At 39.9% G+C, this 144179-nt stretch overlaps 3 protein-coding genes across 5 annotated transcripts; all 3 read left to right on the top strand.

Annotated features, from left to right (window-relative positions):
- Positions 1-11137: 11137 nt before the first annotated feature.
- Positions 11138-12547, top strand: LOC120304637 (endosome-associated-trafficking regulator 1-like). Its single transcript, XM_039335461.1, has one exon. The coding sequence runs from the start codon at positions 11294-11296 to the stop codon at positions 12434-12436; it is 1143 nt and encodes a 380-aa protein (XP_039191395.1). The 5' UTR covers positions 11138-11293; the 3' UTR covers positions 12437-12547.
- Positions 12548-25682: 13135 nt separating this feature from the next.
- KCNJ4 (potassium inwardly rectifying channel subfamily J member 4) lies at positions 25683-31179 on the top strand. Its single transcript, XM_039335460.1, has 2 exons — positions 25683-25801; positions 29844-31179. Exons 1-2 carry the CDS (start codon positions 25764-25766, stop codon positions 31177-31179), a joined length of 1374 nt encoding a protein of 457 aa, XP_039191394.1. The 5' UTR covers positions 25683-25763.
- A 34486-nt stretch (positions 31180-65665) lies between these two features.
- LOC120304634 (casein kinase I) lies at positions 65666-130490 on the top strand. 3 transcript variants are annotated; one of them, XM_039335458.1, is made up of 13 exons: positions 65666-65839; positions 66178-66232; positions 66782-66848; positions 93071-93158; positions 108275-108385; positions 108533-108681; positions 109206-109434; positions 119802-119972; positions 121547-121695; positions 124220-124412; positions 124922-125061; positions 127580-127645; positions 129002-130490. In XM_039335458.1, exons 4-12 carry the CDS (start codon positions 93083-93085, stop codon positions 127610-127612), a joined length of 1251 nt encoding a protein of 416 aa, XP_039191392.1. In that variant the 5' UTR covers positions 65666-65839; positions 66178-66232; positions 66782-66848; positions 93071-93082; the 3' UTR covers positions 127613-127645; positions 129002-130490. The 3 variants fall into 3 exon arrangements, with proteins under 3 accessions (XP_039191392.1, XP_039191391.1, XP_039191393.1); XM_039335457.1 differs by lacking the exons at positions 65666-65839; positions 66178-66232; positions 66782-66848 and adding an exon at positions 89476-89685; XM_039335459.1 differs by lacking the exons at positions 65666-65839; positions 66178-66232; positions 66782-66848 and adding an exon at positions 89980-90001.
- Positions 130491-144179: the final 13689 nt, after the last annotated feature.

The raw sequence follows: 144179 nt of genomic DNA, 5'->3' as shown, positions 1-144179 counted from the left end.
CAACTGTTCTTTATGTTTTAGTCTCCAGTCCCCTAATCATTTTTGTTGCACATCTCTGCACTCTTTCTAGAGTCTCAACATCTTTTTTACATTGTGGCGACCAAAACTGGATGCAGTGTTCCAAGGGTGGTTTTACCAAGGCATTATAAAGAGGTATCAACACTTCACATGATCTTGATTCTATCCCTCAATGCAGCCTAGAACTGTGTTGGCTTTTTTAGCACCTGTAGTACACTGCTGGTTCATATTTAAGTGATTGTCCACTAGAACTCCAACATCCCTCTCACAGTTATTGAATCAGGTACCACCTATATATACCTGTGCATTTGGTTCTTCTTGCTTAAATGTAATGCCCAAAGTTCAAGTCTGTCAAGATCCTTCTGTATCTTAAACCTATCTTCTGGAGTGTTGACTATTCTTGCCAGCTTGGTGTCATATAAAAATTTGATGAATTACCGATCTATCCCCTCATCCAAATCATTGATGAAGATGTTGAAGAGTACTCTGCCTAAAACAGAGCCTTGGGGTACCCCACTGCATATTTTCTTCTATGTAGATGCAGTTCCATTGAGGACTATACATTGAGTGCAGTTGGTCAGGCAGTTACAAATCCATCTGGTGGTGATGTTGTCTAACCCACATTTTTCTATCTGATCAAGTAGTGAGTTGTGGTCTACTTTATCAAATGCCTTACTAAAATCCAAATAAATTATATCCACAGCATTCCTCTGGTCCACTATTTTTGTCACTTTGTCAAAGAGTGCAATATGATTTGTCTGACATGATCTGTTTTTGACAAACCCATGTTGGCTTTTTGTTATGATTTTGTTTGCCTCAAGGGCTTTGCTGATTTGTTGCTTATTTATCTTTTCCTGAATCTTCCCAGGGTTTGAGGTCAGGCTGATAGGTCTGTAGTTTCTTGGATCTATTTTTTTTCCTTTTTTGAAGATGGGAACTACATCAGCTCTTTTCCAGTCCTCTGGTAGTTCCCTGATGCTCCAGGTATTTGCAGTTCCCTCTCTCTTCATGTGTAGAGGAAAAAATACTCAGATTGGTTGCTATTTTCTTTTAAACACTTCCTTACTTGTTTGATTGCATGACCTTTGACATTCCTAAGTATACTAACATTCTCTCTGAAAATAATAAAAAAAAACTTTTGTGATTGACCTATGAGCCTTGACTTTTGGTATATCACACACACACACAAAGACATGAACAGCTGGAAAAGACAGCATGGGGTGTGATTGTTCAGTTTTATCTGTCTATTGTAGCCATAATCTGCAAAATACTGTTTGTCACAGGTGGTGACACAGTGGCTGGGAACATGTGATAAGCAATGATTCATTTACTCACAATATATTGAATAAAGGCATATCACATTTAGCCATAAATCCTTATTTACAAACCATAATACACAATAGGATGCATGCAGCAAGCTAAAGAAAATCTAGTTTGTAAATTCAGCCAGTGATTTTCCCTTTTCCACCACTTGACATCAAAGACATGATCAACAAATTCTGCCATTTTGTGAATGAGTATGAAATTGTTTGAAGACTGTCCCTGTTTACTGCATTCTTACATGTTGTTCAAAGCTCAGTGTTTATGTTGAGTTGTCCTCCATTTAGATCAGGGCTTTTCAACCTTTTCACCAATTGTACCATTTTTAGGATATGGCAATATTCAAGTACCACCTAGCAAGGTGTCAAAAACTTGATGACCCCCCCAAAAAAAAGGAAAAAAGTGATAAAGTACAGGTAGTCCTTGACTTACAACAATTTGCTTAGTGACTGTTCAAAGTTACAATGGCACTGAAGTGACTTATGACCATTTTTCACACTTATAACCATTGCAGCATTCCCAGGGTCATGTGATTTATATTTGGATGCCTGGCAACTGATTCATATTTATGATGGTCACAGTGTCTCAGGGTCAGGTGATCCCCTTTTGCAACCTTTTGACAAGCAAAGTCAATGGCAGAGCTGCTGGTGGCCAAGTGCTAAGGTGGGACTTCCTTCAGACCCTCCCTCCCTTTCATTCCAATCTCCCTCCCTCCTCTCTTCTTTCTTGTTTCTCTCCCTCCCTCCTTCCCTGCTTCCCTCTTTCTCATTCCCATCTCCTTCCTTCTGAAGGAAGAATTTGAACAACCCCCCCCCCCGTATTTTCCCTCTTCCATATATTTATCAAACAAGGAAAAGCCTCCAGAGACAGAAAAGACAACCACTGACGGAACTAGCTTAAAAAGGCACATTCCCCTTTAAGAATTAGCTACTGGCTAGAAAGGAAAGTTAAAGAGCCAGCAGCTGGCACTTAAGAAAAAAAATGTAGCAAATACTGGCTGCTGGCTAAGGCAGCCTCCCCAGACTGGCCTGTCTGATCTCCTCTCCTCCCCCTGCTCCTCCTTTTCCCTTTGGTGCAGCTCCAGCTGACTCCTCTTCCTAAGGCTGCGTCTTTTTTTTCTTCTCTCCCCCTCTCACCCAAATTATAGCCTCTCCTGTCTCCATCCCCTTCCTCCTTCTTTCTCTTCTAGGTGAGCCGGTAGTGCCGATCCTGGGGCCTTTGTCTTGCCCCAAGCAGCCCTGCAGCTCCGGAGGACTCTTTCTCACAGCAAGTCCTGCATTGTACCGCTTTGGCTCATTTCCTCCCACGCTACACTTGGCTGGGCTGGGCAGGGCTGTGTACCACCTGTCACGTGCCAATGTACCACCAGTTGAAAAGCCCTGATTTAGATGTTGCACTGATGTGTGTTTGTACTTTCACCATTGGTTTGCTTAACTAAAACTACATTCTTTGCATAGTAGATGAGATATATGAGTGTATTGATAAGTATTGAAAAAGGGCTTCTCCAATGGGATTTAGATATGAAATCAAAGTCTGATCAAAAGCATGAAAGCTATTCAAAAGATGGGCCACATACTTACTGATATTACATTATTATGATAATGAAGGTAGCATATTAAATAAGACTAAGATCAAATACCATGGTAAGCCATTGTTAACGTATGGTTTACTGAACAAACCTCAGCTGGACGTGTTCAGATAATATGCTAAGCCATAAAACTTAATTTATCAAATCACGGTATCTGGGGTTCATATAATATGCTGAAGCAAAATGAAATAAACCACTTTGTTGCTTAGCATGAAATGCAATCTCTGTTTGAGAAAGAGAAAAAGAGAGGGAGAGAATGGATAGTGTCACCCATTTTTGGTATGTCACTCATTTTTGTCTCAGTTGTTTACATGCAGCTGATGGGAGTTTGGAAGTAACAGTCTCAATTCTGCTCTGAAGGGTGTCAGGATAGGGAGGACTGTTCCTTTAGTGTTTGCGGTCTGCAAGATGCAAAGCCGTGGAAATGAAAAAGAAAATGGAAAATGGAATTGTGGTGGTGATTGCATGTGTAAGTCTGATGATGAAAAACTACAAGGGAACAATCACTAATTTCAAATTCAGATATCCATTTTTCCATAGAAGGAGTTGTGAATTTTGCAATAATTGATCTGAAAGGTTGATCTATCACAGTAAACGTAAGGAAATACAGCACAAGGTGTTTTCCACACACTATGCCTACACCATATTTAGTATCAACTTTTTTTCCCCTGAGAATCTGATACTAAGTCCATCTCCTCACTACAAACCCTGTGGACTTTTGCTTTATTCAGCCTTTTCTAAACATGTTTTTGGAAGAGCAGCTAAATATTGGCAGGCGATTATTGTGGGAAAAATTAAATGTACTCATTTGTTACAGTTCATCCCATTGTTCAGTTCCTCAAGTAACCTGAATCACTTAATTGGGGACAAAGAATATCTAATGTACCCCAATTCTTACATGCAATTCTTTTACCTCATCTTCTCCCTGTCCGTGAGCCTTTCATCTATGGTCACAAAAGGATTTCTAATCCTTAATTTGACTATAAATACTATTGCATAAAGTGCTTCTACTTAAGGCCCATATATACAATTGCTTTGTCACATTAAAGGAATTTTACAAAAGATCTAGGTAATATTGGCTTTCCTGTTTCTGCCCACATTTTCCATCTTTAAGTTTCGGGGGGGGGGGACCAACTATTTCCATCTTATGATGAAAATATGCAATAGTTATTGAATAGCTTTGGATTGTTACTGTGAAATGTTCTCTTGCTTGAAAGACCCCAAATCGCCATGTACCTTTTATTTTCAAAGCAGCTTGGCAGCACATCAGTTATGGCCAAGCTTTTTGATGTGCTGCATAAACAGGCAGTGCAAACATTTGGAAGACCTGTGCAGTCAAACAACAGTGATTTCACACAAAAAATAGTTTGTGTGTGAAGTGCCTCTTGAGAAGTGGGAGTGTTACGCTGACAGGGAGTCATGTGAGGTGGCAAAATGATTGCTCCCAATTTGCTATCTTACAAAATCAAGTTGTAGCATATTGTTCTCTTTTACTCCTGCATGAATGCTGAAAAAACAAGGATACATTGCAAACATATTGTAATACATGAGTAAAAATGATATGTGAAACAAATGAATTAAATATATGGTCCTTGAGTCTAGTTCTGTCACCCTACAAATGGTACCATAGGGCTGATCCTCACTATCATTTTCAGTACATGAAGATACAACTATGCAGTGATCTGAATTTGAAGGGGAAAATGTGATTTGGAACAACTACTAAAGCACTCATGTAGCATCTATCGGTAACAACCTGAAGAAGTAGTGCCTATGCCTCCGCTCTTACAGCAGTTATTGTGCAATTCCAAGGAAATACGCATTTGCTTTATAGAGGTGTTTTCAAATGCTACACAAGGGCCCACCTGTGTTATTTCTACTTCCAGATCTGGATTTTTGCACATAATAAGTAGAGAGTGACCTGGACTTCACTTCTCACTACAAAATAGTAGGTCTAACTATTGTTTGTTGACACAATATATCAAGCCATAGACCATACAGTGCAATGAGTGAAAAGAAAGAAAATGTGTTTTGAATGAGTGAGATAAGTGTTCAGGGGCTGTGCATTTGACAGTGGTTTTGCATATCATCCTAAGTCACAGTCTGTTTTAACCATGGCTTAACAAGACATAATGGCATGCTTCACATCCAAGGCTGCATCATAAACCACAATGACTGGGTTCTAGCAAATGCTAAGACAAAAGCAAAAGAGCCATATTATAGGGTAGCATAATGCCTCTACACAGTGCTTTTTTTGTATAAAAAAAAAAAGGTGCCGGAACTCACACATGTCATACAACCCGCCTTGCCTACTCTACAAGGTTCCATCCAAAAAAGGTGCCAGAACTCTGTTCTGGGTGTTCTATGACAAAAAAAGCTCTGCCTCTACATCTATAAGTGGGAATACCAGATGAATTTTATCATCAGATCTCAGTAAATGGTTGCATTGCAAATTTCCATAATTAGAACAGTCCAATTAAAAATAATAATCTGGAATTCTAGCTAAAATGAAGAACTGTCTATGCCCTCTCATGTGTTCTATAGTTTGATTGACTCAGGAGGACTGTGGATGATTGTCTGAAGATTCTGGTGGAGATTTCTTTTTTCAAGTTATGCTTTCTGTCCCCGTAGCTGCTTCTCCAGAAACAACAGTTGGTACAGCTTCTGTAGCCACAAAATTTGCAGGCTGTGATGTTCAAGGAAGAGGTTAGGAGCCCCTCTTATTTCCCCAAGCTGCCACCCAGGATACAAGTTGTTGCTTGATTGAAGGACAGATGTAAGTCCATAGCCTGACTTTCCCTGTGTTTTGCTGGGCGTGTGCAACTGGGGAGTCTGTGTCTTTGTGAACTTTACCTTTGCCACATGTCAATTGTGTCATCGAGTAGGCCTTGGTAAGCCTCTTTTGCCTGTCTGCCTTTTCTTCCTCCTTCCCTTTACCATGTGGGCTGATTGAGGCTCAAACTTTTAATTCAGATGGTAATTGAAATAATAATATGGGCAGAACCCTTCTGTCTCTGATACTGCAGCTGGCTTTATGGAGCTATGAATAGCTCTGAGTCACACTCTGAAGATGGTTTTGCTTCCAATCGTTTGTTTTCTTTTGGGGGTGGGCTTTTTTTGGTACTTTTCTAATGACTATTAACAAAAACAGAGGGGAGAAATCACACCTTCTTCTTTCCTCAATGTATCCAATTAGAGATGTGTTTATAAAATTGCTATTTAACCATAATAACATGAGATAACCTAAAGAAATCAGTCTATTGATAATGACTGTCAGGACAGATGGAGACTGTTGGCATAAATTTGGTATATTTATAATTATTTTTTAAAACACACATTTGGTTACATTCCCCTCTATGTACCTTTCATATGCCACTTGGCTGAGCAAACCGAGACCCTGGTTTAATAATGCTTGGCATTTTTCGATTGCTTAATTTATTTGTATCTTGCCATCTCCCCAGCTTGTTGAAACAGCAAAAGCAATAGCAATAATATTTGGAGTTGTATATGGCTTCATAGTGCTTTACAGCTCTCTTCAAGTGGTTTACAGAGCCAGCATATTGTCCTCAACAATCTGGGTTCTCATTTTACTGATCTCAGAAGGATGGAAGGCTGAGTCAACTTTGAGCTGGTGAGAATCGAACTGCCAAACTACTGGCAGTCGGCAGCAGAATTAGCCTGCAGTACTACATTCTAACCACTGCGCCACCATGGCTGATTTTCTCCAGTTTGTCAGGGAAGCTAGAGATGTGACTTCCAAAACTCTTAGCCAGTATAAGAATTCTGGGAGATGTAATCCAAACAACAGCTCAAGAATACAATATTGGACAAGATGGAGATCTCTTCAATGGTATTCTGTTCATAAACTAACAGACTAGGAAACTGTTATTTGTACTATAGTAGGGGTGTCAAACTTGCTGCGTCACATGACAGAGCTGGGGTGGGTATGGCTTCCATGTGACGCATCCAGCCCGCAGGCCGGCAGTTTGACACCCCTGTACTATAGTAATAACATTGGACAAATATTTGGTTTGGAATTTCCGTGAAAACTGCTTAAAAACTACATCCCAACCAAATGTAGAATTCACAGATATGCCTCTTCATTGCTCCCCACTATGTTATTCTTGTACTAATAAAAGTTGATTTAATTACTGCATCTAATTACTTTTCTACAAACCTGCCTCAACCAGTTCTCCTATTATGTAACCTCTAAAGAATTCTTAGAGATTTTTCTACTCTAGGATCTTAATTCTATCCTATTGTTTGAAAGCTAATACCCACTAACATTCAAAAGAGCCATGGTGTAATAGTTAAGGCACTGGACTAGAAATTGGAAGTTTATGAATTTTAATTTTCTTATTGGCATGAAAACCAGTTTTGGGAAAAATGTCTATGGAGATTCTCAATCATTCAGATTATGGGTGTCCCAAAGATGCTTTTCCTTTTCTGTTTTTTTCCAGAAGAAACAGGGGTGACATGATAGCAGTATTCCAGTATTTCAGGGGCTGCCACAAAGAAGAGAGGATCATGTTATTCTCCAAAGCACCAGAGGCCAGGACAAGAAACAATGGTTGGAAACTGATCAAGGAGAGAAGCAATCTGGAATTAAGGAGAAACTTCCTAACAGTGAGGACAATTAACCAGTGGAACAGCTTGCCTTCAGAAATCATGGGCACTCCATCACTGGAGGTTTTCAAGAAGAGACTAGACAGTCACTTGTCTGAAATTGTATAGGTTCTCCTGCTTGAGCAGGGGGCTGGACTAGAAACCTCCAAAGTCCCTTCCAGATTCTATTCTGTTCTGTTCTATTGTTCTTTGATGAGAAGCAAAATGTTTTCAAGGAGAAAACCAAGAAAGTCCAGTTGCCTTTTGGAAAAATATCTTTGGGACAGCTGTGGGATAGTTATCCCCACTCTGGGTCATTATTCTGAGGAAAATAGAAAATGGGAATGTTATGTACACTGCCTTCAATTTTACAAAAATAAAGGTGGGATTAAATCAAATTAATAAAAAAACAGAAGCATCATTTTAATGGCATGTGTTTGATTACTGTATTTTCACTCTAAAAAGAATGAGATTTAGTTATCAGAGTCTGGAGAAGGAATGCAACAGTGTGGAATAACAACATAAGCTTGAAACATAAGTTGAAAACAAAGGTACTATTACAGAAAAGCAAGGGAATAGAGAAGAACACCTTGTAAAAACTGTTTCTAATCAGGCAGATTTAACCTAGGCCACTTCTACCTCAAAAGCAAACTCTTTCAAAGCAGCATCTAAAGTTAACTTCAGCCTCAATTTTACCAGCCAAAATTAATATTTGGATATATATGTGTCACATACTATGTGTTCCGTCTTCCTCTTGACCTACCTCCAGATAAACTTAAAAATGATCAGCTTCCGGTTCCGGATCGCGGTGCTAGCAGACGCGCGGAAAGAGCTCTCCGCCATCCGGTTTTCCTTTTTCGGAAGATCCTGGAAAGGCTCGAACGTCGCCCTGGAGGGGCAACCACTATTGGGAGGATCCTCGCTAGATCGCGGAGGGGCGGAAGCTCCTCCATTTGATCTGAGGCAGCTCTTCAGAACCGAAGAAGAAAAGAGCAGCCATTAACATGGCCGCTCATCAAGTCGCACCAGCCGAAAGCCCAAATTACAACAAAGCACAACGAAGCACCATGGAGGATTTGAGTAAGACCCTTCTTTACCTCTCTTTTACCCTAACTACCTTCCTGTGAAAGCCTTCTGAAACTTTTCCCCTGCTTTTAATACAGCGGAGTTTGCACACCTTGGGAATCTAAGCTTTGAACAACAACAACAAAATATCTAATTTTAATAACAAAATAACTGGATTTTTATTCTTTTCCCTATTTTTTTGAGACTTGGGGGTCCCAAAAAGTTCTTATTATAGAGACTCTGCATCTTATTTAATTATCAAGTCTGAAAAATATCTTTTTTTTGTTTTTTAATTGGTTAAAAGCCTGATGCCTGAAAAAAATATTTCATGGTCTACTGGGGACATCTTGTGACTAAGCCTGGTATAGCAAATGAATTTCTTTAGCTGTGAGGCCTGCTGACTCTCCTGACTTGCCCTTTATATTATCTAAGGAAAAGATAAGAAGTGGAAACAGCTGGCTGGTGAAAATAACTTTTAGAAATTGAGGAGGTAGACATTGGCAGATTTTTACTAAACATAGCCTCCACAAAAGGACTATCTTAATCACTATGGAAATGGAGGAACCTTATCCACAACTTAACTATAAACTTATACTTGAGAAAATTCTTGAAGCCACTGAGTTAATGAATGCCAAAGTGAAAGCCAAAGGTGCTACCCAGAAGCTACAAATTGAATCTAAGACTTTAACTGATCAACTTATAAATCAAAAAACAACAGAAGAGGATCAAGTTAACATCAAAGAGGATGTCGTACAACAATCTCTACAACTTACTGAGAACTTTGTGAACCAACTATTGACTTTAACTAAAATACCTGTAACTCCAACAGTAGCAGGAATGGATCAACAAATACAATATATTGAGAACCTAGACAACTCAGACAAGCAAACAATAATCACAACACCGGACATGGCCCTTTATTCTAGTCAGATGGAACTGGAACAACAAGAAGAAGAACAGACTGAACTGATGATCCCAAACCAAACATGGAGAATTGAACTACCTAATAAATACAAAGAGACTGGATCCTGTGAAAAAATGATAACTGGATGTTCTCCCTTGCTTCAAACAACATCTATAGGAACGAAGAGAGATGCATCTGAGGATTTAAATGTTCTGACATGGAAGCCTGTTTGGCACAAAAAGAAAACCAGAGTCAGATTTAAAAATGGGGTTTAAAACTTTACCCGATAGGTCAAGGAGAGGTTTAGAAATAGTGATTGATGTAATATTTAGGATCTAGATTTATAATGGAATTGAAAATTGTTAGATTATAGTTTGGAATGGTAATATGGAAATGGGTTTTTGACAATGAAAGATATTTTATTAGAAAAAGAGGAACTATCAGGATGAAAAACAGAATATATTTGTGAAATAAAGTACGGCAATTGAAATTAAGTAAAATCTTAAAACAGGATTTGTAATGCCATTAAAATGTATTGATTGATTGAGCTTTATTTAGAAATGTATTAATTGGAATATGATATAACAATTAAGGGAAATAGAGAGGGAATAATGATGGAGAATTTTAGAGATATTGACTGATTTAATATTTAGGATTTAGATTTATAATGGAAATGAAAATTAATTGTTAGATTATACTTTGGAACTGTAATATGGAAATGGATTTGTGACAATGAAAGATATTTTATTAGTAAATGAGGACCTACCAAGATGAGGAATAGAATATATCTGTGAAAGAAAGTAATGTAATTTTTGGAATAATATATATACTTTAGACATGATAATTATTTTGTAATAAAATGAGGGAAATTAGAGTTACTCGAAGTTTAAATATTATGGTTATTAAAGGCTAATCTGAACATGGTAATTGGAATCAACTAAAATTTAAAAACAGGACTGGGATATGTTTAAGTAAAATGTTATTGATAAATGTATTGATTGATTGAGCTTTACCTAGAAATGTATTAATTTGAATATGATATAATAATTAAGGGAAATAGAGACGGAAACTTAATGATGTAACTTGACAGATATATGAAGGATTTTGTTATTGGATTATTGATTACCCTATCACCATGCTGCTTCCTAAGTATTTGGATGTTAAAATTGAAAAAATTCAATAAAACTTGTCTAAAAAAATGATTCTTTCTTGGGAATCCTTGAATATGTGACGTGGTTGGAATCTAGAGATTTCTACTAAATTGTTAAGTCTCAACTGAACATTTCCAAGGATTGGGGTGAAGAGGAAATGATCCACAGCAGTTCAACTCACATGAAAGTGGCATTACAAACAAAAAAAGATGAGCCAGTATTCTAGGTTATTAGTTCTGGCGATAGGGAAGGGATGGTAATTTATTTAAAGTTAAAGGAATTGAGGTTATGATCATTTTACAAGTGATCTCAGTACTCCACTTCAGCATTTCAGCTAGCAGAAAAATATTGTGAGAGCTGTTCTAATTATACATTTCTCTCAAGCCTGTGAAGTCACAAAATGAAGCACTGACAGCTGATGACATCATAGATCATGGTAACTTCTGCTTCCTCCACTGTTAAAGAGACACATACATATAAGGATTAAATTCAGATGCTTCAATAGACCATTAAATAGTGTTGAAGCCAACACCACTGGTTCTGCAGTCGACAGGGCTGGTTTAACCAGTGGAGAAGAACTGGGAGCTAGCCTGGGGCTATCTAGGGAAGAATGCAAATGTTCTAGATGTCAGTTGTCTGTCCAAAATGCCACGGCCACCTCTTGCCAGCTGCTCACATACCAGAGCCCTAAAAGATGATGAAGAAGAACTCCAGCCCTGTTATCACCATCATGTTCCAACTACTCCAGGAGACCATGTCAAGAATCATAGCAGCTCTGGAGACAATCAGATGAAAAATTCAAATGACCCACCTGCATCTTCCTTAAAAGGGCTGGTAAAAAACAAAAATCGTGGTGCATCAAGACAACATGAAGGAAAAAACAGAAATAATAAGAAGAAAGTGGTCAGGCAGAACCTTGTCCTTGAAGAAGTGTCTCTGTCTCCAGAACCATTAGGCTTGAGTTTGGAGTTTCAGGAGCCACTATACAAAGAGACAACAGTTTCTACTCGTTTATCAGATGATGATGATGATGATTGGAGAGAAAAATTCCCACCCTCTCCTTATGATAAAACACATTTATCCAGGATCTCTAATATTACCCAGTGTGATCCTTTTGATTACAACTCAGCAATTCTTTCAGGAATGGAAACTTTCTCTTCATGGCCATTCAATAATAATGACCCATGCATTGGGTGCCCTTCGCATACCAAAGTCACAGAAAGCTATACTTCCCATGAAGAACCTATTGAAGAAGTGGATTTTGTGTCCTCACAGTTGAGTTATCAAGAACTTAAAGAGGAAAACTCCATGCTGAGGAGAAAGATCAAAAGAATACAGAACTTCTCTGAAAGTCAGACCCAGATGGTACGAAACCTTGAGAGGACCTTGCAAGCCACTATGAACAAGGAGGAGAAAGAGGCTCAAGATTTGGAAGCATTGATGCAGCAGGCAGAGCAGAATCTTCAGTGTATGACCCAAAGAGCTCTGAAGGCAGAAAGCAATACTGAGAAGCTGAAACAAGAAATGTCCTTCCTTCAGGCAGAGTTGACCTGCTACAAAGTAGAGAACGATAGCCTGCGGTCAGGCCAATCTACTAATATGGGGGCAGTGAAGCAGCATGTGGACATTGCTTTGCAAAATCTTCTAAGGGTCACCAACCACGCTCATGCTACGATTCACCAGTTGGTCTTCGGTGCAGAAACATTGACACTTGTTGCTGACCTACTTAAATCTGTGGGTAGAATGTCAGAAGTTGAAAAAGAAGAAGAAATAACCAAACAAACTTAGGGGACTCTCTTGCCTATGAGTGTAATGCTCCTGTAGTGCTCTTGGGACTTAAATCATTTGCTCTCGTAATGTATGGCTTCAAATAAGTAACCTTTCTCTTTTCCCCAGAAGTACTTTTATTACATAATGGAATATTAATTTCATACTTTAATGCCTTGGCTGCTCTTTCAAAGCTACACTGTTCAAAATGTATAGATCCCAGGATGTCTTTTGGTTCAAAACTGAGAATTAGCATCAAAGTTAATGTGTTTTGAAAATATGTGTGTGTGTGTGGGGGGGTGTTTCTTAACTGAATAGTTGCTGAAAGAAAAAGGACTGAGACATCCAAATTGGAGTTATGGTACAGGAGGGTGGGCTTTGCAGTCCTAGTCTTCAATCCTATCTTCCACTCCTACCTTTCATAGTTTATGTTTATATAAAGCATAGTAAGAAATGGGAGGAAAGACATTTCTAATGAGAAAGAACATTCTTTTCAAGATATTGCACACATATTAAGAGCCGTGGTGGTGCAGTGGTTAGAATGCAGTACTGCAGGCTAATTCTGCCAACTGTTAGCAATTCAATTCTCACTGGCTCAAGGCTGACTCAGCCTTCCATCCTTCCGAGGTTGGTAAAATGAGGACCCAGATTGTTGGGGGCAATTTGCTGACTCTGTAAACCACTTGCAAAGCACTGTGAAGCAGTATATAAGTCTAAGTGCTAGTGCTACTACAAATGCAGTCCTTTTGTTTCTGGCATGTTATCCTGTCATAATTCAATTTTTTTTCAAGAGCAATTGCTGCTACATGGTCTCATAATAATGAATACAAATAGTCCTTGCTTAACAACCCTCATTGGTCCAAAAATTCCATCACTAGAGGAAATAGTTATTAGGCAAAATATAATGTAACTGCACTACTTAGTGACAGCAGTCCTGGTACTCTCTGGACTAAGCCAGGATCTCATGCTTCTCCTGCCTCACACTTGCCTTCAACTCTCCCCCATCTATTTTCCCACTATCTCTGCCCCTTTGGCTGCCCTGCACTCCACCACCCCTGCTGCCCTGCACTCTGTCACTCCTGATGGCCCCATTACCTTGTACATCCCTGCCTATGCTGCTTCCAGCTGACCTTTGCTGTCTTTTTCCTCCTGCTGCTGTCGATGAGGCGTGCTTGGCTTGGCCCTTTGCAAGGCCTTGGGAAGGTTGTGTGTGGTCAGCAGTTTGTTCACAAAAGGCAAAGCTACATCTGCCTCATCAACAGTAGGAGGATAAAAATGGAAATGGCAACTTGGGGAAGCAGGGGTGGTGGGGCAGTGGACTGTAGGGCAGAGTGGAAGGCAGCCAAAAGGGGAAAGATGGAGGGGAGATAGTGGGAGGTGGGAATTGAAGTGCATGTTGCAGTCAGAAAGATGGGTAGACTGCTAAGTGCCTGTATTTTGATCATGTGACCAAGGGACTGCTGCAATGGCCATAACTTAGAGGGGCAGTCATAAATACCATTTCTGGAGTGCTGTTGTAACTTTGAATGATTGCTGAACAAATGGTCATTAAGCAAGGACTACCTGTACTGTGCAATGTTCGCTGTATTTATGGTATGACATGTCATTTATTATTTCTTTCACAGTTTTTAGTATAGACTGGACAGGGTACAACCAAAAATCTCTAGTAATCCCCCATGTAAAACAAAAACAATAATTGTGTTATTAAGTTATTCAATTCTTTCTAACTCTTTGTAGGAGGAGGACCATGCTGGTCTGTTGGCAAAATTTCAAATTTTTCTGAACTACCAGACTTGTCTTCCCCCCCCTCCCCGCCGCCAATTCTGTGATCTGATCAATATTATTTTACTAGGAATTGTCTGGCAATAATTGCCTCTGTTAGATCTTGTAACAGAGCTAACCAAAGGGAATATGTTTTTGTAACATTGGCTTCTGTTTCTAATGATTGGTTCTTCGCCAGTGATATTAGAACAGTAATATTAGAACAGACCCTACTATTAGACAAAGGACATAATGGCTTTAAGCAACAGATGTGATACAAAGTTGTCCACATGTGACCTGCCCTTGCTCCCTGAAGTGTAACACAGAAAGATCTCATCACTAGTGGTGAAGTTGCATCAGCTGTCAAGGAGCAAAGGTACTATCTTCTTCACCTCAAGCAACAAAACATCTTGAGACAACTTACATTGTATTATAACTGCTAGAGAAGGGAAAGTTCACATGTCTCATTTATGTTCACAAGGGCACCAAATATCACAGCTCATAAGTATTGAGCTGGAAGTGACAGCCACGCAGGTTATTTCTGCCTGCCTTTCCTTCCTTCCCCTCCCCTCCCCTAAGGTGCATATTTGTTTACAACTTCACAGCTGTGTAAATGTGCAAGGCTTTTACAAATTATTGTTTTCCAGTGCCTGGAAAAAAATGTATATTGGGGAATAAACAATGTTGGAGAAATAATTTGGAAAAGTGCTATTGGCTATACATGAAACCAGATGTTCCACCAGAGCATTAAAAAGTCACCTTAGCATAGATTGGCTTGCAATATAAACGTGCTTCATCAAGGTCTTTGTTCAGTTTGTCCCCATATGACATTGTCCTCCTGACTTCAACCATGACTGACTCAAACCTAAGTTGTCCTTAAGCATTCCAGTGTCACTATAGCATTTTTCTGTTCAAGTTGGTGGCAGTTAACAGGGTTTCAGTATAGATAAAATCTGATATACGGTACATCTATAGACTACCTGTGAGGGTCACAGTGGCAGCCCTTGCTTATTGCCCATTTCGGCAGATGCACTTCCTCTACTCAGTCCTACGCACTCTCTCCTCTGCTGCTCTTAACCAATTCCCTGATGAAAAGGCTGGGATATAATTTTGATATTTTACTTTACTGGGAAGCCCCCCAATTTTTGTTTTGAGAATATTAAACCATACTCTAACTAAGCCCACTGGGAGGTCTGGGGTATGGTGGAAGATAGATGCAAACAATAAAAAGATGGATCCAGTTTTGTTCAGAGGAATCTGATTTGAGCCATATGGGAGGTTCTAAAGGTGATTATGAGATGTAAATGATACCTGTGTGTCTCTTCCTAGCCTTTTTATAATGAGTTTTGATTTTAAATGCCTGCATGACAATGGAATAATGACTTTTGTGTAACATTCTTTTCTGTATATCCTACCTTCTTAATTTTTTTAATTCTTTCAGTCTTTTGTCTCACTTTGTAATTATCCATAGAACCCTGTTTCTTGGGTGGATTAAAAAACATAATCGTCTATGAAATGGACCTTTTGAAAACAGACTTTTAAGAAGAACTGAATTTGCATTCAGTCTTTATCCCCAAAAGAATGCATAGGCTCATTGTTTCTAATGACATAATTGATGTTTTTACATCATTTATGTCAATTTGCATCATGATGTAAGAACATCAATTACTTCATTATGCAAATGGTGCAATTATATAAATATGGATTCCGTGGACATTTTGGGTTTAACAGAATTCCTTCCCCAAAAGAAAATGTTTCATTAAATCATACTGTCCTAATCTTTTGTCTTGATGTAACATACAGTCCCACTCATTATCAGTAAAGCATGCAAATTAGGCCATAATGCCCCATTCAGTTAATTGTGGTTATAAAATCTTGGCTTTGTGTTATCTTAGAATGTTGCATTGTTTTTTGTTGTGCCTTCCTTTATCTAGAATGGGATGAAATATGGTTCCAATGGGATGTCAGGTGAGGAAAAGCTAATCAGATCCTAGTTGCCTCTTGTCACTGTTAATGCTTCTATTTCCAGTGCAGAAAACAGTCAAATGAAAATGTTTATGTTACTGAATTGATCTGCTGGATTTGATATTTATAGCCATATTTCTGAAGCTTATTCTCACTTTAAACCTCAGAGACTGATTATTTCCAAGCTTTTGTATATATATATATATATATATATATATATATATATATATATATATATATATATATATATATATATATGAGGATTTGTGGTGCAAAGGACCCATCCATTGCTAGTAGAGCTTCCGATCAGCATGGTGGGCATGATTTTTTTAAACAGGATAACAGAGTTGGAAGGGACCTTGGAGGTCTTCTAGTCCCACCCCCCTTTTCAAGCAGGAAATCCTATACCATTTCAGACAAATGGTTGTCCAATCTCTTAAAAAATATTTTTAACTTGCTTTTAAATAAAAGTAAATAAAGAAAACATAAAGATAATCCAGTTTGTCATACTTCGATAATTTCCAAACTTTTGTATTACACATTCACATTTTAACTCTCGTTTTCCTTGAGTCCATATTAATATTATGAATATTAAATCAAAATGGTAATTATACAACAAGTCCCACATTTATGAGTCATCATTCCCTCCATTCCCAGTTCTAAAACAAAATTTGAAACCCAACTTTTATTACATCTTCTCTATGGTGACCTCTAAACCCACAAAATATTAAGTGATATTAATTAATGTCTAGTTGTATTTTAAATTACAGGATACCTATAAACATACAAAAATGTTTTGTGTTAATTATATCTGAGATCACACAATACCAATTTAATTTTATTTAAAACCTTTGTCTATTAATTTGTTAAAGTTATTTCAATTCATTGTCCCAAATTATCTGCAGGTTTTCCACAGTTATCAGGCATAGCAAATAATTGTAGATAATGGAACCTCCAAATATTTATCTAATAAATATTATAGAATTTGGGACATTTCTAAAGCATGTCTCAAATTTTAAAGCCAAAACATATTTTAACTGAATGCATTGCAATTTACCTCTTTTAAATAACTCAGCTTCTTTTTGCAAAAAGAAAAGTATTTTAAAAGACTGATTAATGTTGAATTGATCCAAACTAATCCTGCCAAATACTCCAAAGGAAAGATTTCTCAGAAATTTTCAGGCTACATTATCCCATAATATCAAATTCTCCTGAGAACAAGTTTGGATTTAAGTCTGCTTCCCATTATCATCCACATATAACTTGTAGCCTTTAGTGCAGTAAACATAACTGACTTATATTTAAATAGGAACCAAATCTGTGCTGAGAAATCAAGAAAATCTATGAGGAAAATCATAGCCTTCTTATAAGAAAAAGACAAGGAAATATAACTAAATCTATCATTATTCTTCTCCATAACTTTCTTTCCTTGCAGACCAAAGCTTTTACCATGTCCATTCACCTCTTTTGTTCTTGAAGCTTCTCACTCTGCCTGAAAATCTCATCAACTCCATTTAATGATGACTTTCTCAGTCTCCCTCTTTCTCTTGACTCCTTCATTCTTTCTACATTTCCTTTTGGTTTCAATTTTCATTCCTTTCAATAAACATTCATTCCTTGCAATAAACTACGTACAACCTATTATTATTTTTCTACCATATGCATGTCTCCATCCATTTTCCCATTAAACATTCCACTAAATACCCAAATTCATCTACTTGCTATGAGATCCCATATATTCCTATACAACTTGAAACAGTTTAATTCACTTCCCAAGACTATTTTGGTTTTTAGTTTTCAAATCTGTAAATCCTTGTTGCATCATACAGTTTCTCTATATTCACTGCAAACCATTCAGGTTCTTTTCACTTTTATTTTTATGTCAGCTTCTGCTTTTTATTTTTTATAAAAAAATCTGGAAGCAGTTTCTTCAAACATCTTCATCCACTTTCAAAACCATTTTTAAACATTTTCATTAAAATCATTCTGCATTTTCTCTGCATTTTTAAATCAAAATTATTCTTTGCTCTTTTTGATTATATTCTTTGCAAATCTTTTTTGCTTTATAATATTATACAGTATTTTCCCTAATCCTCATTTTTGAAAGCAATTATTCTTTTATATAACAATTTCTCAACCATAGGCTCTTTCATTTAATCCTTTCATATCTCATTAATGTGCCAGTCATCTATCTATCTGTCTGTCTGTCTGTCTGTCTGTCTATCTTCTTCTTCTTCTTCTTCTTCTTCTTCTTCTTCTTCTTCTTCTTCTTCTTCTTCTTCTTCTTCTTCTTCTTCTTCTTCTTCTTCTTCTTCTTCTTCTTCTTCCTCTACTTTATTATCATCATCATCTATCTATTCATTTATTCATTCATACAAGTTCCTTACTATTTCTGACTGCAGTTGTCCTACTTTTATTCTCGTTTCTTTCTTTTTTTTCAGAAATCCACTTTGACTCTATCAAAAAATGATCCATCCCACATTCAGAATCTTTTATCACTTTTATATTATTCACTAGTCTCCCACTCTTTCCACATAATCAAATCAATCCTGTTAATTTTTTTCTTTTTCCATGTAGATGACACTATCCGGGATGACAATGAAGATCTTATAGGGAAAAGGTGAAGGGCTCTGGTGGACCGGTGCAATAAAAATAACCTGGTTCTAAATGTTGATAAAACAAAGGAGATCACTGTAGATTTTAGAAACAGCCGGCATAGTCATACTCCACTCAGTATCAAGGATGCAGCTGTAGAGGTGGTCAACATTATTAAGTATCTGGGGGTACAGACAACTAACAATCTGAATTGGTTTCTCCACACATCATCTTTAGTGAAGCCTGCAAGCCAGTGTCTGCATTTCCTGCGTCGGATGAGGAGAGCACATTTTTCCGTCCTGGCCATTTTTTACAGAGGCACAATTGAAAGCATTTTAACAAATTGCATCACTGTCTGCTTTGGTGGCAGCAGTGGCTCAGATAGAAAGTCCATACAGAAAATGGTAAGGACAGTTGAGAAGATCATAGGAAGCTCGCTTCCTGGTATTCAGGATGCTGCTTATAAACACTATGTGCTTAGAGCTCAAAGCATTGTCAGAGACCCCACACATCCACTTTATGGTCTGTTTTTGTTGCTCCCCTCTGGGAGGAGGTTTCAAAGTATTTCTAGGAAGACTACTGATTCTGTAATAGCTTTGTTCCCTATGCCATCCATCTGGTAAACTTGCAAGATTTGTTTTTCTCACCATGCACATGTATACATAACCTGAACTAGACTGTTGTTTCTCTATGTCATATAATATATGTGGGTATATGCATAATTCTGTAGTTATTTATTATTTGTCATATTTATGTAGTGTATAGTGGAGGTGGTGACCCTCTGAGAGCTGTATGCAATGAAATTTCATTTTAATGTATGCTGATTAGTGTACATTCAAAGTGACAATCAAGTTATTATTCTATTATCTATTCTAGACATATGAATGTTTATGTTCATACCAAGTATTGTAAGCAGATGCTCCTGGAATAGTCACTATTCACCAATAGTCGCCAACAATCTCTGAATGGCCAAATCATTTTTTGAACTCATATCTCAATTCCATCTACCCATTCACATCACCTAGAAGAATATATTCCTCCCCTTCCCCCGACTACATTCATTCAAAATATTGCAGAATTTTCCCCTAAAACTCATTATTGGTTTTTCCAGTATCACTCCCACTAGATTATACCATGCAACTATTATCAGTTTTATGTATTCCTACTTTCACATGTACCCTCAACCAAAGTATTCACGAGAACCTAGATCACAGGTCGGCAACCTGCGGCTCCGGAGCTGCATGCGGCTCTTTGAGGCTCCCCCTGCGGCTCCCAGCCTCCTCTGCCTTTGCAGAGAGAGACAGAGACAGAGAGAGGAATTGCGCTTCCCTGCTTCTCTCTCTCTCTCTCTCTCTCTCTCTCTGTGGTTTTTTTTTGTGTGTGTGTGTGTATATATAAAAAAGAGTGCACTCACAGTGTTCTCCGAGGAGCTGAAAAGCTTACTGGGCGGAGCTCTTCCCTTTGCTGCGTCTCTGCAGGAAGCAGGAAGGGCAGGAGAGAGCTAGCTAGCCCAGCTAGGCTGACTCAGGAATTCTGGGAGTTGAAGTCCATGAGTCATAAAAGAGACGAGGTTGACTACCCCTGATCTTGTTGGACAACAGCCTGAAGCTTGTCAGGTGAGCAGCAGATAGGAGAGGGGGGGGAGAGAGAGAGAGAGAGAGAAAGAGAGAGAGGGAGAGAGAGGAAAGAAAGAGAGCGGGGGAAGAGGAGTGGCAGACCAAGGGCAGATAGAGAGGGAGAGAGAGAGAGACCCTTTTGACATCTAAAATGAAGATAACACTGCATATATCCTTTTTTTACCTGTGTGTGTGTGTGTGTGTGTGTGTATGTATACATACATACATATACATATATATATATATATATATATATATATATATATATATATATATATATATATATATGTTTTCTGAGGTTTTCGCGGGTGTTTGTATGTAGGTCTTTGGTTGTTCGGGTTTTCTCCCGCGTAAAATTGGAAGTGTCTTGGCGACGTTTCGACGAAGTCCCATTCGTCATCTTCAGGCTGGTGTTTTCAGCTTCGTGCTTCGAGCAGCAATGTGTGGTCTTAGCTGTTTCTTCCTTTTAACTGCCAGTGGGGGTATGAACTGATTGGGTGGGAGCTTGGCTGTGTTCTGATTGGGTGGAGGTGTGTTCTGATTGGTTAGGGGCGTGGCTGTGCTCTGATTGGCTGGGGGGTTGGCTGTGCTCTGATTGGCTGGGGGGTTGGCTGTGCTCTGATTGGCTGGGGGAGTGTTCTGTTTGGTTGTGCTCAGGTTAGTCTGAGTTGCAGAGGGGTTTAAGATTTTGGGCTGCCTTGCTATTTTTTGGCTTCGCGTTTGTGGTCGTGCCTCATTTTCATGGAGGGTGTCAGTTTGCTTCATGTATGGATTGGAGGGCTTTAAAGTGGCTAATGATGCAGCTGTGGTCTGGCTTCTGGTTTGTGGTCGTGCCTCATCATCGGTGTGGCTTTGGGTTTGCTTTTTGCGTGGATGTGTGGTGGTGACATCCTGTGTGGTTTTTGTGAGTGTGGGTCTGGTATCATTTTTTGTATTAGGGAGTCGTTTGTCAATAAGGGCGGGTTTCCAAATGGCTGGTAGGCGGGAGGTATCATCTCGCTTGTTCATGCTGTGTGGGCGTTTTTCTATCTCGATGGCTTCTCTGATTATTCTGTTATTAAAATGTTCGCTTTTGGCAATGGTTCTGGTATTTTTAAAGTCAATTTCATGTCCTGTGGCTTTAAGGTGTTGGACCAGGGAAGATGTTGGTTCCTCTTTTTTGACTGAGTTCTTATGTTCTTCAATGCGTGCACTTATTCTTCTGTTGGTTTGTCCAATGTATGTGGTGGGACAAGTGGTGCATGGGATTTCGTATACTCCTTGATTTTCTAATTCAATTTTATCTTTGGGGTTTCTAAGGATGGTGGATATTTTTCTGTTTGTGCAGAATGCTGTTTTGATGTTGTGTTTATGGAGGATCTTACTGATTCTGTCTGTGGTGCCTTTTATGTATGGGAGGAGGGCTTTGCCGTTTTCTTGTTCTTTGTCTTGGATTTTAGTGGGGGTTTCTTTTTGGATTAGGTTTGTAATCTTATTTCTATGGAATCCATTGGATGTTAGTACATTGGTGAGAGTGTGTAGTTCGTTTTTTAGGTGTTGTTCGTCAGCTAAGCGTTTTGTTCTGGAGATGAGTGTCTTGGCTACAGAGTTGATCTGTGCTGGGTGGTGGTGTGAGAGAGCGTGCAGATAGCGGTTTGTGTGTGTTTTCTTCTGGTAGATGGTGTGTCCTAGGGAGCCATTGGATTTCTTGTAGACTAAGACATCCAGGAAGGGAAGTTGGTTGTTAGCTTCTGTTTCCATGGTGAACTGTATTTTGGGGTGTAGGCTGTTGAGGTGTGTGAGGAAGTTGTCCAGTTTTTCTTTCCCATGTGGCCAGATTATGAAGGTGTCGTCTACGTATCTGAGCCAGAGTTTGGGTTTGTGATCCGATTTTTCTAGAGCTTGGGTTTCAAAGTGTTCCATGTAGAGGTTGGCAATGACAGGTGAGAGGGGTGATCCCATGGGTGCTCCTTCTGTTTGTTTGTATTTTTGTCCATTATAGATGAAGTATGTGTTGGATAGGCAGTGGTTGGTCAGATCTAAGATGTGTTTGGGGGGGTTATATTTGTTTTGGATAGCTGTCAAGGCTTCTTTGATAGGCACTTGGGTGAAGAGGGATATGACATCAAAGCTCACGAGTAGGTCGCTGGGCTGTAAGTTTTGTTTCTTTATGATCTCTATAAAGTGGAATGAGTTTTTTACGTGTGAGGTGATGGATTCTGCATAGGGCTGTAGTTGTTTGGCGAGAAATTTGGCTAGGTTTTGTAGAGGTGAGCCTATGGAGCTGACTATAGGTCTGAGTGGGGTTCCTTCCTTGTGTATCTTGGGGAGACCATAGAGTTTGGGGCATCTGGATGATTTCTCTCTGGGAATGATTCTTTGCTGGATCTCTTCGCTAATGGGGGAGGCTTTTATTTTATTTATTTATTTTACCAGACCCACACTCACAAAAACCACACAGGATGTCACCACCACACATCCACGCAAAAAGCAAACCCAAAGCCACACCGATGATGAGGCACGACCACAAACCAGAAGCCAGACCAGAGCTGCATCATTAGCCACTTTAAAGCCCTCCAATCCATACATGAAGCAAACTGACACCCTCCATGAAAATGAGGCACGACCACAAACGCGAAGCCAAAAAATAGCAAGGCAGCCCAAAATCTTAAACCCCTCTGCAACTCAGACTAACCTGAGCACAACCAAACAGAACACTCCCCCAGCCAATCAGAGCACAGCCAACCCCCAGCCAATCAGAGCACAGCCAACCCCCCAGCCAATCAGAGCACAGCCAGCCCCTAACCAATCAGAACACACCTCCACCCAATCAGAACACAGCCAAGCTCCCACCCAATCAGTTCATACCCCCACTGGCAGTTAAAAGGAAGAAACAGCTAAGACCACACATTGCTGCTCGAAGCACGAAGCTGAAAACACCAGCCTGAAGATGACGAATGGGACTTCGTCGAAACGTCGCCAAGACACTTCCAATTTTACGCGGGAGAAAACCCGAACAACCAAAGACCTACATATATATATATATATATATATATATATATATATATATATATACACACACATACATACACACACAAACACACACACACCTATAATAAAGGTAAAAAAGGATATATGCAGTGTTATCTTCATTTTAGATATCAAAATGGTTTTGTGGCTCCCAGTGTTTTGTTTTTGGTGGGAAACGGGTCCAAGTGGCTCTTTAAGTGTTTTGGGTTGCCTACCCCTGACCTAGATGACAACAATTCATACTTGCTGATACACATTTGAGCTTTCGTTCATAATTAAACCATCACCTAAACTTCTCTGCATTTATACTGTATTTATACAGTATATTCCATTACATAAAGCCAGATTACCTTCATTCATTTTTTCATTAATTCATGATCTTTACTTCACATACATTCCAAATCAGTCTTTTATGTTCCACAGTCATCACCAGGTAATGCCATAGATACTGATGTCTGTGGTCAACCAACATTTCACATAACTAAAGTAGCCACACAAGATCAGAAAATGTGGAAATATCTGGTCCATAGAATCGCCAAGAACTGGACATGATTGAATGGATAGCATCATTGTCAACTTGCCAGCATATTCATGACACTTTCCCTGGTAATGGAAAGGACTGTATTTTAGGTCATTTTGGCCAGTATGCTTTAAATACAATAAATACCTTGTTTCACCCCATGTTTACACACACTTTATTATGTAAGCTAGAATCTTAATCTAGAACTGCCTTCCAAACTAACCTGCTCTTACCCTCATCCCACTAATTAGGAGGAATTTGCAGCACACATTCAAAACACCATCCCCAATCATTTAAGTAATTTAATTTGCATTGTGAAACAGTTGAAACCAAACAATTTTTAAATCTCAGCAGTCAAAATGCCTAAAAGTTTAGTCATAGACCAAGGAAACACAAGTTATAACAAACTCTGAAGCCAAGAAAGTCTAGATCTGATATGCTTGGATATGAGACTGCTGGGGAAAATGGCTTTCAAAATCTGAAGTGAATCTGTGCTTTCCTGCCCTACTTGTTTCTGCCCATACAATTTATTTTGCCATCACTGTCTTAGTTACTTATCACCCTGGATTATTTGTGTCCCTTTTCTCTCCCCTTCATTCCCACGTGATATCCATTGCATTAAAGAAAAGCCTGCTTCCTAAGCACCTTGATGTAAAAATTGGAAAACTCAATAAAACTTGTATTAAAAAAAAAGAAAAAGAAAAGAAAAGCCTGGAAGCCGGAAGTTTATTATTATAGTTGCTTGCGAGTCAGCCAGATTGGATTTGGTGTTTTGTTTATCTATAGCAGACATGTCAAACTCACGACGTCACGTGACGTCGCACAATGTATCGGGCCGGTTTTGCCATTGACAGCAATGGGGTGGGCGCGGCTTCCGGATGACATGTCTGGCCTGCAGGCTGGCAGTTTGACACCCCTGATCTATAGAGTCTTTTCCAAGAGCCTGGGATAGGCAGAAGTTGTTATTTAATAATATTAAAGGTATCATTGTAGGATGTAAGCTGTTTCAAGTAAAGCTGCCTTTTGTAATTGACTGATGGTGATTTTGTCAATGTCAATGATATTATAATTTTTTGTTAGGAATTTATGTTGTGCAGGTAAGCAGACATGGCAGAAGTTCTCTACCTTCATCTACAGTCTATTCAACATAATTTTAATTGGCAAGGTTCCTACATACCAAAGGATTAAATGTGAAGGGGAGGACACACATACTCACACACATACATAACCCATTGCAGTAGCTATTACACAGTATACAGCTGCTCACTTGCAGTGCTTCCTTTCTCACCTTTTGCTACTTGTTCTTTTCATTAAACGGTTCTGAGTCCATTTCTGACTTTGTGCTTCCAGAATTGGCTCTGAAGTCCAACCCAGGAGAGCCTCTGGCTGATGAACTCAATGGCTGTGTTGTCACTGGTTTTATATGTGGAAATGGGGGCGGTGGCTAGTCTCCACTATCCACTCATTAGCATAACATATTGTGTGAGCTAAGCCATCACATTAAATCCATAACATGGATTATCTGTTTGGGCAATGCATGTTATATAACACTGAAAATGTGTTTTTGTTTATCCAGGTTTGGGGTTTAATAAGTTGTAGGAACATAGCCTATATATTCCTTCCTGAATTCTGTGCTAGAGGAAAGATGAAAAATTAATAAATAGAGACAACAATACAACTGGGATTTTATTGATTAGGGCTTTTTTTTAGTTGCTGTGATTTTTCTTCTGCATTTTTTGCTTCTAATCTAGGTATCTATTCCTTAATGAAAGGAACTGAAGCTTTTACAGCCCCAGGACACCATTTGTGTGTGTTCAGTGTGTGATACTCCCAATCATACACAACATCGGAAGCTGTTCAGCTTTATAGTAAGAAGTACCTCATGATAAAACGAGTCATGGGCAGCATCCGGGTAAACAGGTGAGTAACATCTCCCATCCAATTTTTACTGCTCTGTAGCCACCTTAATTTTCTGTGGGCTATACGGCTCTCCATCCCTATTGTCCAATTAGGTATTTAAAATGTCTACAAATTATATGCTGAGGCACAGTCATGGAACTCACAGCACAGGTTCTAACCGCATGAATTGTATGGCAGGAATTCTTGTATTTAGGACTTAAATCCAAAGTACTTTTTCTCTCTATATCTCTCTCTCTCTCTGCCTCTGTTTCTCTCTCTCTCTCTGGAACACACACACACACACACACACACACACACACACACACATTTTGTTGTTGTTATTATAAATAACCTCCAGGAAGGCTAACAAAAAAAAGTGATCTCCAGACCTTATCCTTGACAACCACATCACCAAAGGCAAAGATTTGTCTGAATAAAAATGCTTTTGCCACTCAATAGAATGGAAACTAAAATGAAGCTGTTCAGGTATGAGAGGTTGTGGGAAGGTGGGAGATGAGGCATTTGTAGGTTCAGGATTGTCAGGTCTAGCTAGTAACACAGATTTCAGGAAAGCATATTAATATCTACCTCTGGGGTATGAACTGAGTTTTAAAAATGTAAGAATAAATCTCCAGTTATAGTCATTTAATGATTCTTTGAAACACTTTTTTTCATATAATCTGACTTGAGTTGATTCTTCTGGAATAAACCCTCAAGTGCCTCCTCTCCTGCTTTCCCACAGCTTCTCATAGTAGGTTGCCTTTAGTAGGGAACTCCAGAACATTTGAATAGCTGTAAGATTTAGCTATGAATTTCTTTTTTACTTAAATTATTTTTAATATTTGACTAATCAAATGGCAATCAAATCAGTTTTAGAAAATGGTTCTAGAAAGTATTTATGGAAGGCTGGATTTATTCAACATGCTTAACTATGTTGGATAACTAACTCATTTTCTTAGTTTGTTTATACCATATAAGCTATAAAAACCTAATGATAATTCATGTTTTGCAAATGCCACTCCTACATCTTCACCTGACCAGGTGATGTGTCTTGTATAACCAAAGCCAGTACATTTGCAGAGCTTTAGGACTAATTGAGCTTGATTTGTATTTTAATAATCCCATTGTTTCATGGGAATTATCTGCAATCAATATAGGGGATATATCTGAATTAGATTTAACTATTAACATTCTAACTATTCTGTGCTGGATTCTCTCTACCTCAGTAGCTGAATTTAAACAATTTCTTTTGCTAGGCGTGTTTTCGTTGGAGTGGTACACATTGTGCATATTATTCTTATTATTTGTTATAGCTGCCCTGCTCAGAGAAAAATTGAGTCCTCAATAGATCTGTCTTCTATGAATTTATCCCATCTCCTTTTTAATTTATCCAAGTTAGTGGTCATTACTATGTCATATGTAATTAATTCTGCATAAGTTTAAGTATAAAGATGCATTTTACTACACACATGCGCAGTGTAAAGATCACTTTCTTTTGTTTACTCTAAATTTCCCTTCAGTTAATTTCATTGGATGACCCTATTCCAAGTGTTTTGAAAGTGAGAGAAAGCCTTTATTCTGTCCACTTTCTCCATGCTTTCCATAATTCTGTACATCTCAATTATTTTCCCATTTTGTTAAACTTATTCTAAGCTCAACAGTCCTAAATTTTAAACTTTTTCTCATAAGGAAGATCTTTGAGTTTTTTAGTTTCAACATTAAAGGCTCATGGTCATGAAAATGCTCAGCAGAAATATTTACAAACCAGATTTCTGTTCCAGATGTGGCTTCCTATAGCTGAATCTAGAAAGAAAGAACCCTAAATAAAAGTACAGGCTAATAGTCAAACAACATGGGATAGCAGGGAAAGCAGGACTGGTGTATATACCCAACCACCCCCTCCACATTTCTGAAAAGCTAGATCTCCCATGGAAGCTTATCCAGATCAAGTTCATCTAGAAATGAGTTTTGTTTCAACCTTGCAGGATTTATGTCTCAGCAAAAATAGTCTGTTACCTGCTATCAAGAGATACAGCATTGAAAAAAGACAGTAAGATCAAGGACTCACATTTCACTAAGTTCTAGTTCATATAAATAGTATAATGAATAAATAGAGGTTGCAATACACAATCAAAATCAAACAGATCACAGAATGAATTACGGTAATGCAATACATGAACTATTAAGATTTGCTGATATATCAGTCTGGCTTTGTCCCTAACTCAAGCCCAAGAAGCACTGTTTTAAATTTATGGCATTATATCTTTGATTTGTAGAAAGAGTAATTCTATAACAACATGATATAAGCACTTCTGCTTGGAAATTCAGTCAAGTTTGTAAAGTGTTCTGCTGAAACAAACAGCAAACAAAACAGATTAGAAATATTTTGATCTTAAGATATTTGGCATTACAAAAAAAAAGTTTTGGCAATTAATCTCTTATACATTGTCTCTGTGTCTCTTCTCTGTCTCTGTCTCTCTGCCAAGGTACTTTTAAGATATCAATGATACACATCTTATGTTCAAATGATGTCAGGCAGAACTTTCTGTGATGAAACCACCCAGCAGCATTTCTCAGCTATGGGAAGAATGAATACAGAAAGAGTGGAAAATTTTGAAGAAGGAGATAAAGGCTAGTCACAGCTCTTGGGGAGAGGGAGTTTCTTTCAGGATATCTGGCAACTCGTTGTCTCTTGATCTCTAATTACACCTTAGGTTTTAGATATGGGATGCTGGGAAACATACTTGTTGCTGTAGCAACAGGATTGTCTAAAACTCTGGAAGTGTATAAACATTGTCACAGATGCACAATTAGATCAACAAATGCAAACCGAATAGAAAATAGAAACTTCCAGCCTTATGCAATTCTGAGCTAAAATGTTACAAAACAGTATTCATATGGCTTCATCTATCCCAACTTTGTGTCCTCAGATGTGTTGGAATATAACTCCCATCAACTATAGCCACTGTGGCAATGGTAATTTTGGTTGGGTACAATGGGAATTATAGTTATATAATTATAGTACACCTGAAGTCTGCTCTAGTGGGTCCTGTTAATTACAGGTCAAATCTTGGAAGCAACCAACTTCAACTTTTTTGTTGGAGAATGGTATATTCATACCAATCCCAGAAATCAAATGTCTTGAACAGCTAAGTGGACATCTTAATAGAGCATTATTCTTCATTGCTTTAAACAAAGACTTTTTATTCAGACAATATGGAGATTATTGTTTTAAACTCTTGTAATCAAACATACTGCAACACTGCAGAGAGAATAACTCATATGTCTTAAAGGCTTAGGGGGGTGAGTCCTAAAACTCCTATTTTTAAGATTATTTTAATGGCTTTTTTCTCTTTCTCATACCAAACATAATATATGCAGTATTTTTTTTAAAGATAATCATCAAAAACTGCAGGAAATAGAACATTATTTAATTGCAAGTATTCTGAACTTGGAGTGATTCACCCTTCTGTATTTTTGCACAGTACACATGAATGTCAGTGCTATATGACTTTATTAGTAATGCTAAATCTACAGTGTGTATGCCACATATGTAAAGGGTCATATACAGAAGCATCAGACATCTGGGATGGTTTAAAAAATGAGATACAGGTTGTCCTCAATTTATGACCACAATTATATCCAAAATTTCTGTTGCTAAGCGTGACATTAGCTAAATGAATTTTGCCTCATTTTACGACCTTTCTTTGTTAAGTTAGTAACATGATTGTTAAGTGGCTTCCCCATTGATTTTGCTTGATAAAAGGTCTCAAAAGGGGATCACATGACTCCAGAATACTGCAATCATCATAAATATGAACCAGTTGTCAAGAATCTGAATTTTGATCACATGAGATGCTGCAATAGTCATAAGTGTGAAAAATGGCCATAAATCATTTTTTTCAGTGCTGTTGTAACTTTGAAACATTACTAAATGAACGGTTGTAAATTGAGGACTACCTGTACTGGGTTTGGGTGTATAAGCACTCACAGTGCTTTTTTGAGAAATCACAACTTGTCTTCCTCCCACTTTTTAATTATCACTTTTTTCCCTGTTCATAAGGTACAGCATTGTTTCCACTGAAGAGGATGGGCACAAAGTCTCTTCTCTTGGCAGCCTTAATGAACACAGTCGTAATGGGAAAGGTCATGCTCCTCGACGGAAACGACGTAACCGTTTTGTCAAAAAGAATGGCCAGTGCAATGTCTACTTTGCTAACCTAAGCAACAAATCTCAACGTTATATGGCTGACATTTTCACTACTTGTGTGGACACTCGTTGGCGCTACATGCTCATGATCTTTTCAGCAGCTTTCTTGGTCTCATGGCTATTCTTTGGTCTGTTGTTTTGGATCATTGCCTTCTTCCATGGTGACTTAGATGTCCCAGGTGCAGGAAGTGGCTCCGTTACTACGAAATTCTGCATCAAACATGTCAATGGGTTCTTGGGAGCTTTCCTCTTCTCAGTGGAGACCCAGACAACCATTGGTTATGGTTTCCGATATGTGACTGAGGAATGCCCACTAGCTATCATGGTGGTTGTGATACAATCCATTGTAGGCTGTGTTATTGATTCTTTCATGATTGGCACCATCATGGCAAAAATGGCACGTCCCAAGAAAAGGGCCCAAACCTTACTCTTCAGCCATCATGCTGTCATCTCTCTACGGGATGGCAAACTCTGCCTCATGTGGCGGGTGGGGAATCTAAGGAGGAGCCATATTGTGGAAGCTCATGTTCGGGCCCAGCTTATAAAACCCTATATAACAGCAGAAGGTGAGTATCTTCCAGTAGACCAGAGAGATCTGAATGTGGGCTATGACATTGGCCTTGACCGTATCTTCTTAGTGTCTCCCATTATTATTGTTCATGAGATCGATGAGGAAAGTCCACTCTATGGGATGGGCAAGGAAGAACTGGAGAGGGAGGACTTTGAGATTGTTGTTATCCTTGAGGGTATGGTGGAAGCAACAGCCATGACCACTCAGGCTCGTAGCTCCTACTTGGCTAGTGAGATCCTTTGGGGCCATCGTTTTGAGCCTGTTGTCTTTGAGGAGAAGAAACATTATAAGGTGGACTATTCACGTTTCCACAAGACTTATGAGGTGGCTGGAACCCCTTGTTGTTCTGCTCGAGAATTACAGGAGAGCAAGATTACCATCCTGCCTTCACCTCCTCCACCTCCTAGTGCCTTCTGTTATGAGAATGAATTGGCTCTTCTCAGCCAGGATGAAGATGAGGAGGATGACTTGGATGTTGGAGTAGATTTGGGAGGAGATCCAAAGGATGATGCAGGAGTCATACCAATGATGGAGTTTGGAAGCCATATGGATCTGGATCGATTGCAAGTCTCCATTCCTCTGGATGCACTCTCATACCGTAGGGAATCAGCCATCTGAACTGCAATCTTGATTTTCATCCCACTTATAATCCCTAAATGATTCCTTACTGCTCTAGCATAAGCTTTTGGTTGGAAAATCCTTATTGTGCTTCTACCAACTATTGAATATATTTAGACATGACACTTGTCTGGTGTTGGACAATACAAGCTTCCTGCCATGCAGTTATCAATTGGTTTTAAATATCCTGAATTTAGAACAGAACCAAGGTCATTTCTCCTCATTTTCACACTTCTCTTTTCTGTGGCTTAAAACTGTGACAAAGCAGCAACAGCTGTGACACACTAAGATAAGATGGGACACTGCCAGCAGTAGCAGAGAGACCAATAATGTTGCTGCAGGACAAGGAAGCTGCAAATATTAGCAGACTAGAATGAAACTGATATTTCTCAATGTCATAGGGAGATTTGGAAGCGGCATATAATTTGCATGTATATTATTTGTTGCATACAAAATCTTCAGGAGAAAATAGCTCTAGCTTTCTCCATCTTCAAACATGTACAGTTAATCTCAGTCTCATCCTGTTTTTTGGTATCCATGATTCCCTAAGAAAGTTAATACCAAGTATTCTGATCCATTTAAAATTTCTGTTCCTTCCCATAGACATGCAAACAGGACAAACCAGAAATATTTGCAAGAGGAGATGTTACAAATTGGGTCAGAATTTAAATGACTTTTAACTGGTCCTTTCTGAGCAATGCAATCTATATGCCCACTTCACCTTCCAATGTTCTCATCTGGAAAATTGATTTGGAATTGTTTATTTTTAAATAAAGTATACAATTTAATAAATATAAAAGTCTGGAAACAAAGTGGGGAGGGGCCTTTACTGCATAATACTTTATTTGCTGTTTGCTTAATGATGGTGAGTTACCTTTCACCTAACTAAGTGCCCTCCAGCTGCATTGAACTGCTAGTCCCAGCATTCTCAGTTAGCATGGCCAGAGAGGGAGGGAAAAGTTCAATACTTTATGTCTGGATTAGCATCTGCTTGATGGTTGCATAATTGAATAATCATGCAAACAGTTGGAGGAAGCATCTGTGGCTTTTCAAGTGTTAATGAAGTACTACTTGCAAAATCTTTTAGCCGGTTGGCTGATAGCAGTTGGCTTCCAACATGATCTGGAAGGCTGTAGGCCTCCTATTTCTATGATAAAGGTTGAAAACATGAAATAGTGTTGACTCTGGCAAACACAAATGTGAAGCACTGCAAAACTCAAACATGAATAACATAATATACATTGAATTGAGGTAAAATGAGGATAGGAACAATTTATTTTACACATACCACACAGAGAAATGAATTTTAAAAAGTTAACAAGAATTAAATTAACCTGGCAAGCTTAAATTAAAAAAATATTATGGATGTGATTTTTTTTATAATTGAATGAACTGAAGGGTTGATGTGAACAAGAATTTAGAGAAAAAGAATTGTAGGAGAAAATTAGTGATGAATAAATAAAAATAGAATGTTATTCTAAAAGGGGTACTTTTGTACATTTTAACCATCTTTTATCTAAGCCACTAATTAGATAACAACAACAAAAAATAAGTCTGTTTGAGCCAAGGTCAACCCTGTGTTTTTCTTGACAACCATACAAAAGTGGTTTGTCTTCTTCCAGAATGTTTTCTTGACATTTCTTGACAGCCTTGGGCCTTCCTAGTGATCTCTCACACAAGTACTAACCAGGTTGAATTCTGCATAACATTTTGAGATAAGATTAGCTAGGTCATCACCCAAAGACAAATTTTTCATTAACTAGGAATTAAAAAATAAACATGTATGGCACTTACATGCACATTTAAAAAAAATTGCTGTGTTTTAAAATGTAAGAGTTTAAAAGAAATGTAATATTTCTGGTCATTGTGGGAAAGAATGAGACCAGTATGGACGGATGGCCTTAAAGCTGTTGATATGTCTCCCAATTGATCTTTGTGCTGAAACGGCCTTGAAATGCTTTCATGCAGAAAATTGTTCTCTGACAGCCTTTTATGGAGAAAACAATAGTATCTACTCACGCTCATCAAAGATCACTTGGCTATACTCTTTTGGTTACATGTTGCTGAAAATCTGCTCTCTTCACTGCCTTAAAATTGCCCATTTTTAAATCAGATTTGGCTCTCTACTTTTAATAACACTAGCTTGAATTAAACTGCCGGCCCACGGACTGGACGCATCAACGGGAAACCACACCTACCCCATTGCCGGCAATGGCAAAAAAGCTCCGATACGTTGCGCGACGTCATGTGACCTTGTGAGTTTGACATGTCTGAATTAAAGTGTTCCTTTAAAAAAATTAAAAATTCCAAAATACCAAATTTCCAAGCATTCAATACAACGTAGTGAGTCCTCTTATCATAATATGCTCCATTTTTGTAATAATGGATGAAGATATTAGTGTCACCACTGAGGTTAGCTAGAAGAGTTTAATATGTGAAAGAACTGTTGCCCACACAAGATTTGGATATTATCTGCCAAAACTTTGATTACTCCTGTTTGTACCTCTTTCCCCTTTTCCAAATCAACACTGTTATATTGGCATACAGGATTTTCTTTTAGAATTCTAATTTGAATTGTACAAATGCTGTTCCCTCTATTCTGAAATAAGAATTGGAAAGAATGTTGTACTGTATGGACTTGCAATAATCTGATTGCTCAGATAAGCATTTTCCATGACATGGACATGATTTTTGAGACAGGAACCTACTTGTAGTTAATATTGGAAACTTTGGCTTCCTTCAAAACACATCTATTCTTAAGGGCATACCATGTGTATTTTGATTCAGGCTTTCAGAGCATTATCCCTGCCTAGATAGACAACTTTCTGTGTTCTTTTCAGCTGCTGCAGAGGTTTTTTTTGCTCATCTTTCTTTCTTTTTATAAGTATTTTATTAATTTTCTAGTTTTACAATCATAAGTACTTAATAAACAATGTGTTGTCTGGGTCCATCAGTAATTCAGTGGTACATATTAACTTCCTCAATCTAGGTACAATACTACACCATCCAGTCTTCCTCTCTTATTCTGGTGTTATACATTTTCCATACTGGAAAAATACAATTCTTATTGCTGTTAATACATATATAATTGAATATCAGCATTTTTGTTACATTTTTCTAATATTATAGATAATATCAGTAGTGTCAATTTAAAATATCTTTTCTAACCAAATCATATCTCAATTGCATTTGCACTTAGTATCGATTTGTTCAATCAATATCCTGTTTTCCCACTTTTTAAACTTTAATTTCCCATCAGTGTTCAAAGCGTCTCTATCACTTATAATTTTCTCATAATAAATTATATTTGGGCAACCAAAGGCTTTTCTTGTTCAAACCCTCTTAGCATGAGTGAGTTTGAGCCTGTGACCCCTGATGAAGTGGACAAGGCCGTGAGGGCAATGAATGCCGCCACCTGTTTATTGGACCCGTGCCCCTCCTGGCTGGTTTCTGCCAGTAGGGAGGTGACCCGAGGCTGGCTCCAGGCGATAATCAATGCCTCCTTGATGGAGGGGTCTTTCCCGCAACCTTTAAAGGAAGCGGTGGTGAGGCCCCTCCTCAAGAAGCCTTCCCTGGACCCAGCTGTTTTGAAGAACTTTCATCCCGTCTCCAACCTCCCCTTTGTGGGGAAGATTGTAGAGAAGGTGGTGGCGTCTCAACTCTTGCGATCCTTGGATGAAACCAATTATCTGGACCCTTTTCAATCTGGTTTCAGGCCCGGCTACAGCACTGAGACTGCTTTGGTCGCACTGAGCGATGACCTCTGGCGAGCCCGGGATAGGGGTTATTCCTCTATCCTGGTGCTTCTTGACCTCTCAGTGGCTTTCGATACCATCGACCATGGTATCCTTCTGCGTTGTCTCGGAGAGGTGGGGGTGGGCGGCACCGTATTGCGGTGGTTCTCCTCCTACCTCTCTGACAGGTCGCAGTCGGTGTTGGCGGGCGGACAGAGATCGACTCCTAGGCGCCTCGATTATGGGGTGCCTCAGGGCTCGGTCCTGTCCCCCCTCCTTTTTAACATCTACATGAAACCGCTGGGTGAGATCATTCGGCGACACGGGGTGAGGTATCATCAGTACGCGGATGATACCCAATTGTATATCTCCACCCCGTGTCCTTTCAGTGAAGCAGTTGACGTGATGTGCCGGTGCCTGGAAGATGTGAGGGTCTGGATGGGGGTGAACAGGCTTAGACTCAACCCTGACAAGACTGAGTGGCTCTGGGTCTTGCCTCCCAAAGGCCAACTGGATGGTCCATCTTTAGTCCTGGGGGGGGCAAATTTACCTCCCTCAGTGGAGGCACGCAACTTGGGTGTCCTCCTAGACTCACAGCTAAATCTGGAACAACATCTATTGGCTGTGGCCAGGGGGACCTTTGCACAGGTTCGCCTAGTGCACCAGTTGCAGCCTTATTTGGACCGGGAGGCTTTACTCACAGTCACTCATGCCCTTGTCACCTCAAGACTGGATTACTGTAATGCGCTCTACATGGGGCTACCCTTGAAGGGCGTTCGGAGGCTGCAGTTGGTTCAGAATGCAGCCGCGAGAGCGATTGTGGGCGCGCCAAGGTATGCCCACGTGTCACCTATCCTCCGCGAGCTGCACCGGCTTCCTGTGGGTCTCCGGACGCAATTCAAGGTGTCGGTTATCACCTTCAAAGCCCTTCATGGCATAGGGCCAGGTTACTTACAGGACCGCATTCTGCCGCACAGCTCCCAGAGACCGGTGAGGTCCCATAGATTGGGCCTCCTTCAGGTCCCGTCGGCCAGACAATGTCGGCTGGTGGGCCCTCGGGGAAGGGCCTTTTCTGTGGTGGCTCTGACCTGGTGGAATCAACTTCCCCCCGAGGTGCGAACTGCTCCCACCCTGCCGGCCTTTAAGAAAACCGTTAAAACTCTCCTGTTCCGGCAGGCCTGGGGCTGATGTCCCCGGGGGGCCGGGATATGATCAGACTCGCGGTATGATTGGATTATTTTATTGTTTTACAACTGTTTTTAATTTTGTACGCCGCCCTGAGTCCTTTGAGATTGGGCGGCATATAAATATTTGTAAATAAATAAATAAATAAATTTTCTTATTTCCCTTCTCATATCAAAATGTAAAATTCTAGTTATAAATCCTATCTTTCTAGTTCTAATAATACTATTTCTAACAATTATCTATTCTCTTAGCCATATTCAAACATCTCTTTAATAGTATAATATCCCATCTAATGGGTCAGGACTTCTATTTTCTTCAATCTTACTCTAGCTTTCTTCCTTTGTCAACTAACTTTCCAAGTCAATGCCTTTAAATCATCAAGTAGTTCTTCCTCTTTTTTTATGTATATTGTTTGGAATAAGTAAGACAATTTGATTAAGGTATTTTTGGAAGAATGCTCAGCCCATTGATATTTATTAAACAGCCTCCCTCCTTCTCCAATTTCCTCCAATTCTCCTAACAGCTTTATCTTCCATTCAATCAGCTCATCTTCCTTATCCTCAAGAGCAGCGGTTCTCAACCTGTGGGTGGGGACCCCATTTGGTATCGAACGACCATTTCATGGGGGTCACCAAACAATGCAGTCCGCCATTTTTTCCCACTTTTCCTTAGCTGTGCTTCTCCCTTTTATTCTATTGGCTTTTGAAAGCCAATAGAATTAGACTCTCTTGAATAGAGTCTAATTCTATTGGCTTTCAAAAGCCAATAGGAATTGTCCAGGCTGTCTCTGCCCTGCTGAGCCCGCCAAAAGTCCCATTCTGCAAACGGTGCTGCAAGTTGTTTGCAGCGAAGGCAAGCTGTCTGGAAGTTTCCACCCCTCCCTGCTGAGCAACTACTAAAAATGTAAGTAAAAGAGGGCCAGGGGTGGGAGGTGGGAGGCTGGCGGGCGCAGGGAGGGTTGCTGGTGCACATGGGGCCTGGCGGGTGCCTTACCTCCCTTGGGCTGGGCCAGCTGGTGGCCCAGCCGGTGGTCGGCCTGCGTCGTCTCTGCCACTTGCCAGCTATGCCTCGGCCAGCACAGGGGGCGGCACCACGCATGCGCGGCACTCCCGGGCAGGGAAAGTCCTCGACTTACAACCGTCTGTGTACTCCTCGACTTACGACCGGTTTGGTAGTCCTCGATTTACGACCAGTTGGGGGTCGCGGTATTAAAAAGGTTGAGAACCACGGCTCAAGAGTGTTCTGAGATCTTGACAGGTAAGATGTCTTTTTGGTTTCCGGTATTGTTGCTACGTCTTCTAATTCTTCGTTTGTCTGAGTCTGTTTGTTAATTCCTTCCTTTAGGTCCTGCATCTTTGGATCCACTTTCTCCAATTTTCCTTCTATTTTCTAGGTTACTAGTTCCTTCTTTATAGTCATTTTCTGAATTTGTGGATTTAGATTAGAAAATTGTTCTTTTATCTCCTTTGTGTTATTTTTAGTCTCATCATGAGCTAAGGCAATTGTCTCTTGTATTAATTTTAACATAGAAAGAGCTTTGTCAACCTTTTCTTGTTGATATATCAAGCTGGGGACTTTGGAGATAAGTGTTAGAGATGGTTTTTTACCATTTAAAGCTGAGTATGGAAGATCCATTTTGTTTTTATATCTGGTCTCTATAGTCCAAACTATTTAGGAATTTAAAGAGTTCCAGTCAATTGTCATTTGAGCTCCAAGTTATCCAGCCAGCCTACCAGTCCATCCTTAAGCTTCCCTAAGCAAATATAAGCAAAATTCAAGTTTTTCTGCCAATGAGAAACATATCCTTTCTGTCCAGAGAGAAAAAAGCAATTAAAAGTTGTTCATCAGTCAAAGGTTTATAATCCAAAGTATTCAATCATCTCAATCCATATTGCATGTTTCTTCTACAGGTGAATAGCTCCACGAAACAGGCAGGCCAGTTTCAAACCGGAAGCCCTCATCTTTCTGAATATGCAACAACAATTTAGCCATTTTATCCAGAAAGACTGCATTCCACTTACGATTTTTACTCTCAATTGTCATTTCAAGAACTGAGTTACAGTCTATCATTGTTTAATTCAACTATTAAAAAAATCTCACTTTGAACAAAAAACAGCCAGTCTTCTTCATACTTTATACTCTATTCTTTATTCTCCTCATCAAATGTTTGCGTAGTTGGTAGTATATATTAGGAGGATGACACAAAGGCTCTCTCTCACACACACACAAACACAAACATGCACAAGCAAACAAACACATATATAAATGGAGGTATAGTTCTTTCAATGAAAGTTTAAAATTATTTAAACTTTAAAAAACTTTAACTTTAACTTAAAAAGTTTTGTTTTCTTTTTTCCTCAGGAAGGATTGCTCAAAGAGATATGAATCAATAAATATAGCTCAAATTTCTAGCCTTTTAGAAATGCATAAATTCCTTACTATTGCAAACAAAAAAAGCATACACTTTCCTACAGAAGTAGGGAATTTCTGTAAAATATCATTATCAATTACATATCCAGTATTAAAATTCCAAGAATCAATCTAAAAACTAGGTATAGTAATCATCTGTTACTGCTTCTGGAGCTGCACCGAACAAAAATGTGATAAAATTCATGAGCTTAATATGGGATGAATTGGGATGAAACCACTATGAATACAAAGATTTAAATAACAAAGAAATAACAAAGTTCACATCTTGAAAATTCTAATATTTTCAAATCTAAGTATTCTACATTTATAAAATCCAAAATTATTATTTCATAACAAGTTTGCTGGGGCAAGAATGAGGGGTGAGGAGTCCAACTGCTGACATTGAAGCCAGGCCAAGCATTTCCTGGAGCAAATTTCCCTCACAAACTTCTGCTTTTACTTTTTCTCCTTAACAGGTTTGAAAAATGTATGAAAAGGAAATAAAACACAGATTGATGAGTAAAGGTTGATCACTTCATCTGGATATCATGAAATTATTGCAGTGAGATTGGAACTTGCATTAAGAATCCATTTGGACAAAACCAGAGCAAATTAACAATAACTATTCTGTCTTTAGAGGTTAGTTTGCCAACACAGACTGGAAAAGATGATGCTGCATCTTGAAAGCAATTTAAAGGTGTTTACAAAGACTAAATGGGGATTGTGAAGAGGTAATAGAAAACAGATCCTGTTTCTGATAAATTATGACACTTAGAGAATACGGTCCACAATAAAAATGATAATCCTGCAATCATCCAGTTATTGTGAGACTACAACTTCCATCAACTTAAACTTGACTAATAGTCAAAGACGATGGGAATTTTACTATAAAAGCAATTGGAGGGTCAAAGGATTGGAGAATATAAATGTTATCAACTTATGATTCATCCATAACTGACTCAGATGGTAAGTAAATCTCAATGGCCATAGAACAAAGCCTCCCTTGTTGACAGTTGATTTAACTCTGTGCCACCAGGTCCCCTGAACTGAGCCTCAGCCCTTCTTTTTTGATAGTAATTTTGTTGTCTACTCGAGGCCATAAACCACCTTTTCAAAGACTGGCAGTTGCACTGTTTCTAGGCATTGTACTCTAAAGTAGAATAATGGATTGAGAAGCAAAGGATCTATAAGTGAATCAGAAGTTCAGGGCCCATCTGAGAAAGGGAAGAAGGAAGAAAGATGGGTCTAAGAAGAGAGAAAGAGATGGGTCTCAGAAGAAGCACTAGATGGATTTGCCCTTGAATAACATGCAACATTCCTATCGACTGCAAAGATTCTGGACAGAGATTGAAATCAGCTTTCCATATTTGGTCTCCTCTAGCTACTACTACGATTTCATAATTCCTTCCTAATGGAAATTATTTTTCAGATATCTAAAGGATTCTTGGGTAGGAGAAGCCTTGCTGATCTACAGGAATAATATTCACAGATCAAAATGTCCAGCTTCCAGAACTTTGTCATCAAAGCTGTATTATTTTAATATGACAAATGAGGAAAATATAAAATAAACAGAAAGACAAAAGACTTCCTACGCACTGCCCAAATATTGGCCCTTCCATTCCCTTTTTAGTAGCATATTGCATCACTATCATATTCTCTAAAGCAGGGCTTTTCAACCAGTGGTACAGGTACCACTGGTGGTACATTGGCACCTGGCAGGTGGTATGCGACCATCCTAGAAAAGTGGTAGTGGGGGAGGGGAATGAGCTGAACCAGTGGCAGCACCACACAAGCCTGAGCGAGAGATGGCTGGAGCTGCAGGGGTGTCAAGGCTCAGCGGAAGCACCAGGATCAGCGCCAGGCTCCAGCTGGAGCTCGGCGCTGATCCTAGCGCTTCTGCTGAGCCCAGGAGAAGCACCCATCAGCTGGAATGTTGCAGCATCTCCAGGGTCTTGTGATTTACATTCAGATGCTTGGCAACTGATTCATATTTATGATGGTCACAGTGTCCCAGGGTCATGTGAAGTGACCAAAACCTGCTGCAACCACTCAGCAGACAGGGGGAATAAAAACCAAACACCCCCCACCCCTGCCGCCAATCCTCAACAGAAATGCTCACAACAGTGAAAACCTCGGACAGGAGGAAGAGCGCTGCCGGGTGTGGAGGCAGGCGTCTTGCTTGGCTGTGCCTTGGGGGGCACTTTTTTCAGTGTCATTGTAACTTTGAACAGTCACTAAGCGAACTGTTGTAAGTGGAGGACTACCTGTACTTTATCACTTTTTTCTTTCTTTCTTTCTTTCTTTTTTTTTTGGTCATCAGGTTTTTGACACCTTGCTAGGCAACTGGTGGTACTTGGATATTGCCGTATCCTAAAAATGGTACAATGGGTGAAAAGGCTGAAAAGCCCTGCTCTAAAGCTCTTGTAAGTCAGAACAAATACCTTTTCCCCAATATGTAGCAATTAAATTAGCCCAGCCCTGATCTAGGGGGAGTGATGAAATTCATTTTGTTTCCTTGTTTCAAAATTCAGCTCATGCAAACAAAAATAACATGGTACAAATGAACCATTGAATGAGGAAGGAATGAACAAGGTACAAGAGGTTGGTATTTATGTTTAGTTAATTAAGAGCTTGAGCTTGTAAATGCTTTCCTGCCCGGAAGCTTGTTACTTCCGGAAGCTTGTTACTCCAACACTGGAAGTTTTTAAGAAGAGACTGGACAGCCATTTGTCCGAAATGGTGTAGGGTTTCCTGCCCGAGCAGGGAGTTGGACTAGATGACCTCCAAGGTCCCTTCCAACTTTACTACTATTACTATTACTATTACTATTACTGTACATGGAGGTCTGCACTTCCTTCCTCCAGGCTGCTCGTACAAACAGAGGTTGGTGGGAGCATCATGTAAGCCAAGGTTTAATTATGTTTATTCAATAAGCCACAATTGCCTGGATTTGCATAACATGATGAGCATGGTATTCTAATCTCAGTGAATAGATTTGGCCCAAATGCTAAAGCAAAACCAAACAAATCACATGATGACTTAGCATTATGTAAAACAGGCTAACTCACTGCTCACTGCCAGAGGCCGATCCCCACTGGCTCAAGGTTGACTCAGCCTTCCATCCTTCTGAGGCCAATAAAATGACCCAGATTGTTGGGGGCAATATGCTGATGCTTAGAGAGAGCTGTAAAGCACTATGAAGTGGTATATAAATCCAAGTGTTGTTACTATTGCTGTAGCTTAAAAATGTAGGAAAGGGCCAATCTGAGCAAGAAATACTTTACCCCCAAACTGTACTCAATTAACCATTCCATGACTCAAAAATGAAGAGAGATTATTGCCAATTGCTAGCACTCTTTGATCCCTCCTTAGCTTTGTCCCTCTATCAGTATAATAAAATTCCCTGACCTGAATACGTGACAGTAATAGATACTAGAAGAATGACCTAATTTAATTATGTTGCTCTCTTACTCTGGTTGATTGTGTAGAAGAAGCTATGTAAGTAGGCAGCAGTCACAGAACTAATGAGAAAATAGTTCATTTAGGGAGATGAAGCAGCTGATGGCATCTTAGCCAATATTTCCAGATCTTGGAACAGAGTCTATAAAGAAGTGTATGCTAAAATGTATGAAATTGATTGCTGAAACTTCAGTGTTGTTATGCACTGCCAAGTTGGAAGAACTAAAATATATTCTGTAAATGAAATTCTAGGTTTGGTTTTATCAAAATTTTGAATAGAAGAATTTATAGGTTCCCACATTGCATTGCCATAGCATGATTTGTTTGGTTCTGGCTTAGTTTGATGTGTGATTTTAGCCATACAATGTATTGCTTTAACTTACTGGTTGTGGTTTATTAAAAAACATAGTTACGGATAAGGTTGGTATGGTATGTGCACCTCACTAATGCCTTCATATGCAATAAGAGGGATTATGTTTTTTCTGATAAATGAGGTATTTCCTCATATCCCTGGATTAGAATTGAAATGATCTCTTGCCATAAGAAAAAAATCAATCTGCAAAGTCTCCAAAATCTGGATTTTCATTTCTTCAGTAATTCTCACAGTTTCTGGCATCCGCCTAAACTGTTGCTCTAGAGTAGTGGTTCTCAACCTGTGGGTCGGGACCCCATTTGGAGTGGAATGACCATTTCATGGGGGTCGCCAAACAATGCAGTCCGCCATTTTTTCCCCCTTTTCCTTAGTTGTGCTACTCCCTTTTATTCTATTGGCTTTTGAAAGCCAATAGGAATTGTCCAGGCTGTGTCTGCCCTGCTGAGCCCGCCAAAAGTCTCATTCTGCAAACGGTGCTGCACCAATTGAGTAGTCCTCGACTTACGACTGGTTGAGTAGTCCTCGACTTACGACCAGTTGGGGGTCGCGGCATTAAAAAGGTTGAGAACCACTGCTCTAGAGAAAACCAATGTTACATTAAACACCTAGACTACTGCAACCAGTTCTAGATTGTATTTCTGAAAAATAAAGGATGTCTAGAAAAGCAAACTGGAGCATGTCTAGAAAAGCAACAATGATAATATGGAACCAAGAAGGAAAAAATGATGAATAGAATTGGAAATATTGGGCAGTTTTGCCTGGAGAAGAAAAGACTGCAGAGTGATCCAATGATGGTCTCCAAGGATCTGGAGGCTAACTGGATGGCTTTTAGGGATGCTCTTGTAACAGTGGATTCCTGCACTGGATAAATAGATTATTTCCAGAATTCCTTTCTAATCTTAGACTCTATGATTCTATGAAACCAGAGTAGGAGAGCATTTGAATGAAAAGATACTGATACCAATTGTTAAAAGATGCATGTTCATAAATACATGCAATCAAATACAGACACACATGAAACAATGCAGTTAGCAATTAAAAATTCCTGGATTTTAAGCAGAATCATTGAAAGTGGAAAAACACAAATTCTACTCCCTAAGGTCATATTACAGATGATAATTTCTCTACTGGTACTACTTCTACTTCTTCTATTACTATTACTATTGTGACTAGCTGTTGGAAGTCTGGATGATTTGGCAGGATAGAAAATTAATTAATAATAGCTCTGGGAAGCCCCAGTTTTTTTCTTCCCACTCAACCATACTACTTGATCAGCTGCTAATTCTGGAAAGTTGACAAGACTCAAATGTTGAACATCTGGAGGCCATGAGCTACCCACATCAACTAAGCCAAGATACAGTCCACACACAGCATGCAGTAAGTGATGCCCAGAGCTAACCAGAATTGAAATTCAGCCACAAACTGATGGGAAACAGAATTGTTTCCTGGTAATTTCTGTGGAAGCCAAACAATGTTATGTATCGTTGGATAGGGTTAGTATATGTAAAAGCAAAAAAATAACAAATAAACTCTTTTTTTAAAAAAAAACACACCCCCAATATTGGAAATTGACGCTGCCTAATTGCACAATATTATATCATTGTTCTTTTTACTGTAGACCTTGGAAGCTAAATGATATACTAATTTTTTTTTAAGTGTGGGGGCTGTTTTAAAATATGTTGCCTCCCCTCTGGATTAAATGCATTAATGATCTGACTCAGTATAAAGCTGATGAAAGGCGACAGTGCAGTTTTACCACCCACCAAAATTCCCACTCAGGTCAAATGCTTACAATAATGGCATAATAAGATGTAATTTTTTCCTCCAACTGGAGGAAGCTGCACTGTCTTGTAGTCACTTAACAAAAATGTAAAAAAAAAAAATAATAGTGTTTCATTATAAGGATTTTGTCCCTGAAACTGGTCTTATTGATCGTCCCAAGATTACCATCTAGTGAACAAAAACTAAACTGCAGATTCCTGCACATTCTTCAGTGGGACTTCTTTCTTTCATAGAAATGTTAGGAATAAAATTTTAGAATAAAAAGTAAAGTTAAGTGACACGTACTCTGTAAAATTTCTACACGCAGACAGAAAGATTTCTACACAAAATTTCTACACGTAGACTGCAAGATTTCCACACAATTTCTACATGTACACGTACCTTGTAAGAGTTCTGCACGTAGGCTATAGCATTTCCACACTGAGCTATAGGATTTCATGATAAAGTACATATAAGGGAATAGGTGAAGCAAAATAGTAAGGGGCATGGATAATGTATTTTGTTTAGGCGATCCTGATAAGATTGTAACCTCAGAGGAGGGGCCAAGGCATCGGGATAGAATGTATATAATGTGTGTTTTCGCTGTGACCAGGTGTGGCTCAAATATTTATTTGGAGTCCACCACGCTTTGCAAACCGTTGTAGCCAATAAATCTCTGTCTAATTTCAACTTGCTGTTTGGTGTTATTCAGTGGGCTAGAATTTCTACCAACAGTTTTGGAGCCCAACGTGGGGCTCGAGACCGGGATCATTTGTCTGCACCAGATCCAGAAGGTGATGTGGAAGGCATGCCCTGTCGATTTCGACAGTCTATCTCATCTTGTTGGTAAAGGAGCAGCAACGCTTTCCTCAGCGAACCAATAGAGTTGATATTAGACAGAGATACGAATTGAACCGGTGTGTGTGTTGCTGGCTTCCGGGAACTGGGCAACTCCGTGCACGGACCTAGGTAAGTGTTCTGGGGTGGCCAGTATACACTGCCTAGGCAGTCGGTGGGAAGACTGGGTAGGCCTGTGTGAATTTGAGACAGTGTGTGTGTGACATCCCAAATATCCACTTAGCGAAAGTGGACCTCTGATATGCGAGTGCATATCTAGGGGGATCAGGGGGGAGCGAATTAAGGAATTTATGTGAAGTCTCAATTAGAATACACAGGACGATAAACCAGTATGGGCAACACAGGGAGTACTCCAGGAAAGAAGTGTTTGAGAAAAATAAGAAGGAACTCCAAATTAAATATAGATAAAGAAAGTCCATTAGGGATTTTATTGAGTAATTGGGGAAAACCTCCGTATAATGAAATAGTTAATAAGCTAGACATAACCAAGGAAGATATGGTTAATTTGTGTTGTTTTGTCTGGTGGGAAGATGAAAAAGTAGAGTGGCCTAGATTAGGAACAAATGACTATTTTGCTTGTCAGAATTTATATGAGTATGTGTCAAGGAAAACATGTAAATCATTAGTCAATGAGTTAGACTATGCTTTAATTTGGAACTCAGGTAAATGGGTCACCTTGACTATGAGTGGCCCTAGCCCTCATAAAGTAACCTCAATATATTTACAAGAAGAAGAGAAGAATGAAATAGAGGAAGAAGAAGATGATGAAAAATCCATGAAATATTAACCCCACTTTATAATCCTAATCTACCACAACCAACAAATGTACAAATACCTATTCCACCACCCCTACCAGCTCCTGTGACACAAGCCCAGGGAGCTGTGAGAGGTGGACCCTATAAGGTATTAGTAAAAGAATTGGAACAATTGAAGAAAGATATAAAGAATTTTCCCTTTAAGGATAAACCACTACAGGCTTTTCCTTTAAGGGAAGTACCCAATGGAGTAGATGGCCAAGGACAGGCTCGTATCAGTTTTGTACATGAGCCCTTAAAGGCATCTGAATTACGTGCCTTTAAGAAAGAAATGAAAAGCATGATAGAAGATCCAATAGGGGTAGCAGAGCAACTGGATCTGTTGTTAGGAGCAAACATATACACATGGGATGAATTAGGAGTGATACAGAGCACGTTATTTACAGCAGAAGAAAGACAGTTAATTCAAAGAGCAGCTCATTTGGTCTGGACTAGGGAACATAATCCCCAAGCACAGGAGGCAATTTTGGCAGATGTAAAGTTTCCTGTAGTAAGACCAAATTGTGATAATAATAATGCTGCAGATAGACAAAACATGGAAGATATGAGAGTATTATTAATAAGAGGAATAAAAGAAGCTGTCCCAAAAGCACAGAACATGAGTAAAGCTTTAATGATAGAACAAGAAAAAGAAGAATCTCCAGCTACGTTCCTCCAAAGACTGAAAGACGAAATGAGGAAGTATTCTGGAACTGATCCAGATGACCCAGCAAATACTCCTCTGGTTAAAATACAATTTGTGGTAAAATCCTGGCCAGAAGCAGTAAATGCTCCAACACTGGAAGTTTTTAAGAAGAGACTGGACAGCCATTTGTCCGAAATGGTGTAGGGTTTCCTGCCCGAGCAGGGGGTTGGACTAGATGACCTCCAAGGTCCCTTCCAACTTTACTATTATTATTATTATTAGATATAAGTAAGAAATTACAAAAATTGGAGGGATGGACAGGGAAAAGTATAGATGACTTGTTAAAGGTAGCACAAAAGGTATATGTGCAAAGGTATATGTAGAGAAATTTAGGCAACAGAATAAAATGATGGTTGCCACAATAAACCAAGTAATAAAACAACAGGAAAAGAATACAGAAGGAAAATGGATATTACCTGATGGATAGCAGGTGTTGAATAAAGCCATAACACGTGAAGTAATCCAAACACTCCATGAGGGTTTTAGAAGACGTGTTTCTGAAAGGTATGGCTACAGGAGAGTTTTCACTGTTGTGAAACAAATAACGGCGGGATGTCTCATTTTGCAAGAAAGTTAATAGGCAAGCTCTAAGAGCAAAGGAAATTGGGAGAGGAAAGGAGCTCATTGGCTTTTGAACAGTTCCTTAAAATTATAATAATAGTTATTTGTTTGCCAGGAGAAAGTATGAAATGAAATATCTGTATGTGAAAGTGTTTATACAAGCAGTTTGAATGGAAGTAAATTTGTGGCTATGCTGATCCTGTGTGCGTGTGTGTGTGTGTGTGTGTGTGTGTGTGTGTGTGTGTGTGAGTTTCTCCCCCATCCCAGACTATGAAAGAAACAGTAAACTGAAGATTTTTTTTGTTATTACTGTAAAAGTGAAATGGAAAATGCATGTGAAGAGAAAACTATTTTGTTAGTGGTGAAATTGTTGCATAATTTCTTCTTCTTTTCCTGTCTCTTTCCCCCCACCCCCAGCCGGCTGTGTTGCTTTAAGAGCAAGAAAGACAGAAAAGAAAAGGGGGGTCTGATCTTTTTAACTTTTTTTTCTGCTTAGAATTCTAGTTTGAGGAAGGTGAGCTGGATGTGAAATTTAATACCCATTCTTGCAGTAAGAAATAAGGTTATTTTTTAAAAAAAATGAAATATGAGAAGAACTGGAATACACCTATTTAACCATTAACCAATAGAAATGACTTTGAATTGATTTGTTTAGATTTGTAAATGATTTAACCTATTTAATGGAAACTTGTTCTCATCTGAATGGAATCTGATTAAATTGGAATTTGACTAACTTTATATTAAAACCAAAGAGTTGATACTAGAGTTTGATACAAAACTATTTCAGTAACTCAGAATATTTTATTAAGCCTGTTTATTTATTTATTTATTTTGTGGAGTTGCTTTTTGTTGTTTTATTTTTTTATGTTTTTATCTCTGTGCAGGACACACTGATAAAAATAAATAATAATACCTAAGAGAATTGAAGGAATTATAATTCAACCCTTGTTTAAAATGAAGGAGTTGAGAAAAATTTTTTTGGGGGGGATTATAAATGAGCTATGTTGTTTTGAATAAAGATTTGTATGCAAACAAACTCAAGCAGAGTTTGGTGAGTGCTCCTTTATTGGCTCTTTACTAAGTAATCTGTTTGTAAATACATACGGACAAAGGAATGGCTAGGGGAGGGATAATTGATACTTTTCTATGGTTAATATATGGTTGGTTATACAATAAGTATGATATGTAGACAAATATATAAAATGTTCTATAACATCTAATGGTGAGGTTATTTCAATGTATTCAAGTTGATTTTAAATTACCTCAAGTGGGAAATTCCACAATATGAAACTCAAATGACTTGGATAAAATGTTTACCTTTAGTATTGTTGCAAATAAGAACACGACCACGGAAAGATTTAGGATTGTCTCCTTATGAGTTGTATGGTGTGTCATTTATGCCTGGAAACATTTCCATGGACTCTTTAGTAACAAGGGATAAAGTAATAAGACATTATGTGCATAAACTGTCGCAGTATCTTGATCATTGCAGGAAACAAGGCTTGCTGATCCAAACACCCCCTTTGGAATTTCCTGTCCACAAGTTTGAGGTGGGACAGTGGATCCTGATCCGAATGTGGAAGGAGGAGAAATTGCAACCTAAGTGGGAAGAACCATTCCATGTGTTGCTGACCTCTGAAACTGCAGTTCGGATGAAAGAAAAAGGGTGGGCTCATTATACACGAGTGAAGGGACCAGTAGCTGAACCAAAAGGACAGTGGACCTGTGTTCCGGGTGATGACTCGTTTAAATTGATACTTTGTAAAATTCCTGTTTAAATGTGTTGGTACTGTGCTGTAAATGCCATGTTAATTGTTGTTGTTTCCATTGTATTGACTGTGTAAGATGTATTGGATGTGAAGAATATTTTGGACCATACGATATAGTACTCATTGAAAAGAAATTGAAACCTTTTGAGGAATATACTGAGACATTGACTGGAGTGGTAAAATATACTCTAAAAGATATTCCTTCAATCCAATTAGTCCAGGAAGAACAACGAGAAGCCTTTATAAAATATCACAGTTTAGAAGAAGATTAATATAAAATATAATTAATATAAATTAATATAAAATGTGAATATTTGTCCCTGGCTGTATATCTCTCCCTCTCTAGGGAGTGATATAGAAGAGCAACAGAAGTAGAAGGATGTGAAGCCTGCATTACCAATGCCACCAAAGGGGTGTATATTTCAATCTATATGTCAATTAAATAAAACACAATATTCAGTTTGTAAGGGAAGAGACAAAAAGATACAATGCTATGATCCATCGATGCCAACATATTTGAATTTTAGTATATATGTGGGTTTAGCTAAAGTAGGAGCAAGACAGAGCCCTGAAGGTGAAGGAAGATTAATATACGTCAATTCTACAAAAATATTAGAAAAGGGGACAGAAAAAGCTTTGATACAATTTGATGCATGCACAGTAATAAGTTTATCTTATCTCGCCACAAAGTGTGGAGACTCTAGTTGGATCTCAGCCTATAAACAAAATCATAAATATATATGTCCCACCAATTTGAACTTTGCAAATGGAAACCCCAATCAATGGTTACCCTGTGCAGGATCTATTAAATGTTCAGGATGGAGTTGTGTGTGTGATTACACTGGAGGAGGTTATCCAGGATATAATGGTATTACTAAATTTAAAAGAGTATATGGTACTAATATGATGGAGCTGGAAATCACTAAAAACCATCCTGATATAGTAAGTTATGGATTTGGGATAGATGGAACAGGAACAGATCCATCAACTTATATTACTATAAAGAAAGAAAAGATATATGCAGGAGAAGAAAAAACCATTGGATGGTCAGTTTATAATACTTTAAGACAATTGGAAAAGAAAATAGATATCAGTGAAAAAGCAAGTAACTTGTTTATGGATGTGGCCGAAGAGATAGCCAAAACCTTGACCATTAAAAATTGCTTTGTATATGGAGGAACTAATATGGGACAACAATGGCCTTGGGAAGCATTAGAAGCAGACCCAGTGATATTCAACAACATGACTAAACAAGGAAATATCACAGGGCGATCTGGAAATGACCAACAGATTATATGGACCCTAAGTACTAATTTAGTAGGGAAAAACTGTTTCAAACGAAGTGGAATAAAAAAGGTTGGAGATTTGATATGTTTAGGATACTGGAATGATAAATATGAGCAATGGACAAGTGTAGGGAATCAAAGTAAACCAGAAAAGTTTAACTTCACTGGATGGGGGACATATTTAAATAAAACAGATGACAGTACATGGATAGCCCCAAATAATATGTATTGGATTTGTGGTAACCAAGCCTATGAAAGTTTACCTAGTAATTGGGGTGGATCATGTGTTTTAGGATGGATCAAACCATCTTTCTTTTTATTACCCCTAAGAACTAAACAGACTTTGGGGATTCCTGTTTATGATCATTTAAATCGCTATAAAAGATCTATTGACTCAGATATACCATGTAATGTTGAAACAATGAGAGGAAATGAATGGACACCAGAGAAGATTGTATGTGTTTATGGGCCTGCTACATGGGCCAAAGATGGATCATGGGGATATAGAACCCCCATTTATATTTAAACAGAATAATAAGATTGCAAGCTGTATTAGAACTAGCTGGAAGAAAAATAGATACTGCTTTAAATATTTTAGCAAAAACTACTGATAAGCTTAGAGTGACTGTGTATCAAAATAGATTAGCATTAGATTATATATTAGCTAAAGAAAGAGGTGTGTGTGGGAAGTTCAACTTAACAAATTGTTGCCTACAAATAGATGAAACAGGTGCAGTGGTGAAGCAATTAACCACTGAAATGAGACAACTTGTACATGTTCCAGTCCAAACTTGGAATGGTCTTTTAGATGAAGGGGGATTTTTGGGAGGAATCTTTCACAATTGGAAACAAGCATTATTTATGGTGGGCATAATACTATTAGGACTAATGTGTTTGCCCTGCCTAATTCCTATGATTAAAAATTTAGTCCACACAACTGTAACAAGTATAATGGATGGCATCAAACAGGAGGAAAAGATACAGGCACTGTTAGCCTTTAAGGAAATCAAAGACAAAGTAGACATAATAGAGAATAATCACAAAGAAGAGATTGAAATGAATTTAAGAAGATTTTAAAATTTTATTAAGTATGAAAAGAAAAAGGGTGGATCTGTTAGGAATAAAATTTTAGAATAAAAAGTAAAGTTAAGTGACACGTACTCTGTAAAATTTCTACACGCAGACAGAAAGATTTCTACACAAAATTTCTACACGTAGACTGCAAGATTTCCACACAATTTCTACATGTACACGTACCTTGTAAGAGTTCTGCACGTAGGCTATAGCATTTCCACACTGAGCTATAGGATTTCATGATAAAGTACATATAAGGGAATAGGTGAAGCAAAATAGTAAGGGGCATGGATAATGTATTTTGTTTAGGCGATCCTGATAAGATTGTAACCTCAGAGGAGGGGCCAAGGCATCGGGATAGAATGTATATAATGTGTGTTTTCGCTGTGACCAGGTGTGGCTCAAATATTTATTTGGAGTCCACCACGCTTTTGCAAACCGTTGTAGCCAATAAATCTCTGTCTAATTTCAACTTGCTGTTTGGTGTTATTCAGTGGGCTAGAATTTCTACCAACAGAAATAAACTTTTACTTTAAATGTGTGTGCAGGGCAGCATGGTTCAGTCTGGAGTTAAGGGAGGGGGGGGGGGAAGAGAGATTTTTATGTTAGCAGAAGTGGTAAAGTAGGGTTCTGAGAGAATAGATGAACTGCAACTAATGAATAAAGCTGAGATCTACATTCCCAAATCAGCAGTGTGTAAGCAGTCTGAAAGACAGAAAGAAGACTGAAGCAGACGTAAAATAGCTGAGCATGTGCAAAACTGAACAGAAATAGTTTTTTGAAAAAAATCATACAACTAAATACACATTCCCTCCCTTCCAATTTTACCCTACTAATTCCCATTCTCCCTGTGTTTTCTTTTTCTAACCTAAAATGCTGAGAACAAAACAACTCTTCTTCTATTCCACCTCCACAAATCTCCCCCTTCTCATTTTCATTGGACAGGGGGCAGCAGCTCTGATTTATTTAAACATCTCCCAGCCAGTCAGCCCCTCAGCCCTCTTAATTCATTATGAGCTTCCAATCTAGCTCTCACAAACTTAACTGTAAACATAAGGTTCAATATTAAAAATAATTAAAGCTGCAGAAGCAGTATTTAATAACTTTTATTTCTTTGTATCACTATCAAACTCTCTATAACAGTAAGAGCTAGGAAGAATGTTAGCAGAAAATATTACCTGGCGTTTGCATATATTCTTCTCTGCACGCATGCCTGTCTAAAGGCTAAAAATGAAAACATTGTCAGCAAGAGCAGACCATCTAATCACACACTTGGGAACAAATAGGCTGCAGGCATTCATTTTTATGTGCTAAGCAAAATCTAACCAAACTCTTTCAACAGGCTGGAAAACCTGAGCTTTTGGGCAGGTCAACCCACTGAAAACAGGCCTCACAGAAAAACCAGGCCCACAGTAAAATCTTGGGCTGGGTTTTTTTTTTTATTGAAAATTTTTATTTTTTAAAACATACAATCATTTATAAAAATACAATAAAATTTTAAAATAGAGAACCCCCCCTTACCCTCCCTCCCACCCCCACCCCCCCTCCCTTCACTTCCCAGAGCAGAATACAGGGTTAAGAAAAAAAAAGAAAAAGAAAATTATAATAATTAAAAAAAAGAAAAAAAAGAGAAAGAAAAAAAATATCATAATTAACCTTTAACTCCATAACTTATAAAACAATTCTCTATAATATTTGATATTCATTCATAAAATAAATAAAACTTTTTAATTCCATATTTTTTCTGAATATAATCTATCCACCTTCCCCATACAGTAATATATCTTTCTTGTGTATGATCCTTTAAATAAGCAGAAATTTTTGCCATTTCTGCAAAACTAGATACTTTAAATATCCATTCTTCTAAAGTAGGCAAAGAATCTTTCTTCCAATATAGACCTACTAGTAACCTTGCTGCAGTTAATAAATTCAACATCAAAGTAGTTTCTTTTTCATTTAAGTCAACAAAAATACCAAGTAAAAATAGTTGAGGAGTAAACTTTATCTTCTTTCTAAAAATCTTTTGAATGTTCCACCAAATCATAATCCAAAAAGCCTTTACTTTTTTACAATTCCACCAAATATGAAAGTATGTCGCATCATTATTGCCACATCTCCAACATTTGGGCTGTATGTTGGAATACATACAAGATAATTTTTTAGGATCTAAATGCCATCTATAAAACATTTTATAAAAATTTTCTCTCAAATTTTGAGCTTGTGTAAATTTAACATTTCTTATCCAAATTATCTCCCATAAATCCAATGAGATCGGCTCCTGTATATTCTGAGCCCATTTAATCATACAATCTTTAACCAATTCTGTTTCCGAATCTAACTCTAATAAAACATTATATATTCTTTTTATATGAGCCGGACCTTGGTTTTTAATCTGAATAACCAATTGTCTATCTTCTAGTGTTATTCCCTCTTTCTTGTCTACAGTCCATCTATCCATTATTTGTAAATATTGAAACCATGACTGTAGAATATTTTGCTGCCTTAATACATCTAGGGATTTCAAATGCCAATTCGAACCAGAACAAATTAACAATTCTTTATATGAAATTTTATCAAAATTTGTCCCCTTAGAGGTTCCCTCAATTGCATGTCTGGGAATCCCCCAGATAGGTATTTTATAATTTAATCTATAATAATACTTCTTCCAAACACGAAGTAAGGCATTCCTCAAAATATGTGATTTAAAAGTCCGATCAACTTTCTTATTAAAAATTAAATATGCATGCCAACCATATATTAAATCCCAACCTTCCAAAAAAAGAATATCCATATTTGTTAAATTAAGCCAATCACTTAACCAAGTTAGGGCGGCTGCATCATAATATAATTTCAAATTGGGTGCCTTAAGTCCCCCTCTTTCTCGAGCATCCTGTAATATCTTAAATTTAACCCTTGGTTTCTTCCCGGCCCATATAAAATTATTGATACCCTTTTGCCATTCCTCCAAATTTGCCTCTTTTTTAAGAATAGGTATCATCTGAAACAAAAAAAGAAACTTTGGTAGAACATTCATTTTTACAGCTGAAATTCTCCCCAACAATGACAATTGCAATTTTTTCCAATCTATTAAATCCTTTTGGACTTTTGCCCATAGTGGTTCATAATTGTTCTTGTACAATTTTCCATTTGAAGCAGTTAGATATACTCCCAAGTATTTAACCTTTTTTACCATCTGAAAACCTGTGGCTTTAATCAAACTTTCCCTTTCTTTAACTGACATATTCTTAGATAATATCTTAGTCTTATAATTATTAACTTTAAAACCAGAAACATTCCCATACTGTGTTATAAGTAAGAATTAGTCCAGAATTAGTCCCTTGGTCTCTTTCAGTCAACCCACTGAAAACAGGCCTCACAGAAAAACCAGGCCCACAGTAAAATCTTGGGCTGGGGTTTTTGTTCTGGTTGACTGGCAGTCTCTTCATGGCCAAGGGAGAATGGGGCTGATGCTTCCTCAACTCAAACCAATACAGTCATGGCTGACCCTAGCTATGATAATGTCTCCCGGACATGCCTATTTGTTCTGTGATTTCTCAATATTTCACAGTACGGAAAGGCACATAGAGCTATGGTCAAGGGCAAGACTAGAGCAGAACATCTAAAGAATTTTCATTCCTCTCATGTGCTGATGAGTTCCTGGTGCAAGCCATACAGCACAGTGATAAGGAGGGCTTTTCAGGGCATCTTATGGTATCTTAATTTGCCATTTCACAGGGAATGACAGTTCAGTAAATTGTCAGGCAGTTAGTTTTCTTATTGCACAGTTTGGGCTTAAAGATCACTCCCATTGTATGCAAACACTGCTTCATATAATCCTCATTCGTTATTTGAAAGTACATTGGGTTTAAGCTTATGGAAGAACACCCCCACAACTGCTTCATCCCAATTATTTTGTAATTATTATGATTATGATTATTATTATGGATCATCGCACAGTCAGCCAGATGTTCAGACTGGATTTGGCATTTTGTCTACCTATCGAGTCCTTACCCAGGACCTGAGATAGGCAGATGTGGATGTTTGATGGTATTACAGATATCGTCGCAGGATGGAAGCAGTTCCTAATAAGGCCGCCTTTTGCAATTGACTAATAGCGAATTTGTCAATGCCAATGGTGTTCAAGTGGTGCTCCAGTTGTTTTGGGATTGCACCCAAGGAGCCTATTACTATTGGTACTACCCTTGCTTGCTTTTGCCACAGTCTTTCTATTTCTATTTGTAGGTCTTTGTATTTTGTTATCTTCTCCAGTTCTTTCTCTTCTATTCTGCTATCTCCAGGCACTGCCACGTCCACTATCCAGACTTTTTTGTCTTTCTTATCGACAATTGTTAAGTCTGGGGTGTTATGTTGCAGGTGCTTGTCTGTTTGAATTCTGAAGTCCCAGAGCAGTTTAATTTTATCATTTTCTATGACTTTCTCTATTTTATGATCCCACCAGTTTTTGCTTACAGGCAAATGATATTTTTTGCAGATCTTCCAATGCACCATTGTTGCTACTTTGTCATGCCGCTGCTTGTAATCAGTTTGTGCAATCTTCTTGCAACAGCTTACCAAGTGGTCCACTGTTTCTTCAGCTTCTTTGCATAGGCGGCACTTACTGTCTGTTGCTGTCTTCTCAATTTTGACTTTGTATGCATTTGTCCTTAAGGCTTGGTCTTGTGCAGCCAGAATTAGTCCCTCGGTCTCTTTCTTCAATTTTCCTGCTCTTAGCCATTGCCAGGTTTTATTATTATCTGCTTTCCCAGCTATTTTTTTAATGTATTGGCATGTAGTGCTTTGTCTTCCCATGCCTCTATTCTGTTCTTCATTTGGTCTTTCTTGTAGGCCAGTTTGGTCTCTCCAGTACTTAGTAAGCCTTCCTGATATACTAATTTCAGTGCATCTTCATCATTGTTCTTCAGATATTCTTCCAAAGCCATTTTTTCTTCTTCAACCATCTGATGTACTTGTAGCATTCCACGCCCACCTATTTGCCTTGGTAGATAAAGTCTATCAATGTCACTGCGTGGATGAAGGGCATGATTCATTGTCATTATTTTTCTGGTCTGCCTATCCATTGCTTTTAGTTCTGCTTGAGTCCAGTCCACTATTCCAGCTGTGTACCTAATGACTGGGATTGCCCAGGTGTTGATTGCCTTTATGGTATTTCCTCCATTGAGTTTGGACTTTAAGATCTTCTTCACTCTCTTGATGTATTCACCTCTAATCTTTTTCTTGACTTCAGTGTGCTTGATATTGTCAGCTTGAAGGATACCCAAGTATTTGTAGTACTCTTCCTCATCCAGACTCTTAATGTTATTTTCGTGGGGCATCTTGATTCCTTCAGTTTTCACTATTTTTCCTTGTTTGATAGTAAGTGTGGCACATTTGTCCAAGCCAAACTCCATTACAATATCTTGCTATATATACGGACAGTGTTGAGCAGCGATTCTATTTCAGATGATGTTTTTCCATACAGCTTCAGATCATCCATGTAAAGGAGGTGGGATAGTGTGGCAGATGTTTTTGATGTTTGATAGCCATGTCCTGAGTTATTCAGTATTGTTGACAGAGGAAACAGTGCAATAACAAATAGTAATGGTGATAATGAATCTCCTTGAAATATTCCTCTCTTGATATTAATCTCTCCCAGCTTCTCACCATTGATTTGCAACTGTGTCTTCCATTGTGCCATCGATCTTTGCACAAATTTTCTGATGTTTCTACTGACTCCTGTTATTTCTAGGCACTTTATTATCCAATCATGTGGCAGAGAGTCAAATGCCTTTTTGTAGTCAATCCATGCCACATTCAGGTTGGTCTTCCTTCTCTTGCAGTTTTCCAAGATCATTTTGTCTATTAGGAGTTGATCTTTGTTCCTCTGCTATTGGGGCGGTTTCCTTTCTGCTCAGGTGGAAAGAGATTGTTTTCAACTAGATGCTGTTGTACTGCATCAGCTACCACACCAGTTAGTAATTTGAAAGTTGTTGGTAAGCAGGTAATTGGCCTGTAGTTGCCTGGTGTTGCCCCTTTTGCTGGATTTTTTATTATTAGGTAGGTTTTCCCAGTTGTTAGCCACTTTTCAATTTCTCCTCCTTGTAGTATATTGTTGAACTGCTTGGAAATGAGTGGATGTATAACAGTTAGATGTTTCAAAACCCATGCAGTTCATCTTCACCTGGTGCTGACCAATTTTTGATTTTCCTTGCTCTTTTTTCTACCATTTTTGTTGTTGTTGTTCTTGTTGTTGTTGTTGTTGTTGTTATTATTATTATTATTATTATTATTTCAGTGCATCTTCATCATTGTTCTTCAGATATTCTTCCAAGAAAAAATGGCTTTGGAAGAATATCTGAAGAACAATGATGAAGATGCACTGAAATTAGTATATCAGGAAGGCTTACTAAGTACTGGAGAGACCAAACTGGCCTACAAGAAAGACCAAATGAAGAACAGAATAGAGGCATGGGAAGACAAAGCACTACATGGCCAATACATGAAAAAAATAGCTGGGAAAGCAGATAATAATAAAACCTGGCAATGGCTAAGAGCAGGAAAATTGAAGAAAGAGACCGAGGGACTAATTCTGGCTGCACAAGACCAAGCCTTACGGACAAATGCATACAAAGTCAAAATTGAGAAGACAGCAACAGACAGTAAGTGCCGCCTATGCAAAGAAGCTGAAGAAACAGTGGACCACTTGGTAAGCTGTTGCAAGAAAATTGCACAGACTGATTACAAGCAGCGGCATGACAAAGTAGCAACAATGGTGCATTGGAAGATCTGCAAAAAATATCATTTGCTGTAAGCAAAAACTGGTGGGATCATAAAATAGAGAAAGTCATAGAAAATGATAAAATTAAACTGCTCTGGGACTTCAGAATTCAAACAGACAAGCACCTGCAACATAACACCCCAGACTTAACAATTGTCGATAAGAAAGACAAAAAAGTCTGGATAGTGGACGTGGCAGTACCTGGAGACAGCAGAATAGATGAGAAAGAACTGGAGAAGATAACAAAATACAAAGACCTACAAATAGAAATAGAAAGACTGTGGCAAAAGCAAGCAAGGGTAGTACCAATAGTAATAGGCTCCTTAGGTGCAATCCCAAAACAACTGGAGCACCACTTGAACACCATTGGCATTGACAAATTCACCATTAGTCAATTGCAAAAGGCGGCCTTATTAGGAATTGCTTCCATCCTGCGATGATATCTGTAATACCATCAAACATCCAGATCTGCTTATCCCAGATCCTGGATAAGGACTCGATAGGTAGACAAAATGCCAAATCCAGTCTGAACATCTGGCTGACTGTACGATGATCAATAATAATAATAATAATAATAATAATAATAATAATAATAATAATAATAATAAAGTTGGAAAGGACCTTGGAGGTCATTGAGTCCAACCCTCTGCTCAGGCAGGAAACCCTATACCAGTTCGGACAGATGGCTGTCCAGTCTCTTCTTAAAACTTCCAGTGTTTGAGCATTCACCGTTTCTGGAGGCAGGTTGTTCCATTGGTTAATTGTTCTAACTGTCAGGAAGTTTCTCTTTAGTTCTAGGTTGCTTCTCTCCTTAATTAGTTTCCATCTGTTGCTTCTCATCCTACCCTCAGGCACTTTGGAGAATAGCTTGACTCCCTCTTCTTTGTGGCAGCCCCTGAGATATTGGAAGACTGCTATCATGTCTTCCCTCGTCCTTCTCTTCATTAAACTAGACCAACCCAATTCCAGCAACCGTTCCTCATATGTTTTAGCCTCCAGTCCCCTAATCATCTTTGTTGCTCTTCTCTGTACTCTTTCTAGAGTCTCAGCATCTTTTTTACATCGTGGTGACCAAAACTGGATGCAGTATTCCAAGTGTGGCCTTACCAAGGCATTGTAAAGTGGTATTAATACTTCACATGATCTTGATTCTATCCCTCTGTTAATGCAGCCTAGCACTGTGTTGGCTTTTTTTGGTAGCTGCAGCACACTGCTGGCTCATATTTAAGTGATTGTCTACTAGGACTCCGAGGTCCCTCTCACAGTTATTACTATTGAGCAAGGTACCCCCTATACCAGTGACGGCGAACTTTTTAGAGATTGAGTGCCCAAACTGCAACCCAAAACCCACTTATGCATTGTCGAGTGCCGGGTGGGTGTGGCCCATTGGCTGGGTGTGTCCAATTGGGTGGGTGTGGCTGCGGTGGGCAGACTGGGTGAGACTAAAAAGTTCAATCAATCAATTCCAACTTTGCAAGATCTTTTTTTTTTCCTGCGAGAAGTTGAAATTGACTGATTGAACCTTTTTTTTTTTTGCACATAGCAGCGGAGACCTAAAGCAAAACGGTTTTATAAAACCCAGCTGAAGGCCTAGGATTGGGGTGACGGCACATGTGCCCACAGAGAGGGCTCTGAGTGCCGCCTCTGGCACCCGTGCCATAGGTTCGCCACCAGTGCCCTATACTATACCTGTACATTTGGTTTTTCTTGCCTAAATGTAGAACCTTACTTTTTTCACCATTGAATTTCATTTTGTTAGATAGCAACCAGTGTTCAAGTCTGTCCAGGTCCTCCTGTATCTTAAGCCTGTCTTCTGGAGTGTTGGCTATTCCTGCCAGCTTGGTGTCATCCGCAAATTTGATGAGTTCCCCATCTATCCCCTCGTCCAAATCGTTGATGAAGATGTTGAAGAGCACTGGGCCCAGAACAGAGCCCTGTGAGATAGAAATCATTCTAGCAGGGATGGGTACAGAGAAGCAAAACTAAATAACATTTTGACAAAGTGTGCCATGCATCACACATATGAACAAATCAGGTTTCTTTTTCTAATTCTGAAATGTTAACATGCAAGAGGGAAATTTTAATACAGATGATATCTGAAGTTGCTAAATCTTACTAAGCAGGATTTTATACTTCCTCCCATGCTGAACTCTCGGTAGGGATAAAAACTTTTTGTATTCAGTGCGGTCAATAACAATAAACAATGGAAGAAATTCTATTTAAACAGATATACATTCCTCATTATAAAATAGAAACTCCCAAGTGAATCTCATTTTTTCCTATCCTAGTTGGGCTACAAGTGCATTACGAACTCTTATGAACCCCTCTCCCAGGAGTTATCATTTCTGACCCTTCAGAAGCACTTTGAAGTAATATCCAATCATTTTCTTTTCTACCTCAAATTACAGAGAAAAGGATTACGGATAAAGGGGAAAACACAACTCTCACAAATTCTGCTGAGCTGCTGTGTTTCAAGTGAAACAACTCCCCTTGCTAGGATTTTATTTAAATCTTAGCAATGTTAGCAATAACTTAACTCAGCTCTTGGACACAACCAACAACCGGCAAACAGGCAAGTCTGTTTATGAATTGTCTCAAAGACCAAAGGGGAAGGCTTTTAAAAATTATTTTGTTTTAAACAATTCCCTTGTGACTATACTACCAAAAAAAAAAAAAAAATCCCTTGCAGCCTTGACTAAGCGGTGTCCTGTAGCTTCCTATTGCTAAAACCACTAACCAAGACAAGCTCCCTGCTCACAAATGGTTTGCATAACAATTAATGGATGGATGCTATTTTAACGGAGTGAAGACATGCTGAGAAGCTACATTCTCTCATTGTGTCTTCATGCTCTATTTAAAAACACATAAAGCCCATAGAAATATTACTGCTATCTCATCTTCCCATGGATCTTTTCTTAAACTATCCTTACTGCAACTTGTTTCATAACAGTTTGTGCTGACATCTTTGGGTCCACATGGGGGCAGAGAGCTGCTGCAATCTTTCCTGCTCAGTGGCTGCCACTGCCTGCCTGCCTGCCTGCCTATGAGAAACAACAAACAAGCCGTCCTGAAGCCTTGCACAACCTTGCTTGTCCAAGCATAACATGCATCTGTGCTACAACTGATGACTATTCAAGAAATCCACACTCTCACTCAGATATGTATTGCAAAAACAGATTTCTCTGCTCGTTGAATGTGTGCTGAATATGCTTTTCCTAAATGGAGAGAACACTGAAATAACCTAGAGACCATCTCATAAAAAAAAAAAATTAAATAAAAAATTGGGGAGATATATTGTGGCTAATGGTTGCAAAATTTGATTTAGTTTGTGTGTGCCACTTGTCCTCCTAACTAAGTAATGTTATCCATATCAAGAATAGCTAAATTAAAGTATAACTTGGTAAATATAAGCAATAACATGTGCAATAAAACATATCAAATCCACAAAATGGTTTTACATTTTAAAGTTTACTTGGTAGCCACTGGAGATACAAAAGTTCATATTGTAAGTACACAAAATTGTATACAGGTTTGTCCTCGACTTACAGCCATTTGTTTAGTGACTGTCTGAAGTTATAATGGTGCTAAAAATAATGACCTAAAATGGTCCTCACATTTAAGACCATTGCAGCATCCCCACACTCACATGATCAAAATTAGGGCATTTGGCAATGGGTATGTATTGGTTGCAACATACTGAGGATCATGTAATAGACATTTACAATGTTCCCAAATAGTTTCCAGCAAGTAAATGGGGGAAGCTAGATTTGCTTAAACACTGCATGTTTCACTTGGCTGCCATAATCGCCTAAAACATATGAGGAATGGTTGCAGGATTTGGGTATGTCTGAGTTTAATGAAGAGAAGGACAAGGGGTGACACAGTAGCAGTCTTCCAATATCTCAGGGATTGTCACAAAGAAGAGGGAGTCAAGCTATTCTCCAAAGCACCTGAGGGCAGGACAAGAAGCAATGGATGGAAACTAATCAAAGAGAGAATCAACTTAGAACCAAGGAGAAATTTCCTGACAGTTAGGACAATTAACCAGTGGAACAACTTGCCTCCAGAAGTTGTGAATGTTCCAACACTGGAGGCTTTTAAGAAGAGATTTAAAACTAAAACTAAAAACGGGGTTGGACTAGAAGATCTCCAAGATCCCTTCTGATTCTGTTATTCTGTTATTTTTTTATAATTCACTTAACAATTGTGGCACGGTAGATTGTAAAATTGGGCATGACTGACTTAACCACCTTGCTTAGCAATGGAAATTCTGATTCTAATTGTGATCATAAGTCGAGGACTACTTGTACAGGTTAATGGGCTGGTGGAAAAGGGACAAAACACTCATTCCTATTCAAAAAGATAACATCTCCTTCATGTTGAATTCAGCCTCTGACAACTACACAAACACACCCATGCTATTTTCTTGAAAACAATATGGAAGTGGTTTCTCATTGCCTTCATTTGGGATCTACAGCCTATGTCCAGATAAATGCCTAATAATGCTTTCACGCTGCTGCAAAATGACAAATCTCTGTCCCTTCTTTGCAAACCTATGGCAAACAACGTTTTATTTGTAAGAAAATCTATAAGGAATGTATTTTATTTGTAAAGAAAATAGGTTAAACAATTAAACAATAGGCAATAGTTTTAAAGTTACATTATTATAACCTCAGTGGTTACTCGGCAAAATATTAATGCGTCTTGACTAATTTGTTTATAACAAAGTGAGTAAGGAATTTTTACCATGTTTCTAAAACACCAGAAATTCTGGATATGACAAAAAGGCATAACATGATGATGCCTGAGACTAGAATGTTTTCCCTAACAACTGATTCTTCCTAGTAGTATTTAGTTCTTTTGGTTTTAATCAACAGATTGGAATTGCATAAAAGCCATCTTTAAGGGAAAGAAGCAGTGGTGGGATTCAGCCAGTTTGCACCAGTTTGGCAGAACCGGTAGCTAATTTTTTGTTGCCCGGGTCCAGAATGGACTTCCGGAACCGGCATCCATACAGAGAACCGGTTGTTCACATATTTGAATCCCACCACTGGAAAGAAGGGAAAGGAAGAAGCATATATCTTCCTGGGAGTCTGTAATAGTGGAATCAACTATTCCTGCAACTCTCAAAAAATGTTACACGTATTTGATATATATGTATTTAATTCTACTTTAATTACTCATTTTTTTTGTTAGCCATCTTAATCCTTTAGCTAGATGGAAAGGCAACAAATACATCCAATAAATAAACAATAGCACCAAGATTGGCAAATATACAAAAATATGGAGGAAGAAAAACCAATGGGATGCTCCAAAGTAGCCTAAGGACTCAGAATGCAGACTGAACTGACTATAAAGCGATTACCCCCATTGAAAAGGGAAAGCAAAATGTAGAGATGGGAAATGTAAGACATGCCCCTCAGAAGGACTTGGCTAAGTAAAGGACATTGTAACACTTTATTAAAGATTCCATGAGTTAAAAAGGAAACATTTTGATGATACTGAGACCTGCAGAGTAAAAGGATTTTGTTTTTAATGTTCTTCAGCTTAATAAAAAATATCTGGGGATTTCCCTAAGGTGCACTAAAGCCAAACATGCCTGAAAGGTTTTGCTGCCTTGTAGCAAAAAGATCTGCAAGCTGGACTGGCTGGTATTTCTGTTTGGTGCTCATATACAGCCTGATGGTAACTAAGCTAATTAATCATCTTTGCCTATTGAAGGCAAAAAGGAAAAAAAAGACAAAGGGCAGATAGCCACAGTCTGGAAGGCTAAAGATACTGGAAATTTAATTATTGTATAGGTTTAAAATTATTTATTATATAAATATTTTGCCCCTATGGCACCAAAGGTGACAACTCAGAGTAAGAGGTTCTGGCTTCAGCTGCACCTACCAACTTACATGTTTTGGCCAAGTCCTTCAATATTCCTTTAAACAAGGATCAGTTTTAAAAACTATGTTGGGTGGAATATAATATCATCACCAGTTTATTCTGAAATTGTGACATTTTGCTAAATAAATATTTTCTAATATATTTACCCTCTTGGCTTGAGCAAATCCTTTGGAAAGCCCCAAACATTCTTATTGATATGGAACACTAAGGATGTAACCCTTTCTCTACTTGTGGGTCATATCCCTGACAATTCTACCTTTCGCCTTTGGCCACACAGTATTATCCTCATTCCATCTCCAGCTCATAAATTAAGCAGTCTTAATGTACTTTTTTTGTAAATAGGAACCAAAGCGACCTCTGCTTCTTAAGCTAACCTTATCATATGTTACCTTCACATTTTAAAAACATGCAGCAATGTTTTATATCTTGGTATAAAGAACAGATGTATTTTGGGTGTGACCAGAAGTCTGTTTGAGGAATGTCAGAAGGCACAGATCACTCCTTCTCTTTACATCCCTAGCCAGCCTATGTCACAGCTATTTCTTTAACAGAATTTGCCCTCTCAATTAATACTTCCTTTCCTGAGTTCCTTTCATATCATCACCTACCATGCTCTATTTTTGCAGACAACTTCTATCCAGATGGGGTAGGTTTCATTCTCTGCATGCTTTATGGATGTTATGGCTATAAGGGACTATGTAACTGGGACAATTTCATTTGGAAAGAAGTTAACCACATATTAACTCGTTTTCCTGGCTTTGTATAATACATTAGGCTATGGTTTCGATGAGTAGATCTATAGCAAACTATAATTTCAAACAATGATTAAGGCACTCTCACTTCAATAACATTTAATCCATGATCAGCTTCAAGCAGCACACTAGGCTTAATCACAAGATAATTTATTATAATAAAACCAGTTTTAATTTATGACTAAATACGTGTTAATTATTAGTGGATGTTATAAGCATAAGATACCACCTAGCATTCTAGGACAAACCAGCAATGAATGATTCCCAAATTCCTGGAAACAAAAGTTCCCTGAAATGTGCATAGGGAATATATGGAACACTAAGACTGAAGGACTGGATAGCATGCACTTTCTTAAAGTTGGAGTCGCCACTGTAGTTTCCATTTTGCTTCAAGCCTAAACATGCTGCTGAGAAACTGGAATAAGATTACAAAGATTACTGACTGATACCCTATTAAAAAACATCCTCAACTTATTGAGTTCCCTTGGAAAGATATAACTTAGATCTAAATTCTGAATTCTATAATTACCCTGATAAAGATTTCATTTGTGGCTCTTCTATGACAGGACAAAAATTTTCAGATTGAGATTATAAACAGAGTACCTAAATTAAGAATTATTACTGTATCATTTTGGAAGTCCTAATTATAATTAATAACCTAGATGTCTCCATTGATAAAATAAAATATGGGAGTTAAGCCAAAAAGGAATATCCTACATGGCAGAGAATTTCTATAGTAAAAGATGGGGTGGGTGGGTGGGTGTGAATTCATTCACTTAAGAGACAAACCTTGGAGAAAAAGTGTGTTGAATGTTATGTAACCTGTGTGTGTACAAATTCACCAGGTACCACAGTTGCCATAGGGACTGTAATTGTGACTTGGAGCCTGGATGGGTGAGTGTCTATGAGCTCGGTCTGAAAAGAGAGTCCATGATATGAAAAATCTGGAATAGAAGAAAACTTTGCTCTGGCAAAATTAATTTCCGTGTGAGGTGTCCCATTCCTGGTTTTTCTTTATTATAATGGAAGAACTGGAATCTTCAGAAATAGAGGCACTTTATCAATGCCTTGTAAATGGAGGGACATTTTGTCAGATGGCTGAAGCCTAAACTAAATGAAGTAAACTTCTAGCCTTTATGACACCACTTTTTCGATCTGGACAAGTTGTGGGTTATTGTTGGTTGCTTGACAGCCTAGCTTTCTCCTAGTCTCTAAGGACTACATAGGATACGGCTGAATCTCTCTTTGCAGAAGACAAAAGGCTGGAGAAAGGTACAATAGTTTTAAAATGGCAAGAGTTTGAGGATAAGAGATTTGAAGAGATTGTTAAAGTTGGATAGTTTGCCTAGTTCAGCTGTATCATGAGCCAGTTATGCATGGTGTGGAATGATGTTTTGCAGAACTGAATTCAAACATGTTTACCTTTGCATCTTTTAAACAAAGCCAAGTTTTAGTAATCTGCCATCTGGGTAAGACAACCACTGGACTAAAGTGCTTTTATTGTAGATGTTTATGTTATTTCTTAAATGGGAAATCCACAAATGTTATAATTAAATTGTTGTTCTCCTGTAATTTTCCTAGTTCTATTATTGTGTTTTCTTCTTCTCCAGACTCCAGAAAATCCAGCTGTTATAGAAAAAACAGAATAATAGTGAAAATCTACAGGTATATATTACCTCAGCATTAACCTTTTTTTGTTTTTGAAGCGCCATAGTTTTGATATGACAGTAATGTATTAACTGAATGGGTTGATTAATGGATGTCCCCACTTTACAAAGTCATTTGCAATTTTCCATGTATTTTATAATGGATTATGAAGCACTAGGTAATAAACACCAGTGTGCCCACAGATGCTGCTACTAGATGGGAATATTTGGAGTTATAATCCAGGACACTTTATATTTTTAGATTCAGAAAGTAAGCTGATATACATACGTATGGTTTGAATTTTTTATTCTTTCTTTTTCTTTTCTTCCTTATAGAAAATATAATAGCTTAGTTTATGTTGATAGTATACTTACAGTTTTTGGAAACATAAAAAATTCTTGCCACTTATTTTGTAAACCTCAAATTCAAGAACCTCAAATTCTGTCCTTAGAATCACTTTTTAAAAGCAGACTCCTGCTAAAATAAAACCATTGTCTGGTAAAATTGTTGTGGTGTCCTATTTCCCGTAATAATTAAACTTTCTCTTATTTTTCCCGGCCTCTTAAGGACACAGGACAGAACGGCCTGCTTATCTGTCTTCTAAACTCCATGCTGTCGGATGAGGGTAAAAAAGGTATATCATCAAATATTGGTTTGGCGAAAGCCACAAAACCCAAAACAAAAATATTAAATAAGAGAACTGGTATCTGCTTAGCAGCCATGGAATTGTCAGATGAATGTTCTGCATTAAGGTTGTTGATCAGTGGGGAACATCAGGGCAGAAGATGCTGAGAAAGAGAATTGTTGGAGAGGAATACAGAAGGGAGCAAATCCTTCCTCACTATACAATAGTTTAAAATGTCAGAGACAATCTAAAATGTTGCCTAAAATTGGAAAAAGATTTGTTGCAATTAATTTTTAGATTACACTAATATACCATACTGTTAATACCGTTGCAGAATATATGGGATATAGGGTATATTACTGTATATAATAAATATACTGCTACACTACTAATATAATAAGGAAAATGTGAAAGGAAAAAAATAGGAATACTGTAAGCATCAGTTTCCCCTCCACTGCAAGTTCAAACATTCTTCATCACTGGAGGGAGCAGTCTTAACATTCTAGCCCATGGTCTGATGAGATAACCAAACTCTCAAAGCCAGGAGGAAAGAGGTCATTCCAGTAACGGGAGCCTAGTAATTCCCAAGGAATGGCTGCAACTAAAAAGGAACATTTCCTCAGTCCCTGCAGAAGGGATCCAGTGAATTTGTGTGTCTCCCAAGCCACAAGTACTCATTTGAACTACTGTCTTCTAGTCTTCAGTAGAAGACAGTAGGTCTTCTAGTCTTCAGTAGAAGACTACTGTCTTCTAGTCTTCGGTAGAAGACTACTGTCTTCTAGTCTTCAATAGAAGACTACTGTCTTCTAGTCTTCAGTAGAAGACTACTGTCTTCTAGAACAGTGGCCCCCAACCTTTTGGGCACCAGGGATCAGTTCCATGGCGAAAGGTTTTCCTTCAACCAGAGGGGGTATGGTTTTGCATGTTGCCAGCATCCCGCAGATGGGGTTTTGCTTGTTTATGCGGACCGGTTGCTGGCATGCCACGGACCAATGCCGGTCCATAGACTGGGGGTTGGGGACCCCTGTTCTAGAATGCTCTTCAAGGACAGTCCATGTAAAGCCTATTGCTGTAATTCAATCATGTATATGCTCCCATTCCAACAGCAGTCATGACTGATATTGTTAAATGCTGTAATATAACCATGTGAAATTTAAGACTTATCTGTCTAATGTTTCGTCTATGGGTCTATGAAATGCATTAGCTTCATGTTTACATGGAAGGTGAGATGTTATTGTTTACACCCTCCACCTTTTATGGGAGAAAATATTTCCTCAAGTATGAGTTTGAGGCTGGGTCTGTTTTGCTTTGGGACAGTCAAATGATGTCCCAGAGTTTGCTTTAAATACAATAGGTGACTGACAGTTCTGCTTCCCTTGCCTTCATATTTTTTCTTGGATACAATATCCATTTTATATGATATTTACTGTATGTACCTGTTGCCAATTGTGCTGACAGGGCTTTCTTTTTGTTTTTTATTTCTATGAGGACCTAATCTAAGGGCTCTCTGAACAGCTTGTCCCCTTTGAATGGGTCAGATATTAGGATCAACTTGGATTTGGAGGTATGTTCAGTTGTTTAGCTATAACAGACTCCGAGGCTTCCATATCTTTGGCTGAGAATTGGATGCTGACCAGCCTAATATTTAATATGAAAGCAGAAACCCAGGCTATATGAGTTCTTTACATAAGAAGATGAGTTGATTAGTCCATGGAATAGAAGCTCTAAAAACTGAAATGGCAAGGATAGTCCTAGTGGCTATGGCTGTGGCCTTATAGGCCCTATATTGGAGGATCTCTATTTCCGTGTCTTCTTGGTGCTTGGATGTATCTTCCCCATTCTTATTTTCCATGTTGCTACCATAGGGACATAACTAGGTTAGGTTTTGAGATGACAATGTTTGAGGGAAAGCAACCCACAAAGAGTCCACATCCACACTTTTTGAGTTCTCTCCACCAGCATCCAGCCTGCCTTTCCTCTGGGACTTTGTTGAATACATCAGGGAAAGAGAGATACAAGGTAGAATGACTGGCCAAAGAATATCTCTGCTGTCAATTAATCTATTAGCAGGTCCAAAGGGGAAATAATTTTGCTTCCTTGAGGCTTATAAGAAGATAGAGTTGATGAGAAAGCCAACTACACAGGAAGATTAGAGTTACACAGTACTTTATTGAAATTGCCTATATTAACAGAATCTTGCAAACCTCATTTTGTTCTACCTCTCCTCCTTATTATATCCCAGTGAATCAGGGAGGAGCCTGGTTGACTCTGTTCCAAATATTATCTTGTTTCCTAGGTCTAAAGGAATGTTTGAGCTCTCTTTGTTTATGTAACAGTTCTTGCCTATTTCTTTCAAGATCGTCTCCCTGACACTCTATTAGTATTGCAGATTTTTCTGACATGTTTCAGGAACTCTGACTTTCAGAGCTTTCAGATGGATTTAGAACTGGCTGTTGTTCATATTCATTGTCTAGAGATAGCTCTACCTTTTCCCTATCTGACTGATTCTTAAAGGAGATGTCATGGGCAATGATGTGAAGACTGTGCCACCTCTCTTGTTTGGTTGGTGGGTCCATTTACCTATAAGGAGGATACTTGACATAATAAGGGAAGATGAGAGTAGCTCAACTTAATACGCTGTAATCTTCCAGGGGATCTCTGAGGAGATTTGGGAGAAAGGCTGCCTGGAATAACTAATTGCTACTGTTCATTCAGTGATGATTGGTGATAGGATTGGACAATTGGTGCTTCTGTCCATTCTGGTACTCTTACTTTGCAGATCCTGTAAGGAATAGCCACAGGCATTCTTATGGCTGTCATGGACACATGGGACACACAAGTAGCCCACGCTTTATAAACTACAGTGTTGGTTGAGGAAAATGTGGGGGAGAAGCAAAAGGGCACACTGGAGTGTCTCTGGAAGGAAGCCTTAGGCATCACAAAGCTTCTCCAATGTATCTCCAAATAGCTAATCATTGGTTTATAGTAACTGTTAAGTACTCCGTTCGCTTGCAAATGATGAATAAACATGGCAAAATTTAACAGCTCGCAGGCCCCTTTTCATGGCCAGAACCCATACAATGACAAGCAACAGTAACAGAGCATTTTTGCGACTTGCGCATGCGCACAAGGCCGGCGCCGCTCTGTCTGGTCCCGGGCTGCAACCACCTTGCGCATGCGCACAAGACTGGCGCCACTCTGTCTGGTCCCGGGCAGCTTTTGGAACGCCCGGGACCATTGCAACTTCCCGAGCCTGCTTTTGCAGGCTCAGGACATAACACCCTTCCCCCCTAGATGGAACATACTATGCTCACTCCCTTGTATACCTACTTTGGAAGAGGGTCATATAGTTCCATTAATCAAATGCAAGGAGTGTGGAATACTCGAGTCTGCCCCCAGACAAACCCCCTTCAATTTTTTTGTAATACAATGAATGCTACCGAAATCAAAAAATAATACAATAATCTTTCCACGATTTGCCCCCGCAAATCAGGGTCTCATGAAAAGAACCCTTATTGACTTGACAGCAACTCCACAAATTCTCTAAGATGTTTGGGTGGGCACTTGGCCCGCTGCAACCTTCTAAGGCCAGTAGAGATTGCCTGGCCCACCTGCTCGCCTACCAGGCTACGCAGGCCAGGGCATTGCTGCCCTAAATTCTCAGGTGACCCCGGTGAGGATGCCTGGCCTACCTGCTCACCTACCAGGCTAGGCAAGCCAGGATTTTTCTGCCCTACATACCCGGTTGACCCACCCATCTGCTGGCTGGCTGGACCCTCTAAGTCCAAGCCAGCATACTTTGGAGGGGTAGAAGTCCCTGAGTCCACAATGGACCCTTCTTGGGAACACTGTCCCTCGAACCCAAGGCCAGCAGATGGAGAGTGCTGAGTAGTGGAAGTGCCCCAGTACTGTGTGGCCCCCAAGCACGTGCCCAAGGTGCCAGAGTCAGGAGTCGCCTCCATGGCAACCCCCCTTGTTGACCTCCTTTTGGGACCAATTGCGGAATTTGGCAAGCGCCCCTGCTGGAATTCTTTTTCTCTTGCTGCATGTGATTTGTGTGGATACTCTCGGTCAGTCTCCCTGTCTGAAGCACTATCTGACATATATGAATACTGTGGATACCCCCGGTGTGACTCCCTGTCTGGAGTAATTACGGATGTGTGGGATGACCCCCTATCCGGTGAATTCCTGTTAGGAGCACTTGCGGAAACTTGGGATGAATCCTAAATAGCCTCAGTTGTGGCTAGTGATGGCCTGTGAAACTGAGCCTCAGAATGCATGTTATGATCCTCCTCCCCCCCCCCCCAGAGCAGAGCCAGGAGCGGAAGGGTGAGTCCAGTCTCCAACGCAGTTGGTCTATGTGTCTGCGAAGAACGCAGCCGTCTCCCAAGACAACTTCGTATGATAACGGCCCAGAGACCTTGCAGACCACAGCCGTGACCCAGAGATGACCAGACCCATAGTTTCGTGCCCAGACCAGATCGCCCACTTGGAGTCTCCTAGGTGCCCATGGTTGTGACACTTGTGAAGCCACCCGGTCAGGGTGCAATCTGTCCAGTTTAGTGATGAGGCGGTGACCCCAGTGGAGTTCAGCAGGGCTCTTCCCTGTGGCAGTGCATAGTGTGGTGCGGTTTGCAAGAAGGCAATCTGCTAACCTCTGATGCCAGTTACCGTAAGTCAGTTTCTTGAGGGCATCTTTGGTGGTGCGCACCATTCTCTCTGCCAGTCCATTGGAGGATGGTGGAGGGGAGCTGATGTTGCATGACGGATCAGGTTGGCCTGAAGAAAAGCCTGGAACTCAGAAGAGGTAAATTGAGGGCCATTATCTGAAACCAGAACATCTGGAAGACCGTGTGATGCAAAAATTCCTCTCAACACCTGGATGGTCCTGGCAGTAGTAGTGGAGAAAACAGGAACAAACTCTAGCCACTTGGAATGGCTATCAACAACAACCAGGAAGAATTGCCCCTGAAAGGGCCCAGCATAATCTATATGCACTCTAGACCATGGGGTTTGAGTCTCCTCCCATCTATGTACTGGGGCCTTTCAGGCCGAGACTGTTGGCACACTTGGCACCCGTGCACCTGGGCTTGATGGCTTTATCGAGTCCAGGCCACCAAAGATGGCTGCACGCAAGCACTTTCATCCTGACCATGCCAGGATGTCCCTCATGCAGAGAGATCAAGATTCTAGACCTCAATGAGGCTGGGATCACTACCCTGCTACCCCATAACAGGCATCCCCTGAAAGTAGAAAACTCATGCTTCTTGTGCCAGAAGCTTTGGAACTCAGTATCTGGGCACTTGTCAGGCCATCCTGACAACACCCATGTCAGCACGTGTATAAGCATGTGATCAGTGGCAGTTTCTGCAGCCACATCCCTAGCATTGAGGGGAGACTCAGGCAACTCTTGAATTGACAGAATATTAATAGCTGGAGCAGGATCTGGCTGTAATTGGTTCAGGGGTAGTCTGCTCAGGCCATCTGCATGACCCATTTCTTTTCCTGGTTTGTGTACTAATGTGTAGTCATATGCTGACAGGAAAATGGACCATCTTAGTATATGAGGAGAAATGATATGTGGGGTCTGTTTGTTAGTGGTAAACAAGCCCAGCAGAGGCTTGTGGTCAGTATAGACCGTGAAATGGCGGCCATATAAGAAATCATGAAATTTCTTAATGCCAGCCACTATGGCCAAGGCTTCTCTGTCAATTTGAGTGTAATTTCGCTCTGCAGAAGACAGAGTCCTTGAATAATAGGCCACAGGAACCTGTATTCCATCAACCTTCAGATGGCTCAGTACAGCTCCCACCCCATAAGGAGATGCATCACAGGCGATGCAAACAGGCAGTTGCTCATTGAAATGTGCTAAAACAGCATTAGACATGAGCAAGGCCTTAACCTCATTGAAACTCTTTTCATGGACCTTAGTCCACTGTTAAGGAGCCTGCTTGTCTAAGAGCCTGTGTAATGGCTCTGCCACAGCAGCCTTATATGGGAGAAAAGCACGGTAAAAATTTAATAGCCCCAAAAAGGCTTGCAGTTCACTCTTAGATTTAGGGCTTGGGGCCTGCTGGATGACTTGCAATTTAGTTTCAGCAGGGTGAATGCCTTGAGCATCTATCCTGAATCCTAAGAAGTCAGTAGAAGTGACTCCTATCTTACATTTATCCTTCTTTAGTTTAAGGCCTGTTTTTCGAAAACAAAGCAAGACAGCCCTTAATCTCTCTGCTAAATTTTGAGATGACTCCCCAGCAATGAGGACATCATCAAAACAGGGAGAGACCCCGGGAATACCTTGAAGTGTGCTCTCCATGACACTTTGAAATATGCCAGGAGCTACATTTACCCCAAATTGTAATCTCTTGACCTTGAATGCCCCTCTGTGAGTTACAATAGTTTGGGCCTCTGCAGCTGCCTCATCAACAAATAGCTGTTGATAGGCCTGTACCAGGTCAAGCTTCGCAAAAATGTGCCCCCCCCCTTGAGGGAGGCCAGAATGTGACTTACCACAGACACTGGATAAGCGTGCTGTTGCAGCGCCTTATTCAGTGTGCACTTGTAGTCTGCACATATATGTATGTCCCCATTAGCCTTTAGAGGCATTACTATGGGGGTTTCCCATGGACTTGAATCCACAGGTTCTAGAATGCCCTGCTGGAGCAATTTGTCCAGCTCAGCATCAATCTTGCCTTTGAGGGCAAAAGGTACCTTCCTAGGCTTAACCCTTATGGGTGTGATGGTTGGGTCTAACCATAGCGAAATTGGAGGCCCCGTGTAGGATCCTAGCTCTGAACTAAACACATCTGCAAACTCCTTGCAGACTTCTGCAAGGCTCAACGTTTGCAAATGGTGCAGCCCAGTTACCTGGATTCCCAGAGCCTCAAACCAATCGAGTCCAATGAGACTCGTACATTCACCCCCAACAACCACCACATCTAGGGGACCTTCAAAATCCTTATGCTGTACTCTAAGGGTGGCCTCCCCCTTAACACACACCATAGAATTCTGAAAATCTGTAAGTATTAGATTTGATGGCCTGAGTTTAACTTGAAGGCCACTGCTGCTGTATATCCTTTTGAATGTGTTAATGGAAATAATGGAAAGAGCGGACCCAGTGTCCAACTCCATTGATAAGGGAACCCCTTGCAGCCTTACGTTAAGGGAAAGCTTCTTCTTAAGGGGCTTATGTGTCCCTGTCCTCAAAATACTCCTGCGCAATGCACAGAAACCCACCCTATGTTGGCTGGGGACCCTGGTACCTTTCAGATGCAATTCTTCACAAGGTTGGACCTTCTGGCAACCCAAACAGATGGATGCGATGTGGCCTTGCCTGCCACACGCTCTCCAAATGGCAGATCAGAACCTGCAGTTAGCTCGCTTATGGCGTCCTCCGCACCCGAAGCATTGAAGAGATGCTGGGGCCTTGTCTGGACGTTCCTTCTGCCTTCTTTCAGCTGGCTGGTAAAGTCTATCCACCTCTTCTTCAGGATCCGCTTCCGATCCTTCTCGAGCGTCCTTTTGATGGATGGTAGTTGTCTCTGGAGGGCTCCTGGTGAGCCGTAAGGTCTTCACAGCCCCGCCTGCTGCTTCCTCAGCTGTCACCTCTCATAGAACATCTTGGAAAGAGACTTCTTCTTTAGCAAAAATCTTCTGCTGTAAGTCTCTATTCCTTAACCCACATACGAAGCGATCTCTCAGCCTCTCTTCCAGATCCTTGAACTCACAAGGTCTGGCTACTCGCCTTAAGGCCGCAATAAAATCCGTAGCAGATTCACCTGGCCTCCAGTCCTTCTGCTCAAACGCGTGCCTCCAAGCAACAACAGACAACTTTGGCTGGAAATGTTCCTTCAACAGTTTCTTCAAGTCAGTATACGTTACTGACTCCAAAGGTGCAGGGGCCACCAGATTCTCTGCAATTTCAAAAGCTTCCTGTCCACAGACACACAAAAGAGTTGCAGCCCTCAAGCCATCTTCTCTAACTTGATTTACTCTGAAGTAATTCTCCACCCTTGCAACGTAGGAATTCATCTCTCTGGGTATGAGACATAAAAATAAGACAAACGACCAATCTTCGCCATCATACTTCTACTACCTTCACCACTCGCTTTTCTGCAAACTTCTGTTTGGGGAAAGGGTCTTTTAGCCGAGCTCGCTCTCCAGCGACGCTATACTGGCAGGCTGGGACGCTGATTCAGACACCATCTTTCCTCTGCAGGGCTTCCTGGGTAAGTCCTTAAAACTTTCTCTTTAATTTGCAAAGGATTCCACTTTCGTCACAAGTGTTAAATACTCCGTTCACTTGCGAATGATGAATAAACAAGGCGAAGTTTAACAGCTCTTTATTATTTAACCAAACACACCCAAACAAAAACCAAAAGGCTCGCAGGCCCCTTTTTATGGCCAGAACCCCAAACAATGACAAGCAACAGTAACAGAGCATTTTCGCGCCTTGTGCATGCGCACAAGGGTGGTGCCGCTCTGTTTAGTCCCGGGCAGCAACCACCTTGCACATGCGCACAAGGCTGGTGCCACTCTGTCTGGTCACGGGCAGCTTTTGGAATGCCTGGGACCATTGCAATGTCCCGAACCTGCTTTTGCAGGCTCAGGACACAACAGTAACCATGTTGGGGAAGTGAAAAATTATTTCTCAATATGAAAAGAGTCCTAAGTGGAATCCATGTTCTCCAGAGCAGGGCAAGGAGACATCTCCTTCCACAAGAAGCATCATCAGAATGTTGATGTAATGTTTAAAGTCCTTACTGGTTCAAAGCAGTAATTCACATTTGTCTACTGAACACTCTGTTAGAGATATAATGTATACTAGGCCTAGTATCACCTTGAAAGTAGGCTTGTTCCTCTTAAAGCAGCAGTTCTCAACCTGTGGGTCGCGACCCTTTTGGGGGTCACATGAGCCTTTCACAGGGGTCGCCTAAGACCATCGGAAAACACATATTTCTGATGGTCTTAGGCAGGGCTTGTCAACTGCCTTCTCTCCCTTCCCCCCTCCACTCCACCTCACTTGTTTGTGGAAAATATGCTGCTTGGCAGCAGTCTGCACGAACTCTACCAAATGTGCCCTGCAGGAGGCGCATGAAGAGCGCAGGCGCAGAGCAAGGCCCCGCTCTCCCCAGAGACTCATTGTGCAGCAACCGGATTGACTTCTTCTCGTGCACGCAGGTCAGCGAAGGGGAGGCTGCCGCAGCACCCAACTCCTGCACTCGTCAGCTGGCGACCCCTGAACTTGTGCTTGTCAGCCGGGAGGTCTTGTGATGGCCACTGGTCTCCTTTGCCACCCCGCCCGTCCTTGACTCCTCCTCTGCCCGTTCATGTCGAGCCCGCCGGGGCTTGACAGGGAGAGAGGGAGGGAAGGAGGAAGGGACTGGTCCTCCTCTCCTAAGCTTCAAAGCACGATCAGCTTCCCAAGGGCGCCACAATCCTCAAGAAAATGGGGGAGGGAGGGGAGAAGCAAAGGGGGCAAGAAAGCTCACGGCGGGCTCGAAGGAGCATCTGTCAGTGTTGGTGACGAGAAATTCCCCACAAACCCAGGGAAGGGGTGGAGAAAAGGAGCCCCCTTTGGGAGGAAACCGCCACCTCCTTGGCTTTGCGCTCTTCTGTTCCTCGGCAACCAGGCTGCCAAGCCTCTGCTGGCTGGAACTTCCTTTCCTTCCCTCCCTCTTGGTCTCTTCTTCCTTCCCTCCCTCTCCCATTGTCCCTTTCTTCCTTTCCTTCGCCTCCCTCTTTGTCCCTACTTCCCTTCCTCTCTCCCCTTGTCCCTTCCCTTCCTTCCTTCTTTTCCTTTTCCTCCCTCTTTGTCCCTCCTTCATTGTCTCTTTCCCCTTGTCCCTTCCGTTCTTCCTTCCTTCCCTCTTGTCCAGGATTGGGGCGAACCTCTACAGCTGATCCGCGCTTTTGCAGAGCAGCCAAGAAGCAGGTCAGCTGTAACAACTCTCCTTGGCTCCTGCCCAGAAAACTTGCTCGAGCTTTGCTAGAAAACATGCCACTTGCTAATTTAGCAGAAGCGCGAATCAGCTGTAGCCCAGCGCTGATCCTGGGGCTTCTGCTAACTTAGCAAGCAGCATGTTTTCTGGCGAAGTGAGCAAATGAGCTGGGCAGAGCTCTCCTCTGCCTCTGGCAGCCTGTCCCCCTCCCCTTGTCCCTTCCTGGGCACGGAGGGGGGGGAGGAAGGAAGGGACAAAGAGGGAGGGAAGGAAGAGACAATGAGAGAGGGAATGAAAGAAGGAACAATGGAAGGGAGAGAAGGAAGGAAAGAAGGGACTAAGAGGGAGGGGAAGGAAAGGAAGGAAAGAAGTGACAATGGGAAAGGGAGGGAAGGAGGAAGAGACTAAGGGAGGTGAAGGAAAGGAAGGAAGGAAGGAAGGAAGGAAGGAAGGAAGGAAGGAAGGAAGGAAGGAAGGAAGGAAGGTGTTATGTCCTGAGCCTGTGCAAGCAGGCTCGGGGCATTGCAAATGGTCCCGGGCAGGTGCAAGTTGCCCAGGACCAGACAGGCTGTCGCCAGTACTTGTGCGCATGCGCAAGTGCTGGCGCGCCAAAAGTTGCAGATTGACCCAGGGATGGTCTATATAAGAGGCCACGAGTTTTGGGCGTTGCCGGTGTCTTCTAACTGTAAAGTTGAACTAAGAATAAAGAGTTCCTGAGAACTACAACTGCTTCTCGTGTCTTGCCATTTCGCGAAGGATGCAACACTGGTGACGAAGGTGGGATCACCTTACATCGAAGAAGAAAAGGTGTAAGCTTACCCGAGTGAGTCCTGAGCGGCAGGAATGGCGTTGACTCGGCAGCTACCCGCCAATCCAGCGTGCATTCAGGGGTAGGCTGGCTGATAGACCCTTCCTTCTACAAAAATGGCAAAGATTGGAAGGCTTTCGGAATTCGATGTCTCACATCCAGAGAGGTGGGAGTCCTACGTAGCCAGGGTGGAAAACTACCTCAAGGTGAACCAAGTAAGGGAAGATAGTTTAAACGCTGCCACCCTGCTGTGCGTTTGCAGTCAAGACGCTTTTGAAATCGCTGAGAACCTTGCAGCACCTGTTCCTCTAGATTCTGTCAGCTACGCAGATCTAAAAAAGCTACTGAAGGAGCACTTCCAGCCCAAGATGTCTGTCATCGCGTGGCGCCACACCTTCGAGCAGAGAGATCAACGACCCGGAGAATCGGCCAAGGAGTACATTACCGCATTGAGGAAGGCCGCCAAACATTGCGAGTTCAAGGACCTCGAAGAACGACTGAGGGACAGATTTGTATGCGGACTAAGGCATAGAGAGTTACAACAGAGACTTTTTGCCAAGGAGGACTTGTCTTTCCAAGATGCCTTGAGAGAGGTCACCGCAGAAGAAGCAGCGGGTGGCGCCATCAAGAACATGCGGCCGATCAGGAACAGTCCAGATGCTGCATCCGTGCACCAGGAAGAAGTCCAAAGAAACTCTGAGGAGGATCCTGACGAGGAAGTGGACCGTCTCCAACCCACAAAGGAAGGGAAACAAAAAGGAAGCTCTTCAGCGCTCCCCAAGTGCATCGGCTGTGGAGGTCGCCACAAGAGAACCGACTGCAAGTTCCGCTCCGCTATCTGCAGGGCGTGCGGAAAACAAGGACACATTGCAGCTGTGTGCCTGGGCCGTCAGAAGGTACAACCTCAGGAAGAATTGCGCCTGAAAGGTACCGGAGTCCCAGCCAGAATAGGGTGGGGTTTTGCGCTTCACGAAGAAGCATCTATAGGACAGGCACACACAAGCCCATTAAGAAAAAGCTGTCACTCAAGGTGAAGCTACAAGGGGTTCCATTAACTATGGAACTGGACACGGGGTCTGCACTTTCAATCATTTCTATGCATACATTTAGGAAGATTTGTTCCGGCAGCAGAATCCAGGCCAAGCTGAGGCCTTCTGACATTGTGCTAACAGACTTTCAAAACTCCAGAGTGTGTGTTAAGGGGGAGGCCACCCTTAACGTGCAATATAAGGATTTTGAGGGTCCACTAGACCTATTAGTAGTAGGGGGTGAACGAACGAGTCTCATAGGACTCGATTGGTTTGAGGCCTTGGGGATACACATCACAGGGCTCAACAGCCTACAAACACTCGACCTACAGGAAGTCTGCAAAGAATTTGCAGATGTTTTCAGCCCCCAGCTGGGCACATTCAAAGGGCCCCCTGTGTCATTAAAGCTAGACCCCACTATCACTCCCATTAGAATTAAAGCAAGAAGGGTCCCTTTTGCTTTAAAGAGTAAAATTGACACTGAGTTGGATAAACTGATCCAACAAGGAATTCTAGAACCTGTTGACTCCAGTCCCTGGGAGACCCCCATTGTCACGCCTCTCAAGGCAAATGGGGACATTCGCATCTGCGCTGATTACAAATGCACTCTGAATAAGGCATTTCAGCAACATGCCTATCCTGTTCCTGTGGTCAGTCATATTCTGGCCTCCCTCAAGGGGGGGCGTGTTTTTGCAAAGCTTGACCTAGCTCAAGCATATCAACAGCTGCCTGTTGATGATGATGCTGCTATAGCTCAGACCATTGTGACCCACAGAGGGGCTTTCAAGGTAAAGAGGCTACAATTTGGAGTAAATGTCGCTCCTGGGATTTTCCAAAGCGTAATGGAAAACACACTACGGGGTATACCAGGGGTTTGCCCCTACTTTGATGATGTCTTAATTGCAGGAGACTCCACACACAATTTAGCTGAAAGGCTGAGGGCTGTCCTGTCAAGGTTCAGGAAAACAGGCCTCAAACTTAAAAAGGACAAATGCAAAATTGGGGTGCCTTCTACTGATTTCCTGGGGTTCAAAATTGATGCTGCTGGGATTCACCCTGCTGAACCCAACTAAAAGCTATTATGCATGCCCCTAGGCCAAAGTCTAAGGCCGAACTACAGGCCTTTCTGGGCCTTCTGAATTTCTACAATTCCTTTCTTCCACATAAGGCTAGTGTAGCTGAGCCTCTTCACAGGCTATTAGATAGACAGGCAGTGTGGCAGTGGTCACAAACACATCAGGCAAGTTTCAATGAGGTCAAGGCCTTACTTACTTCTAACAGTGTACTTGCACATTTCAATGAATCCCTTCCTGTGTGCATCGCTTGTGATGCTTCCCCTTATGGGGTAGGAGCTGTACTGAGCCACCTCAGGTCTGATGGAACTCAGGTTCCTGTTGCATATTACTCTAGAACATTGTCTTCTGCTGAGCGTAATTATGCTCAAATAGACAGGGAGGCCTTAGCCGTTGTTGCTGGGATTAAAAAATTCCATGATTTTTTTATATGGTAGGCATTTCACGGTCTTCACTGACCATAAGCCTTTGCTGGGACTGTTTACCACACGTAAGCAAACCCCCCAAATCATCTCCCCCAGGATGCTCAGGTGGTCTATCTTTTTGTCTGCATATGATTTTTCCCTACTTCACAAGCCTGGGAAGGAAATGGGCCATGCTGATGGCCTCAGTAGATTACCCCTGCCGGTGATAGAAGCTGACCCCGCGCCAGCCATCAATCTTCTTTCTATCCAAGCCTTGCCCGAGTCCCCTCTGAATGCCAGGGATGTAGCTGCTGAATCAGGCACAGATCACGCACTTTCACGTGTCCTTTCTTGGGTTTTGTCTGGATGGCCTGAGCACTGTCCTGGTCCTGAGTTTCAGAGTTTCTGGTCAAAAAGGAACGAGTTGTCCACCTCTCAGGGTTGTCTGCTTTGGGGAAGCAGAGTTGTCATTCCCACCTCAATGAGGACTAGGGTCTTAGGTTCCCTCCACGAGGGTCATCCTGGCATTGTACGAATGAAGGCTCTTGTGCACAGCCGTTTGTGGTGGCCGGGCCTAGACAAAGACATTGAAGCTAAGGTGCACGCATGCCACCTTTGTCAACGCTCGCGCCCTGAAATGCCCCAAGCTCCTGTACATAGATGGGAGGAAACACAGTCTCCATGGTCTAGGGTGCACATTGACTACGCTGGGCCCTTTCAGGGTCAATTCTTCTTGGTCCTCGTTGACAGCCATTCAAAATGGCTTGAGGTTGTACCTGTCTCATCCACCACCACTGCAAAGACCATTCAGGTACTGAGGGGGATTTTTGCTGTACATGGGCTCCCAGACATCATTGTGTCTGACAACGGCCCACAATTCACTTCCTCTGAATTTCAAGCTTTCTTGCAGGCTAACCTGATTCGTCATGCCACCTCTGCACCTTTCCACCCGTCCACCAACGGTATGGCTGAACGCATGGTTTGCATCACCAAGGACGCTTTGAAGAAACTGACCTACGGAGACTGGCATCACAGGTTGGCTGACTTCCTCCTTTCTTATCGCACCACACCGTCCACTTCTACAGGGAGAAGCCCAGCTGAACTTCGTTGGGGGCGCAAACTGACTACCAAGCTTGACCGGTTGCATCCGGACAGACTGCCTCCTTCTGTCTCTCACCCCAGGGCACCTAGGCAACTACTTGTGGGTGCCCTGGTTTGGACTCGTAATTACGGGCCTGGTCATACATGGGTCCAGACAGCCTCCTGACAGGTCTTGGACGGACCTAGGAGGTTCTACAGGAACGCCCGACAGTGATAGCCACTTAGAAGGGCCAGAGAGCCTACAGCTAGGCGGGACAACCAGGTTACACAGAGAAAGAAGCCCTGGCCTGACGAGCCCAGTGGGCAAGCAAGCAGGCCAGGCAGTGGAGCACAGCCCTTGGGAACCACCAAGGCAAAATAAGGGGGACAGGCACGCATCACCCCTCAGTCAAAGGGTACTTGGCAAGTACCCAGAACTTAGGAGGTCACAGAGAGCAAGGAAATCTCCTAAGTATTTGGAGGATTTTGTAACTCTCTTGGCAAAACAGAGCTAGTAGAAAAGTAGAGCACTGAGGCTGATGGAAAACGGGGAATACCTGGTATTGGGGAGCATGGCACTACACTAAAGAAATGAGTTATGTGTTATTATGGTATGGGGAATAGTTTTAGCCCAGGGGGAAGGGGTGTTATGTTTGCATTGCAAACGGTCCCGGGCAGGTGCAAGTTGCCCGGGACCAGACAGGCTGTCGCCAGTACTTGTGCGCATGCGCAAGTGCTGGCGCGCCAAAAGTTGCAGATTGACCCGGGGATGGCCTATATAAGAGGCCAGGAGTTTTGGGCGTTGCCGGTGTCTTCTAACTGTAAAGCTGAACTAAGAATAAAGAGGTCCTGAGAACTACAACTGCTTCTCATGTCTTGCCATTTCGCGAAGGACGCAACAGAAGGGACAATGGGAGAGAGGGAGGGAAGGAGGAAGAGACTAAGGGAGGGGAAGGAAAGGAAGGAAGGAAGGAAGGGAAGGAAGGAAGGAAGGAAGGAAGGAAGGGACAATGAGAGAGAGAGAGGGAAGGAGGAAGAGACTAAGGGAGGGGAAGGAAAGGAAGGAAGGAAGGGAAGGAAGGAAGGAAGGAAGGAAGGGACAATGAGAGAGGGTGTGAAGGAGGAAGAGACTAAGTTGAAGGAAAGGAAGGAAAGAAGGAAGGGACAAGGGGAGAGAGGGAGGGAAGGAGGAAGAGACTAAGGGAGGTGAAGGAAAGGAAGAAAAGAAGGAAGGAAGGGACAAGAGGAAGGAAGGCAGGCAGGCACCCACCCCAGTCCCATCCCAGAGACCCACAGATTCCCCCCCACAGGCACTCTGCAACCTGAGTGATCAGCTGGCCACGCCCCCTGGCCATTGATCACGTGACCCTGGGACACTGTGAACGTCATAAGTATGAATCAGTTGTCAAGCATCCGAATGTAAATCATATGACCCTAGGGATGCTGCAACAATCATAAGTGTGAAAAATGATCATAATTCGCTTTTTCAGTGCTGTTGTAACTTCAGTCACTAAGCAAATTTTTGTAAGCAGAGGACTACTTATACTTTCCCATTTTTTTTCTCTCTTTTTTTGGTCAAGTTTTTGATACCCCCCCCCCCGGCCAGCTGGATGGGGGGGTGGGGTCACCACAACATGCGGAACTGTATTAAAGGGTCGCAGCATTAGGAAGGTTGAGAACCACTGTCTTAAAGGCTTTCCACAGAACATTTATTTTGTCTTTTTGAAGATGGGTCCAGCTTTTTTTCTGCCCCTATCTTTTAAAGCAAGGGTGTCCAAACTTTTGACTTGCCTAGGCCACAGAGAGTGAAGAGGAATTGTCTTAGGCCACATATAAAATATAAATTATAATTAAAGTATATAAAATATTGCTCAAAGTCACACAATAATGTTAAAAGTTTATAATCATGTGGGTCTGCATTACTACCTATCCAGGGTCACCTGCGGTCCATAGGCCTTGGGTTGAACACACCTGTTTTAAAGTCTCTACAGTTGTTTTTTTTTAACAAAATGATAAAATTTAGGTAGACTTATTCACTGTATATAAAGTTTAGTACTTTGAAAAGTTCTGTGATTTATCATTTTAAAATTATTTTAACATTGCTGTGGGAATTCTGAATTACATCTCCACTCCAGAACTTGTCAACCTGTCATTAGGTTGGCAAGTTTTGTGTTTTTCTGTGTGCATGTTCATGTGTGTATGAAAATTGAATACGGAAAAATAGACAAGCACTCTGGTTAACAATGAAATCTAAACTTACTCTTCTTTATAATATATTATGATTAATATGATTTATTTAAATCCTATAGAATTAATGAATCTATTCTAGATAGGACTAAATTGTGAATTTCACCCTAGTAGAATAATAAAGATTGAATTTTTGTGATGGCATTTATATTCCTCAATAAATTTGTTCTAGTTGTTTTTTTTTAAGCTATGTAGAATTAAATTTGAAAGAATTTCTATGAGGCATAGGCAAAAAAAGTAAAATGAATGAATGTTGGAAATTTGCCATAAAAAATAAAAGCTCAGATAATTATATAGTAAGGATTGAATATAAGCCAATATAAAAATGCAACATTATAGGGGTAAAGATTAAGAGAATCAAGTTAAAATGAAAAGCTACTCACTGAAAGTGTATTTAGCTGGGGAAAACAAAGTTATCTAATTCATACATTCCACTAAGCTATGGTCTGTTTAATTATAGTTTATTATATCACCATTGGGTAGGATCGCCAAATATGCTGAACCATCAACTTGGTTTAAAAATTACAATGGGCAGGCTCGCATAATAAACTCTGTCAAAACCAATCAAACCACATTATGCCTTGCTGTGATATATGAACCCAGTACATGCATTAAGAACTAAATGCTTATTTAAGAGTTATATATTTAAACAAACTCATTTTACGAGTAGAAAAACAGTTCTACCTCCTATGACATTAATTATTGTATATATAAGCTTGTTCATTTTGTAATTGTTTCTCTAGCAGTAGTCTCAATCTCAAGTCTTCTGTATGTTACAGGAACCAAGATATAGTTTCTAAAAAAAGAGAGTTCATGGATTTGGGGGGGGGGCAATACTTTTACAATGAAGGCAGATGTTCCCTGATGTCTGTTTGAAAAGTTTTTAAAACTATCTTAATAGGGAGTTCTATAGACACAAGCCTGGAGTGGAACAGGCATATTATATCACTAGCTATTTACCTCTTTAATAACTTACAAGCTTTCTGAGATGCAAGAAGAATGCTGGCCAATGGTGCTTTCTTTGTAGGGAATTTCAAGAATGGAGTGGTGGGTTCCCTCCCTTCGACCATATGCCACTAGCTATAGGAAGGAAAGAATGGCCCTGGCAGACAATACCTAGGAATCAAAAGGCAGAGGCCAAACCTGCACCAGCTGAAAATAGTCGATATGTGCCAGGATGAGCCCACCGAAGAGTCATTTGAGTGACACCAATTGCACTCATAGCAAAACGGTGATGTATTTTTGCCTGCATAGAGGGAAAAACACCAGACTAACTAAGGACCACTTGAAGCAGCTTGAGGTACAGGTTGGGAAGACGATATCATGAGGACATGGCAGAAAAAGAAAAAAAGAGATTTCTGGGCCATGTTTAAGCTGGGCTAGATGTAACTGGAGAAAGGGCCCTGGTTTTGCCCATTCAAATATAACAGAAATCTTTCTGTAACAGAACAAAACTTGTCCTATTTACTAAAAAACCCAACAGAAACATTTTAAAAGCACCCTAGCCCTTTCTTATTTTTGTTCCTTAGCAACTGATAATCAGGCATATTGTCTCTGAACATGAAAGAAGCATGCAGTTTGATTATTTAAAGGTTATGCTTAAAATCAAGAACCAGGGTAAAGAAGATGTTGGATTTCAATGAGAAAAGTCAAGATGAAGTCCAGTTTCAAGTCACTGGATAGCTTTTCGCCAGTCAACTTACCTCCCCAGGTTGTTGCTGGCAAAATAAGGGGAACTCCACTAAATATGCTGCTGTGAGTTTCCAGACAAAAGGTAATTTATATACAATACAGTAATATTTAATAAAATATTTTATTGGTTGCTGCAGTTTAGGGGAAAAAATAATTTCACTATTAATTTAGCTAACTTTAAAGTGTTGTGTTGATGTATTTGATTTTAAATCTCATGAGAAATAAGCTTATTGTTTCGTATATACTGTACAAAATCTGAATAGATATGTTTGTAGTATGATATATAAGAGATTTAAACATAAATATAGAGAAGTAATTTAATAAAGGATTAAATATCTGGAGTCCGGCAGAAAGAAAAGTTTGTGGAAGTGTGGAATTTAAGATGTTCTCAGGTATCAGATTCATTGAGAAGTGATGTCTACTGAATTCAGTAGAGAACAGAATTATACGGTTAATTATATCACATGATTCATAAAACAATTGTAAAAATTCCGCTCTCATTTGTCAAATTATATATATTTAACTGCATAACTGTCGATTCATAGCATCACTGTGATAAGTCATATTTTTGCACTAGAGATGTGTATTTATGAATCCAATGCCTGCATAAATAGAGAACAGGACTTGCAACATTTGCAAAGCTGGGTCAGAGCCCAAGAAGATAAAAGTAGATATTGCTTTGAATATGTTTTTAAAATCATGTTGAAAACTAAATGAAAGATGCAATTTTAACCCAAACCTAATTTCTCAAAAATATAATGATATTTGATAATATTAATGATTGTTAAGTAGTAAATAATTGGAGTTTGTCTGTTTGCTGTAATGGTTAAGCTAAGGTGACCAACTTTTTTACAAAGAAAAGGAGGACACAAATAAATTGAAGAAAAAAAAATATCGTAAATAAAAGAAACATTTTATTCATTGGAACAATAATACAGAATACACTATAATATGATAAATGCATAATAAAAAACATTTGTAACAATATTTTATATTGTAATTATGCTTACATGCTGCGCCCCCGCCTGCAGCCGCCCCGCCAGCACTGCTGCCCCGCCGTTTAGAGTGGGACCCGTGGCTCCCAAAGCACCAGCTGCGCCAGCTCCGGCCCCGGGGGACAGCCCGCTGTCGACACACCCCACTTGCAGCCGCCCCGCCAGCACCACCACCCACCCTGCGCAACCCCATGTAGAGCAGGCCCCATGGCTCCCACAGCATGGAAGGCATCCGGCCATCGCCGCCCCTCACACCCCCGCCTGCAGCAGCCCCGCCACCCCTGCCTCTTGTGCCCACAGCCATTATTGCCCTAGCAGGGCTGAAGATCAAGAGAAAGTTACCATGGCGTCACCGCTCCAGTCTCCTCCAGGTATCTTCGGGACTAACTAGGAGATGGTGTAGTTGGGTAGCAGGGAGGGATGCAAAGTTACTGCCAATTCGCCTTCGCTGCAGACAACTTACATGTGCAAAGTTTGCCGGCCGGGTGTTTTGGCGTACTCAGCAGCAATTGCTATTGGCTTTCAAAAGCCAATAGGAGTAGCATAGCTCATGCAAAAGTTGAAAAAAAACCATCAAATAAAGGTGACGCAACGCCGTTCTGAGCATTCTATGAGAAAAAAAAAAGCCCTGCAGATTAGTCTTCAAATATCGAAAAGGAGGACATGTAGGAGGACACTTTTTGAGGGAGGACAGAACTCACAAAAGGAGGACTGTCCTCCCTAAAGGAGGACAGTTGGTCACCTTAGTAAGCACTTGGCTAGAAACCGTGAATTCTAGTCCTGCCTTAGGTACAAAACCAGCTAGGGCAATGGTCGCCAACCTTTTGGGCACCAGAGATTGGTTCAATGGAAAACAATTTTTTCCACAGACCAGAGTAATGGTGGTTTCTTGCACTACCTAGGTCCTGCACATGCTCAGATGAAGCTTAACTTGCTTATGCTGCCCGGTTGTACACACACACACACACACAAAACACACACAAAATCCCAGCCTGGGTAGTTAAGTCTCCGCTGTTACAGTATTGTTGTTGTTGTTGTTAATTGCGAAGTCGTGTCCGACCCATCGCGACCCCATGGACAATGTTCCTCCAGGTCTTCCTGTCCTCTATCATCTTCTGGAGTGCATTTAAGTTCACACCTACTGCTTCAGTGACTCCATCCATCCATCTCATTCTCTGTCGTCCCCTTCTTCTATTGCCCTCAATCTTTCCCAGCATTAGGCCTTCTCCAGTGAGTCCTTCCTTCTCATTAGGTGGCCAAAGTATTTGAGTTTCAACTTCAGGATCTGGCCTTCTAAAGAGCAGTCGGGGTTGATCTCTTCTAGGACTGACCGGTTTGAACGCCTTGCAGTCCAAGGGACTCGCAGGAGTCTTCTCCAGCACCATAGTTCAAAGGCCTCAATTCTTTGGCGCTCAGCCTTTCTTATGGTCCAACTTTCACAGCCATACATTGCAACTGGGAAAACCATGGCCTGGACTGTACGCACTTTTGTTTGCAGGGTGATGTCTCTGCTTTTTAGTATGCTGTCTAGATTTGCCATAGCTTTCCTCCCCAGGAGCAAGCGTCTTTTAATTTCTTGGCTGCAGTCCCCATCTGAGGTGATCTTGGAGCCCAGAAAAATAAAATCTGCCACTACCTCCATTTCTTCCCCATCTATTTGCCAGGAATTGAGAGGGCCGGATGCCATGATTTTGGTTTTCTTAATGTTGAGTTTCAAGCCACCTTTTGCACTTTCTTTCTTCACCCACATCAAGAAGCTTTTTAGTTCCTCTTCACTTTCTGCCATTAGAGTGGTATCATCTGCATATCTTAGGTTGTTGATATTTCTCCCGGCAATCTTAATTCCAAATTTTGATTCATCTAGCTCTGCCTTTCTCATGATGTGCTCTGCATATAAGTTAAATAGGCAGGGCGACAGTATACAGCCTTGCCGGACTCCTTTTCCAATTTTTAACCAATCAGTGGTTCCGTGTCCAGTTCTCACTGTTGCTTCTTGACCCGCATATAGGTTTCTCAAGAGACAAATGAGATGGTCTGGTACTCCCATCTCTTTAAGAACTTGCAACAATTTGTTGTGATCCACACAATCAAAGGCTTTAGCATAGTCAATGAAGCAGAAGTAGATGTTTTTCTGGAACTCCCTAGCTTTCTCCATGATCCAGCGTATGTTGGCAATTTGATCTCTAGTTCCTCTGCCTCTTCGAAATCCTGCCTGTACTTCTGGTAGTTCTCGATCCACATACTGCTGGAGTCTAGCTTGTAGGATTTTAAGCATAACTTTACTAGCATGTGAAATGAGTGCAATGGTGCGATAGTTTGAACATTCTTTGGCATTGCCTTTCTTTGGAATTGGAATGTAAACTGACCTTTTCCAATCCTGTGGCCACTGTTGAGTTTTCCAAATTTGCTGGCAATTGAGTGTAGCACTTTTACTGCATCGTCTTTTAAGATTTTGAATAGCTCAGCTGGAATACTGTCACCTCCACTAGCTTTGTTGTTGCTCAGATTTTCTAAGGCCCATTTCACTTCACATTCTAGGATGTCTGGTTCGAGGTCAGTGACCATCTCATTGTGGTTATCTGGGATGTTAAGCTCATTCTTGTATAGTTCTTCTGTGTAGTTTTGCCATCTCTTCTTAATCTCTTCTGCCTCTGTTAGGTCTCTGCCATTTTGGTCCTTTATCATGCCCATCTTTGCATGAAACTTTCCCTTCATATCTCCAATTTTCTTGAAGAGATCTCTGGTCCTCCCTATTCTGTTGTTTTCTTCTATTTCTTTGCACTGTTCATTTAAGAAGGCATTCTTATCTCTTCTAGCTATTCTCTGAATTCTGCATTCAATTGGGTGTATTATGCCTCTGCTATTCTTTGCCTGAAATAGATAAATGTAGAAGCCATAGAATTAAATAAACATATGCTAGAATAATTATTTCAGTTTCAAAAATGTCTCAAGATTCTCCATTTTTACTCCCAAGTAAGTGAGCAGAGCCGCCTCTAACGTCCTTAGCTGAAAAATGTGAACATCGTTCATTCTTTCTCCCAAACCTCTGGCAGTGGTTCTGCTGGATTCAATGATTTTGCATTGCAGATGTGACATCGGTATGCATTTATGATTACAGTGTTTGTTAGCAAACTTTGTGCATGTGTGTAATGATGAAAATAGCGGGTGGAGGTGGGTGGGTCGGCTTTTGATATTTTTTTTTTCTAGCGAGCGCTATTAATCGGCTGTTGACAACGAACCAGAAGTAGAAGGAACAAAAACAAGTTGCTGGCCCTTTAAATTTCTGAGGGAGGGCCCAAGGATCTGTAGGATGACATCAGTGGGTTTGGCCGTGAGATTCAATGGAAACTCAATGAGCGAGCGCTCCGGCTGTACACTGGGAGAGAGAGGCTGAAGGGGAAGGAGGGAGGCGGTTGAGCAGGCAGAGCACGGAGAAAGAGGAAGCGGCGGTAGCAGCGCAGCACTGGCTTCGGCGATCAGCCTCCCTTCCCAATCCTCCGTCATCCTCCCCCCCCGGCTTTCCCTCCCCCCTGACAGCCCCCGGAGCAGCAGCGGTAGGAAGGCTCCTTCTAGGCGGGGTAAGTATTGAGGGGCTCCGGGCAAGTTTTGAGGTGCAAATCCGGGGGGAAAGGCGGCCCCACCGCCTCTTTGTTTTTTTTTTTTTTTGTTGTTGAGAGAGGAGGGATTAGGCGGGGGAGGGGAACGGCGCTTACCCACAGCGCTGCGGCCGTCGTCCGGGGGAGGGAGGTGAGTCTAATCGACTGGGGGGGGGGGAAGATGTTTGTTTTGTTTTCGGATTTTTGGATGAAGACAAAGGATCGTAGGCACCCCCTCCCGCGCCTGGATTTCAGGATGGGTTCCCCTTCTCTTTCTCTCGCTTGTCCCTTCTTATAGGTAGAAAGAGACCCGATCCTTTCCTTCTCAGTTGATTTACCGGGGAGGGGGGAGTTGAGATCGCCATCGTGATCAATTTGGGGGAAGAGGAAGGGGGACTATTGTTTTTCTTCCATTCTGCTTCCACATCTGGTGATTTCCAAATAACCAGCACTGAGGCGGGTGTCTCCCCCACTTTTTCAACCTCATCTGTGCTTTTTATTAAAGGGGAGAACCAGTTAGTAATCAGCATTGTGTTCCTAAAAGTGCTGCCTTTGGCAAATAGGGTGTGTGTGTGTGTGTGTGGTGAGGGGAGATGTTATTGTAAATAGCCATCTCCTTTTGTGCACAGACAAGGCTGGGTATTGGGGAGGGGGATAGCAAGGGAGCTTCCGTCTCTCCTTCAACATTTCTTCTAAAATATTGCTGCTTAGTGGCTCAGAGCCTTGCAATAAGATTGTACAGTCTAGCAAATATAAGTTTTGTGGTATTTCTCATCGATTGCTGCCCTGTTTTCCCCCCTCCCCCTTTCAATCATTTTGGCTCTGAGCATATAAATATAATACGAACATTATTTAATTCTAAGTTGTGCCTATAGCTAAGTGAGATGGCCTTATCAATTTTTAAATTTCTCCTTTTAATGTTTGGATTCATTGTGTGGTTGATCTGTTGCCTTTAGCTCCTTTTTGATAACAGTTCAGAGGGAGTCGGAGAGGAGCAAGGATCTTTGTTCTGGCACATTAAGATTTTTTTTAAAAAGATGGCATGGTATTTATCATTTCTCCTCCATTACAGTTGAAGCTGTATAAAACCTGCCTATATAAAAACCTGCCTTCCATACTTCTAATCTAGTAGCATTATTTATATATTAAGTTAGTTCTCATCCAGTTTTGGCAGTAGTAATCTTATTTGTAATTTTTACTCCCAGCAAATCAGGCAAGGCTAATGTGGAGGTACTTTAATTTACAATCATTGTTTGAAAGTGTGGGTGGATTGCTTACCTGTAGATTCAGCACAATAGTAAGATGTGTGGGGCCTGTGTATATATGGGAATGAAGAACGTAATTGTTTATGTAATATGATTTATATTTATATAATTCATGAGGTTGTGTGTGCTGGAGGTGGTTTTCTGAGTAACAGAAAAAAGGGGATAGTTGTATATTATAAACATCTATACATGCAGAGTATATGCTTTGTTAAGTTGATGGGTGGAGAGATGAACCCAGAAGATTGAATTCTTCATTAGATTGGCTGTTTCATTTTGGAAAAAGCAGACATAACTTTTTTTAAAAAAAAACTCAAATTGTATCTGAGATTGGAAGCAATCTATTAATGAATGGAGTGGGAACAAATTTTTCCAGTTTTGACTGACTGTTCTTAGATTTCCCCATGATCTGTGCTTGCTGCCTTCGTAAGCCCTTTTCCTAAGACTGTCTTATTGTTGTTACAATCCAAAGCACTCTTACTAGAAAGTAAGTCTATATTATATGGGGAAGTACTTGGGATTCTTTCTGACAGATGATAAGAAATGCTTGTGAACTCTCAGCTCCTTCCTAATTCATTAGTGGTTCTCTTAAATATAAAACTGTTTTTTTTTTTAAAAAAAAACAGTTTGGAGGTGATTTGGCTGGAAATGCTCCTCTAAAACTGTATTACATAACCCACATCTAAATGTTAATACTTTTCCAAGAAGTTGCATGGTCATACTAGCTGAAAAAATGTGGTGGCTGGATGGGCTTCCAGTGACCTGAACCATGATTTCCTGTATGTTATGGGTTGCAGTATGATCAGCCACTGGACTCTGTCTTCTTTACCCCTGGATGATGCTTTCAGTAATAATGGTAGGGAAATCTTGAAAATTTTGGAGAACAGACATTTCCTGCGTAACTTGAGTTAGGTACTGTTCTTTCCAGTTTTTATGCTAATTGTATGATAGTTTTAGGAGTGTAACTTGGATGCGTCAAAAAATGTATAGATTATGATCAGTCCATATGGGAAGGAGGAGAAAATGCTTGGTCTTTTTTGATTATTAGGCTTGGATGGGCTTCATCAAACAAAATTACCTCCTTGTCTTAACATTTGCCCCTTCCAAGCAACTTACTCCACAATAGCAAAAAATGCATTAATCAACATGCATTACATAAATTAACTGTACGGCAGCATCCTCTAAAAGGAGCCATGGTCTCTCCTTCCCTCCTTCAGACAGATCCATATTACTTGAACAGGGAGAAGGCACAAGATGGTGGCCATCAGGGAATATTGCTGGGGAGCCTCCAGGAGTCCATTTGGTATAGGCCTATGCAAAGAGATTGCTCCTGCCATATGCACCAGAGGTGGTAAAGCTCAGATTTGGCTGGAACTCATGTTAATGAGTATGCTTGGGAAAAAACCTACTGTCAAATTTTTAGAAGCATATGGATTTATGACCCAAACTAAGTTGTAAATAATGTGGCAAAATGCAGTGAAGGATTTTGACCTGTTTATGGGAAGGAATAGTTGTACGGTAGAAGATGTGTATATTTGGGGAACCAATTTCTATATCTCCCATCCCTTCTTGGTCTCATCTGATGATTGGGAATGACTCTGGAGGACCCGTCACTGTTGCCATATAAGTATACTAGAATGATTTTTCTGAAATGGGCTAGCCTCTTGAATTATTAGGTTCTCTTTTATGAAATTTATGCCAGAAATTATCACGATCATCAGTACGTGCACTTACAGTATAAATCAGTTTCATGAATTTCTATGAGGTTTGCTTCAATAAAAAAGATGGTGGCTGACTGTGGCTTGGATTTAAACTTACTTTGGGGACTGGGTTGTATTCTTACTCTTATTTTTTATTCTTTTTTCCACAAGTTGTCGAAGAGATATTAGGCCGCTAATAGCTAAACTGAAATTTTAAATGTCTTTAAATGACTTACAGGTCAGGAAACTGAGTCTACATATCTTATATGAAAGAGTTTCCAAAGAGAAAGGCACTATATCCAACGATTGAAATACTTTTTATAGAGATCATTTAAGAATGAACTTGGATCTTTTTCGTATGCACTCTTCTAACTTTATCCTGCCTGTCTTTTGCTTTATTTCCAGTGCATCTGAATCATGGAGCTTCGAGTGGGAAACAAGTATCGGCTGGGACGAAAAATTGGTAGTGGGTCCTTTGGAGACATTTATTTGGGTGAGTTTCTCATTACCCTAGAAATGTTATCTCAAGCTAAGGAACTCTGGTATCCTGGAGAAAGGAATGTACGCTGCTGCTCTTTCAGAGTTATTTTCTGTTAACATAAATAAGAGCAGAGTAGACCAAAACCCTTGTTCCTGCTGGTTTCCACCTTGCCATCTGATGTTGATGCAGTTAGATGTTGAATAGTTTGGAGTACACATGCTTTATAATTGTAAAATCATTCTGACTCGTTTGTAGCAACTTGATAAGAAAACTCCCCTTTATTAATAGTCTATATTAAAAGCTTTTTCTGGATAGCTAATATTGATTGTTTCTTATAAAACATGTTCTTAGTCTGAGGCTTATAATAGGGATTTTTAAAGGGGGATGAGATAGAAAAAGTTTGGGACATTTGGCCATTCACAGTGTAGGAGCTGTTGATTATACCAGGGGTAGGCAACCGTGGCTCTTTTATGACTCGTGGACTTCAACTCCCAGAATTCCTGAGCCAGCACAGCTGGCTCAGGAATTCTGGGAGTTGAAGTCCACGAGTCATAAAAGAGCCACGGTTGCCTACCCCTGGATTATACCATCTGGCATATAACCAAAGAATAGTACATTTGGAATTGGTGGTTGCTACCCCGGTAGCAGCTTAGTTGCAGACTGATTTGAGAAATTATTTGTCTCATGTAGTTTTGACTGCTTGCTCAGCATGATATAGAACCAGAGGAAGGAATCTGGATATTTAGGGCATGTTTACTTCCTGCGTTGTCTTGTCTGAAAGGGAGATGGAACAAGAGGCTTTTGTACTCGTATGGATTTACCTTAAATAACTTATATTAGAGCCTTGCCCATCTATTTTAAAAAACATGTGAATCTTTCAATAAAGTCTGACTAATCTTTATTCTTTATGCTGCTGAAGTTAATAAAGTTTTTTAAGTATGGTTCTCTCTGTGTTGGACTATATTTTTTGTTAGCATGGTGGTGATGCTTTTCAGAGATTAATTGATTGATTAATTCAAAATATTTGGAGAGTACCAGGTTAAAGAAAGCTGCAGACTTAACATTGAAAGTGCTACCTATGGAGTGTTCAGTAACACGATGCCTCTTTGCATGTTATTGGCTTTCCCTCCAGCCACACTGTATCATGTTGCAGTGCTTCCTGGCATTGTTACAAGATTCTTCACCTTTACTGTTTTTTGAAGTTGTTCAGTATGGCAGCTTTTGGTTATTTCCTTCTCAACTGACCCATCCTTTTTTTGTACGTAAATCATGTTACATTTTGTTGAGCTAGTTTTATACTCAGTAGAGCTTTTAAAAGGCTGTTACATGACATTTTAGACAGTAAAGACAGGCTTTATTAGTATGTTGCTTTTTGTCTGCACATTAACCTATCTCTTAGACATACCATAGTTTGTTGATTCTGAAAAGGAATACTTCTTTATAAACTTAATGGAAATCAAAGCATCTTTCTCAGTAATCAATATATAAAAGAGCCGAGGTGGCGCAGCAGTTAGAGTGCAGTACTGCAGGCCACTTTAGCTGACTGTATTCAGCAGGTCAGCGGTTCAAATTTCACCGGCTCAAGGTTGACTCAGCCTTCCATCCTTCCGGGGTAGGTAAAATGAGGACCCAGACGATGCAGGCCACTTTAGCTGACTGTATTCAGCAGGTCAGCGGTTCAAATTTCACCGGCTCAAGGTTGACTCAGCCTTCCATCCTTCCGGGGTAGGTAAAATGAGGACCCAGATTGTTGGGGGCGATGTAAATATATATATACATTGCTTACTGGTGTACACCGCTTAGAGAGTGCTTGCACTTAAAGCGGTATATAAGTCTCATAAATAAATAAATAAATATAACATATTGAGCTATTTTGACTAAGTTGGATAGACGTTTATGTGTGAGGAGCCTGTTAAAACATATACATCTGCTGAACTTTCTTTCCATTTCTTAATTTCTAACTTCTATTTGTCTAAAAATCTATGTCAGGTAGGTTATCTTCTGTCTCAAAGGCCCCGTTCATTTCTTCTGCCACCAGGCATGCCATGGTACAATAGTGATCCATTAAATATGTGTCCCTCTCTCTCTGCAAGTTTTATTTTTGTTAATCTGTTCTTATTTTTGAATGACTCTGTGAAGCATTTTGTGAAAGCACTTTGATTGAAGCCTATGCACTGGAAATGATGGGTGAGGACTAGGACTTTCTCTGGGTTTGTCCCATCCCTATGGCAGCACTGACCTACTATAAAAACTGGTCCTGAAGTGGCTTTTATAGCAAACTTTTGCAAGTTAAAAAACTTTAAAATATTACTAATTGAATTATGAATTGTGTTTTTTTACTGTGAGAATACAGTAAAATCTCAGTTTTTTACTGACCTTTATTCAGCAAACTTCCAACTGGGACCAAAATTTAGTTCAAACTTCATCCTCAAATTGAAACTATCTAGGTAATTAATGTTTAAGTGGTTTGTATCAATTCAAATCCTTTGCATAATTAATACAATTAAATAATCAGAGAGATGATATAAACTGGCACAAATTATGTAAATTGGTTCAATTAAATACATTTGAATTTGCTGGACACTTTTCCCCTCCAATTGGTCTGTAAATTTACTAAATCACATAAGCACTTCAATAAATACAGTACTATAGACATTAGCAAAGGCGGTATGTTTTTCTTCATTGCCAGGAGGAAATTTCTGTTTTCAAGCTACTTGTGTACAGTATATACAATGCTGATTCCAGTTGATTTCCTCTAAAAGGAAATCATGGTTTTCTGCTCCTAGTTCCATGATTTTCTTTCCAAAGTTCGTGGTGGTGTGGTGGTTAGTAATGTCATTTAAGTCAGAGTTCCCCAACCTTTCCACCTTAGCGGCCTGGCCCTGGGGCGTAAAGGTGGCAGGTGCACGTGTGCACAGCTCCATTGGTGCGAGTGACAGATGTGAGCCTTCCACTCACGTGAGTGGACCTTCAAGCATGTGAGCAGAGGGTGCTTGCGCTCACATTCAAAGCTCCAATTGCACGAGTGGATCACTTGAGAGTGGGATGCTTGTGCTCATGTGCAAAGCTCTCCTTGCGCGAACAGAGGGCTCAGGTACCTTAAGTGAGTGGAGCTTCATTCACAAGGACCCACCTCTTGCACAAGTGGAGCTTCACACACATGCACTTGCCCGACACTCATTGGCTTGGTTTCAAACAGGACATGGCCTGGTAGTGGCCAGGTTGGGGACCCCTGATTTAAGTAATGTAACTTAAATGACTTACTGCCCCTTTTTTGATAAAAGCTCAGCTTTACTGTGTATGTTAATTAATACATGGCTGTATTGATGTAAGGTTTGTATCATACAGGATACAGAACTACATGGTGACCATTGGGACAATAAATGCAGTGGTTGTGTTATTGCTTCCACCGTGGTTGTATCAGGCATCAGGTGGATGCTGCTTTTTTGAATTTATAGCTAAAGAAGGGTATACTATACTGTGCAGCAATCAAGAATAGTGCTACACACTCCATTTCAGTATAAGAAGCTGAGTTTAGACAAAAGTTGAATACTTATTGCTGATAGTTTAAAATTATTTTATTTACTGCAGTTTTGTATTTCAGTAACCAAAGTGCTATGGGCAACTCAAAATAAAACTCACAAAGCTGTCTACATGACGTGTGATGAGGTCGACTTCAACTCCTATAATTCTCAACAGTGAACATTTTGGATGTGCAGTTCTATGAGTTGGAGTCTATAGCTGGGGAATGCTAAAGCTGGGAAACTATTTTATGCCCCCACATTATAAGATGTCTCTTTGATAGGAAATGTTATAAATTTCTATTTAAACACAGAGTTTCTTGTTAATATTTGTTGAGGAAAATTTAAGTGGAAATCTAGATGCTGGCTAGTTTGTGAATTCAAAAGAACATCTCAGAATAAATCAGTGGCAAGCAGTTAACATACCATGCTAAGAAAACTGCAGAAATATCTCAATATAAGTTTGCAGGGGTGAAGACAAATATGCTTTATTTAGGTCTTTATTTTGGTTTATTTTAGATTCAGTCTCAGTTACCCAATTGTATGTTTGAAGAATGTAAAGGATACTGGTTTTCTGAAGAACAGTGAGTTCTGGAAGGCTCCAAATATCAATATTTGTATAGACAGGTTTAAGTTTTCCAAATTCAGATTCATCCAGTAATTACTTCAGCTTCCTCCTGATCTGATTATGGGATAACTGAAAAAACATTTTCTTGCTGTAAACTTGCTTTTTGCTATTCTCATTTTGTGTTTCTTTTGTACAAAAAATGTCTTCTCAAACATATTTCATGAAATAAGTACTTAGATGTACCAGAACATAAATGTTCCACTACAAAGTGTTTGAAAGAGGGCATGGAGTCAAATAATTGGTTGATTAGCATCTGCACAATCTGGATACTTGTATTATTTAGCCTGTGTTCTCAGTATTCCAATCTGGATCTCTGATTCTGATTTATGTGAGTTAACCTGGGTCATACCTTTTTCTGGGAAAGAATGCCTGGATGGTTGACTGGTGAGACTGGCCTCCATTGAGCGGGACATCTCCTAAGTCTCTCTTGAATTCTCTGATTCTATTGTTGAATGGCTTTTGTAAACAAATGTCTGGAATGTGGAGGCTTTGCTTTCAGTGGTGAGGTTTGTTTGGTTTTAGGCTCAACTGAGCAGTACTGGTGGGACTAATAGGACCGAGGAGGTGGTAGTGGTTATATAGTTCTCAGAACAGAATCTGATGCAGCATGGGAAAAACAGTGTTGGATCAAAGGAAGAATTTAATAGGAGTTTTTAATTCTGCATTAACGTCATCATTATGGAGGCCTAGGTTGTTCCTCCACAAAGCTGTTTTTAAAAAGACAATGAGCCAAAGGCAGCTTAGCAGTGCATGCGGGTGATATCTGCTTGGACAGTTCCTGATTGCTTGTATCTTCTTCAGGCAGAGGATCCATTGCCTTTGTTTCTTGGCCTGTTAATTCTGCCTCTATGCCTGACTTCACCCATCTGTTCTAGTCCTCCCTTTCATTTGCCATTCAGTAACACAAAATGATGGGGGGGGGGGTGGAGAAGGAGAAATGTCATAGCTCTGTTATGGAACACTAGTAGATATTTATGTGACTGCTTACTTGTCTGTGCATCTGCAATGGTGAGACACACCATTTTTACTTACATTGGTGATATCTTAACATTGTCAACTTCAACATGCACATGGATTTGGTTGGGTATGCATATCTTTGAAACAAACAGGTTCTGGAGAAAGCCCCCACACATGAATGAGGTGAGGTAAATGCTGGATAGAATTTTTTTTAATCATTTCCAAATCTCTCAGATCACTAATCAAAAATTCAGGAACATTTGCATCTTCTAAACAGGAACATTTTCTCATGTGTCTCAAGCTACTGCATGGTGTTACATCTAGTCTTAAAAGCCATTTACCTGCCTTATGTAACACAATATAGATTTCGGTTGAGAAAGCAGCATGAGGTCTGTGAATACTGTATACCAAAGATGCTACTTTACATGTCTGGAGAACCACAGGTCTGGGATAGGACAGAAGGGGTGAAGTTTGTGGTGAGACAGTGCAAGCTAATATAAGGGTGAGGAGGAGGCTAGAAAGGACTCATTGAAGTACTTTGTGTTATGCATAAGTTTTGGACTTAAGCCTTATGGACTTTATTAGTGCACTCGGTAGAAATTTTGTAACAGGCCAGAAAGGTTTATGGGTTGGCTGTTGCAAAAAAAAAAAAAAGGAAAAGCCATCTCTTCTGCATTTGATATTTTTGTCAGAAACAAAACGACTATATATTGTGCCAAAGTTGTACTATTTTAAATAAAGAATATAGTTGAACTCAACTTCTAGTACCTGTATTATGGACATGGCCAATTTCAAAAAGTGAAGCATGGTTGGACCTAGTTTGCATCTGAATTAGAGACTATTGGGTAGAGTAGATTGAGAAGGTCTAAAAAGCATTCTAGAAGAAGGCAGTGGCAAACCGTTTACAGACTGGCTAATATGGATGTCTCCCCAAGTTACCAGAAGTTATGTTTAGTAAGGGGGAACAGTTTTATTTGCAACTGCAATGCATTTAATTTATAGTACAAACTAAAAAGTGTTGCCTCTGAAGTCTCACATACGCAAGCTGTAAATCTTTACTATTGTTTATTTAACCATGCCCCAATTAATTTCCAAAATCCAACTGCAATCAGAAATAGTTTCTGAAGAACATCCAAGTTAAATAGCATTTGTCCAACTTGTATTACAATCAGTTCATTCTCCAGCATGAGGATGGAGAATCCACGAATGGGTTTAGACTGTCTTCCTGCCCAATTAGACTAAGTCTGACAAAGTAGCCATGCCTCCTGCTGGGTCCTGTGCTTCCCAGACACGACCCAAGCACAACCGTGTCCTGCTGGGCTGAAGACTAAGTTGTGTCCTGCTGGGCTGAAGACTAAGTTGTGTCCTGCTGGGCTGAAGACTAAGTTGTGTCTGGGAAGCACAGGACCTACCAGGAGGCGTGGCTACTTTGTCAGACTTAGTCTAATTGGGCAGGAAGACAGTCTAAACCCATTCGTGGATTCTCCATCCTCATGCTGAGAAAAGGCGTTCAGGTAAGACAACGTCCCGTTTTTTAATATTAATCATTGTGTTGCAGAAAGTCATTGTTTTAACATTTAATCTCCAAATTTGGATCATTTTTGATAAAAGCTACTTTAAAAAAGTTTTGACTGAAATTGAAATAATTTTTCTTCATTTGACTTAATGATTAAATACCATGAACAATATTTAATTACGAGAGCATCAGATTTCTGTTTTAAGTGCTTATGAAATCAGTGTGGGCATGGATTTTATATTTTATTGACATGTAAATGGATCATCCGACTTCCAGGATCAGTCCAGCCTAACCAGCTAATCTGGGATGCTGGATCATGCCTCTTGAATTAAAGTGATTTATGCAGGAACATTACATTTTTAGATGGTGGAGAAGGAAGTTAAGACATGCCCAGTATAGAAAAGGGCTGAGGCAAGTAGAAGACAATGGGAATATGGGCATACTTAGGCATCACTGCTAAATTTGCAGGATGATAGATGAGTTGTATGTACAAATTTCTACATGAATGACTTACCTAAAAATTATAGGGTGTATAACCTCATTGTAAAAGCAGTACAGTACTCAATTGTAAAGTAATCTATTTTAGCAACTGTATCTGCATCCTTACTTTACAAATACATCAAAAACTATTGATGGCAAAGTTTAAAATTTAAAATCATTGATTTAGTGCTTTGCTTAATAGTTTAAATGTCTTTAAAAGTTCAGTAGCAAATGATGAGAAGGACATCTGCAAGAGACAGCAGATAATATTAGGTTGGATGTTAATGTAAAGATGGCATGCTCCTTCATACAGTTGTGAGGCCTCCAACCAAAACTCCATCTCTCTCACTATTATTGATGTATTAATTGGTACCTTCAGAGTTCATATACTTTTATCACTTGTGGGATTCCAAGGCCATTCACAAAAATAACTACTGCTGTTCTAAATGGGTGCCATTTTTCCGTGAGTCTGCAGACAGTGGGGATGAAACAGTGACTCAGATATCAGTCGTGGTATACTTGCAGCTTCCCTCCCCCTGGCCAGTCTGATTGGGGTTGTAGCTCTAAAGCTGAGTGACAACATGACTTAAATGTCAGCATTAACTTTGGTTTGCTGATGATTTTAGCAGATGCAGTCAGAGCCTAGCTGATGGGAATAGGACTGTGGAGCGAAGCAGAAGCTCCCAAAGGAAAGGAGTAGATGCAGAGAAATAGCCGGCAGTGTAACACCTATCTTCCCCACAGTAATGTTGAGCCTGATAGATAATGGCTGACTGTCTAGAAACGGAAATAGAAGTTGTGTAAGTACATGTTCTGTCTTATTTTTAAAAAAGGATTAAGATGGAAGATCACAGTAATTAATATACACCTAGCCTTCAGGGCAGTGATTAAAATGGAATATCATAGCACCCCAGAATAAAGTTCAGTCTTGGGTCAGTGATATGCTTCTTCATATGTGGGTGTTCCCTCCCCTTTTGCTCTGGGATTGCATCACTGCATTTGTTCAGAGATTTGCTTCTGTTCCTAATTTTTTTTTAATGTCAGAGCTAAAGTTGCAATGTCTTGATCTTTCTTCCATTACAGAGTAAATACCGTATATGCCGGCGTATTAGGTGACCCAGCATATAAGACGACCCCCGTCTTTATCGCCGAGTCGCCTTCCTAGAACGTCGTCTTATATGCCGGAAACTACCAGTATTTCCGGCATATAAGACGACTCGGCATATAAGACGACCCCCGTCTTTGGCGCCGAGTTTAGCGCTTCCGGAAGTCGTCTTATACGCCGGCATATATGGTACTACTTCAGGAGCAGTTGCAAAAGGCTCGTTTTTGTTGTTATGCTGATTTCTTTTTATAATTTAAGCTTTGTAAGAATATCTGACTTTGTCCACCAATCTGCAGAAAAATACAGAAGTCTCAACTCATTTACCATTTGCCAGTTATTTATTTATTTCTGAAAGGGAGTTTCTGAAGTTTAATCCTTTCTTACTTTTAGGTGCAATATGTATTATAGTGTTTATACATATTCAGGCACTGAATAGATACCCTTTAGATTTGTTGGACTGCACTCCCACAATTTTGAGTTTGTGCAATAGTGGGATCTCTAATCCTGTCCATCTGGCAGGAAACACATAGTTGTCTGCAACCTCACATAAGATGTTAGAACAAGGTTGGCAAACATACCCCTCCTTAATGTTGTAAGACTATGCCTTCAGTCCTGGATCATAGATTATATACTTAAGTGTAGCTAGTGGGAATTGTAGTCCAACAATATATGATGTTCATAAGTTCTTTGGCCCTGCTAAATGGTATATTTGGGATAGAGGGAAGTATCCTGTGATTTCAGCATCATCCCCATGCATAGCACATTCTAGATATATTCCAGAATCCTGATGTGTATTTAGTTATGTGTTTAGCTGCACAATAGGATTGATACATGTGAATTAGGGATTCTGAATTAATATTCTGCAACTAGCTGAACTCAGATAGACAATGACTAGGATAATGATGACGAAATCATAAGTACATTTTTATTGGAAATAAAAATAAATTTAAAAAACCCCTTATGGTACTTTTGTGTTCATTGGAAGTTTTATTCCAATCTTTTTCTCTCTGCTCTTTACTTAGCTTTTACAACACTAAGGGCGAGATTTTGGAATACCTGAGAATGTAGTAGAATTTCTAGAAGTGCCACCTGTTGTATTATTACAGTAATTAAGGAAATAAAAAAGGTGCATAGGGAATTTTAAAAACAAGTTTTTCAAAACAATCATTTTTAGACAGCACTGAAGACTTAAAATTGTGGTAATGCATATCTTGAACTAAAAAAAAAAAAGCATGAACCTGGGAACCCAGATTCATTCAACTGATTGAATGAAAAAGAGCTGGTTTTTTTTTTTTTTTTTTTTTTTGTTGCTGTTCTTGAGAAATAAACTATATTTGGAAATCCTTTGGTGGTGCTTCTCATTCCAGCAAGCATGCCTCCCTTCTAAACGGAGCATAGTAATCATATGTCTTAACTGGTACAGTGTTATGGAGCAGGACAAGAACAGTCTGTATTGTTAATACTACATGGCCCGATGATCACATGTCATGGTTGCTGTACAACAGGTATGCTACCTCTTGACCAATTGAGGCAGAGGGCGAAGGACTCGCTCTGTTTACCTGAGAGATGTCACCCAGCAAAGACTGGGACTATGATTATGTGACAGCTTCATATTCTCTAGTTATTTGGTTTGATGGCATCACTGGGAAAAAAAATGGTGAAAACTATAGCTCTGCGATGCAGAAATGGCCAACAATGAATGAATAGCGCACTGAGGTTTCCTCTGCTTATTCAGCATGTTGATAACATTCAGTTTGTTAATGTGGCATTATTGTCATATTGAAATTAAAAACGGCACTGGGAAAATAACCTCTGCCTTTCTCACAGATTGTTCAGTCTGCTGACTGGGAGATAATGGATGCCTTCAACATAGAATATTGAAAGGGTACTTTACTGGTTGCTACAAATACCACAGAAGAAGGACTGCGTTTTGATAGCTCAGTGGGCACTGTCTGCATTCTTTGATGCCTTTCGTAGGGAAGTTTCTAATTTTTGTGTAGCTGTGGTATTTTAAAGATTCATGAACTGCTGTGTGCTGTTCTACTAAACTAAGAATGTTTTTGCTGCACCAAAGATTTGTTGTTGGGTTTGTAGCTGTGTAGGACTAAGGAAGTAAAGTTCAAAAGTGTATTTATTTAAAGATGCTGTGGAAGCCTCAAACTGATCTTTGGACACTGAGAATCTGAATGAAGCAAAAGCAAGCTCAGATTAAATCCTATCAAGACAGAATTGCTAGAGGTCAGGAGACATCTGTGCACTTTGATAACACTGGCCCAGCAGTTACTCTGAATGGACTTGGGCTCCCCTTGAAGGAGGAGGTACTTTGTGACTTAAGGAACTTCCTGGGCTTGCAACAGCAGTAGAATACATGGTTAGGTGGACCTACCTTTGCCAAGCCCAACCAGGATGCTTGGCTTCAGAAACTCATGCTTTGATCATCACTTGATGAGACAGTACAACATGTTCTATGGGGGTCTGCCCTTGGAGATGATGTGGAAGCTACAGCTGGCAGCAGAATTACTGACAGGACAGTCCCACCTATCAAATTACACCTATACTAAAGCCATTGCCCTGCTTTCTTTGTAAGCTGCTAGGCTCAATTTGAAGTGCTGGTAAAGTCCTAAATGGTCCTTGGGATTGGGATTCACCAGGCAATACTTTGCCTGAATTGAATCTGCCCATTTAGGCTACAGAAGTTATTAAAAGTCTTCTTTGTAATGTTCACAGGGTATAGGAGAGATTGAAGGCTTTTCTGTAATAACTTCTGCCTTATGGAATACTGTCACCTTAGAAATAGGGTCAGCCCCAAATTTGCTGCAATTTCACAACCATATTAAGTCTGTTTTATTCCAATGTGCTTTTAGTCTCAGCAGTGCCTATTTTGGATTTGATTTTTTATTTCCTTTTTGTGGTTAAGATTTGGTTTAGAGATTAATTTGGATGTTGTTGTTGTTATCATTTTGTTATTTGAAGTTTTTGTATTTTGCCCAGAATCCTGGAGTTTGGGGTATCATAAGTGCTGTAAATAGATATTTTGCTCTCTGGATGAGGAGGGAAAAAGAAAACATGAACACTCAGTTATTAGGATCAGTTGTGTAGCTGAAGTTCTTTGGAGTCTTGCCTTGATTAAGAATAGAATAGAAATAATTTAAAAGAGAGCATCAGCCTAAAATTTTGAATGTGAGCCCATGGAATAGCCTGCTTCTTATTTCCTCCCTTCCTGTAACTTGATGGAATGACTTTATGTAGATCATAAAATTATTTTAAAAAACTACTGGTCATATTGTAGTATGTTTGATAACCACTTTTCGAAAGAACCATCAGTTGAAGCATAGAGGTATGCTTTAAAAGCTGCTGTATGAAAAAAATAAGATATTGATTAAAGCTTAGAAAAATTAAACCACTGAAAGTGAAAACTGTTCTTCATTTTGATTGAGGCTATATACAGAGTAGGTTCCCTTCCCATAGCCTTTTCGTTCTGCATTTCCATCCTGAAAAAGATGTTTGGATAGGGTTAAGATGGGGTTACTCTATAACAAAAAACATAATAGGGGTATGGAGGGAAAACGAGAATATGATCTCATGTCTTAGCACAGGCATGAAAAATCTTTGCAATTTTGGAAAACTGGAGAATGATTGCTATACAAATATTTTTGATAACTGCTGCTAGTTTATTCCTGTTTCTACTTTACTAGGATAAATCTTAAGTCACGTTATAATTATGATTAATATGTATATTTTTACTTGGCTAGACAGGCATAATTGTGCTTCAGCTTGGAATGGCATGTCAGAATTCCAGCATTTTAAAGGATATGAAAATTTATGACTCTTCCTCTTCATTTCGTTATTTTGTGCAGTCTTCTGTGTTGCATTTGTTCTTCCAGAATGTATTCTACAAATGGAAATCTTTACTTCGGGCCCAAACTATCTTACTAACTCCTCTGCTGTAGAGCTACAATGTCTAGAAAAAAAAGGTTTCTGAAACACGTTGCACGATGCTGATATTAGGAAAGAGATTGTGGTTTAATTGCTTACAGCTTATGTGTCTGCTTCCTGTTTTCATTTTTTTATACATATACTGTGTGTATGTATATATATATATATATATATATATATATATATATATATATATATATATATGTCCTCCCACGTAAAATTGGAAGTGTCTTGGCGACGTTTCGACGAAGTAGGTTGGTTAATTTGGTTTGGTAGTCAGATGTGTTCATAACCACCGTGGCGTTGCCCTTGTCTGCTGGTAGGATTATTATGCTGGTGTCTTCTTTAAGGTTACGTAGTGCTGTCTGTTCCTCTTTGGGTAAGTTGCTTTTGGGTGGCTTGCTGGTGCAGAGGATGGTGGTGATTTCGAGTCTGATTCTGTTGGCGTCGTCGGGGTTGATTTTATTCAGGCTGGTTTCAACTCCACATATAATGGTATTTTAGTCAGGCTGGTTTCAACTCCACATATAATGGTTTCAGTGGGGATGTGTTTCGGGAGCGGACTGCAAATTGAATCTTTGGAAAGGATAAAATTGAATTAGAAAATCAAGGAGTATACGAAATCCCATGCACCAATTGTCCCACCACATACATCGGACAAACCAACAGAAGAATAAGTGCACGCATTGAAGAACATAAGAACTCAGTCAAAAAAGAGGAACCAACATCTTCCCTTGTCCAACACCTTAAAGCCACAGGACATGAAATTGACTTTAAAAATACCAGAACCATTGCCCAAAGTGAACATTTTAATAACAGAATAATCAGAGAAGCCATCGAGATAGAAAAATGCCCACACAGCAAGAACAAGTGGCGAGATGTAGTACCTATTATCTATCACGCCTACCAGCCACATGTAAAACCGCACCATCATTGACATAACGACTCCCTAACACAAAAAATGATACCAGGAACCCACACTCACAAAAACCACACAGGATGTCACCACCACACATCCACGCAAAAAGCAAACCCAAAGCCACACCGATGATGAGGCACGACCACAAACAGAAGCCAGACCACAGCTGCATCATTAGCCACTTTAAACCCCTCCAATCCATACATGAAGCAAACTGACCCCCTCCATGAAGAGGAGACACGACCACGAACGCGAAGCCAAGAAAATAGCAAGGCAGCCCAAAATCTTAAACCCCTCTGCAACTCAGACTAACCTGAGCACAACCAAACAGAAAACTCCCCCAGCCAATCAGAGCACAGCCAACCCCCCAGCCAATCAGAGCACAGCCAACCCCCCAGCCAATCAGAGCACAGCCAAGCCCCTAACCAATCAGAACACACCTCCACCCAATCAGAACACAGCCAAGCTCCCACCCTATCAGTTCATACCTCCACTGGCAGTTAAAAGGAAGAAACAGCCAAGACCACACACTGCTGCTCGAGGCACGAAGCTGAAAGCACCAGCCTGAAGATGACGAATGGGACTTCGTCGAAACGTCGCCAAGACACTTCCAATTTTACGCGGGAGAAAACCCGAACAACCAAAGACCTACATACAAATACCCGCGAAAACCTCAGAAAACTATATATATATATATATATATATATATATATATATATATATATATATATATATATATATATATATATATATATATATGCTACATCTCTTACACAACAAAAAAAGTCACATTCACACACACACCACCTTTGGAAAAAAGATATTTGTAAAAATAGGATTACATACTACACTAAAACAGTCTCTGAATTTAGTTGCAGCTAAATTTGGCTCCCTGTCAACTCTTCATTAAAACAGAAATATAATAGCAGCTTTTGTGTAGTAATTTCTGTGTGCTTTAACTTTTTTTTTCATGGTTTATTTCTGAAAGGATTGAACTGTAAAGGTTTTTATATTGTGAAATGTAATCACCTAAAGCTGAAGACCGTGATACCCGAAAGGAGCATGTGAGGAGGTGACTCACATGGAATTGTGTGGTTTTCAGAAATAAAAGCTAATTGGTTGTTGGCTTGTTCACTGCATGTACTGTGTTCTGTTGGAAGTGGAATTAGCAGTAGTCTGAGTATGTGAAGTGAACAAATGAAAGCAAACACGTACCCCCCCCCCCCAGCTTTTTACAACATTCTGATTCATAACTTTTGCAAAGCTGACATGGTTTTGCTGTGGCGGCATGTACTTGAGTTGAAAAAATAATGCCATTTCTTAAAAATATGCTTACAACTTTATCTGTAATATTACAGGACTATGTATTCACATCAGGAGACAGATTGTGATAGTGATAATCAAATGCTTACTAGAAAAATGTAAATTAGTTTTTATTTTCATACATTTCATTCTAAACTCTCTTAGTATTGAGTACTGTTGGGCTAGAGCAGTGGTTCTCAACCTTTTTAATGCCGCGACCCCCAACCGGTCGTAAGTCGAGGACTACTCAACCGGTCGTAAGTTGAGGACTACTCAACTGGTGCAGCACCGTTTGCAGAATGGGACTTTTGGCGGACTCAGCAGGGCAGAGACAACCTGGACAATTCCTATTGGCTTTTGAAAGCCAATAGAATTAGACTCTATTCAAGAGAGTCTATTCTATTGGCTTTCAAAAGCCAATAGAATAAAAGGGAGTAGCACAGCTAAGGAAAAGGGGGAAAAAATGGCGGACTGCGTTGTTTGACGACCCCCGTGAAATGGTCGTTCAACCACAAATGGGGTCCCGACCCACAGGTTGAGAACCACTGGGCTAGAGCTAATAAGACTTAAGGTCAAATCCCTGGTCATGAATATGGGTTATATTTATGAGCCTCATTATGCCCCATCTACTCAGTCTACATTACAAAGCTGGGAGAGTGATAAAATAGAGAAGAAAATCCCTCAAAGCTCCTTGAGGGAAAGATAAAATGACAAATATACCAAAGGCTTGAATTTTATTTTTTTTACTGTTGCTTCATATGCAGGTGCCAATATTGCCACAGGAGAAGAAGTAGCCATTAAATTGGAATGTGTGAAAACCAAGCACCCACAGCTCCACATTGAAAGCAAGTTTTACAAGATGATGCAAGGTGGAGGTAAGTTCATAGGCTTCAGAGCCTGATGTTTATTTTTCAGTATTTCACAAAAGCTTTGGAAAGATGTAAAGAGATTTGTGAATGAATGAATGAATGATGTGTGTGCATATCTCCTCCTTGCCAATGTCCTCTTCTCATCTTTTTTAGTGGGCATTCCTTCCATTAAGTGGTGCGGGGCAGAGGGTGACTATAATGTGATGGTGATGGAACTTCTGGGACCCAGCCTAGAAGACCTTTTTAACTTCTGCTCCCGCAAGTTCAGTCTCAAGACTGTTCTGCTTCTGGCAGATCAGATGGTAAGTTCTTATTTGGTTATTGTGCTCTTCCTGATTCCCTTTCACAACAATTGCTTGGGGCACTCAGATGAAGCTAGAGCACTCAGCTTCAGATGAAGCTGGGGCACCCGGATGAAGCTGAAAAACATTGGCACGTCTCTATTATCTCTCTAGCTGTTGTAGAAGGCAAAAGGTAGGAGCAGTGCTGTGCTGTAGACTAGCTAGCAGCTGGGACATCTTGCCAAAGTTGAGGACGTGTGTTAACTTTAAAGAATTTTCCATATTCTTTTCACTATTCCATTGAAACTTTCTGTCTTTTCGATCCCAGCCTAAGACTAAAATTCCACTTTCACCTGTGTGGGTAGATAGGGCTTCACTTTTGTATTGAACTGCGGCAGGTATTGAGATCCCCTGATTTCTTGTTTGAGGTTACAGTGGGTCTTCCAGTTAATGAGATTACAATGTATGTCTTACTATAAAATTATTGGCACTCTCTTCCTCTCTTTTCTCTCACCTTTCCTCCATTCTTCCCAATCCATTTCCAGATCAGCCGTATTGAGTACATTCATTCCAAGAATTTTATCCACCGAGATGTGAAACCGGACAATTTCCTTATGGGACTTGGCAAAAAAGGCAACCTAGTGTACATCATTGATTTTGGTCTGGCCAAGAAGTATCGAGATGCCCGTACCCACCAGCACATTCCCTATCGGGAAAACAAAAACCTAACTGGCACAGCCCGTTATGCCTCTATCAACACTCACCTTGGGATTGGTAAGTATTTTATGTTCCCACATTGTTGAAAATCCAATACGGTGGTGGGAGATCAATTAAATCAAAATTTGTATCATTATATTGGTTATAATTTTGGTGGGTGGGATATACTATTTACCAATTTAATGGAAGCATTGTTCCTTTAATCTTGAGGTATTTTGTTCGTATTGCATGATATTTTGCCCTACAACAGTGCAAAATGATCGCATTATCTTTCAGATTAGGAATGCATGAAGAAATTGATTAAATGTTCTGTAGAAATTGTAAAGAAGAGACAACTTGAGAAACTTAAGTCTTAGGTTTCCTTCAGGTTGTATTTCTGAGACAGAATTTATATAGCAAGTTGAGCCTTATAAACATATAAGGCTTATAAACCTTATATGTTTTCCTTATAAACATATGAGGAATGGTTGCTGGAATTGGATATGTCTAGTTTAATGAAGAGAAGGACTAATCTCAGAGGTTGCCACAAAGAACAGGGAGTCAAGCTATTTTCTAAAGCGCCTGAAGGCAGGACAAGAAGCAACGGATGGAAACTAATCAAGGAGAGAAGCAACCTAGAACTAAGGAGAAACTTCCTGACAGTTAGAACAATTAACCAGTGGAACAACCTGCCTTCAGAAGCGGTGAACGCTCCAACACTGGAAGTTTTTAAGAAGAGAGTGAAATGGTATAGGTCAGGGGTGTCAAACTGCCGGCCCGTGGGCTGGATGTGTCACGCTAGAACTGCGCCCATCCCATTGCTGGCAATGGGGAAAAAGTTGTGATACGTCACATGACGTCACGGGTTTGACACACGTGGTATAGGCTTTCCTTCCTGAGCAGGGGGTTGGACTAGAAGACCTCCAAGGTCCCTTCTAATTCTATAATGATGATGATGATGCCAAAATGCAGCTTGTTGGTTTGTAATGTGTTATAGGTAGTCCTAAACGTATGACCACAATTGAGCCCAAAATTTAAGCTAAGCAAGATAGTTAAGTACATTTTGCCCCATTTTATGACCTTTCCTGCTGAAGTGATTAAATGAATCACTGCAGTTGTTAAGTTAGTAACATGATTGTTAAGTGACTCTGGCTTCCCCGTTGAATTTATTGGTTTATTTGTTTATATCCTACCTTTATTTTGCAAATAACTTAAGGTGGCTAATTTATCCAACAGACCTTCCTCCTCCTCTTTCCCCCCTCCCTCACAACAACCCTGTGAGGTGGGTTGGGCTGAGAAGTATGAGTGGCCCAAAGTCATCCAGCTGAATTTCATGACAAAGGCAGGACTTGAACTTATAGTCTCCGGCTTTCTAGCGTAGTTCCTTAACCCCTGACCAAACTTCCTTTGTCAAAAGGTAATCCCAGCACATTGCAACTGTCATAAATACCTGCCAGTTGCCAAGCATCTGAATTTTGGTCACATGACCATAGGGATGCTGCAACCGTCATAAGTGTGAAAAGTCATCATTGGTCACTTTTTTCAGTGCCATTGTGACTTTGAGTAGTCACTAAACAAATGGTTATAAATAGAAGGCTACTTGTATGTGAACCCAGCCACTGTATAATAAAGCTTGGTTTATTTCTAAATTATGCAGGCCAAGTAATTGTGGTCTGTTAAACCATTAAACAAACCATTATTTAGCAAAATACATAAACCTAACCTAAATTTAATTGATTTCGATTTCCCAGACTTAATGTATACTTTTGTGATTCAGTTCTCAATTGCAGTATAGTTTTTGGCTCAGGATCGATGGATTTAGTGAACTACTACAGTTATAAGATGGAGCCAGTTTATATATAAGTACATTAGAAACTGACATCATGTTTCACGGCTGATTATCCCTAGTAACTTGAATAAAAATTTTAAAAAGTGAATTAATTGGAAGCACTGATAAAATTCAACATGTTGGAATTCTGACTCAAATGGATTAAAGCAGACATGTCAAACTCGCGACGTCACGTGACATCGCGCTATGTATTGGAATTTTTTTCTCATTCCCAGCAATAGGGTGGGTGCAGTTTTGCGATGATGCGTCCGGCCCGCGGGCCGGCAGTTTGACACCCCTGGATTAGAGCATTATATCACAAATCATAAATTGTTTGAATATGATGCCCTCCATTAATCACATTTTGCATTAGCACATTTTTTGCTTTTACAGAGATGTAAATGTGTATCACCAGTTTTAAAAAAATCTTTAAATTGGAACATGTATTTTATTATTAAATTTCTAGACTGCCTATGTCACTAAATGCCATGAAATAATTGTTTAAAAGAATTATCTATAGGAAGTCCTTGCTGAATTCCCACTGCAAGTAAAAATAGTTAGAAAACAAATATAAATTCAAAAATATGGATAAGATTTAGTGAGGATGTAACAGATATATAAGTTGTAAGATTGTTAAACAGCTAAAGGTTGTTTAAATAGATTGACTTTCCCATTTTAGAAAGATAGATTTGTTGTGATACAAATTTGCTATTTGAAACATTTCAGAATGCCTTTTTAATGCCTTTTAAAGAAGGCGACAGTTTATTTATAACTGTATTGAATTGGCTACTATTTGGGAATTAAATGTGGCTGTGGCTGGTTGTTCATTGGCTTGTCCTTTATTGTAAACACGTTTTCACCAACACCAGTTATTCAGGGACTCATTAAAGTTTCTGGTTAAAGTTTTAATTGAACATGCTGGCAAATCAAAGGATTTTTTCATTCCCATCCTACCAGTGTAGTCTTAATGTTCAAAAATGAGCCAGCATGTTTTATACTCTTACTGAGTTGTCCTAATGAAAATTAAAAAGCTAAAGAATGTAGAGAAGACTATAAAGTACAACAGTGCCTATTCAAGGAAAAGATTGGGTGTTCGGACTCTTTAATTTTAGGAGAGAAGAGAGACTTATAGAATCATTATTTGGGTTAGTCGATTCTATTCCAGAGCTCTGAAATTCAGGTCCCTTTGTGAACTGGATTGTAAAAAGGGATCTAAACAATGAATCCAACACCGATAATCATATATTATTCGAACATGTGAATATGTATTTAGATATTTTAGGATTCATTGCTTGAATTGATATTTTTAAAGCATTGGGCAAATGTGTGAATGTTTCAATGGCAATTATTTTAAAAAGCTGAAAACCTCTAGGTTCAGATACAATATGCCTGCAACAACTAAATATATTTTCTTTGCTTGCTAGCTTATCATAAAACTTAGCTCTCCATTAGGAGGTGAAGGGGACTGAATTGATTTATGCTATGATGCTGCAAGGCAATTTCTGGATCTAGTGAAAATTGTAGGCAGGTTCCAAATCACTTTTTCTTGATTGTTACCTCTGCCACATCACATCACTACAGAATGTGAAGTGGCGAGACAGTATGCTATTAGAGTTCCTGTCCTGACTGATTAAATGTCAGATTTTAACCAACCTCATGCACCGTGAAATATAGGACTGTAGATTGAGAGCCAGTTTGGTCTAGTGGTCAAGGCACCAGGCTAGAAACTGGGAGATCATGACTTCTAGCCCTGCCTTAGGCATGAAAGCTACTTGGATGACTTTGGGCCAGTCACTTTCTCTGAGCCCAATGCACCTCAAAGAGCTTTTGTTGTGGGGAAGGGGCGTTTCAGAAATGTGAAAAGAACTACATAACTAAAAATAGGAGGGGGAAAGAAGCATTAGGTATGTTTACCCCTTTAAGTTATTTCTAAAAATAATAAACATGGGATAAAAATAAATAAAATTGTTGCTTGCATTGGCCACTGGCATGATCAAAGAAGGAACCATTATGGCTTCAAAAGCATGCAAAACAGATCCCACATTCCACAAACAGACATGATGTGGCTTTGCTTTTTGGGAGTTTGGATACGGAAATAGTTTTTGCAGCTGCAGAGAAACTTAAAGTTGACAGAATGTCTGCACTTGACTGTGTTGAAACTGATAAAAGAGATGTTGCTACTTGGAAAATTGGGGGGGGGAGTGTTGTAAACATTATCCACGTCACACATAGATCAGGGGATGGAGAGACAGTGTTCCACATGCTCTGCATTTTGAACATTGCCTAGAAATACTGGGTCGCACTTCCCTCACAAGTTTCTGTTTTTAGCGGGCTAGAAGTGTGAGAGATAGCTTCACTGTCTCTATCTCAAATAATTATACTTTTAATAATTGATTTAATCCAGGACACACTTTCATTTGCCTGGAAAGTTCTGATCAGCAGGAATGACTAGATCAGGGGTGTCAAACTGCCGGCCCACGGACCGGATGCATCACGTGGAAGCCACACCCACCCCATTGCTGGCAATGGCAAACCGGCCCGATACGTTGCGTGACGTCACATGACGTCATGGGTTTGACATGCCTGGACTAGATGCTAGATTTTTCTCTGCATTTTTAATTATCTAACTGAATGGTATGAAAGGTTCACCCCAGTCCAATATTTGTGATAACATTTAGTCTGATTTTGCTTATTGCCTGATTTCACAAATAAAAGCTGGTTTGGTCTAGTAGTTAAGGCACCAGGCTAGAAACTGGGAGACTGTGAGTTCTAGTGCCATCTTAGGCATGAAAGCCAGCTGGGTGACTTTGGACAAGTCACTCTTGGACCAATTTACTTCACAGGATGGTTGTTGTGAAAAAAAAAATAGGAGGGAATATCGGATATGTATGCTACTCTGAGTTATTTATAAAAATAATAAAGATGGGATACGAATAAATATGATAGCTTAATACCTTTTGAGAGAGAGAGTTATTAGAATTGAGATGGGTGCGTTGATTGAGATCTGCAGTGCACATTGTTCGGCTTGACTTGGTGATTTTCCAACTTTGAAAAAATCCTTTCCCAAGGATCTGCTTCCTCAAAAAGTTTCTTGGGTTAAAAGGTGGCTGTTCTAGGGGATCTTTAGGGATCATTTGCAATCAGTGGCCCATATATAATGTCAAACTTTAGCTAGTATTCTCAATATTTGAACTGTACATTAGGTTATCAGATTTATTAATTCATTTTAATACTGATTTTGTATTTTGTTTTAAATTGTAAATTCTGTAAGCCATCTAGGTTTCAAGGGATAGATGAAGCACATTAATAAATTTACAATGTCAATTTTTACAGCTATTTACTTATCCACAGCTCCAAGTGGCTAAGAAGTGTTTTAAAAAGTATAAGACTTACAGTAAAACTGATTTCAACAGCCGTACTTGGTGGAAACATATCGTTGCATTTAAAGAGCCCCAGATTAGGGACATTTGGGTCTAGGAAAGATGGAAATTGCTTTTGACACCTATTGGGAGTTTTAGTTATAGAAGGTGAAGTTAATGTTCTCATCCTCCTTTCTGGATCCTTAAGGAAACACCAGCCTTGGGTCTTCATGGAAAACTTTTAAGCTAGAAAGATGAACATGAGAAATATCATAATTAATGTGTGGTTCTTTTTTCTGTGATTAAACTGACATAGTGTGCTAAGTTATATTTGGTTTATTTGGTTTTGGATTAGCATGTTTATAAACCTAGTCACTGTGACTTGTTGGTGCTATAATTAAAACAAACTGTGACTTAGCAAGATTTGTGAGCCTAATCCTATTTTTTGACAAAGATGGCCACCAATAGAAGTGCAAAATGTCTCAAGCTTGAAAAATTCAATCTTTTCAAAAGTATCCCAAATTTAAAACAACTTCATTTCAATCCTTCATTTCAATTTTACTATTGGAACATCCTAAAGGAAAATTGTCTTGAGACTTTTGGGGAAGACAGGTCCTCACAGACTAATGGGAAATCTTGCAAGAAGTGAAGGCATTAACTATAATGCTTAACAAAAAAAAAAAAATTTGAAGACTGAAATTCTAGAGTTCTTCAAAAATGCCACATTCTGCTCTTCTTAAATGTGGGGTAAATTTTAAGTAAATATGCATGGTTTTTCACTCCTTTGGATTGCCCTTTTGCTTTTGTCCAGTTGCTTTAAAATAAGATTTAGGAGAGGAGAAGGATAGACTGCAATTTTATGTATTTATCTCTGCTTTTCTGAACTGTGCATTAAAAAAACCCTTTATTTCAATTCCTAGAACAAGTTTAAGGTCTGGAAGAGAGTTGGGGAGTGATTATAATCAAATGTGCTGGAATAGAAGAGGAGAATTAGAGCACAAAGTTGGGAGGGGAATTTCAGCCAGAGACTTTAGAATTGGGAGGAGCAGTGTGAAAAGGCATCTCTTGAATCATACATTCCAGTCAATTTTCAGATGCTCACAAGATGACTTCCTACATATCCTGCCCCTTCCTACATATCAGCTCAAGATATTTGAAATGCACACTCCGAGGTGCTCAGAAGAAGGGCCTATAACAGGCTTGTCTGTCTTTTAGAGGATAAAAATATGCTAGTGATTTCTCCACTCCTGCTTTTCAGTACATTTGTTCAGTGTTGAGTTGTATAGTAGAGGGCTAGATCTTTCGAGTCCTGCTGATCATTTTTTTCCAGGACCCATAAAGGACTTCATGCTGAAATAAATCACTATCCATGTGAATGTTTCATACACATTGAATGTGAGAGCTAGAGAAAGAAATGTAAAATGCAGTAAGGCTCAGTTTTAGCAGTTGTGGATTCAATCTCTTAGTTGTAGCCATGCAAATGTTTGCATGGTCCCCTTTATGTTTGTACATTGTATTGTTATTAACAATAGCTTACATACATGACAAAGAGATCCACAGTGATAAGACCAGAGCTGAGCTGTTCCTTCTGCCAGTCTGCAGTGAAGACACACACACACACACACACACACACATCATGTCCAAGAGCCAGTTGGGTCAATACAAGATGTCCAGGGGCACGGTCAAAACAACAGACAAGGAGAACTTGAGGATTAGAATCCATTACATGGCAAGAAAATATTGAGCTTGTAGGAAGCGCAATATGTGGTTTATTTACCTGAACTAGTAAAAAGTGGGCATAATAGCCACAGAAATAAAACTAAGTGTCACAGCAGAGTCGTACCTTCAAATGCAAATTACTTTTTTTTGTAGCCTGATTTAAGCTAGGGAAAACAGAGGCAAAAGGTGGGTGCAAAAACTGTAGATAAGATACTTCGCTCACTGCTGTTCTTTGGAAATAAATCATCATCCAATCTTTTGATGGCAACTTATGCTGGAAGACAGCTATCTGTTTGTGTCAGATTTCATTGTCTCATACATTCAGACCAAGGCAAGAAAAAAATATCAAAGAGCTGGGTGCTTTCACAGCATAAGAAGATGGCAGGTATGAAGGAGAAAACTAAAAGGATAAGGATGGCAGTCCTGTGTTTTATTCCTATTAATGCGGTAAAATGGCTTCCAGCATTGAGGGAAGCAATGAAAAATGAGTTCTTGGTTGGCTTTGTATCCATTTTGTTATGAAGCTGTGACAAAGCTGTGTGAATATTCATAAATCCTTCAGGAAATCTTGTGGTTTTTATTTTTATTTTTTGCCTTTTAAACAAGGAGTCTGCAATTTTGCTCTGTGCTCTATGAAATTGTTTTCACAGAGCAGAATCAACAGATTGTTAAATACATTGATTAAACTGAAATAACCTTGTGACTGAATTGTGCTGCAATTGATGCATTAGTTTCTTTTAATATACCACAGGGACCTTGCTTTTTGTAACAGTGCAGTGCCAAATAGATAATGGCAGAGAATTTAAAATGCAGATCTGCCTGAAATATATGTTAGAGGTGGGGAGAGACTTCAAAGTCCAAAGGGACAGGCAAATAAAGAAAGGTTAATCTTTTGCCCCATTAGTGTGCGCTTAACTAATTTGGATTTTCCATATGGATGTGAAAACTGTGATGCTTTAACTCTTTGTTTTTCCTGAATTTTGATTTATACAAAGATATGTACATTAAAAGAAAAATGTACATTAAAATGCATATACATGGAACATTTTAAACAAATCTACTTTATCTTTGGGGAAAAGGCAGGCTTTTTCTATAGGGGTCCCTGCTCTATGGAACATCCTCCCTTTGGAGATCCCTGTTAGCCTTTGCAAGGGCCTAAAAACCTGACTTCGTTCCTCAGCCTGGGGCACTGGATGTGCCAAGAACCCCATTTCCTGGCAATATTGCTTCTGTATTTCTTGATCAAATATCCTTCTCTTATATATGTTGAATTTTGAATGTTTTTAATGTTACTTACTGGTTTTCCAGTTTTTATTGTTTTTAGATGTTTAAGCACAATATATTTTCTGAATTGTAAGCCTTCCAGAATCATTGACTGAGATGGGTGATCACAGAAATTGAATGAACAAAAGAATGAACGGATGGAGGGATGGATGAATAAATAAAACTGCATTCAGAAATGTATATATCAGCAGGCAAAGGTGGGGGTGGAAAAAACATGCAGATGTGCCCCTTCTCTTAAAATGGATTGCCAATATCCTACCTTAATATAGATATGATAGAGTTGGTTCTAAAAAAAAAAACACTGTTTGTCTTAGCATATCTGATAGATGTGACATTTTTATTCTGTTTGTTAAGTAGGATTCAGGAAGGTATTCAATTAAATATGGAATAAAATATAAAACATGGCTCTCCCTCTGGAATTTTGCATGAGACAATGTTTGGGCCCTCTTTTCTGTTTCTAAAATAGATAGCTTGAGAGATCTATTTGATATTAAGGTTAAATAGGAGTTCAGAGTTAAACACACAAAGATGCTCACATCCCACTTGTCTGCAACTCCTTAATACAGCTGTGTGTTTTCTTGGGATAGTCTTAGGAAAAGGCATGTTTAATTTTAGGAATTGCAAAGTGGTCCTTGTGTGAGCCTCTTTGTGCTTAGAAGCATTTTTAAGCAATGCCTATCCCTCCTAGATAGCCCGTGCCATTGCTTTGTAGCATCTTGTGTCATCGTAGAGTCAAATTAGAATAGTGGCTTTGGGCAATACATGTACAAGTAGTCCTTAACTTAGAACCATTCTTTTAGTGATCATTCGAAATTACAACGGCACTGAAAAAAGTGACATGACTGTTTTTCAGACTTACAACCGTTGCAGCATACCCATGGTAATGTGATCAGAATTTGGGCGCTAGGCAGCTGGCATGTATTTATGACAGTTGCACTGTCCTGGGGTCATGTGATCATCATTTGTAATCATCCGGTTTCCAACAAGCAAAGTCAATTGGGAAAGTTGGATTCACTTAACAACTGGCAAAAAGATTGTAAAATGGGACAAAAGTCACCTAACAACTGCCTTGCTTAGCAGTGGAAAGTTTGGGGTTAATTATAAGTCAAGGACTAACATTTATATCGGGAACTTCTTCTGGGAGTTTAGAATGATGTGCTGGTTCTTTCTCCCTATTCCAATTTGCCCTTGCAGCAACTTTTAAAAGATAAACGAGCCTGAGGATAACTGACCCAACATTACCCAGAGGGTATATCCTGGACTAGAATATCCTAGTACCTCATTCAGCACTGATGCAAAGATACTATTACAGTGTCCTCGATTGACTAATTTAAAAACTTATTAGGGTTGTGGACTTTAAAACATAGGATAGGAACAAAACTGGATAAAATATATTTTGAATCCTGCTCTGAAGTCTCATTAAGTAGATTTTTTTTTAGCATACAGTGTGGGTTAAAAAAAATCATACATTTGTACAAATCTCCATTTTTTGCAGATTGGGGGAATATGATCATTAATGAAAACAATCTCATAGTTTTAAAGAACATTTAATAGTTTGATTAAAGATATTTCCCTGGATATTGGAGAGAATCTGAATTTAAAATGGAAAGTAAAAATATAGGACCAAATTTAAATATTTGTATTGTGCAGTCTGGCTCTGAAATCATTAGGGTACAACAATAGGGTGTATAATAAGAAATTAAAAGAGCCTATGCTCTTTGAAATGATATATACAAAGTTCTATTTTTTAATGTTAGAGAATTCTGGATTTTTAACATTTGTTTATATCATTAATTTAGTTTCTGTTGTAGAGAAGCAAACACTTGACATTATCAAACTGTAGGAGTTTTGCTAGATGTAGCACATATATTTTTGATATTTAATTATAATGATTTAATTATTTTTCTGGGTTTTTTTATGGACACTGTGCTATTAAGGGATATTTCTGCATCTATGCCTTTTCTGCCCTTGTATGAAATTGTACAACTTCAGAGCCTTCCCCATAATTTCTTTCAGTTTTTCAGTTTTTAAGAAGAAATGAACACCTAACATGCATTTTAAATGCAAGCATAAATAAATGCCTGGATTCCTGGCAGGTTTGACCAAATAGCAGATTATGTAGCTTTCAGTTTGTCTTTTTCTCTTTTCCCTAGTGTTGTTTTGAGCTGTTGCAAGATGAGAATAATTTTCCTTTGTTTTGAGTTGTTGCTGGAACATCTCTAGCTATGCCTGTATTTGCATCTGTTTTTTTCCAGAACAAAGTCGCCGTGATGATTTGGAGAGCTTGGGCTATGTACTGATGTACTTCAATCTTGGCTCATTGCCTTGGCAAGGCCTAAAAGCTGCCACAAAACGACAGAAATACGAGCGCATCAGTGAAAAGAAGATGTCAACACCCATTGAAGTGCTCTGCAAAGGCTATCCTTGTAAGATTTCCCTGAACTTATTTTCAAGTTCTAGGTTCTTCTTAGTGGTATAGGCATAAGCACGCCCAATTTTACAATCCTAATCTAGTTTTTTGTCACCTATCTTATCAACTTAATGGAAGGTCTTTATTCTGTTTGCAAAATATTGGACAGCACTACAAGTTTTCCTGTGAATCTTATCTTTAGTAGCCATTTAATAGCAGTTTAATTCAAAAATAATTATGGAGGTACCCTTGAGTGAGGAAAGGTTGCACTGAGTCTCAGATTTTTGGAGTAAAAACCATAGAGGTTAATAGCTGTTAGAAAGCGGTATGCAGGTTATATGTAATTTGTATGAATCTAGAAGGGAAAGCTGCACATTTAGATGGTTCCATAAGTGAACTGGAGGAAAAAGATGAAAATAGTACCAAGGATAAGGGTGAATAAATAATATGTTTACTTGAGCAGGGTGAGTGCAGAATTAGGTTCAGTTTTGGAAAAGATCCAGAGAACCATGGCCAAAATAGCTAAACCCTCTTCTAGTGACGAGGCAAAGGGGAACTCCAGAGAGGATTTTAATAGCTAGAATAGATTAATCCTGTCTCCAACATATCCAGTTTAATTTTAATTTTAAAAAAATCAACAAGGATGAATTTTCATCTTTTGGGCCTTTAGCCTGGTGTCTGCAAACCTCAGTGTGCCATTGGGTAGCTGCTGTCTTGATGTTTGCTTGCCATTTTTTCTATGTTTGTAACTAAAAAAAGTTAAATGGGAAGATATCTTGTTACAAAGCTGGCACAATTGAGAACTGCAAATATTTCCAAGAATATTTCAATAGTCTGTGTATATACCAGAGGTTTTTCTGAAACCCTTGATATATGTAAACTGATATATACCAGATTTTTTTCTAACAGAAAAAATTGTAGGGATTTGTAGCTCAGTTTGGGATCTGCTTGTTTATGAAAAAGGCAAATGATTTGGAGATGGTTAGAAAGGGTAATTGAGAGCAAGTCTCCCTGGTTTGTCTTTTAATATGAGCAGTGGTGGCGCATTGGTTAGAATGCAGTATCGTGCCCGCTGCCAGCAGTTTGATTCTCACCGGCTCAAGGTTGACTCAGCCTTCCATCCTTCGGAGGTCGGTAAAATGAGGACCCAGATTGTTGGGGACAATATGCTGACTCTGTAAACCACTTAGAGGGGGCTGTAAAGCACTATGAAGCACTGTATAAGTCTAAATGCTATTGTTAAGGGCTATTAATGGTTATTGTGTGAATGGCCACATCCATCATGGCAGTCATTTTGAGGAACGTTCATAGTGGGCTTTCAGAATTCCAAATTTTTCCCCTGTCTCCAAATGTTTGGAGGCTCCTGTTTTATCTAGATGACTAGGATGACCCACTTCACTTCTCAAGATTAATGTGTGCATTGCAGACAGAAGGCTTTCACTACTCTCTCAACTGGACTAGTGCTATTGGGAGCTATAGCATGAAACTATATATATAGGTGGGGTGGGGGTGGTGGAATAACAGCGCCAGAGAGGAGTAAAATTGTTCCTGCTAATTATTCCTTGTTGCTGTCTCTCATTTCTCCCCCAGCTGAGTTCTCTACATACCTCAACTTTTGCCGTTCACTGCGGTTTGATGACAAACCAGATTACTCTTATCTGAGGCAGCTGTTCCGCAATCTCTTCCACCGCCAGGGTTTCTCCTATGACTATGTATTTGACTGGAATATGCTCAAATTTGTGAGTAACCCTAATTTTTAAAGGGGGTTTGTTGGTATAGTAGAATTATTTGCATACCAGGGAGCTGCAGATAGATGGGGAGGGGCTAAAGGCTAAGGATGCCTATGAAGCCTTTCTCTCTTTAATGTGGGATTAGGTTTTTGCATCCCTGTGGCGCAAATTTGCCACTATTTTCAACCTGGTTCCCTCCAATGTGTTGGACTTTGGTTCCTGTAATATACAACTAGCAGGAGGTAGTTGGTGGTTGGGATGAAATCCTGTATTTATGGGGTTCTAAATTGAGAAGATTTTTTTGTGAAATAAGTTTTTCAATGTGCTGGTTATAGTGGCTTTTTTAGTGCTTGCCTAAAAAGTAGCATCAAGACCTCAGTGCATAACAATGCTAAAGGCAGCCCAAGACAGATCCAGGTCCTGTATACAGTGGGGCAAAAAAGTATTTAGTCAGCCACCAATTGTGCAAGTTCTCCCACTTAAAAAGATGAGAGAGGTCTGTAGTTGGGAGACAAAATGAGAAAACAAATCCAGACAATCACATTGTCTGATTTGGAAAGAATTTATTTGCAAATTATGGTGGAAAATAAGTATGTGGTCATCTACAAACAAGCAAGATTTTTGGCTCTCACACACCTGTAACTTCTTCTTTAAGAGGCTCCTCTGTCCTCCACTCATTACCTATATTAATGGCACCTGTTTGAATGTTATCAGTATAAAAGACACCTGTTCACAACCTCAAACAGTCACACTCCAAACTCCACTATGGTGAAGACCAAAGAGCTGTCGAAGGACACCAGAAACAAAATTGTAGACCTGCACCAGGCTGAGAAGACTGAATCTGCAATAGGCAAGCAGCTTGGTGTGAAGAAATCAACTGGGAGCAATAATTAGAAAATGGAAGACATACAAGACCCCTGATAATCTCTCTCGATCTGGGGCTCCACGAAAGATCTCACCCCGTGGGGTCAACATGATCACAAGAACGGTGAGGAAAAATCCCAGAACCACATGGGGGGACCTAATGAATGACCTACAGAGAGCTGGGACCAGCATAACAAAGGCAACCATCAGTAACACACTACGCTGCCAGGGACTCAGATCCTGCAGTGCCAGACGTATCCCCCTGCTTAAGCCAGTACATGTCCGGGCCCGTCTGAAGTTTGCTAGAGAGCATTTGGATGATCCAGAAGAGGATTGGGAGAATGTCATATGGGCAGATGAAACCAAAATAGAACTGTTTGGTAGAAACACAACTCGTCGTGTTTGGAGCAGAGAGAATGCTGAGTTGCATCCAAAGAACACCATACCTACTGTGAAGCATGGGGGTGGCAACATCATGCTTTGGGGCTGTTTCTCTGCAAAGGGACCAAGACGACTGATCCATGTACAGGAAAGAATGAATGGGGCCATGTATCGTGAGATTTTGAGTGCAAACCTCCTTCCATCAGCAAGGGCATTGAAGATGAAACATGCTGGGTCTTTCAGCATGACAATAATCCCAAACACACCGCCCGGGCAACGAAGGAGTGGCTTCGTAAGAAGCATTTCAAGGTCCTGGAGTGGCCTAGCCAGTCTCCAGATCTCAACCCCATAGAAAACCTTTGGAGGGAGTTGAAAGTCCATTTGCCCAGCGACAGTCCCAAAACATCACTGCTCTAGAGGAGATCTGCATGGAGGAGTGGGCCAACATACCAGCAACAGTGTGTGCCAACCTTCTGAAGACTTACAGAAAACGTTTGACCTCTGTCGTTGCCAAGAAAGGATATATAACTAAGTATTGAGATGAACTTTTGATATTGACCACATACTTATTTTCCACCATAATTTGCAAATAAATTCTTTCCAAATCAGACAATGTGATTGTCTGGATTTATTTTCTCATTTTGTCTCTCATAGTTGAGGTCTACCTATGATGACAATTACAGGCCTCTCTCATCTTTTAAGTGGGAGAACTTGCACAATTGGTGGCTGACTAAATACTTTTTTGCCCCACTGTATTTTCTTATTGACCCATAGCAACAAGTCCTGTGGCAAGACAGAAAAGTGGGAAGTGCCCACATTTTACTTATTTCTAAGATAGTTACTACAGTAAAACAAGCTTCATTTTCTATATTTTAAGATGTTAAGTTTCAAAAGTGCATCTGTTCTCCAAGTGCCTTTATGTTTTACCAACACAATAATGGATTCTGATATTTTAGTGAATCTTCAGTTGGAATATTGCTTGCCCAGATTTCCTTTCCCTTAGGACAGCAGAACTGAAAGGATAAATACTGATGTGAAGCAAAAGATGAATGTGTAAACAAAGAGCTTGATGGCTACGGGCTTACACACACATGCTTCTTGTCCCACTCAGAAGTGGAGGAACCTGGGAAAGCTGTGCAAAATAGACGCTGATTCAGTAGGCAGAAATTAGGGAGTTTTGCTTCTCACCCGTTTTCTCAGCAGCTGTTGTAGTTGTTCATGCATGTGCGTAAGGTGATTTATACTTCTCAGCAGTTATTAAAGCATTGTGGGGCATTAAATATTTCAGGGAGCAGCCCGGAATCCTGAGGATATGGACCGGGAGAGGCGAGAACATGAGCGAGAGGAAAGGATGGGGCAGCTCCGGGGTTCTGCTACGCGGGCGCTGCCTCCTGGCCCTCCTGCTGGGGCCACTGCTAACCGCCTCCGCAATGTCGCTGAACCCATGGCCTCCACACCCACTTCCCGCATCCAGCAGTCTGGTGAGTGAACAGAAAATCACACGCAAGCCTTTAGTGCTAGCAGAAGTGTAACCCGCCATGCTGATCTATTGCCCACTTTCGTACTTTCTTTTCATCTCAAATCCTGACTGCTCGATCCTATCTTCTATTTTGGAAAATTTATCACTCTGAAAAATAAGGCTAAAAAAAAATTAAAGGAATCTCTTATTAAAGCCAATAAAGAGTAAATCTATTTCAGTTTCAAAGCTTCAATAGATTAATCCTAATTATGGAATCTATTGAAGAACAAGTCCATTTCCTTTCCAGTATTGGAAGTAGGAGCTCTCTTTCCTTTCAGAGTACAAATCCAACAAATCCACTATCTTAGGGCCCATAGAACATTAGCCTTAGTATGTCATATGTTCCCACCCTTTAACTTTTTCTTCCTTTTTCTTTTCCTCCTTTCTTCTTTCTTCTCTCATCTTTGTTTTCTTTATATAACTGCAAAATTTCAGTGTTATAAATAATAGCAATTACTCCCTTCTTGCCAGGAAACACATCTCCCAGAGCAATTTCACGGGTAGACAGGGAACGCAAGGTCAGCATGAGGTTACACCGAGGAGCCCCCGCCAACATCTCCTCGTCTGACCTCACAGGACGGCAAGAAGTCTCACGGATTTCAGCGTCACAGGTGAGTTTCTTTTGATGATCCTGTTTCACTGAAGGAAAAAATTCTGAAAAAAATGATCAGATCAGGGCAAAATAAGACCAGCAATAAAAGCTTAAGTAGATCTCATCCTAGCCCATTGAACTGATCAGGCAAAGAGGATAAATATTGTTGATATGTAGTACCTCACTTTCCTTTGATTCTGAGAACTATCTAAAGGTAGTCCTTGGTTTATAGCCACTTGTTCAGTGACCCATTGAATTTACAATGTAGTTACGATGGGCCCTTCAATTTCTGGACATCACAGCAGACTTGTTACACTCTGTGCTTCCCCCATCACTCACACATACTCTCCCACCTAGTAGCAGCCATTTCCCTATGTGCCAGCAGGCTTGCAAGTCACCTGAAACTTGCAACTTCCTGCAATGTTCCCTGCTGACTTTGATTGTTGGAAGCTGGCAAGAACTTGCAAGGAGATGCTTGCTCAATAGGAACTTTAGAGATTTCCCTAACAAAGCAATCCAGGAAGTATAAGCCTTCACAGACCATATGAACACTGTGGATTCAAAAATCAAGTGATACCAATACTTGGTAAGATACCAAGGACAACAGGCTGGCATTCCTAGACTGAGGTTCTGACTGGGACCATTGGCAACCTAGAAATAGAGATCTGCAGGAAAGCAATACACAGAGACCAATACCTGCTGTTTGACTCCCACCATCCACTTCAACACAAACTAGGAGTCATCAGGACACTACATCATAGGACAGAAAAAAATCTCTACCACCAGGGTTGCCCAAAAGGAGAAAAACAGGCATCTGGCAATTCTTAAGGCCTGCCTGTATCTAGATTGGGCTTTTATTGAGTCAACATCTGGATCCAACAAAAGAATGGCAGACAAAGCTGAGACTCAAAGTCAACAGAAGAACTTGGTCATTCCTTACACCGCTGGTGTATGGGAGAAGCTAAAACAGATATTTGGAAAACACCACATACCTGTGTTCTTCAAACCCCCCCCCCAACACACTAAGAGAGAGGCTTGTCCACCCTAAAGAGTGGACACCAAAAGATAAGAGTAATGCTGTGTATGCAGTCCAACACAGTGGACTGTTCAAAATTCTACATTAGAGAAACCAAGCCAGCATAGGGAAAGAAACAGCACAGGACCAGAATTGGCAGTACACCTTCAGAAGAAAAATGAACTATTTGAGGACAATAATGTTCACATTTTGGATAGGGAAGATAGATGGTTTGAGAGAGGAGTGAAGGAATCCATTTATGCCAGTGTGGAAAATCCTTCCCTCAGTAGAGATGGAGGCCACAGACACAAACTGTTCTCCACTCTTTCTTATGCTGCTTTTTCATCATTCCCCAGGAAGATTGAGACCACTTCACAGGCTCACCAGGGAGGCTACTCTTAATGACCCAGTTAGGGTAGAGGATATAGCAGTTGGAACATTTACATCTCAATAACTCTCTGCCTACTCACCTAACGAGCCTATGCAGATTAGATGAGAAATGAAATCTCCCTGGAGAACATATATGGGATCCTTCTAACCAACTTGTTCAGACTGAAGAAGGTACTTGGATAAGCAGTGAAATGTTTTGAACCAACAAGGAAAGAAGTCCAGTTGCCATGACTCAACTTGCAAACAACTCTACCTGGATATCTGAGAATCTTCATCGACCTACAGCCCCATGATGTTGCGCTTTGTGACTGCGTTGCTCAGCAGCAGAAATTCTGGTTCCAATTGCCTTTGTACCGTATATGCCGGCGTATAAGGCGACCCGGCGTATAAGACGACCCCTGTCTTTGGCGCCAAGTCGCATTCCTAGAACGTCGTCTTATACGCCGGAAACTACCAGTATTTCCGGCGTATAAGACGACTCGGCGTATAAGACGACACCCGTCTTTGGCGCTGATTTTAATGCTTGCGGAAGTTGCCTTATACGCCGGCATATACGGTAACTCGAGGACTGCCTGAATCGGCGTCATAATCTATTTTTGTGTGGATTTGCTTTTATCATACTTGTCACCTAAGTACGAAAATTAATTTTCCAGTAGATTCAAGAATATCAAAATCATCTTGGTAATATCATTTTAAAAATGCATTCACCCTAAGTTATCCACTTAATACACTGATGAAAATCTTTCTCAGGATGAGGACATACCCCAAAGGTGCTTTTTCAGGAGGCAACTAGACTTTCTTGTTTTTCTTTGAAGACATTTTGCTTCTCATCCAAGAAGCGTCTTCAGCTCTGGCCGCATGGTGGGGAAGAGCTGAAGAAGCTTCTTGGATGAGAAGCAAAACGTCTTCAAAAAAAACCCTCAAGAAAATCCAGTTACCTCGTGGAAAAGCATCTTTGGGACAACCGTGACCTGGATGACTGAGAATCTCCATAGACAGAGGGATACATTTCAGGAGAGGGAATGTGATGGGATCACCTCTTCAGAAAGGAGAGAAAGAAACTAGGGCACTCCCTCTGTACCTTTCCTACGGTCCTCTTCTGCAGCCTATTCAGTTCTTTGTTTATTTGCAGACCAGTGTGCCATTTGATCACCTGGGGAAATGAAGAGTGGATTCCACCAGACCAGTGTTTGCTTAGGTGAGTGTCTGCCTTGGCAGCCTGTTCTGTGATCAAGCAAAAAGTGGCTCATGCAGGATCCACATATTTTCTGCTTAAATCTCAGTGTAATGGAAATGGAAATGGGATAGTCAGGGTGTTGAAAGGCCCAAATGACCCAATCCCATGACAAGAAAACCTGACTTTTTTTTTTTCTGTCCTTGCAATAAGGGACATAATGTTCTACACTTACCTAATAATAATACAGCCAGTTCGTTCAATTAGTGTACATTAGACAGTGTGACATGGTAATTTATTACTATGGAATTGTGCAAGTGTAGTCATACAAGATTTCACAGAAGTGTTGATTCCCCACTGGCAGTGTGAGAGCTAGGAGCAGCAGCTTTCAGTCCTGAGTAGCAGGGTATTGGCATTGTTTCACCAGAGACATTCTTGAAAGGCTGAATCTCAAGAATTATTATGTAACATTTCTTAAAGATGTGTAGTGCAGCATTTATGGTGTTGGACTAGGGATAGGGTTATTAGTTTCACATCTCCATTTGATTATGGCTAATTATAATACTAGGTTGGTCATTGGGGGAAAAAAATACATTATTACTTCAAGTTCCTGAAAGAAAATCAGGTATAGATTCAATAGAATAAAATATTTCTTCTGTTTGTAAGAATTTATATGATAGTGAATGTTTGTCTTGGAGTGTGGAGGGGAGGGCATGATGACCATAGGTCAGTTTTTCCCAACTTCGGCATCATTAATATATGTGGACTTCAATTCCCAGAATTCCCAGGCTAGCCGCTAGGAGAAGTTCATGCATCTTAAAGTTGCTGAGGTTGAGGAAAAAAATACCATGGACTAAGGAGAATTGCTATTGTTTTAATTGCCTGCCAGTTCATTAGAATTAAATGTTCTTTTCTTTAAAAAGCAGATCTAGATCTGTGCTTGAAATCATGGGAGCTGGAAGCACAGCTAGTATACATAAAATAAATACAGTACTTAAGACAATTTTGTGTTTCTCTTATCTCTCCGTGGTTTCAGTTTGGTTCTTAAAAATATCCACTGTGAACTAGTAGAATATTTCTTAAAAGCAAAATAATCAAACATGAAAAGCTCCAGAGATAATTTTGCACACCTTGCAAATAAAACAGTATTGCATAAATTCTGATGTTTGGTTTACAGATATGAGATTCTTTTTCCTGTGTGATTTTCTTCTTCAATAGAGTTTCTAGCCCTTAAAGTTCCAAAGATTGATAGGCATGGGGATTCCTTCATAAAATGTGGTAACTTATTTAGGGCTAAGCTAGTTTATCAGAAGACCTCCAGTGTTTGAATTTCTGAGAAGAAACCATTTTTAACTCTGTTTTTTTCTTTTTCTTTTCTAGTGTCTTCACTGTATTTTTCTTTTAAAAAACAAAACAACAAAAACAAATTAAAAGGAAAAAACAAACAAAAAAAGCCAACCTTTTTTTTTTTGCCAGCAACAAGGAGAGGAGCTGCCCTGTGCTGGCATTCTTGTCTTTCCTGAGATCATCGGCTGTGTTCCCGAACCAAATTGCCTTTGATGAGTCACTCATACAGGAGCCTTGCAAGAACACCTTTGCTGCTGTTGTGCAGCTTCCTCTCCATAGTCCTTGCCCGTCTCCCGCCAGCAGGCCGTGGCCATCATCCAGATCTTTCTGCTCCCCTTTTCGATCTATATGTAATTCACAGAAAGAGAAGCCTTATTCAATATTGTTTTGAAAGTCCAGTTAGTTAAGAAAAGAAGGTTTCCAACATAATTTTAATCACATCTTTGTTCTGTAGTTCTTGGGTGGGGAGAAGGTTGTTTACAGGAAACTAAAAATTCCAGCTCCAAGTTGCTTCAGGAGGTGGTTTAACATTCATTTCAAATTTGGCTGCAGTGGTAAGCTGGCACTGCCTCCAGGGGAGATTCAGTGGACGAAGGCTGTTATTTGTATTCAGGCATTCTCTGTTTGGGATACCACTGCCCCTGTGTGTGCATTCGTGTGGGATGCTGTAGGCATACCAATAAGGTGAACAGGACTGGCACGGCAGCAGTTGTGTGTTAAGGGTGTGGATGTGGGTAGCGATAGCTGCTGTGCAAGGCAGCAACAAATGTGAAGGGTGTAGAAATGTACGCTGCTTCTAGTGCAAGGGATGGCAGTCTCTCTCTCTCTCTCTCACACACACACACACACACACACACACACACACACACACACAGCCGGTTTGCATGTGTTTAGTTTTATTATTTTTATTTTGTTTTTGTTTTTTCCTGCAGGAGTCGGGATGGAGCTGAGGAAAAGGGAGGGGTATGTGAATGATGGGGGCGGGAGGAGAAGCCATGTGATTGCAGAGGTTACTCCTTGTACCATCAATTTTAGAAGGACAAATACATTTTCCCTCCTCAGTAAGAAGATTTCTTCTACCTTTTTGTCTCATTGTTTTTAAATTTTTAGGTTTTATTCAAGAAAACGATCTGTCTTTAGTTCTGCATCACAACCATCATCACCTGTCCTCCAGCCGTTAGCTTGGATTTTTTTTTTTTTTTTTAACGTGGGGCAGTCTGGAATGTTTGGAAGTGGATCGGCCTTGACGTTTTTGGTTTTCTTTTTTTTAATTCTTCTATTTAACACAGGTTTTCCCCCTAATTTATTTACCCTGCTTACTGTGTCTCTCTCTCCTTTTTTTTAATTAAGTAAAAAAAACCTTTTTATTACTTTGTAATTTTAAAACAAAAACAAAAAAAAACAAAAAATTGAACTTTGGGGGGTGGGAATTTTGTACTTTTTTCCTGTGTAAATATTGGACTTTTTTGAGCTTTATTGTGGTTGTTAATTTGAAGTAATAAAGTAGAAAATGATAAAGTGATGGAAGTTTCTGCCTTTTTTTCCTCTTTTCTGCAGTCAGCCTTGTGATGTAGACAAGAAGTATCATTTTGCATGCAACCTCATCCTTTCCAAGTTCCAGGAAAAAGATTGACTAAGAAGAGTGTGTAGATCATTTTCTCATCTAAAAATAAAGCAGATTTAGCTTTCATTTTCTTAATTGATTCTGATACAGTAGCGAAAAGCAAATTGTATATGCTTCAAACTATATAATCTTTGTTTTGGACTCAAACAATACAGATTCTGGAAACTGAAATTTCAGATTATATTGAAGCCAATCTAAATTAACTCAAAATCAATATTTCCAAAAATGCATTAACCAGAGATCCTTTTAGAATTTAAATAATAAAAAAATAAAAATACCACTTGGAATTGTATCATTTTTAAGGTAATAGGATTCCATTGTATGTAATTAAGGAATCCTGCATTAAGTGCTCCCTGTCATCTCTAACCTGTGATGTACTTCCCCAAAATTCTGTTATGTTGCTTAAATTTTTACTTTATAAGATCAAATGGTGATTTAACCTTAATGTAATGTTAAAAGCGAAGTAATGTGAAAGAATGTAGATTTCATCTTGGGAAGGAAGAAGAGAACATTGAAATGTTAAAGGAGAATATATGGTTGTCATGAGAAAATAAAAAGTGTGAGAAAGAAACTCTGAATACAGATAGCAGAGTTGGAAAGGACTTGGAGGTCATGTAGTCCAACCCACTGCTCAAGAAGTAGACCCTATATCATTCTGGACAAATGGTTGTCCAATCTCATCTTGAAAACCTCCAGTGATGCAGCACCCACAACTTCTGGAGGCAAGCCATTGATTGGTCAGTTGAGTGAATCTGCTTCCGAAAGGGGTACATGGTCCTCCAATAAATTGGAGCAAAAGTTTAAAAAGTGCTTAAGAAATTCAGAGGCTGGACTCAAAGGCTCAAAATTTCACAGGTGCATTTGACACCCACCAAAACAGGCTCTCTGACCAGCCATGACCGTTGGCTAGCAGAAATGCCATCTGGTTTCTCTGTTCAGAAGCACCTTAAAGTGAAAGCTTTGCTTTGTAGCGCAATGCTTACTTTCAAATCAATCCCGCTTTGGTTTTATATGATATAAAATGGGGCAGAGAGAAACTCTTGACGGGCTTTCAAGATGTTTTTATCCTATTCTATAACAAAAATATTCTTGGAATTTTTCCTGCTTCTGATTCTTGACCTTGTCTACCCGAAAGACTTTTTAAAAAATACAGGAGAGCCAAATCAACCCACAAATATTTTCCAGCCTAGCATTAACTGAGGCTATTTTAAATAATGTATGTTTGTCTCCCTTGATACTTAATTCCAGTGAACAAAAGCAATTTTTAATTGTTCTATTCATATCACGTATCTGGCAATTTTCATCTGAAGAATCCTAACATACTAACTATACATACTAGTGGTCAAAAGGCTGCCTTGTGTCTGAACATGATGCTGCAGTATCCAGCACAATCTTGTTATTTCCCCTATAGCCCTATATAAATACAGACAAACAACACCCAGCCATGGCAATCAGATCTGGTTAATAGTGATGGTCTTTGCCACTCTCGCTCAATAGTCCACAACAGCTGTCAGAAAGGCACCCTGTTTAGATCATGTTCCCTTCACTGACTTAAACAATAGAGATGGATCTATTTTGTCTGCTTCATATCAGATCTTAAGTGTAGCTTTGTCTTTCACCCTGACTGCCTAATATATGGAAAGCATTGCAGATATAGTAAGGTATAGTAAATAACTCACAAGCTATCACCAGATTCTATCAGTCTATATAGCTTATTTTCTACTGCCTACTGTTTACACGTAATGGTACTGGTAACTCTTCATGGAGCTGCACTTTGCAATCCCCATGTCTTCCACAGTAGCCCACCTAAATTGCAGGAGGGGGGCTCTTTGTGCTCTGTTGGGCTATAATGCTCCCCTTGGCTATCTATATTCTCTGCTTCGGCCTGGATATGTTGTTCCTACACTTGAGAAAGTTGTACCAGATTTCTTTACCCTGCTTAGTTGTTCCCTGCAGATAGCATAGTTGAGATTTTCTAATGTTTTAGTTTGATCTCTTAGTGGAGTCATTGCTGCTTAACAATGGTAGAATCTAGCAAAAAAACACTCCCCTCAATCTTTACCACCACAAAATTGTTTCTATGAATTTAGTGCTACATAGAATCTACAAAGTGTCTTCCTTGAGAAGGGAGACTGGCTTCCAATAGTAAATATTCTGAGTGACATGCTGCTGCAGTTGTTTTTGTCAATGGTAACTGGGTGATTGTGATGGTTGGAACTTAATTGGGCATATGTAGTACCAGAAAAGTATTGTCTCAGTAGGCACTATGTGCTTAGCCATTTTGTGCTACTGTGTAACAGAGTTGATTAATATGCTTATATGTACGCTAAGACACGTATAAAAAATTCACCCATACTAAGACCCATCACTGTGTGAAAGTGAAAGTACAGTGTAATTATTGGCACAGTAGTGAAATAGACAATTGAACCTGATTCAAAATAAAACAATCTAAAAAACTGGAACAGGGATTAGATTATATAAATAATTAAGAGATATTAAATACACATCATTGAATTTTTCAAATATTCTTGCTCAATTGACCTGGAACAGAGCAAAGCATTGATCTCCTTCGTGCATCACATTAAAGTCCAGTCTACTTTATTATTTGTATTAATTATTAATTACTTAGCTATGATTTGAATAAATCTTTGGTTTACTTCATGCTGTACCATGAACAATAATTTATCATCCACAACTGATCCACATAAAATGCAAAACAATCCTCAGTTTCAAGTATAAGAATAATTAACTATTACTTAGAGAGAAAACAGACTTGTTATAGGTACAGATTTCATTGTTGCCAATTTATAGCAAGAGAAGCAATTGTTTTAGTGGCACAGAAGCCAACCTGAATTTGCTACTCTTAGTCAGACGGAGCCTCTGCAGAGAAAGATCAGAACTGGTTGTACTTAACTGGCACAGACAGTCGATGGTCTCCTATTGTAGATTACCAACTGCCGTCATCAGATCAGCTGGTGGAGGCAAGAACTATGCCATGAGGAACAGCAGTGCCTTTATTGCTAGCTCATCTCGTCCAAATTAGGACTTGGAATATGAGTGTACAGGAGGGAGGGAGTTTCCTGGGGCTGGGGTTGCTTTCCAAAATACAGTGTCAATGGCTTTAACAGGAAGGATGAAAAAGCAAGGAAAAATCTATTTCTTATATCGTATTTATAAGAAAATCTGTAGTCTTTTATCCCCTTTTATTCAAAAGTGCTGTATACATAGAAGCATGTGTACATGCACACCTTTTCACTTTATTTACCCAAAAGAAAGCTTAGTAGTTGGCTCCAATAATTTACTTTTAAATAGTTTCTTACTGCTGAGAATAGAAATATAGATAAAACTTTTTTTTTTGGTCTAACTTTTTTTTTTGAAACACATTTTATTGGTTTTTTTAATTCTTAAAACAAAGTACTCAGGACACACTCTGGTGCTGGGGTAATCAAACAACCTAGAACAGTGGTTCTCAACCTGTGGGTCGAGACCCCATTTGGGGTCGAATGACCATTTCACGGGGGTCGCCAAACCACGCTGTCCGCCATTTTTTTCCCTTTTCCCTAGCTGTCTTACTCCCTCTTATTGGTGGCCACACCCACTTGGGGTCACCACAACATGGGGAACTGTATTATGGGGTCACGGCATTAGAAAGGTTGAGAACCACTGACCTAGAACAAAACATATATACATAGTACAATCAATACATCAGGTATTCCCTCTCTTTTTCCTTCAAGTAGCAGAGTATATTTAAAATATCCAGTTATAGCTTAAATTTATTCCGCCTGAATCTGTTTTAAAGCTTTATAAATTTAGAATACTGTAATCAAGTTAACTTTAAATAAAAACCTTATCAATTCAGGTATCCCTTCCACATATATTCTAGTTCCTTAATTTTATCATGAATTTTATTTATTCTTTCACTAATCTCCCCTATTTAAAAATAAAATATTAATCTATCCTATACCTATATAATCCATCAATTAATCAATCTCTTTAAGCTGACAGAATAATATCAAACCTTAAATTATTTCAATCCATTAGACAGAATTCAAATTTCATCCAATTAATTATCATAACTATCCATGTCATCAAATAAACACACATCATCTTATTAAATTAACTTGATTAATTAATTTCAGTCCAAATCTAAAACATCTCTTCAATTTTCTTCATTCCATTACATAATAATTTTCATACAAATAAATGTATCATTCTAAAAATATATATTCTTAATATTCTAGATTACCTTTAGTCCATTATATAGAAAATATCTCATTTTTAAGCAAAAATATTGATCCTATATATATCTAAATGTACATATCTATCTATCCTATACAAATCTAATCCATCAATTAATCAATCTGTTTAAGCTGACAGAATAGTATCAAACCTTAATTCATGTCAATCCATTAAGCAGAATACAAATTTTATCCAATTAGTTATCATAGTTAATAACATTCATATTATGAAACAAGAATGTTATTTGATTAACATTCAATTAATTATTAATTCAATCCAAGTTTAAAACATCTCTTTACTTCTAACTCATAATCTTAATCCTTAAATCAGTCCCATAGTTCTAGATTGCCTTTAGTCCAATGCATGAAATTTTAAATTTCATTTTTCAATCTTATTCTAGCCTTCCTCTTATGCCAGGCAGGTTTCCATAGCAGAGCTTCCCTTCCAGCTGATAAGTCTCTTTTTGTTGCTTGTAGTGTCCTTTGATTCAATGAAAACCACCTTGGCCTCTGCATTGGCCCTCTGTTTCTCTTATCCATAAGTCCTCATTGCTTCAAAAGTTCAAAACTCAGTCTTTGTTTTCCTGGTCCTCAAAGCCAAAAGTAGACTGTTTATAAGGCAAGATAAATTTCTCTTTATTCTCAGTTAAATCCTCTTCTTGTATAATCTGTTTTGTAGAGTAGTCAGGTGTAATCTGAAAGTCAATTTTGGGGTTTACAGTAGAGATTCTGGCTCTTAATTCTATAGTAAACTCTTTTATTGTAATACATATTTCTTCTTTGGCCTCATAGATCTTTTCCAGTATAGGTTTGCAGTTTAAATGTGATTGAGACTTCTCCGTTTTAACAATAGTTGAAAAGCAATCCTTTTTATCTTTTTCTTTTTTTTCTTTTTTCAGTGGAGGCTACAGTTGAAGAGTATCCACCCCCATAAATCTCACAGCTGGCTCAAATTATCTTGTCTCTTGAAAAATAGTTTGAAGGCCAAAATCATCGCCAAATAGTCAACAATTACAATATTAACTTTCGACCAGTAGATGTCCTCAGTAAGCTGAAAAGTCTGTTTCAAATGCCATTTTTTTTCCTTTTCTTTTCTATTTCTTAAAGAAAAGTGGAAAAAGAAATATTCTCCCAATATAAAGTAATACCGCTCCCAAAAAAAAAAACAAAAAAACCCAAGGAACAATTTTTTCTGTACCTCAACGTAGATAGAGATAGAGTATAGTCTTTAAAAGAATTTTTTTTCTGTCCTTTTATAAAAAGCCTTTGTTCCCACAATTACAAAAGCCGCTTTCTCCAGACGGGGAAATAATTCCAAGGACAAGCTTTTACAGGCAAAAACAGCATGAAGTGAAGAGAGGAACAAAAGGGGTCTCACCCGGATCATCCGTGGTGAGTCTACAACACTTAGATGTCAATGTGACTTTCGGCTAGTGCAGCAAGGTGGTCGGCCATCTTGCAGGCTGATCTTTGTTCCGTTGGCCGTAAGGAGATAGCTGGAGACATGGGGGAAGCTGCCACCCTCCCCTATCTACCAGCAAGCCTCCTCCTCGGTGGTCGCCCCTCCAAGGTAACTTTCGACCCCCTAGGGGGTCTACCGGCGAAGGAAACTCCAAACGGCGCGGAGACAAGTCTCTAGGCATGACCGACATCGTCGCATTCTGGAACCGGAAGTCAGTCTAACCTTTTTTGAGGATGATAATCTTAAGTGTATCAGGGAAACCATGTGAGTAGTATTCTAAAAATGTAATTTCGCCTGCTCTTTTGGTAGTTTATATTATGATATATCAATCTTTATTTTATTATAAGCTGGCAGATATTTTGATGTAGTAAAGCTTTGTAATGGAATTCCCTTTGAATTAATTAACATCTAGCATAACTTTAGACATGCAAGAAGTACACATTGATGTTAATCTCTTCCCTTTCTATTGCTGATGTACTAAAACTAGAATGGGACAGTCGGATCACAAATTGTTTAGCTCCTGCCTTTATTCATTCATTCAAAAGAATTCTCTGTGTCATCATTCCGGGCAACTCACGAAATTATATATATAAAAAAACTAACTCTCAAACCCAAATCCTGGCACCCTAACAATTACAATCACTGAACTCTAGCCTTGCTAAATCCTAGTGGTTGTGGGAGAAAGTTAAGCCAGCAGAGGTTTGAACAGATTCTTACAGTCAACCCTCACGAAGAGAGTATCACATTGCACATACCTGGGGCAGGGTCCAGAAAGGAGATTCTTAGATGACAATGGCCATTCTGCCACTGGATATTAAAGTTATTGTGATAGCAAAAGGCTGCCGTAGAGCACAACTTCAGATTTTGCTACTTTTATTGCATTTTATTGTATCCTTTCATCTGTGCTCAAGGAATCATGCCCCCTGTATGTTTTCTCTCCCTCCCCAATGCTATCTTTTGATTGCACTGTGAAAGATAAGAAATGGTACTTAACACATAACTCCCATAAAGATCAGAATTAGATAGAATCAAATGTGCCTTGTGTTAGATACAATGCAAGCTCCAGCCTTTTGTATTTTCATTGTGACATTACACACAATGTTGGTATATGTATGCTAATTTTTGAAGCAAAATAATTCTAGTTGAAGTTCAACTCCACACCTAGAGTAGCTTATAGAAAACCTATTGCTCGATTTACATATCACATTCAACCATGAGCTCTTTTATACAAAGATTTACTGGAAAAGCCACTGTTGGTTGTGCTGATAGTTTACATTAATCATACACAATGATTATAATCATAATGACTTCATACCCACAACACAAGGAGATAAAAACAAAGCTATTACATTATGGCTTGTTATGAGGCAGAATAATTTAAAAATATTTTCTTCAAGGCCTCCCTAATAAAAGATAATTATAATTGGTTGCCATCTATTAGGCTGAACCTACCAACATCCGCTAGTTTATGTGGCTTGAATTCTTTCTTGTACTGAAGACTTTTCCTTCTACCTAGCCCAGTGTTTCTTAACCTGTGGGTCGGGACCCCATTTGGGGTCGAATGACCATTTCACGGGGGTCACCAAACCACTCTGTCCGCCATTTTTTCCCTTTTCCCTAGCTGCCTACTCCCTCTTATTGGTGGCCACACCCACTTGGGGGTCACCACAACATGGGGAACTGTATTATGGGGTCACGGCATTAGAAAGGTTGAGAACCACTGACCTAGCCCAATCAAAAAGAAAGAAAAATATCTTGGTTATTCCAGCTCAAAATCCAGAAATGCAGAACTAGACAAACTTGGTGCCAATTCTGAAATACAAGTACAGCTGTATTGTATGTGGAAAAGACTTTAATGAGAAGCCCCTTTCTTAATTAATGTAGTTAAATCAGTAGGTTAAATACATCCAATGTATTTGGGAAAAGGAATGACAGGAACAAATTAAAAGGTAACAGCTATTCTTTTATTTCAAGAATTTGAAATAAGAGTAGTAGAATTGCTACACTATTGTTTAGTTACTTGCTGAAATAAGATCTGAGGTTTCAACACATTTTTTCACATTACAGAAAAAAAAGGTGATTGAAGAGAGAGCAGCTGGGTCTCTTGCTCAGATGTTGTTAGGCAGGCCTTCCTGCTACTGTTATGGGCTATTAAATCAGAAAATTATCTAGTGGCTGCATCTCCCTTTCTAGTGGCTGCATCTCCCTTTCTAGTGACCATTATTGGAATGATAAAGGCACCAACTACTCTTCACTGTTTCAACCCTATATTAAAAAGGCATCAGGTCCACATATGAAGGCTCAATTTAACTAATTCATTGCTAAAAGCCTAAGCATAGGATTCTTCTCAACTAAAAGTCTGACCTTGGTTAGAGTTGGTAAAGGTCAATGGCAGTCAAAGTGCAGGTGAATTTAGTTCATTTATGGTTATGCAGTGATTCTAGGCTTATCCTTCTTTTCACCCCTCCCCATGGCTTTGCCAGTCCTTCTCCTACATCAGGTTTATATAGGAAGAATTTTTTTTGTAGGAAAAAAATAAATTCTGTCTATTCAGGCCTTTCAGAATGGGGGTTAATTTACAAGATATTTTTAAGAGGCACTGTAGTGCTAAACCAAAAACAGGAGGATTGGCATATTATTTAGCCTAATGTGGGAACCCATTAAGAACACTTATCTTTTACTCTAGGCAAGGATGCCTGTGCCTAAACTCTGCAGCTACTTGGTTTACCAACAGTCTCACTGAAGCTCTTTACTTCTTGCCACTAAATCCTGCACAGGACTGAACATTGTTGCCATCATTTACCTTATATAAGCAATCCTCTCCTCCCTTCCCCTCCCTTCCCCTCTCTTCTCTTCTCCTCTCCTCTCCTCTCCTCCCTCTTCTAGACCCCTTGCTTCAACTTTTCTCCATTCTTAGTTCTTTGAAACTTCTTTTTGTGATGCTATGCCACAGCACCTGAGCCCATGTTGACAACTCATTGTCCACCACTTGTCTCCAGAGAGGACGTCTTGAGGTGGCTGCTGATTGCCAGGCAACTCTTCCTACCAGACATGAGGTAGAATTAAAATGACTCTGAGGTAGCGAATAGAATGTACTACATGAATATAAAAATGTAAGGAAAGGAACTCTAAAAGAAGACTCTAGTAAACTATAGAAAGGAAACAGATGGCTAAGAGCAGGAGGCAGGTAGCTAGAAAGATAAAGCGATCAAATAAATGAAAAAAGCATAAAAGAGAAAAATAAGACAGGAAACAATGAAATAAACTGGAAGTTTTGACTACATCTTAGAAGGTTGTCGGCTGATAGAAATTTATTGTAAATATGACAGCAATGGGTGTCCTTTTAAAACAGAGGTAGCCCTTCTTTTATAATATGGCAACATACTTTTATAATAAAAACATTTTTCCAAAGAATTGGCATCACTGTGCTCTGCCTCAGTTTGTCGCTACTGTCATGAATCCATGACAATATGCTTTAGGGGATATGTCTGTTGTGTGTGTTTGTGTGTGTATTTTAGTCTACTCTTTCAGCTAGTGGCAATGGTGTAAAATATTACTGTAAAACTCAACTTCAGTTGGACAACATAGTATCATAAATTGCTAAACTTTGAGCAAAATAAACCACCACCTCCTCAACACTGAGCATTACATGATAAAATGATGCAGGGACTAGAAAGAGATAGAGAACAGGGACCAAAAATATGCTGCCAGTATTCAAATAAAATTAAAGGTTGACATGATCCCATGCAAAGAAGATTGGAGCAAGAGACTTACATAAAACTGAATGTTTATATAGTGCTACTTCTGTATGACCAAAACATAGCAACCAAATACAGTACGGTAATTCTGTCAATAGTTTCAACCAAATAATTCTGTGTGGGTTGCTATTTATCTAAGATGTTCACTGCATGGGAATGTTTATTGATAAAACAATATATAAATACTGAAATACAATAAATAACAAAGGGTTTAGATTACTAAAGTTCTGGTGAGAATTCCTGGTGCATACAAACTGATTAGGGAAGCTGTATTACCTTGAACTAGGCATGCCCAACAAGGACAAAGTATCCCATGCAAGAAACAAGGATAGGCTGTTGCCAGCTGAGTATTTCCCAAGTTTAATTATTCTGAAACAGATTTAATACTTACACCTACAGAAACTTACACTCATGTGATTATTATACATATATTCATTTCAATGGTCTTTCTTTTATGAAGCTTGAAGTATAGGTCCCACTATTACAAGATGACGCTGGAACAACTAAATCGGCAAGATCCACATTCTGGCAAACCTTTTGCCAAGAATGATATCAATTCTCAGCTCTGCCAATACAGCAGTTACAAAGGCATTCTGATCACCTGTTCCAGTGGTACAGCCTGATGGACTGTATACCAGAACATCCTCCTGCTCATCCTGCTGGTATAGCTTCTCAAAAGGTATTCGGCTCTGGCCAAAGGGAATAGACTTAGCTTAAAGCATCCATAATTGGTTGCACCAAAAAAGTGCCATTTATATCCTGGCTCTTCAGGGGAGTTTGGAAAGTTAATAACAATTTTACATTAATGCCTTTTTAAATGGCAATAAAATGTCCCATTTTTAACTTGAAAAAAAAGATTCCAGCTTCATTATTAGAGGGGGTTAATTAAAATTGCAGGAGAGTGGAGAAACAAATACTCCATCTTCAAGAAGGAGGAGGACCTGGAACTATAGACTTCTCAGCCTGACGTTTATAGTTGGCAAGGTGCTCAAACAGATTGTTAAGCAGTGTGATTGGATAGGCATGCTATAATTAACAGGTGTCAGCATGGATTTGTCATATGCAGATTATTGCCAGACTAACCTCATCTTCTTTGATAATTACTAGCTAGTAGATCAAGAAAAAGCATAGGGCATAGAGATAGGGCAACGGCCATCAGTGGTGGGATTCAAATATGTGAACAATCAGTTCTCTGTGTGGATGCTGCTTCCAGAAGTCCATTCTGGGCCTGGGCAACAAAAAATTAGCTACTAGTTCTGCCAAAGCAGTGCAAACTGGCTTGTCCCACCACCGAACAGCATCCTAAACAGCTTATCTCCCGTGTTGCTTCTTCGGTTTCTTAACCCAACTTCAAAAATTCCAGTTAGAATTGCAGTGAGTTGGCAACTCTGCTGGGCTGGTACTCAGTCTGGACTATGGTCAGTTTTGAATCAAAATTGGAAAATATGGGTGCAGGATGAGAACATCATCCATTCCTGTTCTCTTAAAGTAGTGAGAAGTTTGCATTGGCAATGTGCTAGGCAGAAAGTGTGGCTCTTGTTTTAATGCATCTGGACCTCAGCAAAACCTTTAATAATGAACTTCATGATAGTTTCTTTAATAAAATGCTAAATCCATGCCCCTCCCATCTGAGTAAGGCCACAAGTGAGCTGACATGTAGATGAATGCTTAAATCATCCTTCAGGGAGGGAATGTTCCCAGCTCCACTTAGAGAGGCACTGGTTTGCCTTTTCCTCAAGGAGTCGTTGATGGACCCTGCTGTCTTCGAAATTTTTTCACCCAATATCTCTCCTTCTCTCTTTAAGGAAGGTCTTTGAGAAGGTAGTGACATAGAAGTGCCAGAGGATCCTGGATGAAACAGATTATCTGGAGCCCAAATATGGAATAGAAATGCTTTTGGTTGATGTCTGATAGGAGTGACATGGGGGTAGTGCATCCATCTTGCCTCTTCTTGACCTATCAGCAGCCTTTGATACATTGACCAGGGTATCCTTTGTGTCAGCTACAGCAATTAGGGATATGGAACACAGTTTTGTGCTGGTTTGCTTCCTTCTTCCAAGGCTGGTCCCAAATGGTGTTCTTATGGAGCAAAAGGTCCAACCCATCCCTTGCTTCAAGAGGTCTGATAGAACTCAGTGTTCTCTCCACTCCTTTTTAGCATCTACATGTGATTACTGATCACTACCAGATGAGATATCATTAGTATACGGATAATATCCAATTGTACATCTCTGTGAAGTAATGCTATGGATGTTTGTTCATGGTGTTTGTTTTTCATGTTCTGTAGGAGTCTGGATGGGGAACAACAGGCTTCAACTGAGCTCTTTTAAGATGGAGTGATTGTGGTTGGGGCAGGGCTTTTTTTCTCATAGAACGCTCAGAACGGCATTCCGGCATCTTTTTTTGATGGATTTTTTTCAACTTTTGCATGAGCTGTGCTACTCCCTCTATTGGCTTTTGAAAGCCAATAGGAATGGCTGCTGAGTGCGCCAAAAGACCAGGCCAGCAAATGTTGCACGTGGAAGTTGTCTGCAGCAAAGGCAAGTTGGCAGGAACTTTGCACCCCTCCCTGCTGCCCAACTACACCATCTCCTAGTTAGTCCCGAAGATACCTGGAGGAGACTGGAGTGGCGACACCATGGTAAGTTTCTCTTGATCTTCGGCCCTGCCAAGGCAATAATGGCTGTGAGTGTAGGAGGCAGGGGCGGCAGGGCTGCTGTGGGTGGCAGCGCTGGCAGGGCAGCTGTGGGTGGGGTGAATCAGCGGCGGGCTGCCCCTGGGGCCAGAACCGTCGCGGCTGCTGTTTTGGGAGCCACGGGGCCCACTCTACACGGCGGGGTGGCGGGGCAGCTGTGGGCAGGGGTATGGGGTGCACCGACGGCAGGCTGTCCCTGGAGCCAGAGCTGGCGTGGCTGCTGTTTTAGGAGCTGCAGGGCCCGCTCTACATGGGGTGGTGGGTGAGGGCACAGGGTGCATCAGTGGCAGGCTGCCCCTGGAGCCAGAGCCAGAACCAACACAGCGGCTGTTTTGGGAGCTGCGGGGCCTGCTCTACATGGCGGGGCGGCGGCACTGGTAGCGCAGCTGTGAGCAGGGGCATGGGGTGCATTGGTGGTGGGCTGCCCCTGGAGCCAGAGCCACTGCGGCTGCTGTTTTGGGAGCCGTAGGGCCCACTGTACATGGTGGGGTGGGCGGGGGCGTGGGGTGCATCAGTGGCGGGCTGCCCTCGGAGCTGGCGCGGCTGCTGTTTTGGGAGCCGCAGGCCTGCTCTACACATCGGGGCGGTGGGGCGGCAGCGGGTGGGGCAAGGGGTGCAGAACCAGAGCCGGCATGGCTGCTGTTTTGGGAGCCACAGGGCCCATTCCACAGTGCAGGGCGGCGGCGCTGGCAGGGCGGCTGCAGTTATAAATGACTGAAGAAAAGGCAAGAACACTTTGGAGAAAGAAATCAGTGTAGATAGAAAGATGGAAAATCAGAGGCAGGCATGGTTTCCCTAATGTTTGAAGAGGATAAAGATCTATCCTTTGAGAAGGAACAGTGATATATTTTATAGAACCGTAGACTTTGAAGGGACATTGGAGGTCTTCTAATCCAATCCCTGGCTCAAGGCAGAAGACTTACACCATCCCGGTCCAATGGCTGTCCAGTCTATTTTTTTAAAACCACCAGTGATAGAGCACCCACAACCCCAGGAGGGAAGATATTCCACTGATTAATTGCTGTCACTGTCAGAAAAAAAGTCTTCTTTCTTCTAGGATGGATCTCCCTGTAACAAGATTCCACCCTTACTTCTTGCCTGCCCTCTGGTCCCTAGAGAATAACACAATCCCCACTTCTTTGTGATAGCCCCTCAAGTACTGGAAGGCTGTTATTATGTGCCCCCTGATCCTCCTGAAGAGGAGGAACCTGGTCCTTCATAGGGAGAACAGCCCACTTGGCCTGATAGGTGATGGAATGAATCAAGCTGTTCTGGGATCTTCTTGAGGAGCATAAAGAAAATAAGTTTTTCCCCAAGATGGAAATAGTAGGAATGAAGAAACTGTCTCCTCTGAGGGATGATGATGAAGACGAGAAATCTCATTCAAAATGTGTTTTCTTTGAAAGAATAGAGGAATGCCAGAAGAATCTTAAC

Source organism: Crotalus tigris, unplaced genomic scaffold (genome assembly GCF_016545835.1).
Source record: "Crotalus tigris isolate CLP2741 ecotype Arizona unplaced genomic scaffold, ASM1654583v1 scf7180000017644.4837335, whole genome shotgun sequence".
Taxonomy (NCBI): domain Eukaryota; kingdom Metazoa; phylum Chordata; class Lepidosauria; order Squamata; family Viperidae; genus Crotalus; species Crotalus tigris.
This window is presented reverse-complemented; position numbering and strand designations above follow the sequence as displayed.

Coding starts and splice junctions, on each gene's coding strand:
- LOC120304637 (XM_039335461.1), top strand. CDS start 11,294: ATGCCACGGCCACCTCTTGCCAGCTGCTCACATACCAGAGCCCTAAAA.
- KCNJ4 (XM_039335460.1), top strand. CDS start 25,764: ATGATAAAACGAGTCATGGGCAGCATCCGGGTAAACAG. Junction 25,802..29,843: donor GGCAGCATCCGGGTAAACAG/GTGAGTAACATC, acceptor CCTGTTCATAAG/GTACAGCATTGTTTCCACTG.
- LOC120304634 (XM_039335458.1), top strand. CDS start 93,083: ATGGAGCTTCGAGTGGGAAACAAGTATCGGCTGGGACGAAAAATTGGT. Junction 119,973..121,546: donor GCTCTGCAAAGGCTATCCTT/GTAAGATTTCCC, acceptor TTTCTCCCCCAG/CTGAGTTCTCTACATACCTC. Junction 125,062..127,579: donor CACGGATTTCAGCGTCACAG/GTGAGTTTCTTT, acceptor GTTTATTTGCAG/ACCAGTGTGCCATTTGATCA.